Genomic DNA, 106,571 nt, shown 5'->3' with positions numbered 1-106,571 from the left:
TATATATATACACACGAATATTTATGATAGGCCTGCAGTTTTTGATTTCTTTGCCAAATTAAATGGGTTTAAATAGCCTAGTCCTCTTTCTTTTCAGCCATGTTCTAAGTTAATAAAAACACACAAGCTATAGCCTAGATATATTTTGAAAGATTCTGTATGTGATACGCTTTTTTTTGTCCTCAGTTGTCATTGTGCGCACAGCAGGGTTAAATATCACTTGTCTCTTATTTTCCCAGGAAGAAAATACATAGGCTACTCATACGGATAGCCTACATGCGAAGGTTAAGGGTTTGAGCTTACTTATGTGTTTGCCAGATGGCAGCAAGCAAAGAAAGAAGCGAATAATTCAACAAATCTCTCTCTCTCTCTTTCTCTCTGGGTCCAGGTATCAGAGCAATGCGCGCGACCTGTCCGTGAACCCTCTTTAGTGAGCCTAGAAGAGTGACTTAAACGAGATCGGCTCATTGTGGCAGGAACTCATTAAGGCTCTTAAGAGTAGGTTATTTCAGAAAAAAATTGAAATCAGTTTTATACGTAACAACATTTTTTTTCGTCTGTTTGCAGATGTTGTCCTCATTTTGTTGAAACCGTTGTATTTAGGCTATCTGCTAATATATTTTTGATCATTGTTTAGGAATTGCATTCTAATGCACAATAGTTACCTAGCTTTAAACACTTTTCATTTTCAAAAGTTCTGTTATTAAATATATTTTACACAAGCCCTTAAAATGTGGTGTTTCTGAAGAGTGTTAATTCGGTGTTAATTCATATTGAAGTAGGCCTACTCTTAAAATGTGTAATCTATTGCATGTCTATTGCATGCATTGTTTTGCCCCCGAATATTTTCAGTATATTCATTTAGAAGCAAATGTAGCAAAAGCTAAGTAATTCCCAGATTTAAAAAAAAAAAAAAAAAAAAATCATTTTAGTTTGAGCTCGAAAAAATAAGCAAATCTTTCTCTCTTTCTACGCTTGAATAATGACTTTTAGTTACAGACGGATAAAGGGGTTTGGACGTTTAGAAGTGCGTGGATGCTCGTGTAACTGCACGTGCACGTAAAATAAAAATAAAAAGTTTGCAGCAAAACGTTGTTAGTTTTGCATGAGGTCTGCATTACCAAATCAAAACAAAACGCAATTCTTCAGTTATAAAACACCACAAATCTTTAGTGAATGGTAAGGAATTCATCATTGAGTCCTTGTGGTCGTATTAATTCAGGATGAAACACAAACTGAAAAACAAATCTATTGGTGTTCATTCAGATGACACCTGGCAAAGTTTGAAGACATGACTGGACAAGTGCGCGGTTCTGAAAGCATTAATCAGGGCATCTGGTGATGCATCTGGAGACTTAAGGATGGGAGAAGACGCGCTAATTAGGAAGAAATTGCCCTTTTTCTCCGTGACCCATGGGGGACCCTTGGAAAGCTGTTTAACATTAGTTAAGCAATTAAAACGCCTAAATGCAAATGTATTTTGGTGAAAGATCCGGCCGTGGCGTAATGCGCATTATATTCCGTGTTTGTTATGATCCACATGATGGATGCCTCCTTATATGAGGTCACAATGTATTATGACGGCACGACAAAAACGCAATTACTGGCATAACAAAGCAACAAGTGGTTGAGTGCGAGATGGTTCGTCTGTGCTTGACACGAATAAAAAAAAAATCATAAAACGTTAAAATTACTTTCTAGAACCTTATGAAAACCAAATAATACAAAATGACAACATTGTTTTAGAGCTTCTACAAAGAGGAACAAAACAGACATGCAAATGTAGGCTATCTGGGAGTGTCTGACCCACTGGCAGTCACATGTCTTGACAATGTGGATGTTTCCAGAAGCCTGGACTTCTTTACAGGGCCCAGCGGTCGCCCCAAAACAGGCACAGGGCTGTTTAAACAGGGTGCTTTAGCCACAGCTTAGCAGGGAATTACGATTCCTCTGTGTTTGTGCTTTTTACGATTCTCTTATGCAATATAGAGCTGGAGATATGGACTTGGTTTGTCTGTATCACCTTTCGGGTTGTCCTAAATGGAGTGTCTAATGGATGTATCATCAACAAAATGTAAGTCAATAAACATTAATTAATTTAACAGTAGTGAATTTTAATTTATTTATAGCATAACGTTTTGTATTATTGTTGGTGTAGCCTAGTTAATTAAGAATTGTATTATAGATTATATAGGCTTGATTTAGCCTATAGGCTACATCACTGCAACCTAAATTACATAAATATTATATTGATCTATAGGCCTATAGTTGTATGGCAATTAACCTGAATTTTGTGAAGCGTGTTCAGCGCAAAATGCGCATGTACTTATAGGCGGGATAATATATGAAAGAAACAACATATGTAATGGCTTTTGAGTGCATGCGTATGAACTTGAGAGTGCGCAGACGTGACCGGCTGGTGGCGACAGACATGCAGGCATGCTCATTTGAACTCCACTGTGACCGCGCAGTGGATACATTAATATGCTATCTGCTTAAATCATTTTTAGGTCAAGAAATAAATTTGAAAACAGTTATGTTCAAAGACCTTTTTTTTTTTTAAATCTTAAAGTATTTGATAGGCCTAGGCTAAATACAGAGGTGTTTTCCCTTCTTAAATAAGCTACTAGACTGCATCCTAACTAATTCCTCTGTGAATGTTTTCTGTTTCACCCTGCAATGCTCTAGTCTGCGTAGCGATGCACAGAAAAAAAAATGCAACATTGATACCCGATTCCTCTAAAATCATACTGCTTTTGCTCCATGCGGAAAAACGATGGAGGCTCGGTTCATGCTTAGGCAAACATATTTTGTTGTGTCAGATATTATTTGTGTCCTCCCCATCTGCACTACCCAGCCAAGCGCAGGAAAAGCCAATGAAACGCGCTCTAGTCCGTGACGTCAGTGACGCTGGTGCCCTCTCGATGACTTCCTGTCCTGAAGCGACTGACCTCCGCGTGAACCTGAGCCCGGTCTCGAGCAGAAGCGCGTGCCACACAGGCATTTCATTTGGAACACGGAAAAAGAGATTGTTTATATAGACTTCATATTGTTCCATGTTAATAATTCTCTCAATTCATTCTGACAATTATGTTAAGATGGCGTTAATTTCCACCTATAATCCCTTTTAATAATCAAACCCTACGAATATCTAGCCTAATGCATGTCGTGAAAAAATTAAAACCATAAACTCATTTTCCCTCGTTAATCAAGGCACCGACCTTTACCTTACTGAACTAACAACAACGCAAGTTGATTTGTATAGGCAGCTCATAGTTTTCGCCAACGAATTCTAACTTGGGTGAAAATATCCTAACCTGAAAAATGTAATGCAAATGTAATATAAATTAATTCTCACTTTAGCTCGTACATATATAGGCCTATATGATAAAAGTCTGGATAGAAAACTGTGCCGTTGACGCTGCTGTGCTCTTATTTCATATAGACGCATCCTGGATTTTAGGATAAAGTAATAGCTCACAACATTGCAGACTAAATATTTTATTAATACGGCACAGGAACACAGAAAAAATGAATAAATTAATATAAAACAGCCAACAGGGAGAAAAAAAAAATCTGATATATGTGGTGGCAAAATAAATATTTAATAAAACTCCCTTTAAACTCCTAAATGAAAACATTTCAATATACGTGTTTAGTTATTAATAATTCCCATAATTTATTGCTATACTGCTTGCAAAATTGTCGTTAAATGCACTCACAGCTATAAATGTTATGTTTGAAGAAATTCATGCAAATGCAAGATTTAAAATGTAGATTCAGAAAAAGCCTATACAATTAAATTATACTTTAAAATAATATCTTTGTAATAATTCATACTTTATATTGGACTTAGAATTACAGGCTTTGTTCCATGAACGTCCTGGTGAATTTTAAAAAGGAACCAAAACAAATGTATTCACATAGCAGCCTTTTCTTCACATATACCAGTGATAAGATAATATATTCGCATATAATATAAGATAATAACTTCGCATGTTATAGCTAGCATTAATGGCAAATAATTTTGTTTATATATTTTTAAACCTTGAAATATTTGACAACAAAACGCATTAAAACTCCTGAAACTGAGGTTTAGGCTAAGTATAGCCTGTCTTTTCAGACATGTAAATATTTTATAACATTGTTTTGTTGACATTAATATATATTGGCATATGCTAAATGTAACATGAAATGGAAACAACTCTTGCACTTGGTAGAATATAATTAATGTGGAGTTCAATAGATGACACAATCAATAATTTTGTATAGTCTACGCTTACATTGATATAGCTTATCATGTGGGCTAAGCAGCAGCAACAAATCCTCACTTTGAAGCATTTATAATAATAATAATAATAATATCTATGTTATGACTTTCGCGTCGTTTTTTATTTTTTACCTTACCGCCTTTTTCGTTGTTTTTGTTTTATTTTGAACACGTAGAATAATCAAATTCAGTTTTTTTCCATTACAGTAAACTATTTAGAGACATATAGGCTTTATAAAAACGTAACAGAAATGCCTGGTGAAACAAAGCGTTAAATTATCTATTATAGACATTTTACTCACGTGAAATTTAAAATGCCTTATAAACTTGGAGACCCTAAACTGACACGACACCAGTAAACTAGGGTATCTCTGATAACATTATAATATTTTCAACTAAACGGACGTTCTCTTGAACACTGAATAATCCTTATTGTATTGCAATTTTCATTGATATCACATGGGCCGCGCCCGCGAGTGTAAGATTAACGTCAATAAGTGTTAAATCCGCAGGTAAAGCTCTTAACCAACAGCCTGACACTGAGAACCAAATCACAAATTAATGCGGCCAAATATTTTGATATGGTGAAGTTTATGGCTCATGTTTTTCTTAAATAGAATAGAAGTATTTTTTTTTATAAATATATAAATAAATAAAATATAGGCTACATAGGCTATATGGCACTACAAAACTATTTTAGCCTAGGCCTAATTGTTAAGGCTACGAAGGATGGTGCCAGTTCTTCATCTCAACGTTTGCGAGTGCATGTTTTTTTTTTTTCTTAAATTAAGTTTGATAATGCATAAAATTACAATAAATTACAAAAAATAATATTTATCATATTGTTAAGAGTTACTAGGCACCATATTTAAAGCCTAAAAAAACACTGTGCATCAATGAACATAGCATTTTACGTCAAGAGGGTCCTGTAGATTTATGGAGGCCACAACAGCGTCAAAATGGATATTGAACTCGTTCTCAGTTCTCGCGGTGTTACATCTTGATGTTGCCGAGCAACCACAGATCATCAACAAACCCTGCGAAGACGCGCACATGACAGTGAAAGACTGTAAACAAATGCAGAAATTCTGTCGTAAACCAAAACAACCATGTCATATAAAGGATTCGTGAGCCACAGCAGAGTATCAAAAGAGGACCAGGAGTTTTACGACTTGAAGAACAAAGCCGCAGAGTATTACAGGTCCAACGGGGTGCCGCAGAAGATAGAGAGCGTCTTGAACGAGATGTTTTGGCAGAAGCCGGATGATATCTATGGTTATCTGGTGGGACAAAACAACATACTTAAATGCTTTTGAGATATGACAATCGTAAACGTTTCATCTTAGAATTATAATGATACCCGTTTTAGAATTACGGATGGCATTTTTGAAATTACGTCTAGTCCATTTTACATGTTATTCTACCAGAATGAAGTCAGTATTTATGTAGGTCAGATCCCCATCATTACACACCAACATAATGATGCGAAATCAATAACTGCTCTTTCAGGCAAACTATTTTTCCAAGCTGTCCTGTACTCCAGTGATTAGTAAAATCACCGGAAGGCAGGTGTTCGACGGAAGAGGATTGACAGCAGTTCAGACCGAAGTGCGCTGCATCATCAGAAATGAGGAAAAGGTAGATTCTGAAATCATCCACATGTTTTTCCTGCATTTCAGAGCAGCTCCCAATTTGTCACATGGATGGGGTTTAGGTGTATTACAGTAAGCAGGCCTAAAATAATTAAATTAACATCAGTCAGATGTTGATTTTGTAGGCGACAAAGATCTAAAAGTGTCTCTGTTTTGAAGGTTATGGGGAAGCAGAAACTGGTCGTCCACCATGTAACCTTTGCACCATGCTGTACACTTCACAGGAGAAATTTGTAGTGACACAATGATGAATTTAGGTCACAGCGTGTCCACATACTCATGCACACAGACAAACACAGAACAATTAGAGTAGGAGAGCTTGTGCGTTTGTAAAGTGACGCACGTGCCTCAGCAACCAACCACTATGTGTGACCATCAGATCACTCTCCGTCTCTCATTCTCCGTCTGTTTTGATCTCTCTCTGAAGCTCTGTTTGTGTTTGCGAGGTAAGCATTATGCCTTCTGGCACGGTGGCCATATTGCAGTTGAGAGCGCTGCTGTTTTGGTTTGGCACATTCAGAGCTTATGACGGTAATACAGCGGGACAGGGAACAGCCGACTGTAGGCATGAGCTGGGGGGAGGAGAGGAGAGGAGAGGTGAAAGGAGGAGGGGAGGAGAACAGCACATAAGAAGGATAGAAAAGTTGGGAGAAAAGCTGTTTGAAAGAGAGGATTGCAAACACTGCCCAGGTTCAAATCAGTGTTTTGGCAGTATTGGAACGTGATGTCACACTTTTCAAAGGAACTTTCTGAACTCTGACCTTTGCATTAGCATTAGCCAAACCCAAACACACTCATCTTCAGCTTGTACCGAAGCAATCGCTCATCCACAGCACTGTTTAGTATGAGTGTAGAGATAAAGAACAGGATAAATGAAGCATCCTCATCACGTCAGGCACTTTACCTATTGTAAGAAATGCATATTGTTAAATCCACACATTTTGACATCAAAATCCAAAGATCTTGACATCAAGTAACAAACACCAGCACACATCAGATCAACAGTTCATGTGCAGATCTTGATCTTTTCAGGCTTGAAATGGCTTGTTTTCCTGATCACGAACCTGTTTATTAATTCATTTTTTAGAAGAAACAGCAGAATATCTCTTAAAAGGCTGAAGCTGTGTGCGCGAATAAGTGCTGTAATTAACTTTTTTATTATATCTTTATATTATTATTATTGTTGTTGTTTTTATTTTTCAATCTATACAAGAGCACTTTTATTTGTGGACTCCATGTGCTTTCGGTGCAAGTAAAACACTATTTTAAATGATTTTTGGTAACTAAGATAAAGCCAAAATAAAGTATGAAATGAAATACTTCTGAATAATCAGACTAATTAAATAGGCCTAGAATTAAATTGAATAACCAGATTTGGCAAATACAGTGGCACATTTTGTGTAAATCATAGATGGTGTGCAGTGTGGTGATGGGGGACCCTTGTGATGGTATGGCAGAGTCAGGAGAGGCGGTTTCTAATATCGACCAGCAACATCTGTCCAACACAACGGCTCTGAAGTGGATCAGAGAGCATCTCAGTCCAATGCTGCAAGGCTTCAACCCCACGGACCAAAACAGCGTAGACAAAATACTCAGGTGATCACACATACAATAGAAAATACACACGCAAATTTTGACACGAAGGTTGCTGTGATAACCAGGCGTTAATACGCACATGCAAGACTGAGGTTGCGTGTATGTTCTGCAGAGATTTCATCATGGCACGTTACCTGGAGCACAAGGACAGTCTTAACAGAGAGAAGGAGGAGGAGTTGAGTGATGAAACAGTGTCTGAGGCTCCGCCCCTGGCCACTCCCACACTGGCTCCTGCCAAAGACAAGAAAGGTGGTGATAAAGGTAAAGGAGCTGAATGTCTTGCCATTTCTACAGGGTTTTTAGTTGTGTTGCAAACTTGAGTTCTCACAATAAATATTTCAGAATATTAGAGAGATCAGAGACAGCTTAAGCGAGGGAGCCAAAGGAGGACAGCAACCCATGTTAGTGTAGCAAGTCATGTCTGTGGGATACAAAGACAGGAGGTTAAACAAGATTCCAGCCAATCTCACAGCTGTTGTAAAAGCAGCACACTTCCCTCTTTCACAGAAACCCTTCTGGGAGCTGCTTTTAGTTACTTTAGCAGCTTGTACTGAGTTGAGTTGCAATCTATGTGACAGTGACTCCATTTCACCTTTTCATTTAATCCAAACTATCTTAGAGAAATCACAGATATATTTAAATATGCCCTAAGAAACCTTTCCTACTGTAGAAAACATTTTACGCCTACAGAAATGAATAGTACTTTTGAAAAATGATTTGAAATGATGGCCTTCAGTCATATCAGTGACCTAGAAAGAGCGGTTTTATTCTAAAAGGAGTGGGTCGTCTCTCGCGTTGACCGTTATGTCGACATCACACGATCAGTTGAATGCTTCTCACTTAATCTCAGTAAACCTGCTATTATTGGACATTTCTGCTAGAGGAATAAATTAATCAAGTGTCATAAATATGTCTGATATGATGACATCAGTAACTGAAACCTTTGATGCTTCATCTCTCTTTTAAGATTCAGGTGATGTATGATAACTGTGCACATCTTTTAATCTGACCTCTCCGTCCCCTGCACTTTCTCTTGATGTGTCTGTCTTTGTTCCCAGGTAAAAAAGGAAACAGCACGGAGAAGCTCCTCCCTCCTGCAGAACCCCCAGAGCCGAGGCTGCCAGGGGCCACGGCGGTTGCTGTTGTTTCTTTGGTGGTGGCTAAAACCGCGGCCGGACTTTTAGGAGCACCCCTATACCGACATATCACATCATTAAGAGTCCTGCAGGTACAATACCATTCAAAATTTGGGGTTGGTAAGATTTTATGATCATTTTTATGCTTAAAAAAAATCAAAAATAGACACTTTTTAATTATAACCAGTGTAGTGGCTGTTCATATTTTTGTGGAAACATTTTTGAATTCACTTAAAATATTTTTTGTAACAATATAATTAATATTCCGTATAATCTTTCCTGTCACTTTTACTCAATTTAATGTATCCACGCTGAATAAGAATATTAACGTTTAAAGTGCGTGTAAATACAAAACACACATGATGCATGTTTTAATCGTCAAGTGGATATCCGTGTACTTGAGAAGAATTGCATTGTGGGAGAAGGCTTGTGTTCTGATGGAATTATTATGCAGAAATGTACTGAATACTATACTAATGTAAATCTCCTTTTTATCCTTTTGCTTCACTTCCTGTGAACTGCTTTAGGCTCAGAATGAGATGCACCTGCCTGTGCCAATGATTACAATCCTGAGCTGTGGAAAGAACTCTGGGGGTAAACTCAACCTTCTGGAGGAGGTCATCCTTATGCCCAGCTTGTCGCAAAGAGTCAGAGAAGTATGCATATGCTCAACGATCCCACCTTTTCACATTAAAACAAACAAACACTCTGACGGCAATCCATGTTTTCACTGTTATATAGTAAAGTGCGCTTTTATGGATCAAAACACAGACGAAGAAACAAGTGATACAAGCGATTTGATCATCTTTGTGAATCCGATCCGGACGTAGTCTTTGACAAAAATGCAATGTTGCTTTTTTTAATGATGCGTACCCTTACCCAATTTTTCAACAGTGTTGATGTAAAAGAATAAATGAAGTAGAATAAAACGTTTTTTGTTGTTGTTGTTTAAAAGCAGAGGTTCTGTTATTTGTTTTGATATATTCCATGTTCAGATATTCATGTAACAAAATATTCTGGGGATATGAAAGTTTTGCGAAAATGCTAAAAATGTATCTGGCTGGCAACAACAAAAAAAAAAACTGGAGGGGAAAGAGTTAAGGGAACATAAAACATTATGGGAACATTACTTTTGAATGTACTGAAACAAGTAGTAATATTGTAAAAAAAAATTTAAACAGACATCCAACTAAAAAAAGGCTCCACGAACAATGTATTATGAATGTGTCTTTGCTAACATTATTAAAAACCAGATAGCTTTGAATGAAAATTTTGTTAACGTTACTGGAAGAACGTTTGTTCATAACTTTGAGAGAACCTTGCCAGAACTTTCTGAGAACGTTGCGTTTTTATGGCTCAGATACTGTGCTGACTGCTCTCACTTCCAATATCCCTACTGTTTGCCTTTAGTGTGTGTGTGTGCCTTGTAGGTCATCGGCATGGGTCTTGAGCTGCAGTGTGAAATGAGGAGAGTTTTGAATGGATCGGCATATAAAGCAGGGGTAAGGATGCTCTCATATGGTTTGACTCAATGACAAAAGGAACATAATGCTCTATGCTCTGACTCACACAAAAAGCATCAAGCAGCACACAAATTACGTGGGGATTTTTTTGATGCTTTGATGGGATAATTATCTGCACATCACCATCTGAATGAAATAAACAGGCCCAAATCATGTGCAGGGCTTATGAATGGCGACTGAACCACTTAACAGCATGTCACACAATAAATATATATTTATGTTTAGATGGGAGGCTATTACTGGTGCACTGTGAATAGCCTCGGTGAAAACCTTCATAACATTATGACATTCTGAAAGAAGTATTGTGGTTTCCTCAAAAATGTTAAGCAGCACAATTGTTTTCAGCATTGATAATAAGAAGAAATGTTTATTGAGCATCAAATCAGAATATTAGAATGATTTCTGAAGGATCATGTGACACTGAAAATTCAGCTTTGCCATCACATGAATAAATGATATTTTCAAATATATTCAAATCAAAACCAGTTATATTAAATTGTAATGATCTTTCACAATGTTACTGTGTTTACCATATTTTTGAATCAAATAAATGCAGCTTTGGTGAGCATAAGAGACTTCTTTCAAAAACATTAAAAAAAAATCTTAAAATCTCACCGACCCCAAACTTTTGAACTGTAGAGCATGTAAACAAATAATTCTGTGAATAACATGAATCATTTTAAGAACTTTTGTGCAGGTTAAGATAATGACCCCAAACTAGTATACAGTATTTTAAGTTTTGCCATATGCTACCAATATTTCATTATGACACTTTTTATTTCGTTTCAACATCATATTCCTCTCTCTCTCACCTGTTCTCTTACTGCCTCAGCCTATAGGTGTATCCGATGAGGGAGCGTTACAGGTGGGGTTTGAACATCCCGAACAGGCTCTTGATCTGGTCACAGAGGCGTGTGCTAACCTGGCATTGCCTCTGGGTTCAGACCTGCGCTTGGCCATAAACTGTGCAGCACACGGCCTCATGGACTATGTGAGTGATTGGAGGACAGAAAAGGGAAATTATTAGGCTCATATTCACTTATGCAAGTACTAAATTAGATGCAACACCACGTTAAAAATGAAAGTTTTAATAACATACAGTAACCATTTTAAACGTTTCTCTTGCTGTCTTCTAGTCACGTGGGAAGTATGAGGTAATGTCAGGCTGTCACAAATCCCCAGATGAGTTGGTGGACATGTACGAGGGGCTGATTAATAAATATCCAGCTATCAAATCTCTCATTGATCCTTTCAGGAAAGAGGTGAGTTTAAAAAAAAACATGTATTTAACCCCTTAAAGGAATAAAAGTGACTTTACCAAGTGTTGACTGGTAGACCGGGCAATGGCTGAACTGACGGCGTGTCTCTTGAGTTTAGGATGTAGATCAGTGGGAGAGACTGGCCTCAGTGATTGGACAAACTTGCTGCCTGATTGCAGATGCTGCATTCAATCTCTGTCCTCGCTGGAGTGATGCCAAACCCCTCCCACCTGGGGTCACTGGGGTCATTAATAGGCTTTACAATGATATGACCATCTCTGACCTTATACAAAGCATAGCAGAGCAGAAAGGTAAGCTCCAAACATAAGCAAACCGTACACTAAGTGCCAACTGTCAAAAAAGTTGTTTTGACAATAATTTGTAAAAGTACAATGTCCAAGTCTAAATATATTGCCTGTAATAAGTACACGTCTTCCCTTTGTGGATTGAGATGCAGAGACGATGCTGGCTGCAGGCTGTGGTGATACATCAATTGTTGACTTGGTGGGTTGGTCATACTTCTTGATTTATTTCTGGCTAGGGAATTTATTTCTCAGTGACATGCATGTAGTATTTTGACCATGTCTTTTAATAAATAATAATAGTGAAATCAGAATCATTTAGTTCCTGAATGTGTGCCTATGAATATACAAGTCAAACCACTAATGAAGTCCATGAAATTACATTTTTATCATACATTTGAAACGAAACGTTTTAAACACAAACCAACAATTGTTCTAATTAAGAAGAAAAATTTATTATACTATTATAATATAACTATTATCATAGCATATTTGCCCAAAAAACTAAAAATATTTTTGCTGATTTGATTAGTGACCAATAATGCTGAGTCTTAAATATTTCTTCATTTGATTTGTTTGACATTTTTCAAAGTCCTAAAAATGTATCAGTTTAATTAGATTTTGAGTCTCAGGTTTTTAGTTTTGGGACCTCACTACATGTATGTGTTTAAAGGCCGTAGGGTCAGGCGTGTCCTTTCTCAAACTGGGCGGGTTGAGAGGAGGACAGCGAATGGACAAATACAATCGTCTGATGGTGATAGAAGAGGAACTGGAGCAGGAGGGGAACCTGGGTACGATTCTGTCTTTCACACATTCTCACACTCACATAATGGAAACCGCCATTAGTCACATCTATATTCAGAAAACTAGTGTGTTTCAATGTATAGTACCTTTGTGTCTTGCAGGTGCTAGAGAAAAAAAACAGCCTCTGTCAGATCTTTCCGAAGCATTTAACTCTGGAAGCGGCTGTGACTCTGTGACCATCTCTACTAAATGATGTTACTTCATCTCCTGTTTGCCCAACATTATCACAGTAGGGTTTGTCCGACCTGACTGACTGCATGACATCAAAATTCAGATCAATTATAATTCACGTCAAAATATCTTTTTAGGCGCAAGATTGTAAACTGACCCACCTCATCTAGCAAACATATTCCTGTGTGATATTTTTGTGCTAATAGATGGTGTATACATTTTTGAAAAAAAGAAAAAAAAACATTAAATAAACCATTTTTTTTTAAATAAAGCCCACCCAATTTCTTTTAAAATATATTTTAATATTTGTCACAGTAAACACTTCCACATAAACCATATAATTATTGTGATCGACGTCAAATTTTGCCCACAAAATATTGTTTGTCAATATTTTCCTTCCTGAGGTATTTTCCATTCCTTGTGCTTCAGATTTACCTGCAAGATAAAAAAATACTTATTATTATTATAAAATGAATCCAAAATGAATTTGTTATATAATGGGACCTATTTAAACTAACTAATAAAAGCTAAAACTAAAAATATATTTGCCCTGTGAAATATTACACATTATATTTAAATACAGAAATTCTGCCTTTAATTACATAATTTAAATATAAATACTTTTAGTATTATTAATTTAAATTCTAAAATGCTACTTTTATGCTAAATGCTAAAAAAAACAGACAATGAACTCCTTCCCCCATTTGTTCTCAGGTTTTTTGAGAAATCAAAGCTGTTCTTCAATTATGAAGAGGCATAAAACAACCCATCACTTCCTTCTCCACATCCTCTTCTCACTATATACAGACAACAGATACTGACACACACAGTGACTGAATGGGGCCAATTATCCAGCCTGTTCAAAAGGGCAGCAGTGTCCGCTTCATACAAGTGTTAGTGTGTGTTTATGTGTTTGTGTGAAAGAGTGTGAATGGACTGTTTTGTGTTAACAAGTGAGAGAAAACGCAAACCCACAGCTGCGCTGCGAAACTACAGAAAACTCTCCAAGAATGTGATGGGTTCAGCTCCCAACATGTCCGTTATCTTGTCTACCTCTTAACTGATTTGTATAAATCCTAAATGAGTAACATTGCACCTTTTAAGGAGAGAAACGCATCTCAGAGAAAGTGCACCAAAGTTACATGATGCAGAACAGACAGCATTTTGACAGCAAGTGTACAATGGTTGACATCTGTGAAGAAGAAAAAAGCGATTTCCACACGGCAGGAGTGGAGGGGGTTTCTGGAGACTTACTCTGGCTTCCCACCAGGCAATCATTCTGTTTGGAAAATAAACAAAATGACTAACAAAACAGATGAAATTAAGTGTTTTTCACATACACACACACAAGCTGGGCTCTAAATTGAGGTTGTTTCGTGTTGCTTGACTAGGGTTTTGAAACGAGCGCAAGACAAGTGTTACAGAACACGATAAAAAAAGGAAACGTACAGTAAGACGGACAGAAACGGCAGCGGCGTGGCGTTTCATGATTATAAGCTTGTTGAGATTGACAGAATGTTTAAAGTACATCGATTAAGAGAAACATGTAGGCTAGAAGAAGATGGAGAGACTACAATTGAATAAGATATTTACTCGCTTGCATCTTCAACAAATGGCGAACTGGAAACTTCAACAGATCAAAATACGCTACTAGCAAGACAGAAGAGCTAGTGAAAGTGTGAGTTGATTATCGATTGTCTTTTGAGAGCTGCTGGGAATGCTTGTTGAAATTGATGAAAAACTTTCTCACTATAAAAGGATCCAGATGCTTTCCAGAATATTTAGCATCCCAGTGATCTCATCTCTTCCGCGACTAGTTTGAAGGATGTGTATATATTTATGTATATTCACACACAGTAGTGGCATATAGATTAGTATTATACAATTAGGATTATTATGCAGTTAGTATAGTAATATTATATCCTACATGATATTAAACAATGATTAAACAATTAACATGAGGATTTTAAATATAAAAACCAAAAAACATTATCATTGTTACCAAATTACATGTTTTATATAGTATTTACTTTAAATGTGACTAACTGCATATTAATAGTGTCACTGGACCAAATTTCTACTTAAAATGCCCCCCCCCCCCCAAAAAAAAAAAATATATATTTTTAAATGCACTAGAATTTGTTATTTTAGCCGATCATAAGATGCTATTTTAATTTGATTGAACATTAACATGTATTGTTAGATATGAATGCAACAAACCAAAGAACGCCTCATTAATAAAGGTGTAACCAATGGAAAGTAGCCTTTACAAAAGACTTTTAACCCTAAACAGATCCCTGATATCGGCTCTATCCATGCTATATACACAGCTAGTCTACTGCAAAATGGTGAAAATATGATTGTTTTTCATGAACAACAGTAGTTCAACTAACATTTAACATTGTTGTTTACCAAATTCACAAGTGGCATTACAAACAACCTCATGGCTTTACTTACACTTGAAGCCAAATCTGAAAGAAATTCCACAAAGCTCTTCTATTCACAATGGCAAAAAAACGTTTCTCAAACACAGCCTTGAATTGGGAGTGTACAGTGTGTGTTATTATCTGTTGCAGACCAGGGTTAGGTGAGGAACAGAGTAAAAGGGGAGAAAGAGAGAGTGAGTAGGGAATAAAGTTTCATCTTGTGTCCGGGAAGATTTAACCCCATGAAGAGCTCTAAGCCGCACTGGAAATTGTGCCTAAGTGTGTGAAAGCGTCACTGAGCCTTAGCACAGACACACACATCTCCTGTTTCACTGCACAACAACAACATCACAGCAGCTGCAGCTCACCGGAGGAAATGAAATCCTGTTGTGTAACGAAGCATGAAAAACGTCACACTATTGTATAAATCTGATCTAGTGTGCGTTTAGGACAGAATAAAATGCTTCTCTGCGGACTGGATGGGGAAAGATACAACGTTTCAAGGATCAAATTCACAGCGGAAAGATGTTCACCGAAAATGCCAATGAATGAACCAAGCAAACACTTAATCACTGACCTCAAGTCAACAGCAGGTGATTCAAACCCATCCTGAATGAAATTCCAGCCTTGTAGAATATCAAAAAGACCTTATTCTCTTTAAATGGTTTTATTTATTTGCTTGGATTATTTTAACACACACACTACCATCAGTAAGATTTAAAAATTTTTTTTTTATACTTTTATTCAGGAGAGGCTGCAATAAATTGATCAAAACGAGACAGTTAAAGGATAACTGTCGCCAAAATGCAACCTAGGGTCTTTTTGTTAATCTACCCGAGGCAAACATTCGTTTAAAAGCATAATTAGAATGGAAACGCCACTTTTAAGTTTGACTGTATTCTCGTTTTCGGTCAAATTGCCTTTTGAATGGGAGTGCTAGGGGCACTACAGTGATAGCATCAAAAATCACCAGGGGCTCTACTCATGAACTCGAGCATTGAGAACATTGTTTGTGTACACAGAGTTTACCAAAAAGAAAGATTTTGAACAACTCACTGTAGCTGTGTCCGCCGGCATTTAGACAGTCAAAAATAGTCGATCTCCGAATGTGAATGAACTGACTCTGAATTTTAGTATTGTTTCTTATATGAGGATCCTTTTTCAAATACAAGGTCAATATTGATTTTCACTAATGACAAAACAACAAATTATCTGTGAATTTATATGGAAATAAGCTTTAGGAGCTTTCCATCTTTACTCTCCTCCCTGTTGCGTTGCGTTCGACTAAAATATTTTTGATGCTATCATAGTCGTGCCCCAAGCACTCCCATTCAAAAGGCAATTTGACCGAAAACGAAAATACGGTCAAACTTAAAGACTTTTCAAAAACTTTTGAACACAAATGTATATAATTATTTAGACATCTTAAGTTTTGAAGGGCATTAAAACGGCATTAGGTATATATATTTTTCTAGTAGCTTTCATGTATTTTTGTGTGTGTGTCTTTTTAAATTGCACTTCAGCCCTACTTGATGTGGGGAGGGGGGACTAGAAATTTGCAATCACTTAGAAATCAAAATTTGACGGCATGAACATTTTGAACTTCACACTGAAAAGAAATATCATGAACCTTTCAAAAAGGATTTAAAAGAAGAGTCTATGTTGTGTTTGGCTCCAGAAAACTGGTTAATTTCTATCTAAACCAAAGTATTTTTCTATATAACAACACCATACGAAAGTCTGACCTCCTTAAATGAAGCATTTAGAGTGTCACAAAGATCAGCCGCCTCTCACAATGTCTCTTCTGGGCTGCCATAAATGAAACCTCCTCAGGCCCGTGGCTATACACATGCTTTCAGAAAGCTTCAGCCACCCATTTAAACTAAACTGCTTTATATATTCTATTCAATAGTGCTTTATTGTCATGTTGGCATGTTTTGAAAAAGAATAACACATTTCATTACAGCTCAGTCAATAGATGTATAAATAGCATCAATTCACTGTCTGTTATTTTAAAAAATCATCTCAGGAATAATAGTCGTGTGTGATTGATGAGCCGAAATTGTTTCTCTTCTCTTTTGTTGGCGAAAACACCAATTTCTGTGAGAGAAAGACCAGTGCTGAATGAGAAAAAAATATCCAGGTTCATGAAACAGTAAAAAGATATTTAAAGGGGGATAAGTTCACACCAGTGGCTTGTAATTACAGAGCGGGACACTGCAAGGTTAATACTAGTCTAGCCAAAGCCATTTGAAAACACACTAGGTTGGCACATGTTCAAGGCTAGTCACCAACGCCCCTCTAGAAATGCTTCTCACACAGACAAAGCATGTGTCAATAACTTTGTTCAGTGAGGACGGTCCAGCCAAAGTACAAGACTGTGGGACCGAGGGGATTTCGTTTCACTACTATTAAAAAGTTCATCACAGCCAAGAAAATAAATCCACTAAACATTATACCACTAAAAGATTTGTGCAATGTTCTCAAGCTAATACAACTTCACTAATATGTTTCTTGCAAACAAGTTATTGCGCAGGGTTTGCTCTTTCATAGCTCAGGAGGATAGATTTATCAGTAGTCTTTCATTTAAGTATCAACTTTGTCTCTTCTGACAAGAACAAAAACAGACTCAAATTGTTGACATGCAGTATAAGATAAGCTAAAAAATGACTGTGGATGCACTTTAGATATTTAGGTCTGTGAAGAATATTTGAGTTATCCTGGAATCACTCAAACTGTGCTCAAACATTGTTGAGATTACAATAATAATATCTGAGATCTCTTGCGATTTGTTTTTCATTCAAGCAACCTCTTGTATAAGTGACATGTATAATACTGTTCAAAAGTTTGGGGTTGGTAGGATTTTTAAAATGCTATTGTAATAAGTCTCTTATGCTTACCAAAAATACATATATACACACATTTTATATATCTAAAATATAATTTCGATTTGCAATTTAATATATTTTAAATTATCATTTATTCCTGTGATGTCAAAGCTGAATTTTCAGCATTATTACTCCAGTCTTCAGTGTCACATGATCCTTCACAGAAATCATTCTAATATGCTTATTTTATTTTTATCAATGTTAAAAACAGTTGCGCTGCTTAATATTTTTTGTGGAAACTGATACTTTGATAAAAGAACAACATTTATTTTTATAATACAAAAGTCTTTACTGTCACTTTTGATCAATTATTGATCAATGATCAAAAAAACAAAACAAAAAAACATACAGTTTATAAAATACATTATTTTATGGATTTTGAAGATATGGAAATTGAATATAAAAACTCTTTAAAACAAACAAAAAAGAAAAATAAGCTGAACAATTGGGATTAAATAGTTTGACCCATCCAAAAAAAGCATGCACATTTACTTACTGCTGTCAAGTCACATTACAGCTGAACTTCTGCAAGTATTACATTTTAAAAATGGTATGTAACATTTAGATTTTGTAGTCACATGTGTTTGGTTAGTTTGGATGAATTGCGCTGCTGCAGGAAGACATATTTTGTTGGTGATGTATTATGGCTCTGCATAAAAGAGCAGATACTCACAACCTATGAGCTCCTATGAGGGCTTGAGAAGGTCAGTGCATATTGTGGTTGGTGTGTGCAGTGGTGTGTCCTGTTCCCTTGTGTCCTGCCCTGGTTCTGCCTGGGTCTGCTCAATCTGGGTCAGATCCAGAACACTACTGGGATTCGCTGGAGGGGAAGAAGTTGAAAAGTTAAATGGATGATCTGGCTCAAGGGACAGAGAAAATGTTGTGAAATATGTGTGTGTGTGTTTGACTGACAGTTATTCTTTGCAGTCTTCAATGCTTCCCTCCGTCTGTGCAGGGCTTTCTCTAGCTCAGACTTCGGTGATGGTGATGGTGATGGAGGGCGTGTCCCATGAGAGGAGGAGGGGCCAGGGCGCTTGGCGGAGGTCTTAACAGAAAGATTCCATTACCATGCTAACAGCTAGCTTTTAATTCCAATGTGTGTTACATTATTCGTTTTTTTTATTAAAAACATATACTTTCATATAAAAATATATTCATTTTTAAGTGAATATAATCATATAATATTCGATTATAATTAAAAATAATTAAAGCAATCCTGACCAGGATTCCCTGAAGTTCCTGTATGGCAGAATTTGACGGTGTCCGTTCTTTCTGCAGGGAAACCCATCAGAACAATTAGCATGTAACAAAGTAGCATGTCATGAAATGAAAGACAATGTAAGTGGGCGGCAATCATATAAGTAATTTAATTTAATTACAATGATTAACTGTATAGAACAGAAAGTTAAAAGCAGTTTAAGTGAGAGTTTGTATGTCAAGTTGTTTTCAGGCTGTGAGTGTTTTGTATGAGTTTTTATGAAACGTGTACCGGTCCAAGTCTGGCTTTGTTGGTTTTTTGGGAAACACGTCGGAGTTGAACTCCGCTTTTGATTCGCTGCATCATCTCATCCACAGCTTGCTGTTTGATGTCCTTCTCTGTCAGATTAAAACACAGATCAACACACACTCATTTCCTGAATGTTACTTCAGTTATAGAATATGCAGATGCACTTATGATAAACAGCATTTATGTAGATAAATGCACGTCTGCTGCTTTTCATCAGCAGTTCATTTAAGCACTGAATAATATCCGACATACCAACATAACTAAACAGAATTGCGAGGGTTTCTATTTGAGCTTGCATGCACAAATAATAAAAAACAAATCAAAAGAAAGTTGATCTATGATGTTTGTCTTTGTTTAGTGGCCTTGGAAACACTTTTAATCATTCTGTCATTAACTGGAACAAAAATGTGAATATTATCTGCTTACCAGTCTGATGTTTTTCTGACATGATTAAAAAAAAAAAAAACTTCCCTTTTCCAAAGACACTAAATTGCCAGTGCATTTCAGAGCTTAGTATAGTCCAATAAAAATTCAACTGAAGTATCTAACCTTTGGCCAGCACTTATACTAAAAGAGTTTGTCAATCCATTCAAAAAAATCACCATTCCTCATAAATACTCAAACCCTGTAAAACGTAAATCAAGCACTAGTGATAAGGAAAGGCTAAAGTTCACCAGTGAAATTCTATAAACCTGAACATTTTGCCAATAATTGAAGAATTGTAAGATTTTTGTTAGCATAAATGGGTAATAATGACCCTTCAGCAAAAAGCTGCATGTCTTCATTCTTCTTCCCTTCCATTTTTTTTTAGTACAAGGCTGAAAGAAATGGTTCAGGACAAACTTGAACTTGACCCAAGTCTTTTATTATTTCCCACTGCTGTGATGAGGAACAGAACTTTACTTTATGCGAAATAGTACATATTAATTACATTCCGTCTGATTGAATACACTGCAGCATCTTAATTAACACTGATCAAAAAGGTCAACATAAACACCTGAGATCTTTCATGCGGCTTGATGGCGATTGCCATCCTTTCGATTACGATTACATTGCTTTTAACTGATCAATATATGCAATCTTTGCATTTAGTAATTATTACATGCATCCTTCAAAGAGCAGAACTTTTAACCTGAGTGTATTTATAGAATGGAAATGGAAATGTGTCAGAGCTTTGCTCTTTACCTGGGATTTTCTCAGAGGAGTCTTTATCCACTAATGCAATTTCAGTGCTCACATTTTTTTTCTTACGAAGTATAGACAGTAATGAGCTGAAATAGACAAGAGACAAAAGAAAGAATTAGCTACTGGCTATTAAACAATGAAAAAAGAGAAGAAAAAGAAAAAAGGACAAGCCCTCCATTATGTCCTGACCAAACGTCCTGTTTCAACAAGAAAAATGTCATTGAACCTGATCCCAATGAGCAAAGTTTTCATTTTTAAAACAGATTTTTTGGGGATTTTGCCAAATGCTAACTCTCTTAAGAACATGTATACACTCATTTCAATGGTTTTGGGCACAAACAGACACTCACCTGAGTGGGTTGCTTGAGGGGGCAGGGGGTGGAGGCGGAGGAGGTGGGGGCGGGGGAGGCGGAGGCGGTCCTGGGGCAGCTGCTGGTGGGTTGGAGATCTGCTGGAGCTTCTTTTTAAGCTCCTCCACTGCAAAACACACAGGGTTCTCAGAGATACAAACACCTGGTTGGTTTTGAGTGCTGTCTGAATTTATGCAAGTGTAGCATACACTACTATTAATACTTAAGCAAGGATTCATTAAATTGAAAATTAATTAAATTTAAAATACATTAAAATAGAAAACAGCTATTTTAAGAGCTATTTTGTAATAATTTTTCACAATATTACTGTTTTTATTGTATTTTTGATCAAATAAATGCAGCCCTGGGGAGCATAAGAGGCTTCTTAAAAAAACAAAAAAAAAACAACAACGTTTGGACAGTGGTGCATCTAAAACTGAAAATCAGAGAAATTGAATTAAAAGCCCTATGTGTGTTTTTTTTGAAATATGTGAACCTGTCAGGGTTGTACATCATTTTGAATTTAGAATGCTTTTTAAATTCCAGCTCAATTCAAGATATTTTAACGGAGGTATCAAACAATATCCAGAACTGAATTAAAACTCGAGGAAGAGGAATTAAATTTGAATGAAATTTAACTTCCTGTGGCCAATGCAATTCCAATTGCAGATGAAGAATTCAGAACAGCTTTTAATTCTTAAACTCTGAATTTCATCACAACACTGGTACCTGTGAATCTGAGGTCTTTGGCTTCAGTTTCAGCTTTAGTGTGTTTGTGCTGCCATTCTTTTCTCTCCTCCTCCAGCAATTCTGTCTGTCTCCGTAATGCTGTCAGCTGCTTCTTTAATTCACTGCCGTGTATCTGTTCTTCAAGAGCTTTTACCTAGATTCCGCCGAAATAAACACAGCACAACAAATAAAGACAAAAAACAAGGTTTGTTAGAATGGAATGTGATCTTTGAACTGTAAAAAAATAATTCACTTACAAAATGAAAAATCATCATGTGAAGATTATGTCATCAAATTAAATGTTGACCAGTCTCTCTCTGGGTCACACACACTTTTACGGTATAGAAAATAGCAGCTTGGACACCTGATATGCTAAAAATCTCCTTTTGAGTTTTGGGTGTATATGAGAACGACATGGGTGTGACGGAATTATGACTTTTTTGGGGTAAACCATCCCTTTAAGGAAGTACAACAGTGACTAGTCACGTTCTTGTCATATTAAGTATGTCATATATAAAATCTATAGTGGTGACAGATAAACGCTCTCAAAGCAAGTCGAGTTGACTCCAACCATTTCCCCTAATCCTTTAATCATACGATAATGATGGTTTAAATACAGAATGGTGATACATTTTTCTCCTTTTACACAAGCAAGTAATAAACTGCATGTGTGAGTTTTTGAGTGGCACTGGGAGGGGCTGGTGTGGTTGATGTGATTGGTTTGTCTGTTATTATTTTAATAACATTCCGTCTACACCCTCTAAGGACACTGTGACCTAAAGGACACTGTGGGGATTAGTGTGTGTGTGTGTGTGTGTGTGTGTGTATGTTACCTGCTGTTGATGCTCCAATCTCTGTGTCTCTACAGTGTGTGTCAGTGTGTTGATCTCTGCCAGAGCTTTCTGCAGAGCTTCTGCTGGAGACACGGTCTGGATCAACATCTGGCTTTGTCTTTTCAGCTTCTTCTGTTCTACTAGCATCTTCATACACCCACAGAGAGAGAGAGAGGGCACATAAAGAACATGTTCACACACACCACTTAAGTAATATATTCCAGAAATACATAAATATTCAGAGTTCCTAGAATGTCTAATACATTTCGTTCAATTAATCATGAAATCAAATCAAATTGAGCTTTCACCTCATGTGCGAACTTCTCTGCTTCAGAACGCAGGTCCCTCTCAAGCTTTAGATCCTCCTGTAAGGCCTCAAACTCATCTAGAGCATACTTAGAAACTACACACATACACAGGTAAGCATTCAGATGGTTAAGAGTTTGGAGCCTTGATGTCCGTGGCAAACAATTCAAACACACAATCTTTGAAATGCTTATGGTGCCATATAAATTCATACTCGACTTCTGATGTAGTCAGAACAGGGCACTCACTAAATGGCACAGAATTTTAAAAGCATTCAGAGTGTAACCTTAGGTGACCCTTACCCATAATTCTGCTGTCCTCTTTATAGGTAATTTATTTACACTACCATTCAAAAGTTTGGGGTAAGATTTTAGTCTCTTATGCTCACCAAGGCTCCATTTGTTTGATTAAAAATACAGTAAAAAGAAATATTTTGAAATATTTTTATAATTGAACATAACTGCTTTCTATTTTAATATATTTTTAAAATGTCATGTATCCTTCTGATGACAAAGCTGAATTTTCAGCAGCCATTACTTCAGTCTTCTCTTCAGTGTCACAGTTGCCGTTTAATACTTTTGTGGAAACTTTTCTCAGGATTCTTTGATGAATAAGAAATTAAAAAACAGAATTTATTTAAAATATAAATATTTTGTAACAACATAAATGTCTTTACTGTCCCTTTGATTGATTTAATGCATCATTGCTGAATTAAAGTATTTCTTTAAAAAGAAAATTGACTCCAAACTTTTGAACGGTAGTGAACGACAACATACATTCAACATGGCTTAAGAAAGTAGTTAAGCACCAAGTGCCTTTCAATTTACCATTCTCTTCTATTATAGGCAGCAAATGTGCAATGTTCTCAAATTCATCACAAAAATTGGGAAATTTGGGTATGGCTACATTCTTAATTGGAAGTAATGGCATAAAATACTGTAACACTTGTCATTTAAATAACAAGACAAGAAATATAGTAAAGGTTTTGAATGAAGATGTACCAGAGTGTGAGTACAGAGGTTAGGATCAATTAATGTATGGATTGGAAAGCAGTAAAGAGAGAGAGAGTGCTTCATGTAAGAGGATATAGTAGAGAACAGGAGCACAACTGACCTCTGTTGTATTTTCCCAAGAGCTTCTTTTGTTGGAATGTTTCAGCTATTAAAACAGTATTATCATGTTTCTCTTTCAGGAGCTTAGGAAGAAAGGGAGAGTGAGGGCTTCAATTATTTGGGTATTACTGGTTAATCTGAAACATTAAACAACACGACACAAAGACAGCCCCCTCTTTTCTGTTTAATGGTTATTATTCTGAGTGAAAGCTACTTTGAAACATGGCAAGGGTTAACACTAAAGACATTAAGGAGGTGGATCAAAACAGTTCCGTTCTGTCATGATGAGAGGTTTTTACATCCATTAAAAAAAGTGAATGATTTTAGAGTGTATATGCTAGGCCTTTTTTAAAATTATGTACAGAAGATCAACCTTAAAGATGAGTATTGCTTCATTAATGCAGAACCCAAGATTAAATGCCCTTTTCACATACCTCCTGTCTAGTTTGGCAGAGCTGCTCTCTTGTTGTCTCCAGATCGATCACCATCTGCTTCTTCTCAGCCAGGATCACCTCCAATTTATCTCTCAGCTCTACCACGAACAAACAAGAAATGTGTTAATAAAAAATCTACAGTACAAAACAGCCTAATCTGAACAGTCTTGTAACTAAAAATCATGAATTGAGAACTGCAGCTGAGGGGAAAATTATGAGCGAAAAATTCTCTAAAATTAGAGAAACTGTTTCTCACAAAAAGATATTGAATGCTTGTAAGGCTTGGAATAAAGCACATGTTGAATGGACTACTTTTACAATGTTTTGTGTTGTATTATGTATTACTTCTTCATATACATACACATAATATCTCAATAGATAGATCATTTTACTTTTGGATAAAATATTAATTAACATCATAGCCTCAGAAACTAGATACTTAAAGGGTTAGTTCACCCAAAAATGAAAATTATGTCATTAATGACTCACCCTCATGTCGTTCCAAGCCCGTAAGACCTCAGTTCATCTTCGGATCTCCACAGTTTAAGATATTTTAGATTTAGTCCGAGAGCTTTCTGTTCCTCCATTGAAAGTCAATGGACGGCATACTGTCCATGTCCAGAAAGGCAGTACAGACATCATCAAAGTAGTCCATGTGACATCAGTGGCTCAATCTTAAGTTTATCAAGCGGCGAGAATACTTTTTAAAAACAAAAATAACGACTTTATTCCACTATTCATTTCCTTCTCTCTAGGCCTCGAGTGAGTTCACGTAGTGTTTTTGCGTAGCGCGTCTGTGTTGTACGTCACACGCATCACACATGACCAGCGTCGGCCAATAGTGAGCCTACGTGTGACGTACAACATAGACGCGCTACACAAAAACACTACGTGAAATAGTTCGAGGCCCAGAGAGAAGGAAATGAATAGTGGAATAAAGTCGTTATTTTTGTTTACTTTTTGCGCACAAAAAGTATTCTCGTCACTTGATAAACTTAAGATTGAGCCACTGATGTCACATGGACTACTTTGATGATGTCTGTATTGCCTTTCTGGACATGGACAGTATGCCGTCCATTGACTTTCAATGGAGGAACAGAAAGCTCTCGGACTAAATCTAAAATATCTTAAACTGTGTTCCGAAGATGAACGGAGGTCTTACGGGCTTGGAACGACATGAGGGTGAGTCATTAATGACATCATTTTCATTTTTGGATGAACTAACCCTTTAAAGGTACAGTTACTAATTTGTGCACTACTAGCAGCACCAAACTGTAAATATAATGACTGCTTTCACACACTGTCACGTGAGGCTGTAGTAAGTAGTGCACAAAGACGAATGGCTCAAAAGCAAACAGTCTTTAATATCATACTCATTAAAACACGACCACACAACATAGACGATACAGGACAAGGAACTATAATAATAATATTGTAGAAATTAGATTTCTATTATATTATTATTATTATAATATTATTATTCATTTTAATTATATTCACCTTTAATATGTAGATACAAAAAGCATAAAGTGATACAAATATTTTAAGCAATACATTGTGGGACAGTGCATTGACCCACCTGTGATGACAATCTGACAGTGGGAGGAGCTGCAGACACCCGACGACGACTCCTGTGGTTCTTCTTCATCCTCATCGTCAAGATTGATGTCAGCGATGACATCGGCACCAAGACGGGATATATAGAGCATACTCTTCCTCTTCAAAGAACGGTTCTGTCTGTTCAACTGAAAGAAAGATATACATTAGTATACTGTTTTTGGCAGACACATTTAACCAAAGCGACCTAGAGTGGACACAAGGTATACGTCTGAACCCATGACCTTAGTATCAAGCAGTACCAATTGAGCTACAATATCGAAATGTTAACTTGCTAAGTCTTTGTAAAGAGAATGAAAATACAGTGTCTTTCGACAGTGCAAAAAAAAATGTGCAAAACCAGCACAAGTTAATCTAGTGAGGGCAATGTCGTCACATTTATAGGAATAATCAGAGATCAAAAAGACACCTGTAACACCACAAATGATATAAAACCCAAGCCGGTGATTTTTATGCATTTGCCTCAGAGTGAAAAGATATGAGAAATCAAATCAGCAGCATGTAGACAGACCAGCCCACTGGAACCCCAGCGGGCGCCCATGCAATTCCCCTCAATCACACAGCCAAACACACACAGCACGAACACTCTGGAAAAGAGCAATAATCAAGGGCAAAATAATAGACATTTCATTACAGGTATGCAGGGGCAGCAGCAGCAGCCACTCCTGTTTTCATAAATAATTACAGCATTCTATCAGGCACGGACACAAACCCCCACCATCGCAACATGTACATAACTGCATCTGAGGCATTTTTACCTTTTTGAACATCCAATTAAAGTAATTTAAGACTGGTCATTCACACTTCAATTAGGGAGTCCACTTAATGGAAACTCAGAGAGCCAATGGGGGTGGAGGTATGTAAATTAGTCCCGGATGACATTCCGGTCAGAAAGAGAAAAAGAGTGGGAGGCAGGGATAAAATGCCCCCTCTTTAACGAGCCTTTATTAATGACATCCAAGTGAGGACACACAGCACGTGAATCCATTTCCTGATGGCGTCCTTCCTGCTGAATGCATCTTTTAAAAACGCAATCAACAACACATAATACGGGGATAAACACGCAGAAACACATGCACGCTCGCTCTGTGATAATCATCCGGCATTGATGAGAGCGCAGCGGCAAAATTACACAGTGGCAGAAATCAGATGTGCGTCCTGAGGTGGCCAGGCCCCTCATCTCCTCTGATCACACATCAAAACAAAATGTCATGTGTTTGGATTGCACTTTGATTTGACTGCTACCACCCGCGAACCCTCATCCATTACTGCTTAATAATTCAAAATGTTCCAGAGTTTAAGAAATTGATTATGATTTTCTTCTTTTTTGGGGGTAGATGAGGTGTCTGCCAGCCTCGGGTTTCTTGGCAGACAAAATTACAGCCATCATACACAATAAATCATACAGCTGAAATGTAGAGACTTTTTGAGACAATTCTGCTCACCATCCTCCAATCACACCAACCAAAATTTTTGGACTCATTTAAATGTAAATTTGGAATGAGCCAATGCTGTAATTTTCACAACGTATCCTTCGCATTTTCAGGAAGAGGTGAGATTTCTTTTCCACCATGCATACTGAGATGCAAATCAAGTTTTACACACTTGTTTTATAGATAGTCACAAGATTAGTTCACAAAAATACAGCAATCAACAAGGCAATATCAATATTTAATTTCCAGTAATTTATTTATTGTATAAGTGGGATAATATCCAGTCAGCTGGTCATTGTGGCAAAATAAATCCAAGGAATGCACCAATATTACAATTCTGGACAATACTGATAAGACGATTATTATATTCATGTTATGGCAGGTAATAGATAAATGTAGAGTATTGCAGTTTTTAAAAATTTCATGTATATAAATTAAAAACAAAACACTAAAAACTAAAATGAACGATTTTAAATGTTTTAACTGATAAAATTTATGCATTACAACATTATAATCTCCAGTATGAAAATTATATTGAGTTTAAGATATGCTAATGATTACATTTAACCGCGTTATTAAATTATTAGTGTTTTAAAAGATTAACAAAGATTATAGCATATGTAAAAAACAGAGGAAATCAGTATCAGTAATTAAATAACCAATATCGTCCACTACCTATAAATGAAAAAATAAATAAAAAACAATATAGTCCAATAGCAATAAATGAAAAAAATAAAATAAAAAAAGTTCAGGCCATAAACGATATGGTTCCCAATATATTGTGCTTTTCTAAGTGGGAATGTTTTGCAATGACTGGCTGACTATGTACCGTTCGATTGTTTGGAGTAAGATTTTTTTCTTTTCAAGAAATTAATACTTTTATTCAACAAGTATGCAATAAATTTACATTTTTGGATGTTACAAAAGACTACTATTTAAATAATTACTTTCTATTCAACGTTCTATTCGTCAGAGAATCCTGAAAAAAAGTATCAAGGTTTCCACAAAAATTTCAAAAGCAACACAATCTTTTCCAACATTGATAATAAATGCCAAAAAAAATCGTACTGTCCTCAAACGGTAGTATAAAACAAAACTCTTGGGAAAATCAACAAGTTTAATGCAATAAAACTAGAACTTAAGAGACCAATGCAGTTGAAAGTGTTTCCTGGCTGCCTTTCAATAAAGACAGATGAGGCACTTGAGATAATTCAGCTATGTGCTGAAAGAGCAACTAGTGACAAAAACAACCGCATCCTCAATCAGACGTGTCCTGACAGATAGAAGATGAGCAAACCTGTAGAGGCCAGAACCTTGCTGTTAGTTCCACAGACGTGAGGGGTTCGGTGTGGGGGTGTTCACAGAGCAGCCAGGACAAAGGGCATCTGTACCGGTTTTCATGCACAGTGGCCGCCGGCGAACACAGAACAAGCTGGGCTGTGCATTTAAGGATGTCAGGAAACCATTGTTTGGTTAAATCGAGCTTTTATCCAACACATAATGCTGAGGCACAAAACGGCCCAGCTGCAGGTCTATTTCCTCCGCACAAATGAAATGCTCCGCGCTCTTCCTCAACCGCAGCTTTCAGAAACTGTGATGTGACATCTGTGATGGCTTCACATACTTCAAGGAAAAAAATGTATACCTCAAGAGAATACTCTAGAACTACACTAGAAAGTGATTTTCAAGAAATGGCAGGAACAATAATCTTTGACCATGCTAAATAACCAAGAACCACAGCGTTTTGTCATCTCAGTCTATTTTGTCATATACAGAAATGAAAGTCTGTTTTTCTTTGCGAGGTAAAACGTCTTATTTTCTTGCTTCTAAAAACGCAGGACAAGTGTCCTTTTTTAACCTAAAGACTATTTTCTCCTGGTCTTTATCTCTTTTATCTGTGTCTTTATTCCTTTCACTGCTACTGTTCTCTCATTTCTCTCTCTGTGTGTGGTGATCAGCGCTCATCACTGACAGACAGCAGAAGATAGTTGATTCATCCATCAGATAGACGGCAATGAGCCGGTAATCGTTCCCGCTAATTTGCCTCACACCTGGGCTTTTAGAGATCCATTTACCTGCTGAGTGTTCAGCGTAGATGCCACTTCACTCTTCAGACCAGACTGAGCCTGAGCGGCGGAACCGAAACCCGACTAAACAATGTGCTGAGCAGGGACTGATGGCAAATTGAATACTTCTGTAATGAGCGGGAACCAGTGAGGTGGGCAGGCAGTCAACACCAAGATGCAGGTACACGGGAGGGAAATACTCTTAAGATTGACTTCAGCATGAACTCAATGGAGTGACTGCCCACATGGAGTACAATTGTGTGTACTTTGCTCAGGATGGAGGAGGAAATAAATGGATGCAATGTTGGATGGATGGAGGCATGATGGATCCCAACCTATTTACCATGAAAGCACAAGCGAAAATATGAGTGTATGATTCTAGAAGTAATGTTCCTAAGAAGAGTAGAGCAAAGAAACAGAAGAAAACAGATATTAGAATAGAATAGAATATACAATAACAAACCAAAACCAAAAGAAGAGAATAAAACCAAAAGAAAACAATCAAATCAAACAAAAAAATTAAATCAAATAAATAAGAACAGACTCAAATGAATCAGAACAGAACAAAATAAAATGAAAAAGAACAGAATGGAATCAAAAGATACAGGACAAAAGAGAATCACAAGAAACAGAACACAAATTAATGAAATGCAATGGAATTAAACAAAAACATCAGAATCAAATAAATAATAACAGAACAAATCCAAATGAGCAAATTCAAATGAATCAGAACAGAACAGAGAGGAACAGAAGAAAATGAAATATAACAGAACAGAACAAGGAGGATCAAGTGAAACAGAACAGAACATAATCAACACACACAGAACAGAATAAAAAAATCAGAAGATAAATCAAATAAAAAAGAACAGAAGAGAATCAAAATAAACAGAACAGAATGAAATAAAAGCAACAACAAAACAAAATAACATGAAACAGAACATAAGAGAATTAAATGGAACAGAATCAAATAATAAAAAAACTGAATCAAATAAATAATGAACAGAACATAATCAAATGAATTAATCAAATCAGAACAGAACAGAGGAGAATCAAATAAAACAGAACAGAACAGAGGAGAATCAAATGAAACCGAACAAAACAGAATGAAACAAAACAGAATATACTCAAATGACACAAAACTGAATCAAACGCACCAGAACACAACAGAATCAAATGAAAAATAACAAAAGAGAATCAAAAAAAAAAAAAAAAGAATCAAATGAATCAGAACAGAACAATGGAGAATCAAATGAAACAGAACAGACGGAATCAAAAGAAACTGAACCAAAGAGAATCACATGAAACAGAACACCAGAAAATTAAATGAAACAGATTCAAATCAAACAAAAAAGAACAAAATCAAGTGAATCAGAACAGAACATAATGAAATAAATCATAACGTAATCAACTCACACAGAACCAAACAGAACAGAATCAAATAAATCAGAAAGGAGGAGAATCAAATGCAATAGAATAAAACAGAACAGACAATCATAACTTTATTGTAAAACCTCACCTTTGAAGCCAAAGCTTCTACACTCTCTCTGCATGTCTTCTCGATCTCTAGATTCTCCTGAATGTTGTTCACCTCCTCTATCACCCTGTGCGACACTAAACACAAGAAATATGTCAAATATTTTGATGGTTTCTTCAATGCAAACACACTACAGTTGTCACTACAGGCAAGCACACGGCTAATTTTCACACACTGTCATGCACACACTGAAGCAGTCAAAACAGTACAACATCATGACATTCATAGACAAGGTCACAACATCATACAATTACTCTGTCCAGAGCCCTGAAACTGCTCTTTAACAGCTATCATGCTCTCCAGACTCCTTTCACAAAAGTTGAATGGGAACATTTGGTGTACAAAACAGCTGGAACTACAGTCTATATGGTAGACACACGATCTCATTAAGGAATTGAATGGTTTGAATAGTTGCTGTCACAGCACTCATAGCAGTGTTCTGTAGTGTGACATGTTGTACTTCATCTAAAACTAAAAATCGTTCTAATTCTTATATACCCCGGTAATTATTATACATGCATTTTCTATAATCTAATGTTAATTTAAAGATTAATATGGACTTGGATTTTGTATCCACCCATCTGTCACTCTATAGGACTATTTCAGTTTTCTAGCATCTGCTGCATATTTGAACTTTTTCCAACAGTGACTATATGATTTTGATACACATTTTCACACTGGAAACAATTGAGGGACTCATACACAACTATTACAAACTATGCTCAAAAAGGAAACATGATGAATTAAGAGACGAGGGGTGATCATCAGTTTTTTTTTTTTGTGGTTTCAGAATTTGATCCTACTATGTGTGTGTTTGTGTGTGTGTGTACGTACAGTAACTGTCAAAAGTTTTATGTTTTTGAAAGAAGCCTTGGTTACACTTTATTTGTAATTATATATCTAAAGGGGTCCTACAATGCCATTTTCACAAGATGTAAAATAATTCTCTGATGTCCCCAGAGTGTGTATGTGAAGTTTTAGCTCAAAATAGGCCAACCTCACATATATATATTTTTTTATAGCATGTTAAAATTTCCACTTTTTGAGGTTGAGCAAAAAAGCGCAGTGTTTGTATGTGTCCCTTTAAATGCAAATTAGCTGCTGCTCCCGTCACAGAGGGCGGAGCTTCAAGAGCTTGTGTGTAAGTAGCTCCGATTACCTCACAAAGACACGCACTGAAAATCTCAAAAACTTTTAGCCTTTTATGTTCAAACCGGTGTCAGACAAAGATGGAGAGACTCAAGAAGAAGTGACAACATGCAGAATGCAACAGGACATTTCTGAACGGTTAGTTGATTAATTTATGTAGCTGATGTGGAGTTAACTATCTTCAAGTCATTCATTAGCATATTCTGTCATGATAATCTATAAATCGCTTTTCCGGGGGCGGGATTTATGTAAATTTTAGGGTTAGTGATGTCACTAATCCGTGAAGAAGCTCATTGTAGTCCCTACCAGCCATTCGTTGTAGTCCTTAAAAAGTGATTTCTGTAAAAGAAAATATCTCCCTTTGCTTTGAACTTTGAGCATTGTAACTTTGCAGATGTTGTTTATGCTCAAACAGCAACATTACACACTAACTAAAGTTAGAAAAGTGAAATCATAATCAACCACCCCTTTAAGTACAGAGTAATATTAATTGACAACATGTACTTACTATAGGGTTAGGGTTGGATTAGGATTTGGTTGAGGGTTAGTCGCATGTAATTATGCATAATTTACTGTTACTATGGTAAGTACATGTAACATATGTAACAAGGACACTGTAAAATAAAGTGCTACCAAAGACTCTTATGCACACCAAGGCTGCATTTATTTAATACAAAATATTATTAGAATATATACAATAACTGTTTTCGATTTGAATATATTTTAAAATGTAATTTATTCCAGTGATGATAAAGATGCATTTTCAGCATCATTACTCCAGTCTTCAGTGTCACATGATCCTTCAGAAATCATTCTAATATGATGATTGGCTGCTCAAGAAACATTTCTCATTAATATCAATATTGAAAACGGCTGTGCCTAAAAAAAATGTGTGGAAATGGTGATACTTTTTTCAGGATTCTTTGATGAATATGAACAGCATTTATTACATGTATTTATTACATTTATTAAAGCATTTATTAAATAGAAATCTTTTGTAACATTATAAATGTCTTCACTGTAACTTTTTATCAATTTAATACATTCATGATGAATAAAAGTATCAATTTATATTTTTAAAATCTTACCACAAATCTTTCAATGGTATCATGCTTTCCACAAAAACATTAAGCAGCAAAAACGGTTTTTAACATTGTAATATTTCGCAATATTTTGTTTTTTACTGTATTTTTGATTTGGTGAGCATAAGACACTTCTTTCAAAAACCGACCCCAAATATATATTGATGCTGAAAAAAGTTCATGTCCATCTTATATAGCAACATCTTTTCAGACTCTCTTTTCTGTTGAATCACCAAGCTCCTTGGCCTTCATACAGCTATTGTCTGCTGTCCTGTCCTTCATTCAGATCCTATAGGAATGGGAGACTGAGATCAACACAAGCCTGTCTAGCTGAGCTTAATAGATTTTATAGAGCTTAACAATTAATAGAGTTATCTCTGGAGTCTCCTCTGCAAATGCAAGAACATTCAAAGGCCCACAGTGTCTCTAAAGATTCTCTCCTTTCAAAAATATTTGTAATTGCTCAAGATTAGTCTCTCGCGCACAAAAAGAGTCCAAAAACAAGACGGATTGAAAGGAAACTTTCAAAATTCAAAAACGCAGTCAGTCTGATGAGCAGCCGCAATCTATCAGCTTCCAAAGAGGCGGAAGATGGGGAGATGGAAGAGGCAGACGCTCTTAACGCCCGGAGCTCTTACCTTATTTGTGTCCGTAATCACCAGAGACTGGCCACGGACCAGCTCACAGCCTCTTAACTAATTACACATTGTGGTTGAGAGGCAAAAACAGGAATTAGCACCATCACGGCCAGCGGCTGCCTCCCAATGACACCTAATTAAAACTTGATGAACGCCCGTGTCTGCGATATCCAAGTTCCCGCTGTAAGCCTTTCCCTGTCACTCATTAAACAGTACTTAGCTGCCAGTTGGTTTCCCTCCACCCCATCTTTCATCTCTCTCTCTTTTGGTAGTACTAGCACTAAGTGACAGGTTAATTGTAATAGCAGCTACACATAAACCGGGCTAAGTGTGAGGCAGTTGCAGAGCAGGAGGGGGAGACTTCACACGTCAGGCTTGGCAGCTTTAATTGTAAGTTTTAGCCTCCCCATCAACGTTACATCTTCAAATCTCTTTCTTCTCGCGCCGTTCCTCGTGCACGCGTCTTCTCAGAGACAGACAGTGATTGCGTGCACGAGGACGCAGAGTATAATGCTATCGGGCCTGCGTGTTGGAGAAGTGAATTAGAGCCTCTGATGCTGTTTCTACAGCGCCGAGCTTGATGAGGGGGCAGATGCCTTTGTGGTCTTATCATTAGAACACAATGGTCATGTTGTCATCAACCTTGCCATCTCCAATTGAAAAGACATGATTGTGTGTTGTGGGCTTTTTCCTTGCTCGCTCGCTCGTTCGCTCACCGCTTCCCCCCCACCTAGCCAGCCTCCCTCTCGGTCGCTTTGCGCTGAATAGAAGCAATTTTCCGAGAGCTATGAAATCACGTAATAGCTCCTAATATGCAGCTGCTCTGCTAGAAGCTGCAGCCACTATTTAAGTGGAAGTCATACACAATACGCGTTTATGGCGGAGGAAACATGAGCAAAGGCCAAGATTATTCACAAAAACACACGCTCTTCTCTATCAAATAATGACCTATTTCGTGCATTAAAATGAGAATGTAATGGATTTTTTTCCCCTCCTCTCCAACACCGGCGGCCATTTGCTGTGCTTTTTAAAATTTCGCCTTTTAATTCACGTGTTTGAATTCCATGTTTCCCCAGCGAAGAAAAAGAAGGTGACATTTGTATAGATGTGCGAGAGAGGTGAAGTGCGGTGATTTGGCGAGGGAGGGACCGCAGAAAACCCCATTTGAGATTGAAACCTGCCGCTTTTCCCCTCATTCGGGTGTGTGTGATTGATATCAACTAGAGATGCTCCGATCAGGATTTTTTTTTTTTTGTCATCATGATCGGCCGAAACCGATCCCGATCTTACAAGCTTTATATAAGTGACATATAAGCTCTCTAACTGTTAACCCCTTAGACCTTGGAGGCATTTTTAATGATTTCATGTGATTTCAAGTGGCATACTTAAAAGTAATGGTCTATAACTCTACAAAAAAAGTATCATCAAGTACATGATCTAATTTAAAAAGGAAACCTTTCAAATTTTGAAGAAAATAGATTTTGATCATGTTTGGAGGTTATTATGTTACAACACTGCTGAGAAAACCCCAGAAAAAGTGATGCAATTTATTTAAAGAGTGTTTTAATGAACATAAGAACTTGAATGTGTAAACAGCACAAAACATAAACATATTTATAATTACATAGAATAAGTAACAAGTAATAATAATCTTCCAGCGGTGCGCTCCAATTTTTTCCCAAATCACTGAAGTGACGTCAACATCCGGGTTAGCGGTAGCATGAGTCGTCAGGCAAGTGTTATTTAAATAAACTCCTGATGTACTTACAAACTTTCCAATGCCTCGTTTTATGAGTACAGAACTTATTTGTACTACTGTAGAAGTTTGGTGCCATTCCGGGCATTATTAGTGGGGTAATTTACAAGATACAGCCTTGGATCCATTAGCGCCTGCACTAAGCCATCCGGCTGATTTCTCTAAATAAGCTCTAACTTTAATAATGTTCGACCAAGGTAAAAAAAAAAAGCTTCTGGGGGGGTGTTTGGCTCGAGGTCATGGTGCAAAGGATCCATAGGTTGAAATTACTCCGAACCATCCCTTTAATGTTGTTTATTAGCCTGGCAAACCAGAACTACATCAAGATGTTAGGTCTGGCAACTGACCATTGTCAGGGCTCAATCCAAGGGACGGGATAAACGGCTGTCTTTCAAATTCGCTACAACCAACCAGAGCGTTTTCCCAACAGCGGAGCTAGTTGATGATAGATTAAACTTTTGCCGTATCTGGCCGGCAAAATTACGAACACATCTTCCTGTTTTAAGAATGACTTAAGTGCCATTCTTTGTTCTTTTCTCAAAGAAAAGCTTAACTCCAAGTCCTCCATAGTCACAGACAAAGCCGATTCGAAAGGTCACTGTTCGCCAGATGCAGCAGCTCTTCTTTGTTTTCAAGTAGCAGGGAATTCACGCGGAACCATCGACTCACAACTCTGTCGTCATTATGTAAAGCCCGCCCACCGATTTGATTGGCCTGACTAGAGTTTGGTTTTCTAGCTCGAAAGTCAACGGAGAGTTGCTAGACTTCCCTGGCTGCAAAATAAATTTTGCTGCCGCTAGGGTACGTCTAGATTTCTAGGCTAGTTGTTTATGTCTATGTACTGAAAGCTCATTTTTTGAGATATCAACCTAAAATTTGGAACACAACTTGTTCAGATTTTTGGCCTTGATTTTCTTGCAGTTTTAGAGTACAACATGTTTTGAAAATATATATTTTATATAAAATATGAATAATTAATTTTTTACTTTGTACATTTTCATAAACTCAAACTTCTATAACCTTTTTTCTGTTTCATATTCTTATTTTACTTCTTAAAAAATCTGCCAAATGTCTTTTTTAAAACAAGACCAATCTTACGTCTATATTCCAAAGCATTCTTGAATAACAATCATTTAAGTTTGGAATGTGCATTTTCACGTCTATGCAAAAAAGAGTGGGTGACACTTAAGGGGTTAAACAACAACTCCAATTGCTTAGATTTAGAGCAGTCTGAATAACATTAAAACATGTCTTGTTGGAAAACAGGGAAATGATGGTTACTGAATAACTAGGTGTGTCTATATGGAACAGTGTCATAGTTCTTGGAAGATTCTGGGATCAAAGTTCAAAAGAGCAAAGCGCACAGTCACAGTATTTTCCACAGAAATCGGAGCAGTCTTTAGCTGCGTTTCCACTGCAGGAATTTTTCCCAGGAACTAGGGACTTTGGGGTGGTACTCTGTGTGTTTCCACCGCAGGAACCAGTGTCTAAATGAAGTTCCGGGTAAATATTTCCCCCTCCGAAAGTCCCTGCTCACGAGGTAGTACTTTTTCAAAGTTCAGGAACTTTGGGGGTGGGACTTGGGCGCTGAACATACTGAGTTTGTGGTTGAGTTTATGCCGCATTTTGATTGGTTGACTCCACGCAGCATTTTATTTCAACCACCATTTTTTTTTATCTGTTGCGGTGCGTGCAGTAACAGTTGTTTGATATTCGAATCAACAATGGAGTTTAAAAATTACGACAGATGGACCGACGATGAGGTTCAGGCTTTATTAAGCTTAAATTCAGAGAATGAAATCCAGCGGGAACTGTAAAGTAGCGTGCAGTCCTACGTCACCGGACTAATTTGCCTAATCTTCACGGTACTTTTAGCAACAGGTCTGGAGGGAAAAAAAGTTCCTGGGAAAAAAGTTCCTTGGATAAATTCCAGGTAATTTCGATGGAAACGCGGCTTTTGTAAATGTTTTAATGTACTACACAGAAGGATGTCACTGGATGGACATTAATTGAATTTGAGAAGTTATAATGAGATAAATCTAAGATCTTTAAAACCAACCTTGTTCAAATTCTTTCAACTTCCGTAAGGCCTCATCTCTCTCCTCTTGCATTTTTTTACACTGTAACAAAATTAAATAAAAATATAGAGTATATTAAAGTGATAGGACAGATTTTTTATTTAAAAGAACTTCTGCATTTATTTTATTAAAAGCAAACCCTCCGAAATATCATTTTAAATGTATAGATCACCCAAAGATGTAAATTCTGTCATCATTTACTAAACTTAAAGGAACAGTTCACCCAAAAATGAAAATTCTGTTATCATTTACTCACCCACATATAAGCCGGGGTGGGGTGGGGTGGGGTGGTTTGGTTATGTCTTTTTCTTTTCTTGTTCTCTTTTATTTGTTTAAAATCTAAATTGTAAAAGTTGTTAATTCTATGTAACTCGATTCAGTTTTCAATAAAAATATGTTGCAAAAAAAAAATCATTTACTCACCCTCGTGTGGTTCCAAACCCATAAGACTTTTGTTAATCTTCGGAACACAAATGAAAATATTTGTAACAATTTTTGGGTGAACTATCCCTTTGGGGTCTGTAATTTTTTTTTTTTTAAATGTTTTTGAAAGAAGTCACTTATACTCGCCACGGCTGCACTTATTTGATCAAAAATACAGTAAATACCATAAAAGATGATTACAATTTAAAATAATTGTTTTCTATTTTTATACATCCTTGAAATGTAATTTACTCCTGTGATGGCAAAGCTGAATGTTAAGCAGTCTTCAGCATCACATGATCCTACAGAAATCAGTCTAATATGCTGATTTTATGCTCAATAAACATTTCTTATTAATATCACAGCTGTGCTGTTTAATATTTTTGTGGAAACCGTAATTTTTGTAGGATTATTTCATGAATTGAAGGTTCAAAATTTTCAACAGAAACTGCTGAAAACTATTTAAAGATAAAACTACTTATAAAACTAAAAACTATTTAAAGATAATTTAAAGATTTTCAAAAAATTTACACAGAAGTGCAAAGAATAAAAGAGATAAGTGAAAGAAAGGACAGCATGACAACAAACATCTTACCTCCTTTTTGATTTTCTCGTGTTCTCTTTGGAGGCTTTCATACTGGAGAAGTACTGCAGAAATACAAGGGCGCCAGTTGAACATCTCACAAGTCACAACTTCCCAAGAACTACACAGTCAGTTAATGCAATTTCAAAAGGCCTACATGAGAGAGATCTAACTCAAGAGGAAACTTTTACTGCAGTAGCTCACAACTCATGTCCAGCATGAGGATTGCTCATGGAAACTAACACTAATTTACACAAAAGTATTTTTAATGTTGCAAAATATATAATTACAAATAGAGGAAATTCTCTCCATGGATGAGAAATACATTTGCTGGTCAAGACAATGACAGTTCCACTCATATTCATATCCGCCTACATGCCGCCTGTAGTATGAATCAGCATCATCTCTACTGAATATGCGTTTAATTTTAGAGCAGAAGCCATGATCTGCAGTTTACAAACCACACTGTGTCTGGGTTATTAATGTCACAGTGAGACTATCATGGAAAAGACAGTCTCTTCAGTTTAGTTTTGTAAAGTTTCAGAGCATACACTGTAAAAAATTATTCTGTGGCTTAGTAAATATTACAGAAATTTTTAACTTTATTAACTTAATAAAATCTCTGTATATCGTTTACTTGATTGTTTGAGTTAAACATACCAAAATAATTGAGTAAAAATCCAACAGTTAATTTTATCTAAAATTTACAGATATATTTAAGTTTTTTTCAATAAAATAATTTAGTATTTGACTAACCAATTATTTCTTTATAATATACTTAATATATATGTGAAATTTCTATCAAAATATTTGAGAATGTTTAATTAAACTGATCTGTTTCAAGAAACAAAAAAATTACTTAATTCAAATCAATATTATTAATATATTTAACACGCTCTTAAAATTGAGTAAGTTTACTCAATTAAAACAATGCCCCCCCCCCCCCCCTCCCCCCCTCCCCCACCCTCTGACGTGACGAAAACTCGACGGTTGGAGTGAGCGTGGCTGTTTGAACTCTCCAGTCTCCAGAACAACAGCTCTCTTCTCAGCGTCGCAGATTTGGTGCATTTTCACTGTGAAATTCAGGTTGGTGTATGTTTTATTTTATCTATAAAATCATTACTGTGCTTTAAATCATATTTAATGCAAAACAACATAGCCTACAGAGGCGTAATTCGACACCTAAACGAGACGAGAGCCGCGTTTGTCTTTTTGCGTGATTGAAACGCTTTGCATAAACACATGACTGACTTTCATAATGATAATGAATATAATTATTATCATTTGGATGATAAAATGTCCTCAGAACTATCACTTTTTGTTTATTGGCAGGTTATGTCAGTCGCTCGCAGTATATTTCGGCTGTGCCTCAGACAGTGACTGTGAGTGAAATGCAAGACGGCGGTATGAAGTTCAAAGTTCACCCGCAGAGCGCGAGTCTGTCTCCGGCACGAGGACCAGCGCAGATTCGGTGGATATTGGATAACAGAGTGGTTGATTAGACTTGAATTTGGCTACCTGAATGTTTAAATATTTCATTTTTACTTGTTAAATAAGTTTAAATGCAGGCAATATTGTATACATGAAAAAACAGTCTAAAATGTGCTGTATTGCTGTACTCATTGAAAATAAAGGCCAATGTAATGTATAATGGTGGTTGTCTGGAGTACTATTTTTACAAAGGTTTAGAGAAAATAAAAAAGTTAATATTACTCATTAATAAAAACAGTTAATATTACTCATAAATATTGTTTTTTTAATGTTTAAATGTTAAATTATTTCTACTCAATTTTATTTGTTAATGTACCAGATGCAGTTACTCAGATTTACTTAATTTTTTTACTTGCATTTACTCAATTCATACAGTATATTTCATTGATTTCACAGCTTTAAAATTTACTCAATTTTTTTGAGTGTAAAAATGTTTCACCAATAAAATTGAGTAAATAATAGTTAAACTTTTTACAGTGTAGCGGAAAAATGTGATTAATCCTAATGTTCTCTGCCTCTATTTAAGAGGTCTGCAGGGCGCTTTGAGCAAAAGGATATAAAGCAAATCTTGCCTGAAGATGTCTTTCAGAGAGTTGTTTACTAACCTAATTCTAGAGGGAAATTATACAGCAGTCAGGAAAATTTACTCATTTAATCCTAACAGTAACATCTGTGGGGTCAAAAAGAATTTGTATTTTACACAGTTAAAATGAAAGTGCCGACTGTCTTAACTTCATGCAAACAATTTTACGTGGTCACATAAATGGTCACATGACTACAGATTTCAGAGATGATGTCTGCGTCAAAGCTCCATAAAACATGCCACCATAATACAGACACAACTACCATATTCATATTCAAAGGGCCTATATAAATCAAATGTGTCATAAATCATGATCAAAATATATGTAAATATGTCAGTGGTCACATTTGTGTCCACTGGGAAACCAAAGCCCCATTCTGAATGAGTACTGAAACTGTTTGATATAATATGGCAGATTTCTACGTATAGCAACATTACAACGTACAAGTAGAAGTAAATATGTATTTATTCTTGGTTTATCAACCACAATTTCCCCTAAAATTTCTGATAGAGTTTTATAAGCTTTTATAAGCTTTATTTTTATCTATTTATTTATTTAATGCAATTTAATTTATTTTATTTGGCTATCCAATAAGTAAAATACATGATGTTCTCACCTAGATTGGAAAAATGGATTTGCATGAGTTACCAAAAAAAGATAGCTGTCTTTTAAGACAGACTGCTGCACACATATCTTTACATGAAAAACAAAAGAAATGCCAGGATGTTCACCAAAAATGTGTGTGCATGTCCAAACAAGCCTCTCAAAGCAAGATTTACAGAATTAAAAGGCTTTATGTTTTCCTCTGCATGCAGAGGGGATTAAAACTACACGGGCAGAGAATGTTATACAATTTGTGTTCCACTTCAGAATTAGTTGGTTGGTAAAATATGTCAGATTGTTTTCCAGAATTCTACATAACTATTGTGGATTTTTCTTTCTGGGAATAAGGATAACATCAAGTTGTTACCGAAATGACTGCTTTAACAAGAAACAAATCGACTTCATGTAGGCCTACTATTATAATACCTGTGTGTGTAGAATGTTATAGACAGTTACAGCAAGCAACCAAGTTCCTATGAGATACCTGCACTATTTAGGCATTTGACACCATCACCCTTACCTTGGTTGGACCGTTCTGAAATCATTTTCACTTCTTTTTGCTGTCCCGTTGACGCCATTGAGAGTTCCTGAGGTTACTGATTCAAAAGTCCGATTAAACACAGCCCGAGCGACACAGGAAATGATACCTGGACACACCTACTGTCACTCGCGCGCACCGTTAAAGCAAATATTTAACATGTTAGCGATAGTTTTCACTCGAATGCTATAATTTGGCATATTCCAGTAAAAAAAACATTACCGTGGAATCAGCAAAATGCCATTAAAATAATGAATTAAAAATTACACGTTACGATTTTACTAGTGTTTCTTCAACTACGGCCGGTCAACTGTTTCTAACTCTCACAAGTTAATTTACTATAGTTAAATAATCCAAAGTGGTTATATAAATGTATAACAGGAGAATTTTGTAAAAATTCATAGAAAACTATTTCAAAAATCTCAAATTAATTACACAATGTGGCGGAAATGACGTATAACATTTATGGCGGTATAAAAAGGACAGCCATTTAATATGCTAATGAACAAATTTATTTCTAAATTGGAAAATCACATACAGTAGCCTACCTATGGCAAGCCGTATTAACATTTAATCCTTAAAACCTCTAGTATGATCTATTTTCATGCTACTTACTTATTTTTTAGATATCTATTCCATAAAGTAGGCTAGCCTACTTATTCGTTAGATACTAGTGCTTATAGAGAGCCTAAGTCCCCCCCCTTCCGGTCGACCACCATGGGACCTTATTTTGGAAAAATATTGTAAGGTAGTCAATGGCGAGAGACAACAAATATTTTGATCTCGTTTGAATTGTGCCCTGATTTACACATTTGATGTTTGTCAATTTAAAAGATACATTTTTAAGTCAAGAAAGTCGCAGCTTGATGTAAAACTGCTGAGGTATAAGACTGTGAAAATACGTAATTACAAAGACTACAAACCCAGAAGGCGCACATGCGACATCATACCTTTTCTCTCAACGAATGAAGCTAACTTTACTGAAGCTAACGTCTGTCATTTTTTCTATAGTCTTACATTATAATCGTAACGTTACGCCGTCATGCCTGAGTGTTTTGAGCCAGAATACATACATACGAGCAACGGATCTTGTGACGTACATAGTGCGAGACGAGAGATGTAGTTCATTGAGCGATTTTCACATAAAACTAAACGTCACTCTTCTGTTTTATGACAAACTGCGACTTTCTTGACTTTCATAATTACCTTTTAAATTGACAAACATCATGTGTAGTTCAGGGCACAGTTCAGACGGAATAAAAAGATAAGTTATCTCTCGCCATTGACTTCCATACATATTTTTCCGAAATAAGGTCCCATGAGCCGGAAGCGGAGGGGAGGGACTTAGGCTCTCCATAGAGCTGGTAAGTCCCGCCCCTTCCGCTAACCCCACTGGACCTCTAGGTTGAAAAATCGTCAATGCAAGTGAATGGGAGAAAATAATTCTTTTCTGGTCCCGTTTGAATTGTGCCATGAATGTGAACATATGTTGTCTGTGAATTTTTATATAACTTTTCGTGTAAAGAATGCTACAATTTAGCGGGAAGAAATTTGAAACGGTTATTACTTTTTATGTGAGAGCACTTCGTGGACTACAACTCTTCGCTGCTTTCGACGCGTTTGAAACGTCACCACCACTCGCACACGGACACTAGCTCACGGATCCCGCTAAACATGGCTGTGTCTTTGGTGCACTTCACCGCCTTCTTTCAGGGAGAGGACAAAATCGTTGAAGTTGGCGAAAACCACGGGTAAGTCAACTTTATGGGGTGACGTCACATAGGCGACATGTAGTCTTTCTCGTTATGTCTTTTCCACAACTGCTAGCCGAAGAATCATACAATATACTGTCAAACTCGTAACATGAAAAATTATATAAAAAATTCACAGACAACATTATGTTCACATTCATGGCAAAATTCAAACGGGACCAGAAAATAATTATTTTTCTCCCATTCACTTGCATTGACGATTTTTCAACCCAGAGGTCCACTTGGGGTTTTACGGATGGGCGGGACTTACCAGCTCTATAGGTACTAGTATACCTTTTTAAAGATACTTAATCATTATATAGTTCTTATTTATTAGATACTAGTAAAGCCTATTTAATTATACCTAACTTGTTAAGAAAAAATAGAACCACTGCTTATTTTTTAGTTACTACTACAAAGATATCCTTACCTTAATAGATACTAGTACTATTTAAATAATCAGTATGCAAATAGTATGTTGAATATTAATGAACCAACAACATATCAAAGAGAGATGACACAGGAAACGGACTGAATTGCAGAAGGCCGTTTTTATAATAACAATATAATAATAGCCTACTTTTTTAATGGCATTAGAGTTTAAAAAATGAATGAATAGGCATATGTAATATAGTGCATATATATTCTGATTTTGACATGACTCTCATTCTCAGATGCAGATTATTATTCCGAATTTTTGATTGTAAGGAATTATGAATGCTCACAAAAAAATCCCAATCTCTAGGTATTGTGGTTGTTTGGCTGGTGGGTATGAACCGGTTTTTGGATCTACTTAACCGTTTGAATTTTATTATTGGCAGTTAAGTTATTATTTATTACTGTACATTCTAAACAATAACTGTCATATTAAACATATATCTTTCCTTGTGTTCATGCTAACCAATTAGCTAGATAAACCTACAAAGCCAGTTACTTACGAAAAATAAATCTTCTATAGCCTTAGTTTAGCCTGCATTACCATATGAACTCTGATTGGATGGTTGAGAGTGTACTCATCATGTTTATGTAATGATCTGTTAAAAGAAGATACCTCTTGATATTTTCTTACTAGTTCCTTGTGAGGTTGAAGATATCTGCAAATTAATAGATACTAGTAGCTATTCTGTTTTGATATATCATCTAATAATTTATGACTAGTAATTATAACAATACTGACTAGAATCTTTTTAAATATTACTAATAAGTATTCATTAGATGCTAGTACTTATTTATTGTATACAATTACTTTTAATTCAATACTAGTACCTATTTAATAGACACTAGTTATTCGTTAGGTACTAGTACTTATTTATTAGACACTAGTATCTTTTTTAATTGTAACTAGTAACATTTCTTATCTTACTATTCACAACTGTTTTTTATAATAAGTACTAGTAACTGATGAATAACTACTATTATCTAATACATACGTACTAGTCACAATACATACTAGTCAGAACTGAATAGTTGATATCTGAATGACAGATCCCCTTAGAAGTCAATGGCAAAAATGTAAAATGTGTTACTAGTAAGTTAACAAAAGAATAGTTACTAATCACTATCGAAATAAGTATCAGTATCTAATGAATAAGAACTAGCATCTATTTAATAAGTACTATTATCTAATGAATAAGTACTAGTTCCAATTTAATAGGCACTAGAATCTAATTAATAAGTTCTAGTGTCTATTTAATAGGTACTAGTATCTAATGAATGAGTACCAGTCTCTAAAAAAATAAGAACTAGTATCTAATGAATACTACTGTCTTTTAAAAAGGTACTAGTATCTAAAGAATAGGCACTAGTATCTAAAGAATAAGCACTAGTACTTAATGGAATAGATACTGGTATCTAAAAATTAAGTAGGCTACTATAAGCATGAAAATAGATAATAGTAGGTTTTAAGGATTAAATGTTAAAATGGCTTGCCATAGGACACACATTAAAAAACAAAGTTAAAAATGTATATGTACTTTGATATTTCTTTGTCTTCTTCACCCATCAGGTCTCATATTTAATCTCAAGCATGCTCTTCACTGACTCCTTCCCAAACAAGAACACTAACATTTAACACACAACAATTTTATAAGGGGCCCTCTAATAAAGGTGAAAAAAAAAAAAAAAAAAATGAAGCAGTCAGCCAATCACAATAATAATATAATTTAATTCATCTGAGAGGTTTGACAGGTTTAAACAGCAAACAAAACAGGTAAAACACATTACACATACAGAGTAAGAGAGGAATGTTTAATCAGTCTTACATTGCAGAACATATTTCAAAGCACAGATGCTGTAAACATCCTCCATCCTCCTCTAACAGCTGTCATTGACAGGCGCACACTATATGATCATTCAACACCTATAATTACCTGTCTATCAGCATAACAGAAACTAAGTTTGGTGTGCAAGGATTCATTTAAATTTGTTTTTTGGATATTAATATAAATAAAAGCAAATATTTGCAAGGGAAAATGGGCATAAATGAATTTGTAAATCAAATATTCTCATTACTTACATTGGAATGTTTGGAAACATTATTTTTACACTTGTTATAGTGATGAATGGAGGATGTGAGCGAGCACACAAATGTGCAAGTGAGCCCTATATATTTCCCTTTGAGCGCAAATGTTTTTAATATTCTCTTTAGGCTGCAGACAGTGAAATAACTTGAACAAAAAGAAAAGAAACGAACTACAGGACAGTATGCATCTCCAGCACAATTACACATCCTATCCACATGATACAGTACACACAAACATGTATAACACAACAATGGGGGACACTGGAATAATCTCTGGGGGTCATAACACATGAGATGACAACAATTTTATGCATGATAAATGTGTATTATCCCAGAGTTATGCCCTGTAATCCTAAATATCACTTGTCAGGCTAAAGGTGGAAACAAGGGATGAGATTTTTTTGTGGGAGACGGGTCATGGTGACCTTTAGCCCAGACCTCCAGAAGGTGTAGTGGTCTTAGGAGGATCAGTGGCGGGCGGCGGACTCTCTCGGGTAGAACTCGGCCAGTGTGCTCTGAGGAATTCTCTTCAGCATTTCTTTGGGGAAGATTCGGAGCAACTGCCAACCGATATCCAGCGTCTCGAATACAGTTCTGTTGTCATACGGACCTAGAGAAATGGACACATATCTCGTTACCTCATCACATGACATAACACACAAGCTTCCATCATGCATCATATATACAGTGCTATGCATAAGTTTAGACACCCATGCTAAAGTTGACTAAAAAGAGGAATAAAAAAATCATCTTTTGGAAACTGAACTTAATGCCTTAATTTAAAAAATTTGGAAAAATCCAACCTTTAAGGACACCAATTTTCTTTGTGAATGAATAATGTATCGTAAATAAATAAATATTCTTCCTTAAAATACAGGGTGCGGAAGTTTGGACACCCCTATGTTAAATTCCCATAGAGCCAGGCAGATTTTTATTTTTAAAGGCCAGTTACTTCATGGTTCCAGGATACTATGCATCCTGATAAAGTTCCCTTGGCCTTTGGAATTAAAATAGCCCCACATCATCACATAGCCTTCACCATACCTAGAGACTGGCATGGTTTTATTTCAGTTAGCCTAATAGCTAGTTTGATTTGCATTGAGAGATGATCTTATGGAAAGTACTCCATGCCAATCTCTAGGTTATTAAGTATCCTGAAAAAAACTGTTTTCAACATTGATAATAATAAGAAATATTTCTGTTTCTGCACCAAATTAGCATATTAAAATGATTTCAGAAGGATCATGTGACACTGAAGACTGGAGTAATGACTGCTAAAAAATTCAACTTTGCATCATAGGAACAGTTATTTAAAAAAAAAAACCTGCCCAAACATTTGAGTGGTACTGCACATAGAATGAATATATATATATATATAAAAATGATCAAATAAAGGAATTACAATCAGAAGCTTCAATGTTTAAGCTTTGAAGCAAAGAAAAAAGAAAAAAGCGAATGCAAAGGAATGTTTTAAAGAAATACCTTTCGACTTTATAGCCTTCTATTTGGCTTCACAGTGTTTGAAAGAAATATCCTATCAAAACCACTGATGGACACATAGCGTATTTAATGGTGAATTTCTGTTAAACAGAAAATGTATTTATTTATTTATTTATATTGTTCTACAAAACCGATATGAAAAGGAGTAAATGCATGTTTGGTTCTCTGTAAATAAAAGCAATAACTGAGATGTGTCTCTGTGTCTAAACTTAGACAATGTCCTTTTCTACCAATGACATAGTGATTGTGTGACAGACACAAAAGAAGCCGAGAGATTTCATCCCAAAAATAGGGCTGCATCAATATGAAAAATGTGCATACTTCTTTTTAATTGGAGGATTTGATGGAGACAGAGGACATTGCACATTGTGTCACACTATAGAGCAGCAGCATTGAGAAGGACATTCACTGAGGTAAAAGTGCATCAGAGCAAGAGCAGTGGCTGAAATGCTGTCTAGTGGTTTCCAATGAAGAATGTAAAATGGCATAATAGTGTACACTCGCGAGTCTGCAGAACCTTGAAATTTGAAAAATAAAAAAAGTCTATAAAACTGCTCTAGTGTGGTGAACTCTGCTTTAAAAAAAACCAAACTTTTTTTTCTTCTATTTATCAGAGAAAGACTGAAATAATTGGGTCTTTTCCCAAAGTTTCCTTTCTAGTGCAGACATGAAAAAAAACATTCCTGCTTATTTCAGACCTATCTAGAGCGAATGTGCCTATGCATTAATGAGAACCGCACACTAGGGGTTTGTACCTTGAGCAATGAAATTCTTTTCGAACTTCTGCAAGAACTCCAGGTACAGCAGGTCATCTGAGGTCAAAGCTTCTTCACCCACCACAGCCTTCATGGCCTGAACATCTTTACCAATGGCATAACATGCATACTAAGGGATTGACACAGAAACAGAGCGAGAATTAGCCTGAAGAAAAAAAAATCACATTAAATGGAATTCTGTTGTAAGAACATTCAACTTCTTTACCAGCTGGTTAGAGACATCAGCGTGATCTTTGCGGGTCATGCCCTCTCCGATAGCGGATTTCATCAATCGAGAGAGAGATGGCAGTACATTGATGGGAGGATAGATCTTTAAGTGGGGGGAAAAAAGAACACCAAAGAGTACAGTTTTGAATTATACGTCCCTATTCATCTGGGAATCAAGTGAGCAAGAATGTGTAAATGTACATAGAATGTATAGTTTGGAGATTAATAGTCCTCAGAAGTGATGAATCCTAATTCTAATCCTAATTTCCTAATTCCTAAATCTTGGAACATTAGGGGACATCTTTATTGGGAAACATTGAAAATAAATCAACCAACTAACTAACCAACCAACCCACCAACTAAATAACTAACTAACTAAAATATCTAAATAAATACATATATGCCAAAATAAATTATTGAAATACCAAGTGAAATAACTAAAAAAACTAAAAACTAAATTAAAGCTGCAGTCCGTAACTTTTGGCGCTCTAATTAACAGAACTGCATGCGTCTTGCGGAAGAACATTGTAGCCGGAGGTACTTCTCTCTGTTTATGTCTATGACGAGTCACGCACGTACTTGGCTACTCCGCAGTGGTACGACCCAAACCAGTCTAAAATAGTATGAATATAAACACTTCTTATGTGTGTACCATAAAGATTCAGGATATGACAAAAACAAGGCTTGGAAAATGGATTCATGATGTACTTGCTTATTATAGAAATTGTCAATTTTTAACAAAAAAAATTACAGACTGCAGCTTTAACTAAAGAACAATAAAAAGTTTCAAAGAAACTGTATTCCAACTTCACAAAAGAAGATCTAAAAGGTGAAGTATTAAATATCAGTTCCAATAAATGAATGTGCATGAAACATTAATGGGTCCTTCTGTACTTTTGCAGATTCTGAAGTGGATTATGTACCCCTTTCATTTTATTTCCTAGTCACAAAGCTTTTCAGCTGTTTGATATGACTGGCAAAGCTTCTCACCTGTCTGTTATGCAGTTGTCTGTCTACATACACCTGCCCCTCTGTGATGTATCCAGTCAAATCAGGGATCGGATGGGTGATATCTGTGTGAAACGGGGAGAAAATGAGAAATGTTTTTTCATTTTTATCATTTGCTCATTCTAGCCATAAATTATGAGATTTAGTAGTTGTTCATTTCATTTGCAGCATCTGAAGATATTAAGTGGTGTATTAATATTGTGATGTTGTGATGCCCGAAATAAAAGGGCAAAGAAAGCGAAACGAGATGGAGGTTTCCTGGTGCTGCAGTAATGGGGAACACCCATTCAGAAACACACACGGGTCCTTCACAATCACAAGGATGTTTCTATAGTAACCAAAGCCATCAAGAGTGCTAGTTACTGGGCGCAGTTGCTGTGTCCGGCCAGAATACAATATAAAGACCTAAAATAACTAAATAATTAAACATTAGTGCTGTCAAATCGATTAAGCGCATTAACATAAAAGTTTGTTTACATAACATGTTGTATATTGTAACATGTTGTATATTATTACATATACATATACATACATATGTGTGCGTGCATGTCTGTGTATATCTACATCCCCACGTACGTACATACGTACATGCATACATATGTACATACATGCATGCATATTTTTTCCATCAGGCTGAATTCTAAGTTTGATTTCATAGAAAAGTAATAGCACATTTCTAAACAAATTGCATAGTTTCATAGCTCAAATACAGGATGAGATTCACACTGAAGTTTATAGTATATTATAGTACATTAGTATATTAATAATGTTATATAAAATAGGTCTATGGTCTAATTTGGAAAGCTAAATATTTAGAAACGTGTATGTGCTTGTACCATCATTAGGCATGGTTAGAATGGGGATCTGGGTGATTGATCCATTTCTGCCCTCCACTCTTCCAGCACGCTCATAGATTGTAGCAAGATCAGTGTACATGTAACCTGGGAAACCACGACGACCCGGCACCTCTTCACGAGCAGCAGACACCTACAACCCGCAACACATCAGGATAAAATTGGTGTTTAACATCATGACAAGAGAGGTTCTGTGTGTGATGTGTGTGTGTAAAAGTTGCCCATTGTCTCCTGTGAAGTTCCACAGAAGCATCTTATAACAATGGAGTTAAAAAAACGAAAGTGTAACATCTGTTCCACAGCAAGCGATCAATGACAGCCATTTCAAGTCAGTCAAATGAGGTTAATCGGTTTTCTACTTGGTGCATCTACACACAGGCACTTTTATAAGCAGAAAATACACTCAGATCTTCTCCCAAGGTTAAAATGAGTGTAGACACTGTTCTGAGCCTCACCTTTACCAGGCTGAAAGGCAGAGGGAGTTAAATGTTAATGCTCCCGTAGCTCTTTGGAAGTGGCAGCCAACCGCAGAAGCCAAAGCAGGCAGCTTTGATAGGACTGAATGTATCCCAAGGTTACAGAGGCACAAAGGCAGGAGAGAATGGTCCTTTCACATGCACGCATAACTATTAAGAATGAGCATTATGCATTTTGACACGTTTAGACATCAAAACATGTTTGTGGTAGAAAAACGCTAATCACTGGCATGAGGAGGGAAGAAAGGAGATGCTGCCAAAAAAAAAAAAAAGAAAGTATCTTCAGGAGGATGAGGAACAGAGTGGAATGAAGTATACACAAATGTTATTTTGTACTAATCTTCTGTTTATATAATGCCCCACTGGTATATTCGGAATGGCATACTACCTTACTACTACTACATAATATGTTTTTTTTTTTTTTTGTACTCATAAAGTGACCGAATAGATCTACCAAACTGTACCGTATACATTCAGAGCACACTGTATGGAATACAGTATTCCTAAAGCAACACTCCATTTCCCTTACCCTTCCAGTGTGACAAACAGATCAAAAGCAACATCAACCTTGATTTTTTTAATTAAAAACATCCCCATCTTCACTCGTGATTTAACGTTTTTTTCTCCTTGTAAAAACATTTTCTCTCGCCAGTCTGATCCAATCATGAGTCAAGAAACATTTATGAAATATTGGTCAGATATTACTTCTGGTTCATTCATCTCACAGCAAGTGGAAGGTCAGCAAATTGAGTACATTGCATTTCGAAATAGTGTGCTCTAGAGCATACTATTTTGAAATACAATGTGCTCAACTTGCTGACCTTCCTCTAGTTTATGCTACACATTTTGCCAAATGTAATCCTGTAGGGTCCTTGATGGATTTTATGCATACAGAACATTTGCATACTTTGCACAGTTTATTTACACAATTTACAGCAGAAACAATAATAGTTGTATGCCAATATGCTATTCAGAACAAAGCCAATGTCTTGGTTTTACATCGAGTTTTGTTTAAAACATGATTCTTACACTTTAGCAGATGGTGCTGAAATCCATTCATTGCGATTGGACACAGTGGCTCTTCAACATAAGCCACACAGGAAACAAGATACTAACCGTAACGCTGGCCATTGCTCCAATACGGTTCCAAATGTCAAGAGGGGGTTACTGTCCTTTTGTTACACGAGAGTGTGCTCTTTTATAGCCATCATAGCGGTTTTATGTTTGAGCGGTTTTCACTCCCAAACATTTGGAATTTGATGTACATGCAAAGTCAACAACTCGTATTGCTAATGTGAGTTGAGAGGCTCTAAGTAAGGTTGTTCTATACATGCATATAATGCGATATAAATGCGTTTGCTGTGCATCTAGTCTAAGAAGTACATAGTATAATGGCTGGGAAATCATAAAATGATAAGAAAACCAGACAGAGAGACTTAGGATAATTTACATGACAAGGTCAATTATGTTTAAGCAGACATGAAATTGAATATCTGATATATTCAATTTCAGATATGAATATGAAATTTAAATGGCTACACAAAGCATCCCCACAAATCAGAGAATGTGTTGCAGATTTGTCTGCCCTTGCAACTAATAGAAAAACCTACTTGTCCCTTGAAAGCTTTCATATCAACAGGAACTGTTTATTTGAGGTACATGTGCCTGACAATGTACATTATGTCTCTGTAAAAGAGACCTTCCACCATGTTTGTTGAAAAGGCTGAATTCACCAAAAGATTTATTAAATAAATAAAGACATACATGGTTAGAAAACGTTCTTATAGCTTGTCCTCTTATCAATATAAACCTATTGTAACACTGAAAATTCCTTCAGTTTATTAAGTTAAGGTCACTATAGTCTATAGAGGAAGTTTTGCGTACTAGAGCAGCATTCATTGGGATGTCACATACTTATTTCTTTTGAAGGGGCGCTGGTGGAAGCCCTGAATCATTTGATGCCACAAGCGAGATTAAATGTGACCAGAAGGAAAAAGACAGGATTTTAATGATCTTATTTAAAAAACATATGTAAAGGACAACTTCTATGCTCAGTAAGGCTGCATTTATTTTGATCAAAAAAGCAGCAAGAACAGTAATATTGCGAAATTTGAAATAACTGTTTTCTATTTTAATAGACACTATATGGACAAGTATTGGGACATACCTCAAAATGATTGAATTCGGGTGTTTCAATCAAACCCATTGCCACTGGAATATAAAATCAAACACCTAGCTATGGTTTGCATTTACAAACATTTGTTGACGTTTTAAAGAGCTCAGTGAATTCAAGTATGATACTGTGATCGGATGCCACCTTCACAAAGTCAGTTTGTGAAATTTCATCCCTGTTAGATATTCCACAGTCAACTGTAAGTGGCATTATTGGAAAGTGGAAGCATTTAGGAACAGCAGCAACTCAGTCACGAAGCGGAACAGAAGACCACTTAAAGTCACAGAGCGAGATTACCGAGTGCTGAGGCGCATGGTGCGTAAAAGCCACCGACGGTCTGCTGATTCCATAGATGAAAAGTTCTAAACTTCCGCTGGCATTAATATCAGCACAAAAACTGTGCGGCGGGAGCTTCATAGAATGGGTTTTCATGGCCTAGCAGCTGCATGCCAGCCTCACATCAAGTACAATGCCAAGTGTCAGATGCAGTGGTGTAAAGCACACCGCTGCTGCAGTGGAAACGTGTTCTGTGGAGTGACAAATCACACTTCTCTGTTTGTTCAACAGTGCCTGACTTTACAAATGCCAAAAATTCCAACAGGAAACCCTTCCCATATGAGTGTAAGCGGTTATAACTTCAAAGGGGGACGCAACTCCATATTAATGTTTATGTATTTAGAATGCAATGTTATTAAAGTCCTAGTTGGTGTGATGGTCAATTCTTTGATGAAAGTACACAGCATATATATATTTTTTAAAACTTTTTGGTAAAGTAAAAGGCCCTTGCTTCTAGCATATCAATATGATATGGTCCTCACCTCTCTCAGAGCCTCTGCATAGGAGCTCATGTCCGTGAGGATGACCAACACGTGCTTCTCACACTGATAAGCCAGATACTCCGCTGTGGTCAAAGCCAGACGCGGGGTGATGATGCGTTCAATGCTATGTAGAAAACATTAAAATAGTCAATATGTTATACAAAATGCATTACATAAGAGGATGGAGGTCATTTAAATGAATTCTCACGTAGGATCGTTGGCCAGGTTCAGGAACAAGCACACATTGTCCATAGAACCGTTCTCCTCAAAGTCTGACTTGAAGAAGCGTGCCGTCTCCATGTTGACCTGGAATAAATTTTTTTTTTAAAAAAACATAAAAAAAACATCTGAAACGCCAAACAAACCCAAAGTCTCATTAGAGGCTGGAGAAACAGACAATGTCAGGTATTTCTTGTTCATTGTTAAAACAAAATCTCCACTATTTAGTTCAAAATGACCTCTTGAAGTACACTTCCTGCAAGGAAGGAAAATCCTTTTCCCTTTATATTTTGACCACCCAGCACATAAAATCAAGATATAGAGTTACAAGGTGTCAAAAGCGAATGCATTAGCCTTGAGTCCGCACCGGGAGCCCAGCGGCCACAGGACACAAGGCTGGGTCAGTGACATTTCAAGCATGGGTTAATGGAAGCCCTCCACACTTGAATACACAGGTGAACCTGACACCTGACGCAGGTAATACCAGTCTGAGAGGACAGACCGCAGCCACTCAGGTGACAATAACAAAGGTTTGGAGAGGAAGCAGACAGTTGAGGGCAGAAGGTTAAGGTGGTGCTGAAGAGCAGGATTAAGTCACCTATGAGGACCAACATTCACCCACTCGCACAAAACGGACACAATTTTACATTACGTCCACTGAGAGGATCATTTAACACAAACATCCTGAAATTCATGCAAGAATTTGACTCATGTATAGAGACCTAGATGTAAAGCAGGATTTACTATCGTAAAGAAAAAGAACACACAAGGAAGCTTGAGTAAAACAAGCACGAAAACACATAATTGGACACCGTGGCACAAATAAAGACACAGAAAACCACTCACCCCCATAGCAGCAAAGACGATGGCAAAGTTTTCTGAAGTGTAGTCCATCACATCTTTGGATTTCTGAACCAAACCAGCCTGACGACAGATCTGGGCAGCAATCTACCAATCAAAAAAAAAATCACACAACCAAAATTAGTCAGCCCTGTACATTATCGGATTTATCTTGGAACCTAATTTAAAAATGATTTTAGAATAACGTTAAAATACACCGAAATTAGGCGCATTCAGTTCATCAACAAGTACATGTCATAAAACTACTGTTCTAGTTGATTCACAAGCTATAATTATTTTAATTTATTATTAGTTCAAATAATCAACACTACTGTTCAAAAGATTGGGGTCCGCAAGATTTTTAAATATTTTTTGAAAGAACTTCCTTATCTTCACCAAGGCTGCAATTATTTGATAAAAAAAAACAAACATTTCAAACGGTTTACTATTTTAATATATTTTAAAATGTAATTTATCCCTGTGATGACCAAGCTGAATTTTCAGCAGCAAATACTCCAAAAATAAATGTTGTGCCGCTTAATATTTGTGTGGAAACCACGATGCATTTTTTTCCTCAGTATTCTTTGATGAATGGAAAGTTCAGAAGAACAGAATTTAATTAAAAAGGACACCTTTGTTACACATGTAATGTACTGTATATGGGTGCGGATGCCTATTTGTGTGTGCATTTGCAACAAAGAGATTAAGACTATAAGCATGAGGAATTTCACGCTTATCACTTAATGTAATGGTCCTGGATGTCTAATCCGGCCTGACCCCTGACTGAACTCTGACCCTGAACACCTGTTTCTCTGAGTGGATAAAGCCGACTGTGACCCCATGACTCCTGTTTAATGAAACGAGAAACCTTTATATCACAGCACAGCGCCTTCATTAGTGAGACACTGAAACTCACTTTACACTTGGGCTGGTGGAAGTTCACACCATTCAATCTTGGCTTTTGATCATATATTTTCATAACTGACAATCACTAGAGCTTTATTCTCTCTTCACAGCCTATATACTGGAAAAACTATCGTCTTATACAATTCTTTAACTTTTTATCTTGTTGCCATGACAGAGTTCAAAAGCATGATCCTTCCTTGAAGCATGTATTTGATGGTTCACTTCCTCAGATGGCCTCGAACATTTCAGATGGGCTTTTCACACTTGTAATTGTTAACTCGTGAAGCTACTGTATTCCTGTTCCTTTAATTCAACTCACTTTAACATTCTAGCACAGCAGTTTCACATTGTATACCATTAAATTCAGGGTTAGCACTGCAAGGGCAGGACTAACCCTGTTCTGGAGCCGGTTTTCATAACCTACTTTCTTCACCCAGGGTCAAAAGTTGTCTTAAAACAGGGTTTAAAATGACATAAACCCAGGGTTAAGCATAATGTGAAAAGCCCCAAAGTGTTGTGGTTTATTATTATTGCCTGTGTGTGTGTGTGTGTGTGTGTGTGTGTGTGTGTGTGTGTGTGTGTGTGTGTGTGTGTGTGTGTCTGTGTCTGAGAGAGAGAGAGTTTAAGGGTGTTAATGGGAACTTTCTTGTTGATGGTTTGGAGAGAAGCTGTTAAAATCTCAGGGCTGAGTGAACCAGCCATTGCTACCCAATGACATTCACACAAGCTAATATTTGCGTAAGAAAATGTACACAAAGCCTCATTTGCCAAAAACTGATTAGGTCGTGCAATAAAGTGGCACATCTAATAAAGATTTGAAATATCTGCGACTGGACCTAAAAAAATATTTTAAATGAAAATAAGTTATGTCATTTAGATAAAACATTGTACATATGGACCATATGTACAATGTGCGCGGGTTTCTCTCGTAATTAAACCGCGGAGACATTGCCTAATGCCTCAGAAAATCCGATCTGCCTGTTTACATTAGCCTACAGTCGCACTGGCACATATCCGATTTATTTCCACATATGAATGAGACCGATCTCGATATATCCGAATGCATGCGTTTTTTTACTGTTTACACTGTCATAGAACACATCGGATCTCTGTCACATGTGAGCAAAAAATCTGAATTTGCCTAACAGTAAGAGGTAACCTCTTACTGTTACCTTTCTCAGACCAAGGGGGATTATAAGTGCTGCTGCTGCTAATGTTTCAAGTTTTTCATTCAAGTAGTTTACCAGATAGATTATTATATGTAGGCTTAATATTGTAGGCTAAGCCTACCCATGTAGATTTTTATTTAAAATGTATTTTATGTTGCTTAATGTTTCACATGCAACAGGTGAGCCAGTGCACAATTATTTTTTTTGTATTTTAATTTTCTGCCATTATCTGTACCGTATCCCAACTGTTACAATAAAACATCAATTGAGCAATATAACATGCATTTTTATTCAGTAGCCTATAAGCAATATTTAGCTTTTTATGTTAAAGACACTATTGATACCGTGAGAAATTTACATTCTCAGGAAAATAGCCGCTTATCAGTTAATCGTTAATCGATCGATAAGGTCAATCAATTAATGATTAATGAATTAATCGATAATTTGCATCCCTACATATGGTATATATTTGATATAAATATTTCAAAATGATTATGTACTATTTAGTCATAATAACTGTCTGACAACATTTACCGGTACTAAATAAATGTCCTTTTCATGTAGCAAAAGCATTAAAGGAATAGTTCACCAAAAAATGAAAATTCTGTCATTAATTACTCACCCTCGTGCCGTTCCAAAGTCGTAAGACTTTCGTTCATCTTCAGAACACAAATAAAGATCTTTTTGATGAAATCTGAGAGATTTATGTCCCTCCATTGATAGCTATGCAACTGACACTTTGACACGTCAAAAAGTTCATAAAGAGAATTTAAAACCTGAATTCAATCTGTTCATCATATAAAGTGATCGCGTCTCTTCAAACATTTTTGGACTTAACCCCTCAATTCATATGGATTAGTTTTACAAAGTGTCAGTTGCATTGCTGTCTATGGAGAGACAGATAGCTCTCAGATTTAATTTTAGGGTGAATAATTAATGAAAGAAATTTTCATTTTTGGGAGAAATATCCCTTTAAGGAAAAATAAATAAATAACAAAATTTTGGGTGACCCTGGGAAAAAAGTCCTCATGTCCTTTGCACAAAGCCCTTAAAACACTGCAAAATATACAGACAAATTAAAGCACACATAATAGAAATAATAGTCAATGCTTTGAGAATTATTCATTTTCTTCCTTAGACTTCAGAGCATTTACTCTGCAAATGACACATGTTTAAATGTTTGAGGCACTTGACTAAAGTTGGGCGCTGTAATTTTATAATTCTAAACAATATCTCAAAACAGCACCTAAACTGAGGGTGAAATGATGGCACTGAGGTTTAGAAATTATTTGACCTTGAATTACTAACAAACTACTTCACAAAACCTTCATCATGCAAAATTAATTATAATTATGAAACTAAACCAGTGTTAGCTAACATTTTTCTCGGTTTTGGCCTACAAAAATACATCATCCCTACAGGACTCTATTGAGTAAGAAGGTCAATCATTACTATTTTCTACTATTTTGTATCATAGTTAAGTTCAATAGTCCTTAGACTCTGGTTTAGTTTCATAATTATAATTAATTTTGCATGATGAAGGTTTTGTGAAGTAGCACTTATGGTTCCATCGTTCCGAAGTCAATGGGATTTTGGTTAAAAGAATGAAATAAGTTCTGTGGTCGGTGAACACAAGATCGAAGTATTTTCACGTTTCATTCTACAATAAAACACACCATTTACACCCCACTTGTGACATTGAAGTCGAGCAGCCATGGTGTAGTTCGTTCATAGCCTAAGATTAGGTTTTTATATTTTTCTGCCGATTGTATTTAGGCTTCAAATTTCATAAAGGTTAGTATTTGTGAAAATGATCTTGATGGACAAAACATGCAGCTATCATAAAATTTTGTTGAACACAGATCTTATTTTTTGTGATAATTCAAACACAATCACTGCCTGACAGCAGATAAGTTTGGAAGCTGAGTCACTAACAGTCATAGCGATATATGTAGTAGTAGTAGTGGCCATAACCTACTACAAAAGCTCATTTATGATCTTTGGGACAGAAATTACTAAGCACGAGCAACCTATGAACTATGTGTTATTGTATGCTTAGGCTACGTCTACATTAATCCCGATACATCTGAAAACGGCGTTTTCGTTATAAACACTAGCGTTTCAGTGTGAATGAGAAACTTTTGAAAAACGCCTGAAAGGGAAAACGCTAAATTCACCTTACTGAGTGTGTATCTTTGTGTAAAAAAAGTATCTTTCCATTTGCGTGTATTCATCTCCATTGTTTATGTGATAAAAAGCTGTTGGCAAAGATATTGACTGTGACCTATACCAACGTTCTTTGAAAGTTTGAGGAACAAATTTAGAGTTCAAGAATCATTTGTAGTTCTCATCATTTAGTTCAGCAAGGACATTACACTTATCTTGGAACTAAACAAACCATGTGACCTCGAGCAGGTTCTGGACGTATTGATCATTACTAAGTGGTTGGTTTGTTTGCGTACTCTAGAGCTCTCGAAATCATACCGGTTCTTCCCACATTCACACGAGAGGAGAATGTGATGAAACGAACCCTGACCCACCTCACTGTTTCCACAGAAACACCACAGGCTGAAATCAATTACAGATCCCTCTCAAATTAACGTTAATCACAGAGCCTTGTCTCGCTCGCGAGCATAATACAGAAAATGGAACTGTGGCTGCCTCAGTGCTACACAATAAAGTGCTAAATTTGATCACAACACTTCAAATGAGGGAATTTAAATAAATCCCTCTAGGTTTCATTAAAATAATTAAAACACACTGGCAAGCAGCATGGTCTGTATTGTATCATCGGTTCCTGAATTGAGCTCTGGATAAAGACAGATTCCTGTGGAGCATTTCGAAGAAAGTTAAAAATCTGGCTGGATGAATGCAAAAACAAGGTGAATCTAGGTCCTGCTTAAAGGGTAACTCTCACCAAACTGCAACCTAGGCTATTTTTGTTACTCTACCAGAGTCAAACATTCATTTAAAAGCATAATCAGAATGGAAACGCCACTTTTAAGATTGACCGTATTTTCGTTTTCAGTCAAAATGCCTTTTGAATGGGAGTGCTAGGGGCACTACAGTGATAGAATCAAAATCGCTATTTTTAAAACACTAAGAAGGCTCGACACAACATGAAACTGTGCTTGAAATATACTTTATCAGTTAGTGTTTCCGGTGGCTGGAATTTTGACTGTCATAAGTAGTCAATCTCCGAATGCAACGTAATGAACTGAGATTTCCATCTTTACTCTCCTCATGTTACGTTGCATTCGAAGATTGACTGACAAACTTCCAGCCACCGGAAACACTAACTGATAAAGTGAGTCGTACAAAACCTTTTTTTTTAGTAAACTTTGTGTACACAAACAATGTTGTCAATTCTTGAGCTCATATGTAGAGCCCCTGGTGATACTTCAAGCACAGTTTCATGTTGTGTCAAGCCTCCTTAGTGTTTTAAAAATAGCGATTTTGATGCTATCATTGTAAAGAAATGTATGCTAGTTGTAAAACAATATAATGGTCAGACAATAATCTCAAAAAAGGCAAAATATCATTAAGCTTAGCCATGCCCATATGACCAATAAACAGAAGTAATAGTCAAAAAAAAAAAAAAAAAAAAGTGTACTGCCAGCCTCTAAAATGGATAACACACAATTTATGTTTTTGAGTATTGATTCTATTATATTAGCCTATATTTTAACAAACCACGCCTCAAAATATAAAAACGAAAAAATATTTTTTTCTTTTTTTGTCAATAAGTCATCCAATAATTGTAATGGTGTCAGGGAATGCTATTAAATTGTATAATTTGATTATTTTACACAATCAATTATCAATTTAATAATTTTACACAATCTAGATAATAGCCTATACTGGACGACAACAGCCAACCTGCAGAGCAACAACTTCTGTTATGTAATGAGTTAAACACACCTCATTATGTGGTAGTCCAGCAGCACTAAAGATGGGGATCTTCTGCCCACGGGCAATACTGTTCATGCCATCAATAGCAGAGATGCCAGTCTGAATCATCTCCTCAGGGTAGATACGACACTGAGGGTTGATGGGCTGACCTAAGAGGAATCAAAGTGAGAACAGTGATCTCACATGAGCAGAAAACAAATCTGGTAGGAGTCTACAATGCTACAAGGTACAACTTCTATTTCTAAAGAAGGAAAAGACTTTCTTTAGTCAAAACTATCCACATTGACCACTCATGGCAAATGATCAAGGCTTATATTTTCGAAAAATGTTTTCTTGTTAAGGCATATCAGCATTCTACACACCATTTGGAGTGGTGTGACCTTGAGGCCTGATCAACCTTTTATTGCGCCCCCTCTTATCCGTTTGGCTCATTCAAACGTTGCTTTGAGTCTCCATTGTATACCTTTGATAGCTCAAAGGCTCACCTTTGCCATTTCAGCTTAGCAGAGATCAGGGTCATGAGGTCAGTAAATGGCTTAAAAAGCACATAAAAATTACCTTTCAATCTCTCAAAATATTCAAATATTAACAAGGAGGAATTTCAGGCATTTATAAACATATTACTGGCCTTTCAACTAAGCTGCAGACAAACTGAGCACACGCTGAAAAAGAACATTTAACACGGCTCGTAGTAGCCTAATTGGTAAAGCTGTGCGGCTAAATTTTACAATCAGTTTGATACCAAAAAGACCCAACATTTAGAGTAAATGAGATCACAGTATTGCTCAGTCATCTGTGCACCTCTCAAGAAGGCACTTGTTCCTGCAAATGTTATATAAAGCCTAAAAAAAGAAGCCTCTTACCCATGATGTCCAAATAGTCCTCAGCCAGAACAGTAGGACCCCGGTCAATGGGTTTACCAGACCCGTTGAAAACACGTCCTGAAATAAAACGACAAGTTCTTCATGACATCTGTATTGGTTATGTAGAAGACACAAAAATACAATGATAGATAGGCTGCATGAGCATTAGTCACATGCTTACCAAGCATATCCTCAGACACAGGTGTGCGCAAGATGTCACCAGTGAATTCACATGCGGTCTTCTTAGCATCAATACCTGAGGTTCCTTCAAACACCTGATGGGCACAAAATGTAAATATTTTTCAGTTATGATCTAAACTTAACTTGAGATACTGTAAGTACTGACTCTAACAAATACTCTAACAAATCTTTATAGAGAATAATTAGATTTTAAAAGAAAAACATGATTTCAGTGCACCTGGACGACAGCTTTGGTGCCAACGACCTCCAGAACCTGCCCGCTCCTCTTGGTCCCATCAGGTAAGGTGAGGTGAACAATCTCTGCGTAACGTGGGAACTAGAGGACGACAACAAAGAAAGATGAAGAAGAGGATCAATATATACTACCATTCAAACTCGTTCAGTTTTTTTTGAGAAAGAAAATATTTTATTTAACAATGATTCATTAATCAGAAGTGACAGTAAAGACGTTCATTGTTACAAAATTATAATAATCAGAAATTTTTCTTGAGCAGCAAATCATATTATACTGATTTCTGAAGGATTATGTGACACTGAAGACTGGAGTAATGATGCTGAAAATTCAGCTTTACCTTCACAGGAATAAATTACAATAATAATAATAAAAAAAACCTTTTTACAAACTTTTGAACAGTAATGAATGTTCTTACTTAAACATAAATGACCAATAAAAAGGAATAAATATTTGTATCCAAAATCTAATGTTCAAAAGTTTAACTTTAAAATTATTCATTTTTCTTTTCTTTACTTCAGTTGGAAAAAAATGTCCTTCTTTCCTTTTTCTTTTACATATAAAAGCTAGGACTATTTTTTTTTTTTTTTGCATTGTCTTGACTAATAATTAGAGAAAGAAAGAAAGAATAAATCTTCTCATATTTTGAGATACTTTACATGTTAAAACATGGAAATAGGTCTTACTTTGACATTGTCCAAGATAACCAGTGGCCCATTTACACCAGACACAGTAGAGTAGGCTGAGGAAGACAAAAACAACACAAAACATAAAAATATGCACAATAAACCTTTTTACAGAATCAGCACTGCTGGGAAAGGATGCTGTATAACACCTCATAATTAATATTAAAATGTACACCTTCAATTTGCATTTTTATTTGACCATTTGAGACGCCCCGAATAGTAAACATGCAATTACTAAACAGATGCATGGGAAACTTTTATCGATTCTAGGTTGCTGCATGTCTTCTTGACAAGCATGAGTGCACTACAGACAGACACACACACACACACACACACACACACACACACACACACACACACACACACACACACACACACACACACAAACACGCTGTGACCAATAAAGTGCATGATATTTGCTACAAAAGCCCACAATCACATGGAAATGAGGACTCTTTCTCTTGACACCTGTGCATCTAATTGTACACAGTGACCTTTACTGGAGTATTCTAAATGGCTTTCATAAATTTCCATGTCCAAATGTCAGGGCTACAAGAACATAGTTAGCACATTCAAGGCAGCTTTTTCGGCAGATGTCACGATGGGGGACGACATCTTCACTCTGTTCCGTGAGGGACAATTACTTGCCTTAGACTATGGTGATTTATGATGGTTCCAGGTGCCCAAAAAGTCTCATACAGCCTATAAACAATTACATTAATTTTAGGGAGATAGAAATAACTATATTTTGGGTCGAACAGGCCAAGAAGAGTGGGGCACAGAAGTGACTTTAAGATGACACTCTTTTTTTCCAACATGACCGGGGTTCATGTGACTCCTGAATCACTCTTGGACAAGTCTGTCTTTAACAAACTATGACTCAGAGATCAGGCATAGTATGCCCCAAATATAACAACAAATACATCAGATGGAGGAAAGAAATTCTGTGGTGCACACACTCTTACGAGCTGTGGTGCTGATATGAGTAAGACAGGTTCTAGTCTGACCTGCAACATGTCACAATACATTCTTTTCAGCTCAATCTATTGGTGTAACCATGCAGAAGCAAGAAAATAAAAACTAGTCTTGATTTTTAATTTCATCAATATGAGCTTTTTTAATATTTTTTTTTATTTTAAAGAACTAATGTAATTATTTGTACAGAGACACTGTTTTATGTTTGTTTTTTGTTTTTACAATCTCTCCCCAAACAGTCCAGATCAGTTTGAGCAAGTAGGGGTGGGCGATATGGCAAAAATATCATATCACAATTTTTCAGGAAAATCACGATTCAATCCCGATTTTTTCATTTTGGTTTTACTACTTTGCAAAACCCAACAAGTTAACTCAACTCAAACCGATTGAGGAAACTGATTGCGGCAAACCATTTAAGTTTAAAAATAAATACATATGAGTATTGTGAATTTATATATATTGAGTCATCAATATATATAAGTTCACAATACTCATATGTATTTATGCCAAACTAATTTTCCCATTTTGCAAATGTAGTTCTCTTACGAGAGTCCTCTCGTACTGCGTTTTATTCAAAACGCTACGGGAAAAGTCTCTTTTCACGAAACACTGAAGCAAAAAATTATCCTTTAATTTTCATATATGTAAAACGCGTTGCGACAGCAGCAGACAGCTATGGCGAGACGGCTTGCTCGCTCATTGGCTGCTCTGCGGCAACTGCTTAAGCCTATCGAGCGAGGCCTGAGATGACATCAGGCCAATGAGGGCGCTTCGCGCCCTCCTCGCCACTTCCCGCCGAAACGGGCGTGGCTTACCTCTATAAAAGGAGCTCGAGAAGGCTGACTCACTTGATTTTAATCTCTTCAGCGAAGCGCACGCATCGCTGGATCACGGAAGCAAGCGTCGTTCGAAGCAAGCACTTCAGCGGGACGAGCCCTCGAAGCCGCTGGCCAACGCCGCCTTCTACAGCCGTACCTGCTGCGCTTTCCGACGCCTATATCCTTTATTGCTATATTGCTCTGTTTTCTGTGTGTGTGTGTGTGTGTGTTCGCTGCAACACTCACCCCTAAAAGAGCTGCATCTTTTTCAAGACGCCTTCTCATGCAGCGCTCGCGCTCGCTGACGGCGAAATGCCCTCACTCCGAGCCAATTGCCTACGGTGACTCTGAGGACTCGCCAGGCATCCTTCCGAGGCTGCCCTTCCTGGAAGCGGACGGCGGGATTAGTTTTTCTTTACGTTACAAGAAAAGCTACCCTGCCTCCGCGCGCGTCATTCACCGGCGAAGGAGAAAAGAGTGTTCTCAGTCCCACCATTGGTCGGTCTCACCTCTTTTCTCTCATATTTCTCAGTTCCCTGTTCGGCGACTGGAAATATTATTGCAGCAAGTGAGTCTGTTATAGCACGCTTGCCTGCCAGCAAACGCCGAAGAATACATGTTGACGCCGCCTTTGCCGCCAATGCTTCACTCTGTCAGTCCCCTGAAGGCGACTGCAGAGATGCATTTTGCAGACAGCGAGTGCGTAGTACCCGCTTGCCTGCAACCGAACACCGTTTCTACGGTTCCCGTGCGTCACTGGCGAAAGGAGAATGGAGTGTTTTCAGCCCCGCTGAAACTGGGCGATATCCACTCTTCTCACATTCAAAGCCTACATCCCCCTGTGGCTCAGTGGCGGAATTATAGGTTTTCCGCATGGGAGACCGGAGTTCTAATCCCGGTCTAGCGGCATATATTTTTATGCCGCCAATGCTTCGCTCTGTCAGTCCCCTGAAGGCGACTTCGGAGATGCATTTTGCAGCCAGCGAGCGCGTAGTACCCGCTTGACTGCAACCGAACGCCGTTTCTACGGTTCCCGTGCGTCACTGGTGAAAGGGGAATGGAGTGTTTTCAGCCCCGCTGAAACCGGGCGATATCCACTCTTCTCACATTCTGGCATATTTCAGGCGTCTGAAAATGTTAGTATTGCATGTCGTGCTTACTCGCATGCCTGCAAGCAAACGCCAGTGTGGATAATACTCGCGCTGACCTTGTCTATGTATCTTCACTGTGGTCCAGTGGTAGATTATTAGACTCTCGCGCGGGGGATCCGAGTTCGAATCCCGGGTCTGCCGGCAGAAAATATTTTGCCGCCGAATGCAAATCACTCTGTTTGTTCCCCGAGAGGCAACTGCAGACGTGTTTGTTTTCGCAGCCCACGAGCACGTGGTACATGCCTGCAAGCAAACGCCAGTGTGGATAATACTCGCGCTGACTTTGTCTATGTATCTTCACTGTGGTCCAGTGGTAGATTATTAGGCTCTCGCGCAGAGGATCCGAGTTCGAATCCCGGGTCTGCCGGCAGAAAATATTTATGCCGCCGAATGCAAATCACTCTGTTTGTTCCCCGAGAGGCAACTGCAGACGTGTTTGTTTTGCAGCCCACGAGCGAAGTCCCGGCCACGGCCGATGATGCTATATGTGTACAGAAGATGCCCACTGCTTGTGCCCATCCCTACACATTAGCACAGCCCTTCACACAGGGCCCGCGCTCATATATTCGACTCGGGTCGATCACGCACACAACATAGTGAACGTGCCCACTGCCTAGTGCCCACAAACACTATGTTCTGCATGCCTTGTGGTTTCTGTAAAGACGAAACCTGTGCATTCACACTGCTCAGGCAGACAGTGCACTCATTGCAGTAATTGTGCCCGCTCTCCCGCGCCCACACTTACTAACGGTCATTATATGTCCTACGGGACTCGCCCAGCCCTCCCTTGCTCGGTTAAACACCGCAGCGAGGTCGAGCGCAGGCATTCTGCCCGGCTACGGCCGATGGTGCTATAAATGTAGTCTCGATGCCCACTCCTCAGTGCCCATCACTACACATAAGCACAGCCCTACACTTAGGGCTCGCGCACATAAGATCGACTCAGGTCGATTGTGCTTCCAACATAGTGAGAGTGCCCGCTTCCCAGTGCCCACGAACACTATGTCTAACAGATCACAGGCTCTCTGTAAAAACGAGACCTGTGAGCAGGGTCCGAAATTAACACCCGCCAAGCGCCAAATGCGGGTAGATTTTCCGTTTGGCGAGTATATCTCAAAAGGCTATCCGCCACAGTGGCGGGTGAATGTTCATACCAAAATAATAAAATTGTCAGCGCGCACGCGCTCTTCTGCCTCCGAGCAGAGAGAGAGAGAGAGAGAGAGCGCGCGCGAGTGAATGAGCCCCGGCCGCGTGCGCGCACTCACTATTCAGAGCGGACAAGCGTCAAGCTTTCCTGTACTTTTTGACAGAGCTTCTTTGCAGCTCAAGTCGGCGGTGGTGTGTACGTACAGTTAACGCTCTATCTGTTGACGGCGCTGAGGAAAAAGGATATGTGAAGCTCCCGCCACTGAAAGAAGCGGTCGCCCCAAAAAAGCCGTGCAGAGCGTCTTCAGCACTCGCGGATCGTGCATACTCCGCCGCTGGCCAGGCTGCTTCTGCTTTAAGTTACATATTGGCCGTTCTTTTCTCGATAAAATTAGTTTTCTCATAGCGTTTGCAACGCAATACTCGTTCCCTTATCTCTCATGGAACCGAGGTTACGTAAGTAACTTAACCGAGGACGTTCTGCCTTCCCTTCCACATGAGTCAGGAAACAAAACTGACAAAAAAAATAAAAATAATAATAATTATTTTACCCCAATGATAGTAATATTTCATATATTTTGATCAATATATATAGTTTTTTTATTTTTTTATTATACATGTCAAATTTTGCTCTGGACAATTTTTTACGTTTGTATTCAACATAATTTGCCTACCTTATAATCTCAATTAAAAGTACTTGAATGAATGTATATGTGACAAAAAAAAAGGCAGTTTATTATTTTGGCCGGTAAAAAATATGCTTGGCTGGTGGATTTTTTCATCTACCAGTCCCCGTGGCAGGTGAGCCAAAAAGTTAATTTCGGACCCTGCCTGTGAGCGCGCGCTCTGCTCAGGCAGACACCGCGCCCAAAGCAGTAAATGTGCCCGCTCCCAGCCCACATCTACTCGCTCACATGAGTTCTATGAGACTTTCTCAGTCCTCCCTCACTCAGCTAAGCACTGTAGTAAGGTCGAGGACGAGCGTTCCGCCCGCTGTATTAAGCGCGCGCCCCGCCCCAAATGCCACAGGCATAACGCCTATGTTTGTATCCCCCGAAGCGCCTCTGTCGCACGGCGATCAGAGCGCGCTCCGTATCCAGCCCCTAGCCAGCCATGCAGAAGCATGGGCAGCGCTCCCAGGGGTTTCGGACTGGGTGCTAGGCATTATAAAGAGAGGCTTCTCGCTACAGTTTTGTCGACGCCCTCCCCGCTTCACAGCGCGCGTCGAAACTTCGGTTTCGTTGGAAGTAGCTCACCTACTTCGAGCCGAAATATCAAAACTGATAAGCAAAGGGGCGATAGAGCGCGTTCCCCCAGCTCTAAGCGAAGGGGGACTATACAGCAGATACTTTCTAGTCCCCAAAAAGGACGGCGGTATCAGACCCATACTGGATCTAAGACGGCTGAACAGAGTATTAGTGAAACACAGTTTCAAAATGCTCACAACCAGCAAAATTCTCGCGCATGTTCGCCGAGAAGACTGGTTCATGTCGATAGATCTGAAGGACGCGTATTTTCAAATACAGATAGCGTCACACCACAGGCGATACTTGAGATTCGCCTTCGGGGGTCAGACATACCAGTATACAGTCCTGCCATTCGGCTTGTCCCTAGCACCTCGTACATTTACGAAATGCATGGACGCAGCGCTCGCTCCTCTCAGACTCAGAGGCATGCGAGTGCTGAACTATTTGGACGACTGGTTGATCCTAGCTCAATCACGATCACAGCTCGTGGAGCACAGAACCATTTTACTCGATCACCTCGAGAATCTTGGTATCACAGTCAACTGGACAAAGAGTTCATTGAACCCCAGTCAAACGATTTTGTTTCTGGGCGTCGTTCTGGACTCACAGTCTATGACAGCGCGGCTGTCACCACAGCGCGTGTTGAACATTCAGCGCGCGGCGAGGTCTTTCCGCCGCGGCGCTATCACCCCGCTCAGGAAGTTTCAAAAGATGCTGGGTCTCATGGCTTCAGCATCGTCAGTTCTCCGGCTGGGCCTGCTCCGCATGCGCCCGCTGCAGTTCTGGTTGAAAACGCGGGTACCGCGCAGAGCGTGGGCGACCGGTCGATTACGCCTCAAGGCCGATCAGAGCTGTGTTTCAGCCCTGGCGCCTTGGACGGCGGACGACTGGTACCAATCAGGTGTAAGCCTGGGGACTTCCTCGAGAGTGAGGATGGTGTCGACAGACGCATCCACCTCGGGATGGGGAGCTCTGCTCGAGGGCAGACCGTTCTTCGGCCTGTGGTCGGAACGAGAAAAGCTCCAACACATAAACTGCCTAGAAATGCTGGCAGTGCACAACGCGATGACGCGTTTTTGTCCCCACATCAAGGACGAACACGTCATAGTCCGTTCGGACAACATGGCTGTGGTGTCCTACATAAATCGCCAGGGCGGTCTGAAGTCCATATCCCTGTACAGGCTGGCGAAACGCCTCCTATTATGGGCTCAGCACAACTTACGCTCGCTGAGAGCAGTGCATGTACCTGGGCTTCAGAATGTGGGCCCAGACAGACTGTCCAGGAACAATGTTCCCCCGGGCGAATGGTCTCTACACCCACAAACAGTCCGGCTGTTGTGGGAGAGATTCGGCAGAGCGGAGGTGGACCTTTTCGCGTAACGCGAAAACGCGCACTGCCCCGCGTTCTTTTCAAAGACCGACAGCGCGCTGTCCCGAAGGTGGCCGCGCTGCCCGTTATACGCTTTTCCCCCCGTCTCCCTCCTGCCACAGGTGCTGGAACGGGTCAGGGAAACGAAATGCCCAGTCCTGCTTGTAGCTCCGTTCTGGGAGAACCAGATATGGTTCCCAGTTCTGATGCAGTTGGCAGATATCGATCCATGGCCACTGCCGTTGAGGGGAGATCTCCTCTCGCAGGCCGGGGGCTCGATTTGGCACCCACACCCGGAACTGTGGTCCCTTCATGTGTGGGTGCTCAACAGATACCCGTTGGTCTCACAGAGGGAGTCGTGAATACCATCACTCAGGCTAGAGCGCCGTCGACACGGCGGCTTTATGCTTCGAAGTGGTCGGTTTTCTCCGGCTGGTGTACAGCTCGGAGCATTTCACCCCTCGAATGTGAGGTAACGGAGGTTCTCTCCTTTCTACAAGAGCTGTTGGATAAGGGCAGATCCCCTTCCACGCTCAAAGTGTATGTGGCGGCTATTTCAGCGTTCTTTGGTTCAGCGCTGGGTCAGTCGCTGGGAAGGAATGATTTAGTCATCCGCTTCCTCAGGGGAGCTAGGAGACTGAATCCGCCCAGACCTCCTTCAGTTCCTTTGTGGGACCTTTCTACGGTCCTGGTGGCCATGAAAGGTGCCCCTTTCGAGCCTATCCAGTCTATTAGCCTCAATTATTTGTCTTTCAAACAGTGTTTTTGATGGCTCTCGCTTCAGTGAAGCGCATAGGCGACCTGCACGCGCTCTCTGTGAGCCCGGCGTGCTTGGAGTTTGGTCCTAATGACTCTATAGTCATACTCAAACCTAAGCACGGCTATGTGCCGAAATCCCTCAACACGCCCTTTCGGGCTCAGGTCATTTCCCTGGCTGCCCTGCCGGCATCGAGTGAGGAAGGGGACTCGAGTTTTCTTTGCCCTGTTAGGGCTTTAAGAGCTTATATGTCCCGCTCTGCTGTCTGCAGACAGACAGAGCAGCTCTTTGTCTCGTTCAGTGGACGTTCCGAAGGAATGGCTGTTTCGAAACAAAGTCTATCCAGATGGATAGTTGACGCCATAGCGCTGGCTTATACTGCCAAGGGCATTCCATGCCCGTTGGGAGTCAGAGCGCACTCTACGAGAAGCGTTGCTTCTTCGTGGGCTTGGTCCAGCGGGATTTCCCTACAGGATATATGTACGGCGGCAGGCTGGGCCTCGCCGTCTACATTTATCAGGTTTTATAACCTAGAGGTTCCCGCCTTGCAGGCTAAGCTTTTGTCGGTGTAATCCGTTCAGCCGTCTAGTCAGACCGCTGAAACTCATGCGCTATGCGCTACCGACTATCTTGGGCAGAACTGTGTAAGACCCACATTTTCCGCATTAGTTCAGGTTCCCTACCCTGTCTATGTGATGTTATACTTGCGTCTGTGGACATGTCTATTCTACGACGCTACAGTTTAGGGAATTAAGGCTTCCACCCTTATTCCCTGACTCTGTGTGAGTCAATCTGGTGATTATGCACTGTGTGCCTGAAATAGCTTCCGGTGATCAGTGTTTTTTATCCCAGCACGCACGGCGTTTTGCAAGGGGTTCCCGTAGCGTTTTGAATAAAACGCAGTACGAGAGGACTCTCGTAAGAGAACGTACTCGGTTACTAACGTAACCTCGGTTCTCTCTAGAAGAGGGAACGAGTACTGCGTTCTCTGCCGTGCGTACGGTTCACTCTGGTTCGCTTCGGCGATCAAAATCAAGTGAGTAAGCCTTCTCGAGCTCCTTTTATAGAGGTAAGCCACGCCCGTTTCGGCGGGAAGTGGCGAGGAGGGCGCGAAGCGCCCTCATTGGCCTGATGTCATCTCAGGCCTCGCTCGATAGGCTTAAGCAGTTGCCGCAGAGCAGCCAATGAGCGAGCAAGCCGTCTCGCCATAGCTGTCTGCTGCTGCCGCAACGCGTTTTACATATATGAAAATTAAAGGATAATTTTTTGCTTCAGTGTTTCGTGAAAAGAGACTTTTCCCGTAGCGTTTTGAATAAAACGCAGTACTCGTTCCCTCTTCTAGAGAGAACCGAGGTTACGTTAGTAACCGAGTACGTTTTACAAGGTAACAAAAAAGATTGACAGACAATTAAGGCCAAAGTAGGGGTGGGCGAAGATGAAAATCTTTATTTCATTATTTTATCTTTGTTATTAAAAATACAGATACAATATTATATACTAATGAAATAAAACATGCTTTATTTTTTACAGTAGGTTTATTTAACAGTAGTATTCATGTAAGAAATTAAATAAATGTCAAAAATATTATTGTTATTAAAAAAGTTATTCAGTGAAGAGCAGTAAGTGATTTTTTCTTAGTCTTTTGGTGTTTGTTTAACAATGACAAGCAGCAGAAGGTTTATTAGCCTGCTGTCACTTTGTCACTTCATGCATGGATCAAATATAGAAACGCACATTTGGATTTCTCCCAACTGTTTACGTTCACTTTAGACATAATCGATTGCGTTTATGTAAACCTTGTGTGTATTTGACAGTTTAAGCACAATAAGACGCGAATGATAACTAAGTTTAGTACTCACACACTGTTTGACAGGCTTTTAGTGTGTGTGTGTGTGTGTGTGTGTGTGTGTGTGTGTGTGTGTGTACGCTGTGAAAAGCTTGTCATAACAACCTGCAAATTAAATGAATAAAACCAGCAAGGATTTAAAACGCATGCAAATAATAAACTTTCGTGATTGTGATTAACTGCAATGAAAGTGTAACCCTACCTTATGCATTAACATGTGATGTGAATGTATGTCGCGTTGTACAGTATATTGGGACGGAGGCTCCAGAACTGCAACTGATAGAATGTACATTGTAGACCAATAATACAAAATTTCTTCAAAAGCAGATCGTTGAAGATCAAAAATCGTGATATCGCACACCCCTATGAGCAAGTATTTTTGTTTTTGGTCCAGGGCCCAGGTGCATGCTCAGGGTGGGCCGTCATTAGGAGCAGAGGGTGTGGTCTCATACTTTGGCCTTTTACTTTGCATGGGAAAACACTAGCCGCCCTGTCACAGGAGCCAATTTGGTGTGTGTCCTTTCACTTTGTTTCAGCGTGTGTGTATACGTGTGAAAGAGAGAGATAGTGCATGTTAGATGAAGAAGAGTCGGCTTTGTCTGCTCTGGGTCGTCCATCACGCCCCAGTGTGTCGGTTTTGTGTACGCCATCAGACTACGGTCTGATATCAAAGGCAGTAGGAAATAAGAATGGACCGTCTCTAACGCCCAGCACAGCAGCCCCACGGGGAGCAGACACTATGCCACTAATTAGGGCTTCAGAAAGCAGAATCATTTGTCAATGCACTACTGCCGGTTCCCACACACACACCTGCACATCGTGACTTTCCTTACTGGCTGAGGAGAAAAGGAAGAGTAAAAGAGAGAAACGTGGTTCCATCCTTTTTGTTGTTGTTATCCTTTTCAGTTATTTTTCTTTATGGCTTTATATTTTTGTTCTATCTTTGGCTTCATAAAAAATATATATACATAAACAAAGGAAGAACTGTGTTAAAAAAGAAAGAAGTGTAATGAGGCCCCCTGCTCTAACAAATAGCGTCACAGTTACCAAATGACAGACGTCTGTTGCGTTTTCCTCTCTTCGGCTGCCCTGTGGTATTTTTTTTTTTTTTTAATTGATGTAATGCATATTTTTAAGTCAGGAACAATGCGTTTAAACAAGTTTCAATTGTTAAAACATTTCAGTATTTAAATAATTTTTTTGACTTTTTTGTCAGGTGGTAAAACCAAATATTTATAAATATATATTTCAAATTTTATTGTGAAATCTTAGCAAAGTAACCCTTAGAGTGTCTACAGTGCTTACACAATTATTTTGTGGTTGTGTATTTTATGCATATTAATTTATAATTATTGCATTCTAGTGGCCAGGTATTTAGTCTCTTTAGCATCGATTTTACTTTTTAAAGACAGAAAAATAATCATACAAGTATACCAGTAAATGCATTAAATACAATAACTGTTCACAATCTAGTTCAGACATTTCTTCACTTTGACTTTATTTTTTGGTTTAAATAAAAAACTTACATGGTTGCACCACCTGACAACATTGAAATGAAAGGAAAAAAATCCAGCATTCAGCATATTCCCTGTCATTATTAATTACATAAAGATGGATGGATGGATGGATGGATGGATGGATGGATGGATGGATGGATGGATGGATGGATGGATGGATGGATGGATGGATGGATGGATGGATGGATGGATGGATGGATGGATGGATGGATGGATGGATGGATGGATGGATGGATGGATGGATGGATGGATGGATGGATGGATGGATGGATGGATGGATGGATGGATGGATAGATTGATGGATAGAATAAAGAATAAATCACATTCATAACGTAGAAACTGGAATAGGCTACAGTGGAAAAGATTAGATACACTGTAATCGAAGGTGATTGAATAACAACAAAGTAAGTCATGTTTTATATTGATGTCAAAAAATAATCAGCTCAAGTCAGTTTAGAACTTTAAATTAAAATATCAAAAATGCATTCATCAAATGTCAAAACATTAAATTCATGACCTCTCTGTTCTTTTTGCAAAATATGCTTTTGCAGCCAGATCATTTTAATGTGCTCCCTGTGTCCTTACCTTACTTTTTTATGTGAGTACACCTAATATAAAGTGTGACACCCAGTATAAAAAAAGTGTGACCGACTTTTCTTTACTTGATATGATAGAGGCATTCTATTAAAAAATTATCTTCAAGATATTTGTAATTATTAATAAGTGTAAAAGATCTTTAATTTAAAACTAACATTTTATAATAATAATAATAATAATAATAATTAGAAATAATAATAATAATAATAGCCAATCTTACCATAAATGTATTATGTACTTAGCTAAAATAATGTTTTTTACTTCATTACAGTTGCACCACCAGTCTTCCTGGTTGCGCCACCTGACTTAAAAACGGTAAAAAAAAACAATAAAACGGTTAGGCTACTTGCAACTTTAATTTACTTATATTGAAATGAAATTATTTTAATTTTAATATGGTTATCCAAAATCCTATTATACCAAAAACATTTCTTTTTTAAATATGTCTAATAAAACAAGAAATCTCACAAAAAAATATTTGCTGCGCAGGTGAAAGACTTGAGCTCCCATTATTGTGATTCCCTGAGCGACACATCTTCCCTAAATAAATGATTAGTCTCATAATTGCCGTTATTACGGTGAAAGAAAAACAGTAGTCAAATCAGCCTAACACTGAATATTCGCTCTCTCAAAACACACAAAAACAGATGCGTTTGGCAAATTTGCGAACACACTAAAATGCAGGCTTCCTGCAAATTCCATCATTTTTCAAGACATTATGGCTTTTCCTTCCCTCCGTCCTTTTTGCCTCAGCCCAGACAAATTGCAGTATGTGCTTCACAGGGAGGTGCTTATAAAATGGATTTAATAGCTACACTTACCCTACAAATTGCCCATATGTTTCAAAGGAGATGCATATGTCTATTTACTGAGAGGTGATCATAATTACGAGGCTGGAAAATTGCGGCCTTATAATTGTACATCAACCCCTTAAAAGTCTCTCGAACGCAACGCAAACTGCTAATGGAAAATAGTGAGGAGATGAAATCTTTACTCAAACAAAGCTCATGATACGCTCTGATATTGTGCACAACATTAGACGAACGCTAAATGAAGAAACGCATGTGCTAATCTGCACTGCCAAAGCAAGACGCAGCTAGTTTTTAGTCAAACAACGGAAGCAAAAATTTTAATTTGTTATATCTAAATACTCTGGAAAAAAGGCACAAAACGAGCCGTACAAAACAAATACACAGAGTAGGAAAATCTGATCATAATTAAGCAAGACGAACTGCTTCTAAAAAAAAATGTAAAAAAAATAGGGCGATGAAACAACCCTGCCGAACCATGAGCCAATCGCCTTCCAGCTCTCTGATGAAGATGGCGGCCCACTTCAACTCCACACACAGAGGACTCAGTGCCGCATAAGAGGCCTTGTAAAATAAAGATTAAAAAATGGCTATACATTCACATGGTGTGAAGTAGCAACATTTCCCATTAGGCTTGAAAAACTTTCCCCACCCCTCCCAGGACACTTGAGTTTGAGTGCGCCAGTCCGAGGGCTAGGCATGCAACACCAGCGCGGGTCAACGTGAGGCCTGTGGAGCTGCCAGGCCCTATTGTGTACCGAGATGTTAATTGGTTCTAATCCGGCGGTAGAAGCTGTTTTGGTAGCCTGACCCCGCGCCCTGAAGGACACCTTGGTGTGAAATACTAAAGGGCCCATTCAAGTGGTGCTGAAAGGAGGCATGGAGCATTCCAACACATTTCCATTTCTGCTGTGAAAGAGAAGCGCTGACGGGGAGGGAGGGGGTGCACGGTGGGACAGGCGTTTTTGGGCCGGCCGGTAGCGTTGCGCTGAAACTGAATTAACGATACAAAAGCGCAGGCAAAGGTGCCAGGCTTCTCTCATTCACGCACATCCTCCTGCATTTCTTCTTTTTCTTTTTTTGCAGAGCATCCACATGGTGGTTTCCCATAAGACGCTATAAAAGAGAGTGCTAATTGCCCCATGTTTGGGATCAGATGGACAAAAATGCAACTGTCATTAAACAGACAAACAAGCCTCACACAATTCCACCATGACACCCGCTAAACTAACCCCGTAAGGCCCACATATTAAGATTTGATAATGAATTCGGAGACATTGGGTGTCTTTGATACCGTAACTGAAAAAGACTGATCCTGTCGGAGGGGAGAGTGGTATCCATTCAAGGTTTTAAAATGTAGACTGACAAGACAGGAACGATTTTATTTTTTCTAAAGAAATTCTAAGAAAAAAACAAAACCAAATCTCATTTGTGCATTTAGGAAATTGAAATTGTGGACACAAAATCCAAAATCAGCAACTGAAAGTGGATTTTGTCGCAGACCTGCAATGTTGGCAATGGCTTTATAACTCGTATTCATAATTTGGAGACTCTGAAATGACTAATAGTTTGATATGAGACCTCTTCTTTCTGACTGAGAGAATAATGAACAGACTGTTTAAGCTGTATAAGTGAGCAAATGTTCAATGGTAGAATTAAACAAACCGCCTGCCAAAACACTATAAATTACGCAGCTATTCTGCAAGTACGGACAATGTTCAATACGACCTGTCGCCGCCAACATAAATGGCACAAAACGTACGTATACTGTGCTTTTGATTAAACACACATTAGCACATTTCTGTGAAAATAAAAATGATTTTCATGACAATAATTGCGGCTGCAGTCCTGTAAAGACATATAATAGCTGCTGGATTCTAAACTCAATGTTATGCCAATTCAGAAACACACTGAACAAATGCAAAAACTGTGGGACCAATAAAAAAAAAAAAAAGAGAAACGTTGGATGACCAATAGATAGACAGTGAATCAGAGCTCACAGGGGACCTTGATGGTATTCTCTAGGACTTCAATGCTAACAGAGGGAATCCAATTATGGCACTGACAGCACAATGTGCAACACACTCAAAAGGGCAGTTTTTGGATTTAGTAGACTACGTATCAAAATAAATTGAGCAAAATCGAAAAATTAAAGATGATCATTTCCAATGTATAAAATATGAATGACAAACTAAAGATATTGTTTGGAGGGCCTTCATGGCTTTACGCGCAAACACATGATTATAGCCTTTTTGAATAACCCATAAGTGCTAGGTAATTAAATATGAACCTTCCCTTACAGAACATTTTACTGTCATTGTGAACTGAAAAGTTAGTAAAAGAAAAAAAAAATGGAGAAAAAAAAACTAAAACTAAAAACATTATAAAATGAAAAAAGTATTAAACATTGAAATTGAAACGTTAAATTACAAAATAACAAATAAATTCATTATAATATAAAAATCCAAGATAAATCAAAGTTTGCCATGTTTTTCATTTAGTTCAGGCTCTGTTAATAAAAAAATAATGGTAACACTTTACAATAAGGTTCCATAAGTTAAGTTATTAACTAACAATCAGCAAAACATTCTTTCCAATGCTTTGTTAACATTAATTATAATTGTTAGTTCATGTTAGTTCTGGTTCATAATGTTAACAGATAGAACTTTTGATTTTAAATCACATATTAGAAAATGTTGAGATTAACATTAATGTAGTTAACTAATGCTAACAAATGAAACCTTATTGTAAAATGCTACCAAAATAATAATGTAACGCCCTCTTTTAGCGTCATTTAAGAGACGCAAAGTCCCCGTCTGAAGTTACAATGTTTGGAATTACGTGACAATGACATCAGGATTAAATGGGACGAGAGAAAAGGAATTAGCTTGACATGCTATCAAACCTACCAAACAAAAAAGTCCCCTACAAAAATAAACAAAAGCAAGACCTGCATGCAACACACAGACAGTCTAATAAAGACAGGCACACACATAATTGTGGCTGTTCATCTGTCCTAACAAAGACCTCCACAGTGTTGACACCCCCATCAAACAGGAATGCTTTTAACCCCACAGGTAGAAGCAGAGGCTGTAACGGAGGACTCCCCACACGCATGCACTGATTGGGTCGTGTGTAATCAGACGACTGCGTGTGTGTGTGTGCGTGTGTGTGCGTGTGTGTGTGGGGGGGGTAACGGTGGGAAGAGCTGTAATCTGTGTGTGTTTCCTGGCGGGATGCAGACTGAAGGGGTGACAGCTAAACTGAGACAGCTGGTTAACCCCACTGCCTCTCGAGGAGAGGTTGCAAAGTGGTGCAGTTACAATAGATCGAAACAGCCGTAATGCTACTGCAACAGTTTGAGAGTGATTTGCAGGGATAGGCGGGTTTTCACCCGTACGCTGCCTAGCAACAGATCTATAACAAAAGTCCATAGCGGGCCCCCTATGACAAGCCAAGTTTACACTTGTTTGTCATATATCGTATTAGAGTCGATGTGGATGGCGTACTCAAGTTACTTTGATGTTGGAAACAAGACAAGATATTTTAAATCAAGAAACTTTCTAATATCTCAGAATCTCCATATTTTAAAACATAGACACATAAAACTGTAAACAAAAGTTCACGGGTTAATAGCGCATTTGACAGCTATTGTTTTATGTAGGCCTACATGTAATACACTGTGCAATAAAATGCATATTTATGTAAAATACATATTTAAAAATGCATAAGGCAACAATAGACAATTAGCAGACTTTCTGCATCTCTATGAACCATTTTAGAAGTCATTTTTATGTAAATATTTAATATAAATCATTATCCACAAAATGTAAACATCTTAATAATATCTGAAATCATATAAATTAAAATATAATTACAAATTAAAATAATTATAAATAGATACATTTCATATATTTTAGTTAAAATAAAGAATATTACACATCCTTAGTAAATAGGCGAATAGATTAGACAGATAGATACACATATAGATAGACACATATAGATAGACAGATAGATAGACAGATAGACAGATAGATAGACAGATAGACAGATAGATAGACAGACAGACAGACAGACAGATAGACAGATAGACAGATAGATAGATAGATAGATAGATAGATAGATAGATAGATAGATAGATAGATAGATAGATAGATAGATAGATAGATAGATAGATAGATAGATAGACAGATAGATAGACAGATAGACAGATAGATAGACAGACAGATAGTCAGATAGACAGACAGACAGACAGACAGACAGACAGACAGACAGACAGACAGACAGACAGATAGATAGATAGATAGATAGATAGATAGATAGATAGATAGATAGATAGATAGATAGATAGATAGATAGATAGATAGATAGATAATCATTAAAAATTATACTAAATTATATTATACAAATACAATGACGTAAACAGTGAAAATTACACAATAAAGAAATTTTGATAAAAGCTAAATTTTTCATAGAAACACACAATAACAACAACAAAAATAATAATATGCATTTAAGATAGAACCAGTTGTGAACTAGTTGTGTAAAGAAAAATAGCGTGTCACATGTGACGTGCATAATGGAATAAAAAGGATTTTTTTTTTCCTATTCAATTTAAGTAGCCCATAATTTTATATACTTGGATACTATTTTTGAAAGTTGACTGTTCTATACTCGTCTTTCATTTACTTTTCTTTGATGGCAAGATGAAGTCGAACGCCCACCGCGGGCTTTCTTTTTCACTGTCACGACAATTGATTAATTACAGGCGGACAAAAGGATTAGCAACAGGAAACAGTGGATAAAATAAAGGAGGGCTGTGACATCTGAAAGATTTGTTTATAACCATGTCATTACGGGTAATTGTTTCTTCACAGAAATACCATTACCGTGCTGAATGTCTTTTCAGCACATTTAAACGTCTATTCAGCATTAAAACAAAGCGAACAGACAGTCTGGGTTAATTGCTTTTGTTGCAAATGACGTGATTAAGACAAAAAAGGCCTTTACTTCCACAGAAAAGATGAATGCACTGTACGTTTACTTTGTTTGTTTGTTTCTTCAGGCATCTTAGAAATTTGACTGGGCATAAGAATGCTAATAAAGTATTTAAACACACCAGCCGACAAAAGTGTTAGGAAACAGAAAAATACATGAAAAAAAACAAAAAAAACAAAGAGCGTAATTGAATTGCAAATATTTGATATACTTTAAATGTGTATTTTCTACATACCAAACATTTGGTAACAAAATGGCAAAATACTTTCCGGCCGCTGCTCCCTTTCAATGGCCTCAATTTTAGTTTCTTTTTTTAAAATTTGAGATATAAAGTTTTAAACTTGAAGGTCTTTTCTCTGTGTTTTTCAGCCTTTTCTAAGGACAAAGCAGGACCAATCAGACCTGCGCTGACGGACACGGACCTCTTGACTGTGACAGCATATCAGGCGTTGCAAGGACTCATGGGTACAGATCTATGTGTTTGGCTTCCCATCAGTCTTCATTGCCTTCAATCACAGCCCACTATCAGCATGCACTCTGCCACTGATGAGGCACAAAATGGTGCTGCTATCTGGCATGCCTACATTAGAGAGGCTTTTTTTAACAGTATGCTGGGGGGCGGATCAGATCGGGGGTCTTTACGCATGCAGCTTCTTTGGCTTTCAGAAGGGAAGGCTTCAATTCTTCCATTAAGTCATTTATTTTCTTCCTGGTTTGCTAAGAGGCTTTCAGCCTGAGCTTTCCTTTGACACTCTTAGAAAAAAATAAAACACGCTACCTGTGCTCCTCTGTGAGACAGTGTGTTTTTCGAGGTCTAAATTAATGAGATTTACACTGAATAACTCAATAATTCACATGAAGGGGGGAAAAAAATGAGAGAAAGATGAGAGAGCTGTAATTTTTGCAAGGTTCTCCATTAAAGGGGTAAACAAAATTAACCACTCAACTGCTGAAACATCATACACAAGAGTCAAATTATGTTATCGAAGAGATGCCGGTAACACATTATGACTGTGCGGAGTCATCTGATGTTTCAGCAGGTTGAATGCAGGATATTTTGAGGTTTCGAGAAAAATTGAGAGAACAAAATGTAGGCTATTATTTGTAAGAAGAAAAAAAACAAAAACAACGACAAATCTACACTTATATATAAGAGATAGAATAGGAAAAAACCTTCAGAGTTCAGATCTTCTCTAGCCTGAATGTTTGGCTCATATGATGACTACTTCCCCATAAGAGAAATATAGGCTACACTTCCTCTGCAATTTTAAGCAGGACTAAATCACGAGAACACGAAAAAAATCTCAATGGCAGTTTGAGGCCATTTCTTTTTTTAAGCAATTCATGTAAAAAATAAATAAATACTTTATATAAATTAAAAAGTGTCACAGGCTCTACTAAAATATCAAGCAGGACAACTGTTTTCAACATTAACAATATTAAGAAATGTTTCTTGAGCACCAAATCAGAATATTAGAATGATTTCTGAAGGATCATGTGACACTGAAGACTGGAGTAATGATGCCGGAAATTCAGAGCTGTGTCACCACAGGAATAAATTACATTTTAACATATGTTCAAATAGAAAACAGTTATTTTATTATTCAGTATTCCATACTGTTTTGCTGTATATTTGATCAAATAAATGCAGCCTTGAGAGAATACTTTCAAAAACATTTTTAAAAAAATCATAGCAAGACCAAATTTTGTGAAAGCTAGGGTAAGTGAACGAAGGGGGAGGAAAATACACAATTTTGCAACTGGAATAAAAAAATATGTTCAAGTATACCTAAGCTCTACTTCCTCTATTTGACCAACTATTGCATCTCACTGGGTTTCCCATATCACTGCAAATGCCAGGTTCAAAACTGGCCAAACAAATCTACATGTTGCACTGCACTACATAAAATTAAATTTCAGATCAGCCATATGTATCCAGTGAACTTCTAAACACTGACAAAATACACTTTTAGCATATATTAAGACTTAAAATTTACACTCTGAGAGGTCACACTAAAAATGTTGATGACTCATACTGCACTACAGCATTTTGTCCAATCAAACACTCAAGAATGAGAATGCCCCTCCCCCTAATACCACCTACCACCAAATAGGAAAACAGACGAACCCTTTAATATGTCACATTCAAACTTAATAGGAAATATGTCAACACATAATAGATAATTTCACAGGAAAGAAACTGTGCTTTTCATAGGGTTTTAAACAATTTCCGATGTGCTATTAGGTGGCGGCTGACAAGGCAAACAACTTGACAACAAAACTCTTGACAAGTAATGGAAATTACAAGAGTCAGACTGAGAGAGGCGTGTTAAAAATTCAATTTAAAATAGACATGATGGAAAGGAATGAAAAGCACTCCTTAAAGGGATGGTTCGGAGTAAAATCAACCTATGGTCCTAGTTTGCACCATGACCTCGAGCCAAACACCCCCCCCAGAAGCTTGCCTGACGGTTCATGCTACTGCTAACCTGGACGTCGACGTCACTTTCGTGGTTTGGGAAATGTTTGGAACTGGCCGTTGTTACACTACATCCTTATGCATCGCTTTCTGTCAGGACTTTTACATGCTTTTCCCAGACTACTGAAGTGACGTTGATGTCCGGGTTAGCAGTAGCATGAGCCGTCAGGCAAGTGTTATTTAAATAAACTCCTGATGTACTTACAAACTTTCCAGTGCCTTGTTTTATGAGTACAGAACCTATTTGTACTACTGTAGAAGTTTGGTACCATTCCGGGCATTATTAGTGGGGTAATTTACAAGATACAGCCTTGGATCCATTAGCCTCTGCACTAAGCCATCCGGCTGATTTCTCTAAAAGCTAACTTTAATAATGTTCATCCAAGGGAAAAAAGGCTTCTCCTGGGGGGTGTTTGGCTCGAGGTCATGGTGCAAAGGACCCTAGGTTGATTTTACTCCGAACCATCCCTTTAATTGAATAAAACAGCATCAGCAGATTCAAAGATGGATCTGAACCAGTATCACATACCACTGTAAAATTAAGAGCCCAGCAAACAAACACTTTCTGATGTATAACTGTTAATTAACTTCCAAACAGAATCATTATGACAAACACTATTCTGCGACCTGGCAGATGGAATATACTGACCAGATGAACAGATATTCCAGATGACCACAATACAGAGAAGAAAACTCTCACTGCAGCATTTGAATTAAAAGAGATTATGAACAATTATTTAAAATATAACAATATGTTACTATCCACTTCAGTAACAAGATTTTAAATAAAAAACATGTGCAACAAAAGTGTTACAAAACAAGTCACATGATTTGTGTGGAGCTGAAGGTTCCTCATTGCACATTATTCACCAGCTCAGCTGGGTGTCATGTGATCATGTCACATGAGAGGGATCATCACTCCATCTGTCTCGCTCACTGCATTATCTACTGCGTGAGAATCGAAAATAAATTCATAAAAATGTCCGTTCCGATTACTAAATACATACCTAAACTGCATATTTATATTAATTCAGTCATAATATCAGTGTGAAACTAATGAAGCTCATTAATTCACTCATAGATGCAGCCTTAAAACAACACATCTAGCACATTTAAATACCACCCCTAAGCAATCTATGACATAAAAGTACGGTTTATTGTAGTTTTTGGATGAAGATTCCAGATCAGCTTAACCGTTCTGCCAATAAATAACAAGCTTTAGCCCTGTTTGGCTGGCTAGCTAGCATGTTTACGCTTAGACCTTCAAAGACACCAAAGGTTATCCACTTTCTTATTAAAATGAGCTTAAATAACACATTTAATTTGTTTATTTACACAATGGCCGTTCAAATTAGTAAAAAAAAAAAAAAGCAAAAGTGACGAGCGATGTCCTATGAACAGCTCGAGATAGTTTTAGCACGACAGATGTGCTCTATTGACTCAAATCTGACATTTGACAACACTAGCGGTAGACCAGCTCCGTCCTGGCGTTGTTTAACCTCTGATCAAACCCAATTCAGATTAAAGAGCAGTGCAGAGAACTAGACGAGAGAGAGAAACGCCAGATGTGTTGCTGCTGTTAGCTGTATGAATGAAATGTAAATGTCACTCACTCAGTCTGGGCTGGGAGATGTAGTTTCTGACTACGGCTTGCGCGTGCTGCCGTGCCGCTGCTTCAGGGCCGTTCAGATCCACGGGTCGATTAGCTAGTAATGTAGACATTGCTGTTATTTTTCTTAATTAAATTAAACTGTCTATGTGTAAACAGATCTACGCGGATAGCGGATGAACAGACGGAGTCATATGACAGCGTAATCAGGAAGTAGCATTCGTGCACGCTCACGTAAAAGACGTGAGCTTTACGAGCGCGTGCATGAGTCAGCAAGAGTCAGGGTACAGTCAGTGCCGATGAATGGACAATTTCTACAAATTACACTTGGTGTCCCATGATTTATTTTTTCTTTCTTTTTTTTTACACAGCCTTTTGACACAAATCCCCCGTTGTTATTTTTTTTTAGATTGTTGTGAGAACAATAATGATAGACTAGGCAATTATCTAACATAAAAATAACCTAACATAAAAAGTAGGCCTAGCGTAACATTTTAAGAGATGTAAGAGTTTTAGATTTTAAGGTAAAAATATAAAACATTAAAAACAATTATTTGATAAAAGATTAACCCCCAATTGGCTCTTTTCCTATCTAGCATTGAATCACATAGTGCACATAATTTGACATCCTGCATGGCAGGCACTGATGGAAAAAAGACTTTAATGCCAAAGTGAAAAGAAAAATTGATATCTAGTTATCTAAAATAATTACAAATAATTTATTTTATAGGTATATGATTCACCTCCTCAGTCATCGCTAGTGTAGTTATTTGGTTTAAGAAACCACACAGATTCAAGGCTGTAATCGCAAAAAAAAAGTGCATTTAAATACTAAATTAAAAGGGGATGAATATGTAGGGCAATGAATCTGTAATCAAATTTGACCAATGTGTAAAAGAAGAAATCACTTTGTCATAAATGAAAATTGTTCTGTTGATCAGTGTCAGAAAAGTCTAATTAAATCTTGAGGTTCAATGTTGTAAAACAGTCAAACGTATAGGGGGTAAATACTTTTTATAGCCACTAAGTGAATTGAGAATGAATGAATCACGAAGCACCTTATTTTACTGAGGTGAAGGCCTTTCACATGAAATTGCTGCACATTGTTAATTAAGGCTTGAACATTGAAAAGTAGACGAGCAAAGGTTCTTAGGTTTTTTATATTAAATTGATTTGAAATGTTCTTACAGTATTCAGAACTTCATTGACATTACCATCCATTTACATATGTTGTGTTTTTAAGTGAAACTCAGGCTTATAATTGTATAATCTTTGCACAAACATCTCTTTTGATTTACTATGCATGCGTTAATGAAAAATACATCTATACATTTTATAAGGAACACACACACACACACACACACACACACACACACACACACACACACACACACACACACACACACACACACACACACACACACACACACACACACAAAATATGTGATATCTTGTTGTTGAGAAAACACAACTGGCAACTTCTTCATTGTGGGCAAGGTTACTTATTTGCTCCAATAAATCTGACACAATAAATTACAACAGCATTCCAGAAGTAGCCTACAAAGTGCCATTATAATTATGAGATCTGAGATTTTTAAGCGACATGTGAATAATAAATTGTTAACACTTTTTGTGATGAATTACATTACCCATAATCCTAAAAAAAGCTCCACCAATAGAACACTGTTACCATGGAAATGCAAATGGCAGCAAAAGAGCTCAGCTAGAACCGCCCACTCCTAAGCACTGTGAATGACATAATCAACTTTAAATCTATTGTTTTTTTTACTAATCAGTGACTGCAAATCATTCTTTTTATATTTGACATATTTAACACATTTTAGCACTTTGATTCGATTACATCATAATTTGCAGTGCTCCATCAAGCAAATCGTTCTTCCCTAAATTCTATCATTATTATTTCGCTTTAAATCAAAATGTGTAATTTGATTAATCTCAGAGCTGGTTGATTAGGTTTATGGAGAAAACAAATGAAAAAGTGGACGGTCACTATATTATTTTGTGGAGAATGCACTAATACAGAATACACTGATTATTCATAAAATATCTGCCTGTCATAGTGTGACTCACAGGTGCACGGCCTTGGTGGAAAAAGAGGGACACGTGTGCCATTATGAGGCTTTTGTCATACTTGTTCATCGAAAGCTGTATCAGTTTTTTAGAAGCACTTAAAACAATTTCTGGCTGGTAAAACCAATGGTCATAGTCATGATAATATGACATCCAATTAGACTAAAAAAAGGTAACCATAACAACATAACTTTGTTTTAAAGACTATTTTATTTTAAATGCATGCTCACGGAACATCACTTTAAAACTATTCTATTTGGACTGATGTACAAAAATACAATGAGACGTCCTTAAAGCTTTATCCTTTTTCATCCAGCTCTTTTATTCTGAGCACATTGGATCACATACAGTTACAATTCTTTCTATATTGAAATGGAATCATCTAATTATATAAAGCATACCTGGAGCAGTTTACCAAGGTTACAAGTTTCTTTTAAGCTTTTCTGCATTTTCTTTTAAGACTCTTACATGTATATCTTTAAAAGGAGACGTCACAAATAATGGACTTTCTCTGTGTAGTGTCACTTTCAGGGACATAGAGAGATTCAGCTGCCAATGCGTTCTATCACTCTATCACTGTCTTTCCATTAAGGCTTCATGGTTTTAAACTACTTGAAAGTGCTTCAGACAGAATAACACCTAAAGGTACTAAAGACCTCAACTTTTATATGGCAGGAAAATAAAAAGTGCCCAGCTCTATACAGGCTTTAAGAGCTTTGCTCTGCGTTTTTGCAGCTTTGCCGGTGCATATTATGAGAGAGGTTAGGGTTCCAGAAATCTGGTTAACTTTGAATAAAAAAAATCTTCCAAAAATGAACATTTTGTTATTTTTTAGTCAGGGATAATCTGAGTTTGTGTTATGTTTGGATGTGTTTAATAAGGCCGCAGCATTTAGATCCCTTTCTCATTATTGCAACCAATTTGTGACACATTCACTCACTGTAAACCCTAATGCTTAAATAATTAATTGGTTTGAGTAGGGTAAATTACACATTAACTCAACTTAAATTAAACAAACTTTATCTTTAATAAATAAAATTATATTTTATGAGTATATCTTTTGAGTTCACAAAAATGACACATTGTAAGTTATCTGAATTGTTTGAATGTTTTGAGTTTTATGAACTTTTTTCTTTTACTTTAGAAAAATTTAAATTAAAAGAAGAATGTTTCCGCATTCTTTGCCATGACACTCAAATAGGAGAGTAAATGCTAAAATGAAGTGTTATATATAATGTTTTTGTGTGTGTGTGTGTGTGTGTAAGAATGTCAAGTGGGAGATTTAGTAATGTTTAATGTTTTGCTATGCTATGCTAATTAAGAAGAGTTTCTGCTATGTTTGGGATTTTTTTTGGAGGGGGGGGGAGGGGAGTAGAGCGCATGTTTGAGAACAGTTATGGTAAATGAATTATACTGCCTTACCCATTCAGCAATTGGTTCTCAAAGCATAGTTACCAACTGACAAATTAGCATTTACTTAATTAGCAAGTTAAAACTTAAATAAAACTAGGTTGACATTACATGATAATTTTAAGTTAAAGATACGAAGCTTACTCAAATATTTCAAGTTAAGAGCAATTTAAATGTATAATAAAATCTGCCAGTTCTTAAACTGTTTCTTAACTTAAAATGTTTGATGTAACTGATTACCTTACATTTTTTGAGTTTTGAAAACTTATTTGGGTTTGCCGAATGCATGTTGTTCCAAATCGGTTTGACTTTCATTCATGCCATGAACTAATTTAATAATTGATGATCTTAACAAAGGAACTGAATCAACACTGAACTGACTTCAGCTGAATAACAGCAGAAATGCATCATTTGCTGCTTTGAAACAATCTGTATTGTATAAAACGCTATATAAATAAAGGTGATTTGGCTTGACTTTCTTCTGTGGTACATAAAAGAAGATATTTAGAAGAATTCTAAGAAAAATATTTGATGAGTAAATGATTTTAATGGGTGTATTAATGCACAAAACAATTTTTTTTTTTACCCATTTTACTTATGTTATGTAATTCTGAGAAAAAAAAAAGAATTGCATTTGTGATGTATTTCTGTTTGTGTGTCTGTGTGTGTGTGCTACAGGTAAACCCTACGTTATGAGGACAAAATGCCCCCACAAAATTATATTTTTTTTGGTCCCCATGAGGAAAACACCTTATAAATCAGACTAAATGATGTTTTTTGATGTTTTTGTAACAATGCAAAAAAAAAAAAAAAATTCTTTAATGGGCAGGTTTGGGGTTAGGGGATCGAATAAACAGTTTGTACAGTATAAAAATCATTATGTCTATGGAAAGTCCCCATAAAAAATGAAACACATCGTGTGTGTGTGTGTGTGTGTGTGTGTGTGTGTGTTGATGAAACTTTTTTCTGTCATTCAAAATAAGACCAAAAATTTGCATTAAAAACTAAAAATGTGATCCATTTTCATTTATTTTCCTTTTGTTTCATGAGGGTCAATTCAAGGAAAGTTTTACTTTTGTGGAATCCATTTGGATCTTCATCTGCATGTGCAACTTTCCACTCAACTATTATTACCGTATCACACCTCCTTACTGACAGCTACATGTTTGAACACACTCTTCAGACACTTATCTGATTTTCATTCTCCCACTGAATTCGTTTCTCTCTACATGCAGCAAATACAATAGGTCCAAAACTCAAATCTAATGTTTGAGATTTGAAGATTTGAACCTCTGCCCTAACACACACACACACGCACGCACACACACACACGCACACACACACACGCAAACGCACACGCAAACACACCCATACTGGATATGAGTATACACACATACACACTCTCCAGTGTGAAACATGTTGGCAGGGAAAAGCACTAGAGTTTGGAGTGGGTGGGTGTTGCGGTGGTGATGCTGCCGTTTGTGAAGTCTCTTGAGAGTCAATCCAAATGTTTCAGACAGAATGCAAAAAATAGCAAATTAATGCCCCTGAAGTGTACCCACCCACTGGAGTCGTGCCCTCGCTTAAAATACATCATCTGTTTCACAATCCGTCCACACACACAAAAAAACCCATCAAGTCTTTGTGGTGCGGTTTGGTCCAGGTGGAGGGAGGTTGGATTATTGATGTATTTATTATTGTTCGTTTGAAGCGACCTTGCTCTATGCAAACGCAAATTGAATCAAAACGCTGTGGGAAACAAATCCTCTGCTAGTATACAATTGTGCTATTGTTAAAAAAACAAGTGATTTTTAATTGCATTAAATATTACACAACAATGCGAAAACATTATGAAATGGGCTATTTTGGTGTAGTGCCACTCACACGGGCCAACCAAAGCGATTTGGCTCTCCAACGCCTCAATGAGATGCTTGTTGCTTCTAATGTGGCGATTAATGGTGTTTATACTGTGAGATTTGATGACAACATCTGTATTTAATCTACCACAGCAGGGGCCATCACTGGCATCGCTGATTATTATCGTTTCGAGACGTCTGCTGATGTGTCAGATATGTACTAATAGGCTTAGTGATATGCCACCTAGTCAGCAGGTTTCTGTCATAAACCGCCATATGCATCTCTATAGGCAGTTATTCAGTAAATGAAATACATTTACGACCCATTTTATTTATAAAACGTGAAGCATTTCTGAGCGAGAAGGATGGAACTTGATTTTATTGTTTTAGTTCAATTTTACTGTAATATTTTGTGTTTATCATATTTGATTGAATCGTAAAAAGTGGGTTGAAGAATAAAGGACTCAATTATGTCAGCATATTGGAAATTTGTTTCAGAGGCGGAGTGTGTTGATGAAGTTTTTTTTTCTTTCATTTCAAAACAAGACCAGACATTTGCATTAAAAACCATAGGGTCAATTTGAATAATTTTTCATGAAATCCATTTCAAAGAAAGTTTTACTTTTGTAAAATCAGTTTCAAAGCTCAAAATGTATTATGTAACTATTATTATGCTTCAGAATGTGAATTATTCATCATCAGAAGATAGATGTTTTCTTTTGCAACTAGTTCTCAGTCAGCATAAGGTATATTGAACTTTAAGGGCCCAGGCATGTCTATGCGCCAAAGGTACCGGCGTGTTGCTGCTAAAGCTTTTCAAAATCCCCTGATTGGTTTATTGGATCATTTAGTTGGAAAAGCCTGTCAGCATGTATGACGCTTCAGGGAAAGGCCGGGAAAGCCATGACAGGATTTAACGCTCTCCAGGACCATCGGGGTCACGAGTCCACTCTACTCTTGTACAAGGTTCTTTCACAGCGTGCGTTTACGCTCTGATCACCATATGTAAGCACAAATAAAAGAGGAAGTGAGGGACGCACAAAGAGCACAAAACACCCACAGGATGCTGCCTTTCCTCCCACTGTAGGCCGGTGTTTAAGGGCTAGTCATGTGACGCGGGGAACGTGTTGGTGGTCTCACACAATCCCCCCCTTCCCTCTTTCACACTCTCCCCCATCGTCTCCACCCGTTCCCTCACCCCCAACCACAATGCAGCTCGACCTTCAGCCTAATTGGGATGTGAGGGAGGAGAAATAGAGCGAGGGGGGGGGGGGGGGGGGCTAGACTGTTGTGTTTTTTTTTTTTTTAGGAAGATTCCCAAGACTAAGAAGGGCAAAGACTGCAAAACACTCCGAGTAGCAAAGTGACAAAGGCCTTTGGTAGAAGCCTCCAATCAGTGCACACACATAAACACGCACACAAGCATGTGATAGCTCAAACCTGAAAGCTAAAACTGGCATGTAATCAAATATCAAACTTATTTATATATCTTTTCAAATTGTATTACCAGCAAAACAAAGTAATAGAAAAATAAAATAAATTAAAAAAGTTATTTTGAATAAATATTACCCAAATTTGTATTTATTTTTTAAATGAAAGATTTTCAGTGTGAACGGCATACTGTTGAACCCCATTATATCTGCCAGAAATCATCATTGAAAAAAAAAGTGTTGTGACACTTAAAATAATAAATCAAATGTTATAATTAACAAATCATTTTTTTAAACTAATATCCTGGTTTTCAAATTCAGATTTATTGTGTGGTTTTTTGCCCTTGAGGAACTCAGTGTTGCAAAACTACTTCTGCACTGAGAAGTTCTGCTTTCGTTTGGCTAGTCATTGCCATTCTACAACCTTCAGACTTTGCTCAAGCGAACATTTACAAAAAACATTTTACAAATAAAAAATTCACTTTCCCAACATCTTTTCAATAGTCTCTGTCTCTTTTATAAAATGCAACTACACAAGAACTTCATAATGTTCATCCAATTACAAGGACAGATTTTTTTTTCTTCTTTGAAAGACAGAGGTGTCTGGTCTACCTTCCATCCCACACCTCAATAAATTATTAATCATCTCACTTCTCTCATTTAAAATCATTCTCACTCATCATCCATATTTAAAAGTCTTAATTGTGTTGTAAAGAAATGCAAAAATACTAGATATTTCAGATTAATAGTTCAAACCAACCTTTGAAATTGAACACTTTGTTTCCTTGAGATATTTCTGTCTAAATTAAATCAGGTAGAATATTTTAAGAGTAATTACAGGAGTTCAGCCTTGCATGAATGAATGTGTCTGAACATCCTGTATGTCTTTCAAACATCACCACAGCACACAGTGTCAGCCAGCGCTGTGACAGAACTGGCAGTGTTAAGTGACCTTGGACGATTTGCACCGATGCTGAGAACGCCACATGAAGAAACCGTCACATCATTTAGAATTTACAGAGCTCAAAAAGATTGAATGAAAGACTGAAGAGATTTGTTTCGTGTTGACTTTTTAGTTATATATAATATATATCCACACTCATACCACGGTTCACAAACTTCAAGATATTTAACAACAACACCACCCGAGCTTTGATTGGCTGTTCAGTCAGAAACCCCGCCCCCCCCATACATTCATTCTTTCATTATTTACAGATATACTAATGATCTATTTATTACAGACGTGAATAATTTACAATAAAATAACAATTTTAGTTATTCAATCTTCTTGCTTTTATACTACAGTAATCGTACCCTGTTCGTCCATCAGAGATCTGCCTCGTTTCAGGTCTGATAATTGAAAGGTCGTCGAATTCTTCTGGAAAACTTTGCCGCATTGGTACAGGGGTTGCTGCTCACGGCAAATCGTCTAGTCCGATAATGCGAGGGTCTTGTCGATACCCAGGAGCTTAATCCCAGGCGATGACATTTCAAATTTTCTCGTAAGGTTTTCAATTAAACAAGCACCTACACATGGAAACCAGGACTACAACTTTAGTACCAGCACACACACACACACACACACAGAGGAGAAAAACTGCATATTTAAGACATACAAACTCACAAACTGGGACTGCCTTCAAAACTCGTTTTGGGGAGCACCCTCACAGAAACCATTTAGAGAACAACACAGGACTATTGGACTATTTAACGGTCTGACAGCGTTTTCCTTCGATTTAGTCAGAACATCTTTAACCAAACGAATACAAAATGGTATAGACATCCGATCTTATAGCTTGGTACAGTAAATTCATGACCTCTGTAAGCGAACCGTGTATATAAAGCCACAGTGTGACTGTATTGTATGCTAACCTTTCGAAATGAATTCCGATATAATATATATAATTCATTATTTGAGACTTGGCAAACGCAACTATGTAAAAATCACATTTAGATCGCTCTTCAAACTGAAAACATGAGCAATGTTGCCATGAGTTCAGTTTTTATCAGGGGGTCTATGATTTAATACCCAGCAGTTTTCAGATTAGTTTGTAATCTGAATACAACTGTCCAGCTCCAAAAAAAGGTGTACCCGAAAATATTGCCTCAGAAAGCATTTTTATCTCTCTTCCCCTCCATAATCTCTTGCTACATTCCTTCCTCAAGCTCTCGTTTTGTGTCAAATTTGGAGAAACTTTGATTTAGTGCAAAAAGCTCTGAAAATCCTCGTTTTTGAAAAGTATGAGTCCACCTTTTTACAGTTCTGAGAGGAATCAAGTGCAGGTTGATGACATGTGGAAAAAAAAAACGCAAGATTGAAAATACAACAGCACTGATGGGACAAAAGGGGCGAAAGTTAATAAAAAAAGAGAGATAATCAGAGCTCAAACTAATTTCAAAACAACAACAACAACAACGAAGACAAAAAGAAACCCCTAGTGATCATTCCAAAGCTTTCTTGTCTAGCGCTTCTTTGCCATTGGTCCGCGAGTAGGGCTCAAAGGCGGAGGAGCTCAGGTAGCGGGCAGAAAGTTCCTGCAAGTTCCCTGCGAGGGATCCGGCCATGCCGAGCGGGGTGGAGGAGATGCGTGAGGCGACCGACCCGAGTAGAGAGGGCATAGGAAAGCTAAACAGCCCGTGGGCAGGCGGAGATCCCTGCAGCCCCGTGACTGTCCCCGAACTGGTCACCGCTGGCAGCGGCGGGCTCCCCCCGGCTGTGCCTGAGCTGGCCGCGCTGCTGCTGCTGCTGCTGGAGGAGCCTCCATTAGCGGTGATGCCCAGAGACGGCCCACGCAGGGCTGAGCTTAGTGACGAGCTCCCGCAGTGGGGCAGCAACCCTGGCAGGCCAGGGGGAGTGAGGAGCCGGCCCTGCTCCAGGAGACGGAGGACGCTGCATGTGGCGGCTGTCTCGGAGACCACGGAACGCAGCTCTGAATCCTTTCCCTGATCCTTCTTCTGCTTAGTGCGGCGATTCTGGAACCACACCTTCACCTGCCGAAGGACGGAAAGAGAGAAAACAGCTTAAAATAGAACACAACAAACAACATAATAAGGGGAATTGTGTGATCTTGCATAATACCTCTATAATGCTACTGTCAATTGGTTACAAATGTAACAAATAAACAAAGACACATTTTTTTACATACCATGATTTATAGAAGTCTATTTGTAGAATCTAAATCAGGTAAAATGTGATTAGATTATATATGTAAGGTAAATCTGATTCAATTTTGGAGCAGTAAAAAAGTAAAAACTCTGTAAAAAGGGCAAAAGTGTCCTGTGCAATGTAAAGCTAAAGGTAAAATGAATAGTGTAAGTGAAACTTATTTTGAAATAAAAAAAGATAAATGTAAGTGTTGATATCAACTTACTTAATGAACAAAAAATGTGTGCTTTTCTTTTGAAAAACAGCACAACACAAGCTCCTTTTTGCAAAGGACGGATGGATCAATACTGTTTTGAACCACATAATTGTACTGTATCCATTTCATTTAGGTTTACAAAGAAAGAGGAATGGCAGTTTCCAGATAATACATGTTTAGCTCAAGCTCCAATAGCAAAACAAAGTCATAATATATATTTATTTTCTATAGAGAAAAGGAGGTCCGCTTCATATTCACTGTACTTCAAGTGATCGATAGATTCAGAGAAATAAGAACAATGAAGAATGACTAACATCTCAGAATTGTGTCACGCAGTTTAACTGTCACATTAAAGGCATCGCAATGGCGGTCATACTATTTAAATCTTCCGTGCAAAATTATTAAAGAACAAATATGCAGCTCAGTTTAACAAAGCTGTTAGTTACATAAGTATACCTTAACAGTTTCATCAGTGTTGTAATGACACGCTAATTATTGAGTTGAGATTAAACCCATTGTCTATAAATTTCTAACATGTAGATTTGTCATTTGTATTTGTTTAATCTCGCGACGTTTTGTTGATAACATGAACCGGAAGGTCAAGGAAAACATCGAATTACTAGCAATTCTCATTCGTGACGCATTCTTGTGTTTGTCTTTGAGAAATAAAAAATGCATTGCTGGAACACTTGGACAAATGGATGACTTTGCTTGTTTGATCTTTCCACAGAACATTTCGCGTCTCTGAACACAATGTTAATTTCATGATGCCGTCATTAAGGAGCACTTCACTGTCCTCATCAGGCGGCCAAGAAGAGACACGGGAAGCTTTAATGTAATCAAGGCATGGATTTGAACTGCACTGCAGCACGGGGCATTAGAGAGGGCATTAGTGAAGCTAACTCTATTGTGCTCCCTGTGTTAGCAGCACCGATCTGCCTCGGGGCTTCAAATGTCGTAATTTCGCCCCACAGGAGAGCAGAAGAATTTTAAAGTCGTTAGTGGGGTGATGATGTGATAGAATGTGACACAGTTCAAATGGCCAACAGAATAAGGAACATTGAGACAGCTTTGTCGGTTTGCAGGTGTTCAGGGAGTTTAATTAGGGGAGGTCCGATCAATTGTAACGACATATGATTGAATAATTGAGAAAAATGATTTGAATTTGCTCAAATAGAAAAAAAGCAGCTATATGATTTTTTTGTGAGCCATTCTGACATTTTTCCTTAATAAATGCAGTACTGGGTCATGCAAGCATGTGGTATAATGAACATGTTCACTGACGAATAAACAAATAAAAAAACGTGGGCTCCAAAATTAGCCTTACTACTGAAGTCAGAGTTTCCCCGCACTGCAGATTATCCAGGGAGACAAGCAGAGAGAGAGAGAGAGAGAGAGAGAGAGAGAGAGAGGGATAAAAAAGGCCAGGGAAGCAGGGAGAGAGAGAGAGTGCATGTACAGTTCAGTCATGTAATCTCAAGCTTGTGACCTCTTGCTGACCCCTGCGCAAAGCATGTGCTGCAAATGCATCGCTGGGCTTATTTTTGTAAAGCGGCCCTGTATGCCACTAACAAACCATCAAACTATTGCAAAAGGGAATTATCCAGGAAAATGGACCATTGATGTTTTAGGTGCCCTGAAGGGATGCCACAGGATAATCAAAATAAAATAAAGATCAAAATCATATAGTGAGAACAAATTGTTACCAGGTAGCTGTGTGTCTTTTAAGATGGTACAGGGAATCAAAAATGCATTTTTACACATCAAATGCATCAGACGTGTTACAAGGATAAATATTTTTGGGAGTGCCGAATATGTGTGACACATGTTTATGATTATTTTTGAGTTTGTCTTGCTTTTCAGTGGTCTTCATAATTGATTGTTTTGTGTATTTGTAATTGTATGAAGTGTATTTAAGTGTGTACCTGAGTTTCAGACAGGTTAAGTTGTCGGGCAAGTTCGGTTCGTTCTCGTCCCACAACATACTGGCACCGCTGAAACTCCATCTCCAGTCTGTACAGCTGCTCTGCTGTGAACGAGGTCCTAGTACGCTTTGGTCGGTCTAGATCCAAACCCTTGGGGAGAATAATCTCACGAATCGAACCTTTGGCATCTAAATGTCAAGGGGAAAATGTTTTCAGTAAATTACAGTACACCTGCTAAAAGATAACACTTTACAGTAAGGTCTCATTTGTTAACATTAGTTAATGTATTAACTAACAGTGAGCAATATATTTCTTACAACATTTATTAATCTTTGTTAATGTTAGTTAATAAAAATAGAGTTGTTCATTGTTTGTTCATGTTAGTTCACAGTGCATTAACTAAGGTTAACAAATACAACTTTTGATTTTAAAAATGTATTAAATGTTGAAAGAAACATCTACGATCAATAAATGCTGCAGAGGTATTGTTCATTGTTAGTTCATGTTAACTAATGTAGTTAACTAATGTTAACAAATGAAACCTTATTGTTTCATTACATAATAAAATCATTACATAATAAAAACATGCTAAAAGTGTAACTTTTTTGAGAAATTAATTTAGATAGTGATGCAAAACAGATTAAACTGTACAAAACTTGGCGTTTTAATCAAGAAAACCTATTTTCCCCAAAGACCGTCATGTTTTTGTCGTGGCATATAAATGCCAAACAAATGCCGACTAATACTTATTATTTTATTAATAAAAAAATGGTCAGTGCTTTTAAATACTAACAACTTATCATGTATGAAAATAGTGTTGTGTAAATTAAAAAGCTAGTAAGTTGCATAAATCACAAATACACGAAAATCTATCAAATCAAATAGCATAACAATTTTAGATTTTAGTTATAAATATTTCAAATTTTTCTACTATCTCAGGACAGATTAAATGATTACTATTAACTTTTCGTAATACAATTAATAAAGTAAATGAAAAGAGGAAGAGAAATGTGTGATTTGAAAACTAGAAAAATTAAATCATTAAAAACACACCAAACACACCGTTAGCTTTTTTTATATTTAAATTATTTTTAAAGTCTTTTTTCTTTTTTGTTATTAATGTCAGAGAACCGTGCACCAGCATGCTTATCACATTTTTTTTGATCAATAAATACATTCTTTTTAAAATAAGTTAAACTTTGTGACAACTTCAAAATCATTAAAACACACACACACACACACACACACACACACACACTGGTCTACAAAATTATTCATATCCAGATACCGAATTATTGTATTGGCTGCTGAATTGTGACTGAAGAAATGACACAATAATTTCATAAGGTTAATTTCCTCATATTTCAACAGGCCTCTGAGACTGACCTAGATTTAGCCTCACAACCTAAATAAATTAATGGAGCTGATTGCTCTCCAGAATTTTACAATCAGCTGACAGTAGCAGGAGGGGCTTCACAACTATGTTAGTAATTTGACACAAATTGACAAACAGTTTTTAGCCAACTGATCGCAAAAACATTATAATAGCTTTTCTGAAAACTTAATGTGAAACATTTTCAATTTACAAATAAGTTGTTGTGCATGCTCCACAATCTCAATTACATTGTTTCTGAAAGAAAAAATAATAAAATTCTGAAATTCAGATCTCCATTCAGATACCTTAGTAATTTTTCCAATGAAGGACAAAAAGGATTGAAGCTGATAAATATAAAAAGCAGAGATCATAAGACCTAAATCTAAAAATGATAATCAACATAATCAGTTGTGTAAATAAAAAGTTAAATTATCCCTTATGTACAAAAATAACAAAATTTATCCTTAAACCTCACAATCACAGAAAATGTACTTTAAACAAATAAAGCTTTGTCAATCATATATTACCAGTGCTAAAGTATTCTCCAGCTTTGATAATTATTCTATTAATTTTATAACGGTAATGTACAGTTGAAATGACTCTAAATAGCATTTGCAAATATTTGCAACTAAAATGCAGCGGAAAAATTGGATTACAAAATAATCATGATTCTATAATACAGAACACATTTTTCCCTGTTCTCAATTCAGCGTACATTAATTTACAATTGTGAACGCTCAAATCTATACACACTCACTCATGAAAGAAAACAAAACCAGCGACACTAGCACTAAAAGCAAAATTAAAAGTTAAGTCGATTTCTTGTTTTGTTTTTTCTGGAGTGCAGAATATACTGAAAACTCCAAAGAAGTGTTTTTAAACTTACCTCGAACTAGAATCCTTCGGCAGTAGTCAGGATCTCCTGAGCTCGTCCGGCTCTTTTCGCAGTTTTCCACTGGTCCGGATGGAGAAAAGGACTCCTGCTGGTCCTTCAGGAATGTTTTTGAAATGTTCCCCTGAGAATCCTTTCCCTCTTTCCCCTCTTTTAGTCCATTCTTCAGCAGCATTCCGGACTCCGAGTCTTGGCTGTAGCGGACTTCCATAGTCGCTTATCCTCTGTGAAGATTTCTCCTTTTTCTCCTTGTTGGGAAGAAATAACCGCTCGGGTTTGGACACACACTGCTTATTCTTGGTAATATAGGTTTGGTCTATCTGTAAAACAGCAGCTTGGAGTTGGAGTCAGATAGCTAATGTGCCACCAGCACTTGCCCAGTCCACTGATCTGCCCTATTATCTCTGTGCAGACTCACTTGCCCAATGATCATAGACTTCTCACCCAAATTCAACAGCAATTTAACAGCTCCTCTCCTTGTAACATTCACATCAGGCTGATCTCCGGGTAATCAGAGCTGTGGACGGACGCATGCTCGCCGCTTCAATTGATTACGGTAATTTTGCTGCCTCCACATTTGCGTAACCTCATGAATACTCTAAACTGTTTGGGAAATACACATCGTCCTGATAGAGGGGTCCACTCACTCCGACCCCCCTCTCCGCCCTTGTTCACACAGGATCAAGGGAGATGATTTGCCTCGAATCGCCACCACGCACAATTACGGAGCCAAAGGACCACCAGAAAAGTTCCACTTCATTCCTCGATGCCCCGGCACTGGCCGTTCCTCTGCTCGGTCGGGCTAACTTTACACGCAGGCTGTGAATCTCCCCCGGATAACGGCCCGATACCACACACTGCACCCTCGGAGCTAACACAAGCAAAGAGCGAAAAGAGAGAGAGGGAAAGATCGGTAGAGAGCAAAGAGAGAGAGAGAGAGAGAGAGAAAGAATGAGGGAGGCGGAGAGACCTGAAATACGAAAAAAATGGAATCCACTTCGCTCGGAATCTGTAGTGGTAATGAACACGGATTCACAAAAGAAAGGAGATGAACACAAGGGAACTCTGTCAAGCCGAGGACAGTGTGCAACAACCACCCAGAGTTATCCAGCACCTCAAATACAAACCCCAACCGAATGCTACGATCACTCAGCCCCCTTACCCTAAAAGAAACCTGCTGAAGCACCGCTAAAAAACTCAACCTGTCCGAGATACCAACGCTAAAATCCAAAGCGGCCCCCTCCTCCTCCCCTCTCCCACTCCTTCCACACCACTACACACCCACCCACTCAGTCTCGCCTATTTTCATTGTCAAAGCAACAATATCTGGGGGAACAGCAGTGGTCTGTAATCCAATAAGACCATTGATTAGGCTACAATGATTCAATTCAAGCCAATGGTTGTGAGCATGGAACAGGCTCGGACCCTTCTTGTCACCTTGCAGGGCCAGAGGCCCTCTTCATGCTGAACTCCCCCCCTCCCGAAGCCATTCAGTCCTTTATGGGAAACGGAGAGCAAAAGGAGTGAAAGATGGCAATTATCTAATTGGACTATTAACAAACAATTCTGTGAGTGTGTCTGGTAGGGAGCAGAAGAGGATGGGGAGGGGGGTGCTGGACTAACTTCATTTAGCGAGTGTGTGGGGCAGCCTGTTGGAGAGAGGGAAAGGTTGTTTAAAGAAAAGATGAGAGGGAGGGATTGTTTAAAGAAAAGGTAAGAGGAGGCTACGAAAAGGGGCCGCAGGGGCAGAGGGGCAATTCTACGGCGAGCTTGGGAAAAAGAGTTTGGTGGGACGCGTACCAGCTGTGTTCCGAGACGTTCCAGGTCAACAAAAGATGAAGATGTCCTGCACGGAGACTGTAAGACACGAAACTGTCTTGGTACAGAGGCATCTTCAAATATCTGTAGCTTTTTAAAACTGTCAGTACTGTGTAATACCTGTTGAAAAGAACAACAAATGTTAAGTTTGGGATGCAGGTTCATAAAATTACCTCTTAAAGTACTAATATGTTATTTAAAGTACGAATATCAACCCGTAAGATACCAATATAAAGCCTTAAGTTATGGATATCAACCCTTGAGATACTAATATGTACCCTTAAGTTACTAATATCCTCCCTTAAGATACTAATATGTATCTTTAAGGTACAAAAGTCAAGCCTTAAGGAACAAATATGTTCCCTTAAGTTAAGAATACCAACCCTTAAAATATTAGGATTTTCTTCTGGTTCAAAATTAACAAAATTTAAATAATGAAATAATAGATCATGCATCCTTCTTACAAAATGTGTTTTTTGTCTTACCATGATTCACTTTGGTAAGCCTATTATAAGTGTTTATATTTTAGACTGGGCAGGATGGTTTTCACAGGAAATTGCATACAAACTGTACATCACTCACCCGCGCGTGTCTCGTCATATCCGTAAATAGAGAAAAGTTGCTCCAGCTACTTTGACACATGTATGGCATAGGCATAGGTTAGTTGTCACAACGAGTGAGAAAAGTTGACATGGAGCAGGCTAAATCTCAAACCTCCGGAGAATCGCCCGTTTTAAAAAGACCCCGAACAGAAGAGAGTCTGCTGGCAAACAGGGAAAGAACGTGACAGAGCTCGTAATAAAACAAGAATCAACATTGGCTTGGTGTTTTAAAGATGGCGAGTACTGAGGGATTTGAATTGTAAAAGTGCTGTGGAGATAGCGTATTATACTCAACAGATAAACTGTAACTCTATAAGTATATAATTATGTAGCTCTCTAATGGAGTTCATTCTAAAGCATTATATTGTAAAGGGTCATTTCATTTGGATTTTTGTAGCACTGTGCTGAAATTTATTTTCAAGGAAGTACTGTCTATTAATCGGTGTAGCTACTGTAACGTCTTTCCATCTAAACTGGGTGGGTATACAGTATCTCCTTTAAGCCTCCTTTAATGTTTTATGAACAGAAGGATAATCTCTCTTGCTCTCTTCTTAGTCACGAGAAAGAACCATATTAATGGTTCTTTTATTTTATTAAAACGAAACCATATGAATTGAGCGGTTTATTCCAAATTTTCAGAAGAGACATGATCGCTTTACAATATATGATGAACATATTTAGTTTTAGGCTTTTATTCACATATAACATTGAGCAGCAAACATAAACAGAAGCTCAAACGAGCTGCGTAACACGAGAATGAACCTCATTGGTTCTCGCATGTCAAGCGAACAGGTTTGAGTTTCGGTTTACCACAACTGTGTGTTGATGAACGTTTATATGTGAATAAAACCCTGAATTCAATCTGTTCATCATATGATCATGTCTCTTCAGAAAATTTGGACTTAACCGCTCAATTCACATGGATTAGTTTTACGATCTCTTTATGAACTTTTTGAATCGTCAAAGTGGTAGTTGCGTACACTGTCAATGGAGAGACAGAAATCTCTCAGAGTTCCTTAAAAAGATCTTCATTTGTGTTCTGAAGATGAATGGTGAGTAATTAATGACAGAATTTTTGGGTGAACTAACCCTTTAAAGTACTAGTATGTTAGGGGTAGATAATGCACAAAGGTGTACCTTTGAGGGCACTGCCCCATTGACAAGCTAAAGGTATCTAACACATTTTTTTGACAGTGCAGGCTTTTCAACTTGCTTAACCAAGAATCCCTTATATACAAGTTTCCGACATGGCTGAACAACATAACTTCTATTGGTCCAATAACTAGATGCTGGGCAGACAATATATGACAAAGGCTTATAGCAAAGTAGAGTGTACTGCTGAGAAGGAGAATGGGATCGGACTCAAACCTAGTAGACAGCCATCAGTTCTTACATGTCCTGAGCATGTGCACAGTCCACTGCACCTAGCAACATGTCAGAAAATGTTTGACCCTGTAGTCATGCAAATGACTAAAAATCCTTTTGATAGTCATAAAGTAAGTATTTAAAGTATGTGGTATAAGGGAAGCATTATCTGAAGTCAAACTACATTGACTATTGCACTGTCTAAAGCCTCACAATTCAATGATTTGTGTTGGAAATTAAAGTCCTGACCTTCAGTTTAGACATTTCTGTCATTAACAAAAGCAGTGATAACATTGTGAAATGCTAATATTTTCGATATGACATTTTTGGGCTTTCATCATGTTTTTTTATTATTTTACATTTCTGTGTGAAGGTTATTCAGATATTTCCTTAATGAAGTAGCTGTGAGGATCCTACAATACGAGTGCCTTTTTCCTCTTCCTCTGTTTCTCTCTATTGTGTCACTGCTGGTAAAGCCTCCCATCAGATGGTAAGTAAAGCCCACAGTGTCAGAATGGCAAAACTCACCCACCTCATTTATTTAGAGACAACAAAACACTTCAGCGTCGAAAGAGAAGAGGGACAAAGGGGAGATGGGCGGAAAAACACATAGATAGAGACAAAAAGACAGATGGTGAGACATATCAATAGACAAATAAGAAACAAGGCATGACATGACAATACCTGAAGATGGGACAACTCATTTTGAGCAGGTCCTTTGAGTCTAGGCAATGCAGCATTTGGGTTACACAGCAATCAGATCTTCAAGATTTTACAAACCTCCTCCTGTGGATTATGGAGAAACAAAACAAGCATGCATAAGAAGGATGGCAAAAAGCCAGAACTATGATCACTACTTTCATTTTAAATATAGAATACCTGTTTCATAAAATGTCTCTGTGGGTGACGTTATGAATATCTGGAACTATTCAGACTCCTATAATTCAACATTCATAAAATTTCTGAATTATTTAAAAAAAACATACATTTTTTAAAAACTCATTTTAAATGCTGCAAGTGAATTTAGGCATCATAATTTAATATATACATAAAAAGTATGGCATTTAACAGTTTTCTTTTTTACTTTAAGAGAGCATTAAAATAAGCATGCACAACTAAATATCAATATCAATAAAATGAAAAAAAATCTCTAATATTGGCCAATATGCTTCTCTAATTACTAATTAGTTTGTAAAACTACATAACAAATCTGTGGCTGGTCAGTGTACTTGCTCCTGTTAAATACATGTGCTAATATAAAAATAAAGGTACAAAAGTCTAGGTACTATTCATAATAAACGAAATGTATTCTGTTTCAGCAATGAATAAACCTTTAAATATATTACTGCAATAGGGTAAAACATACATCAATCACAGATTCCACCTGCCACTTCCAACTAACGCCAGTGTGTTCTTACTCTGCTGATACACCCATTACTAGACAAAGTGTGTTTTGGCTGTAAAAGAGGCTGAGGGGGGAGAGACTTGAGCCCTATCTTGCTCTTAATAGCTCATTAGTAGAGCTAAGCAGGCTCTCTTCTGTATCGCTAGCACCTTTATTCTGCTAATGTTCCCCGTACCTCTTTCTGGCATCTACAACATGTCAAATGTGCATGGAGGCAAGTAGAGCCAAAACCTGGGAAGGGTTTCAAAACATATCACGCTATCAGAGAGGGGATCTGAAATTATATTTTGAAAAGCTCATCCTCTTGCACAAAGGTGGATTGTTGTTTGTGTTGGGGGGGGGGGGGGGGGGGGGGGGGGTAAGAAGTAAGAAAGTTCAGGATTTTCAACCCTCACATGACATGCAAACACGGCCTGCTCTTAAACTCAACACCAAGAGGCATAACGCAAAGTCTAATAAATCCACGCCGTCATAATACGGCATTGCTGCATGATTTATGAGCACATAAAAAAGAAAATTTTCCGCAAAAAGACAGAATGCATTGAAAGCGAATTAGAATAAATGAAATGAATAGAGGTGTTTGTTTGTATCTAGTGCATGCAGCATAATCAGAAGAGCAGGGGTAATACTTATTAAAATTAACATTCACTCACATTTAATTCACCAGTATTAATCGATTGATTGTATATAAAATTGTAAATATTTATATAAATTATATTAAACAGCATACAATATCTAGCTCACCTCAGCAGAATAGTATATATGCTACAAAAATAACATATTTAATAAAATATGCTATAGTGCCTGACAATCAACTAAATAATTATTTGAAGTCTGGTATTCAGGCAGGTCACATATTCTTACAAGTTTTTTTTATATTCGCAAGGATTAGAAAAACGACCTGACTGTTTTTAAACAAGTGATTTTCAGATAATTGTTCTGGAGAGCATGTGGTCAGTGTTTTCTTCTCTTTCTCTTCCATCATGTTACCTAGAGTAAAGCCTCTCTTTCAGATTTAACAAATCAATACCATCTCTCAGCCTCTGTTCTCCTGTTCAAAACAGTGCTAGGACCATCTTCAAATCATAATAAACCACATAATACCAGCAGAAACCTGTCTGACCTGGAGTCTGTGTGTGTGTGTATGTGTGTGTGTGTGTGTGTGTGTGTGTGTGTGTGTGTGTGTGTGTGTGTGTGTGTAAGTAGGCTAAACAGGCATGTTTACGTGTGTGTGTGTGTGTGTGTGTGTGTGTGTGTGTGTGTGTGTGTACACAGGCTAAGGTTTCTCATCAGAGCACATTTTGTTAAAGTCAGATGTGGGGTTTCAGAGCAATTACAGGTGGAAAAGGAGGGGTGTTTATAGCCATCACTCTCATCTTTGAGACATAATCTCAGACAATCACTCCAATTTCAATTAAATGAGCTGGGGTGCAAAGAGTTGCAGAATTTGTTCATGTTTTTGGTTTTCCTTTATGTTCAATGGAAGCTTTAACAAAGGCAAACGCGTCCTGTAAAATTAAAAAGTTATTAAAAGTTTATAAAGAAATCAAAAAGCACTCCAAAGCTTATATGCGGTCTTAGAAAAAATATGAAAGAAAAACAATTTAATAATTTGAAAGAAACTGTAAACACTATTACAAACATTTAATTATCTTCTTTTCTCTCACAGAAAGGAAATCAACCATGATGTTTGCGCTGATAAATGCATCATCTTTTAACTGAAATAATACATTTAAAAGACATTTCCTGACAAATAGCAGAAATATTATGTTCCCAGTGGAACAATGTGCAGTTATAAAATGTCATGCAGAATTTAGGCTTTTTAGGATAAAGATTTCCCTTCCCCCTCCAGTGTCCCACTTTAGCTTGGTTTCAGGATTTCATCCACAAATCTCTACTTATAGGAGCATGCTAAAGACTTCAATCTGTTACAGCAGCGCCATGAGTCTGAGAGTAAATTAATGCGGCACGTTGAATATAATGCACAGATAATTTGCAGGTGTGGGCGGCATTTGGGGAGGAGGGGATTTGTAGGCTGTATGTGAATGTCTGTGCAAAAAAAAAATATTCAAAACGTCAAATGCAAAGTCTGGTCAAAACACATTCACTGCACATACACTTATCTCAGGTGTTTTCTAATATTTCTTTTAGCACGTGAGCAAAAACTGGGAACACATACCATGTGTAGCGTCTGACTGGATAGGCCCGAAAAGTATCTAGAATCAAATGTAGCCAGAAGAGGAAAACATATGTGATAAAACTGGTTTACAAAGCTGTGTAAAATAGAAACAGACCATCATCACTTAGCCTCTGTGTTTCCAAAGTGTTTGGGCAAGCAACGCTTCCTCACTGTCTCCTATGGTTTAGCGACTGGCGCCATCTTCTGGTGGTTTAACGGCATCACATGCTAGTGACGACTGACGAGGCTAGTTGACACTTTTTCCACGGGTGACTATTTCTTAGTGCAAGTATTTTTCTTTTATTATCACTAAAAGAAAATATTTATTGTATTATCACATTCCTTAAAGTCTTGGCTACAAAATATTTTGAAC

General features: G+C 37.6%; 4 protein-coding genes across 5 annotated transcripts; 1 reads left to right on the top strand and 3 right to left on the bottom strand.

Annotated features, from left to right (window-relative positions):
- Positions 1–5,379: 5,379 nt before the first annotated feature.
- eno4 (enolase 4) lies at positions 5,380–12,976 on the top strand (the record flags this gene model as incomplete). Its single annotated transcript, XM_081394455.1, has 13 exons — positions 5,380–5,553; positions 5,780–5,908; positions 7,334–7,518; positions 7,631–7,779; positions 8,577–8,746; positions 9,182–9,310; positions 10,085–10,156; positions 11,010–11,168; positions 11,314–11,439; positions 11,555–11,747; positions 11,888–11,940; positions 12,412–12,529; positions 12,644–12,976. 13 exons carry the CDS (start codon positions 5,380–5,382, stop codon positions 12,733–12,735), a joined length of 1,749 nt encoding a protein of 582 aa, XP_081250581.1. The 3' UTR covers positions 12,736–12,976.
- Positions 12,977–13,002: 26 nt separating this feature from the next.
- shtn1 (shootin 1) lies at positions 13,003–42,189 on the bottom strand. 2 transcript variants are annotated; one of them, XM_081394417.1, is made up of 17 exons: positions 42,041–42,189; positions 38,855–38,907; positions 37,818–37,878; positions 31,116–31,210; positions 26,063–26,228; positions 24,484–24,581; positions 24,051–24,132; positions 22,940–23,034; positions 22,632–22,778; positions 21,799–21,952; positions 21,070–21,196; positions 20,720–20,805; positions 19,517–19,623; positions 19,249–19,299; positions 18,940–19,072; positions 18,701–18,847; positions 13,003–13,148 (listed from the first exon to the last, which is right to left on the bottom strand). In XM_081394417.1, exons 1-16 carry the CDS (start codon positions 42,096–42,098, stop codon positions 18,714–18,716), a joined length of 1,647 nt encoding a protein of 548 aa, XP_081250543.1. In that variant the 5' UTR covers positions 42,099–42,189; the 3' UTR covers positions 13,003–13,148; positions 18,701–18,713. The 2 variants fall into 2 exon arrangements, with proteins under 2 accessions (XP_081250543.1, XP_081250544.1); XM_081394418.1 differs by lacking the exon at positions 37,818–37,878 and having other exon boundaries at positions 42,041–42,187.
- A 3,764-nt stretch (positions 42,190–45,953) lies between these two features.
- Positions 45,954–84,724, bottom strand: atp6v1ba (ATPase, H+ transporting, lysosomal, V1 subunit B, member a). Its single transcript, XM_081394422.1, has 14 exons — positions 84,493–84,724; positions 63,171–63,226; positions 62,470–62,568; positions 62,233–62,326; positions 62,052–62,129; positions 61,198–61,337; positions 55,208–55,309; positions 54,351–54,448; positions 54,143–54,266; positions 50,658–50,808; positions 49,804–49,886; positions 48,812–48,916; positions 48,586–48,715; positions 45,954–46,940 (listed from the first exon to the last, which is right to left on the bottom strand). The coding sequence occupies exons 1-14, from the start codon at positions 84,599–84,601 to the stop codon at positions 46,798–46,800; spliced, it is 1,512 nt and encodes a 503-aa protein (XP_081250548.1). The 5' UTR covers positions 84,602–84,724; the 3' UTR covers positions 45,954–46,797.
- Positions 84,725–93,717: 8,993 nt separating this feature from the next.
- vax1 (ventral anterior homeobox 1) lies at positions 93,718–99,048 on the bottom strand (the record flags this gene model as incomplete). The annotated part of the gene is made up of 3 exons (XM_081393976.1): positions 98,824–99,048; positions 96,563–96,750; positions 93,718–94,266 (listed from the first exon to the last, which is right to left on the bottom strand). Exons 1-3 carry the CDS (start codon positions 99,038–99,040, stop codon positions 93,718–93,720), a joined length of 954 nt encoding a protein of 317 aa, XP_081250102.1. The 5' UTR covers positions 99,041–99,048.
- Positions 99,049–106,571: the final 7,523 nt, after the last annotated feature.

The sequence above is a fragment of the Scardinius erythrophthalmus genome (genome assembly GCF_964197995.2).
Source record: "Scardinius erythrophthalmus genome assembly, chromosome: 19".
NCBI lineage: Eukaryota > Metazoa > Chordata > Actinopteri > Cypriniformes > Leuciscidae > Scardinius > Scardinius erythrophthalmus.
Note: the sequence above shows the minus strand (reverse complement) of the source record. Positions and strands in the feature narration are given on the sequence as shown.

Excerpts from the sequence above, each read along its gene's own strand:
- shtn1 (XM_081394417.1), bottom strand. The coding sequence starts at position 42,098 with ATGGCGTCAACGGGACAGCAAAAAGAAGTGAAAATGATTTCAGAACGG. Across the intron at positions 38,908-42,040 it reads TTCAGAACGGTCCAACCAAG|TACTTCTCCAGTATGAAAGC; the intron begins GTAAGGGTGATG and ends GTATTTCTGCAG. Across the intron at positions 21,197-21,798 it reads CAAAGACCTCAGATTCACAG|TGGAGGAGCTTAAAAAGAAG; the intron begins GTACCAGTGTTG and ends TGTGTTTTGCAG.
- atp6v1ba (XM_081394422.1), bottom strand. The coding sequence starts at position 84,601 with ATGTCTACATTACTAGCTAATCGACCCGTGGATCTGAACGGCCCTGAA. Across the intron at positions 62,327-62,469 it reads GCACCAAAGCTGTCGTCCAG|GTGTTTGAAGGAACCTCAGG; the intron begins GTGCACTGAAAT and ends TGTGCCCATCAG. Across the intron at positions 46,941-48,585 it reads AAAGAATTTCATTGCTCAAG|GTCCGTATGACAACAGAACT; the intron begins GTACAAACCCCT and ends CCATTTCTCTAG.